At 45.7% G+C, this 109660-nt stretch overlaps 7 protein-coding genes and 1 long non-coding RNA gene across 10 annotated transcripts; 6 read left to right on the top strand and 2 right to left on the bottom strand.

Moving 5' to 3' along the window:
* Nucleotides 1-4: 4 nt before the first annotated feature.
* Nucleotides 5-3421, top strand: dcbld1 (discoidin, CUB and LCCL domain containing 1; the record flags this gene model as incomplete). Its single annotated transcript, XM_076995972.1, is given in 6 exon segments — nt 5-101; nt 401-485; nt 800-849; nt 1589-1708; nt 1827-1865; nt 1868-3421. Coding segments are annotated over 6 exon segments (921 nt in total), but the record flags the coding sequence as incomplete, so codon positions are not given.
* A 1269-nt stretch (nt 3422-4690) lies between these two features.
* On the bottom strand, nt 4691-16987 carry gopc (golgi-associated PDZ and coiled-coil motif containing). Its single transcript, XM_076995973.1, is given in 10 exon segments — nt 4691-6562; nt 6709-6787; nt 6789-6884; nt 7277-7441; nt 7556-7651; nt 8656-8821; nt 8898-9073; nt 9620-9643; nt 10068-10232; nt 16504-16987. Coding segments are annotated over 10 exon segments (1353 nt in total). The 5' UTR covers nt 16768-16987; the 3' UTR covers nt 4691-6440.
* Nucleotides 16988-18120: 1133 nt separating this feature from the next.
* LOC143504595 (nephrocan-like) lies at nt 18121-20607 on the top strand. The gene is made up of 3 exons (XM_076995975.1): nt 18121-18475; nt 18699-19600; nt 19927-20607. Exons 1-3 carry the CDS (start codon nt 18278-18280, stop codon nt 20327-20329), a joined length of 1503 nt encoding a protein of 500 aa, XP_076852090.1. The 5' UTR covers nt 18121-18277; the 3' UTR covers nt 20330-20607.
* Nucleotides 20608-21007: 400 nt separating this feature from the next.
* nus1 (NUS1 dehydrodolichyl diphosphate synthase subunit) lies at nt 21008-28523 on the top strand. Its single transcript, XM_076995974.1, has 5 exons — nt 21008-21553; nt 22306-22434; nt 23850-24002; nt 25828-25927; nt 26648-28523. The coding sequence occupies exons 1-5, from the start codon at nt 21205-21207 to the stop codon at nt 26736-26738; spliced, it is 822 nt and encodes a 273-aa protein (XP_076852089.1). The 5' UTR covers nt 21008-21204; the 3' UTR covers nt 26739-28523.
* A 5846-nt stretch (nt 28524-34369) lies between these two features.
* Nucleotides 34370-87363, top strand: slc35f1 (solute carrier family 35 member F1). Its single transcript, XM_076995971.1, has 8 exons — nt 34370-34786; nt 58316-58491; nt 68788-68915; nt 73714-73873; nt 75291-75447; nt 76788-76840; nt 78943-79097; nt 86136-87363. The coding sequence occupies exons 1-8, from the start codon at nt 34662-34664 to the stop codon at nt 86358-86360; spliced, it is 1179 nt and encodes a 392-aa protein (XP_076852086.1). The 5' UTR covers nt 34370-34661; the 3' UTR covers nt 86361-87363.
* Nucleotides 47543-51106, top strand: LOC143504590 (uncharacterized). 2 transcript variants are annotated; one of them, XR_013127614.1, is made up of 4 exons: nt 47543-47891; nt 49818-49920; nt 50312-50512; nt 50731-51106. It is a non-coding gene; the product is annotated as an uncharacterized LOC143504590 (long non-coding RNA). The 2 variants fall into 2 exon arrangements; XR_013127613.1 differs by having other exon boundaries at nt 50312-51106.
* A 207-nt stretch (nt 87364-87570) lies between the features above and the next one.
* On the top strand, nt 87571-94136 carry LOC143504588 (uncharacterized). Of its 2 annotated transcripts, none has more exons than XM_076995969.1 (8): nt 87571-87902; nt 87989-88274; nt 88363-88485; nt 89333-89590; nt 90556-90647; nt 91291-91535; nt 92355-92524; nt 93329-94136. In XM_076995969.1, exons 1-8 carry the CDS (start codon nt 87633-87635, stop codon nt 93508-93510), a joined length of 1626 nt encoding a protein of 541 aa, XP_076852084.1. In that variant the 5' UTR covers nt 87571-87632; the 3' UTR covers nt 93511-94136. The 2 variants fall into 2 exon arrangements, with proteins under 2 accessions (XP_076852084.1, XP_076852085.1); XM_076995970.1 differs by having other exon boundaries at nt 87576-87902; nt 91354-91535.
* On the bottom strand, nt 94086-106816 carry LOC143504596 (centrosomal protein of 85 kDa-like; the record flags this gene model as incomplete). The annotated part of the gene is made up of 10 exons (XM_076995976.1): nt 94086-96635; nt 98274-98496; nt 100088-100195; nt 102166-102216; nt 102739-102856; nt 103424-103578; nt 104345-104506; nt 105129-105371; nt 105477-105594; nt 106704-106816. Coding segments are annotated over 10 exons (1455 nt in total), but the record flags the coding sequence as incomplete, so codon positions are not given.
* Between the last annotated feature and the right edge of the window lie 2844 nt (nt 106817-109660).

The raw sequence follows: 109660 nt of genomic DNA on the forward strand, positions 1-109660 counted from the left end.
CATCACCGCACGCTCCGTCCGTGTGGTCCCTCTCCACTGGCACGGGGGCATCGGCCTGCGGGCGGAGCTACTGGGCTGCCCGTTGGCACCCAACTCTCCCAGTACGTATGTGGTGGTGGTGGTGGTGGTGGTGTTTGGGTGGTGGGAGATGCATGTAAATGACGGGTCGTCCTTTCGTTTGCTGGTGCTCGGGAGTAGAAGATCGGGCCAACGTGTCCTTGCTGGTGCCGCTGGTCACCCTCCCCAAGTCCCTGCCGGCTGACCTCACCGAGCAAATTCCTTCCGACCACGATCTCGGTACGGCTTCTTTGTTCTGCACAAACCCGTGTGTTGTCGGTCCTGCATTGTCGTGTACGTAACGAGCCTAAAACGGCCCCTGCTGCCCCTCTGTCTCCGCAGTTTAAACTGGTCATCATTGGGGCGCCTATCCTGGTGTCCGTTATTCTGCTCCTGGCTGGGATCTGCCTGTTTAAGGCATTGCACAAGTAAGTGCGCCTACGATCCATACGTTGCGTGTGTCCGTGTCCGTGATGACATCTGAGCTCCTCATGCCCGTGGCGTAGCAGGGACTCTTCAGAAGGGGAGGGGGGGCCGTAGAGTCCAGCGTCAGGGCACTGGCCGACAGCCCCGGGCCCTGAGGATGAAGGCTGGGGCCAGAGGGTTCTGGAGGAAAGATGACACGTCAGCATGATCTGCACCAGATTTGCTGCCCTCATCGAGATCTCTCCCTCTCTCTCTCCTTCTCTCTCTCTCCCTCTCTCTCTCCCTCTCACGCTCTCTCTCTCTTCCCCCCCCACAGGAAGAAAAACAAGGAGAACACATATGACTCCACTGCTAAGCCACAAACAGGTCAGTGCGCAGGCCGCAGCTGAGACTCTGTTAGTCCTTCATGCCGCTTTAAGAGCTCCGAATATCTTACCGCACAGAGAGAAACCGCCCCAAACACTCGCATGGCAGTTGGCCAGCAGCAGAACCAGTAAGAACAGGAACTATAGGATCTATATTACAGTATTGCATTTTAGAACTAGTTCACGGTTGTTGTAATTCCTGTTTGGCCCTCTAAAGAGTTGTCTGTACTTGACTGCATTTGTGTTTTGGCCAAACATTCAATAAAAACGAGATTTGCATCAAACGTTGGGCAAGTGAATGAGAAACTTTGGGAGTTGAAGAGATAATAAGATAAGTCTGTGCCCTTTCCCGCATATTGTTACATTCCTCCCACCATTTTTACCCTCCTGTCTATCCTGTTCCTGCCTTTTCTTATCACTATTACTCTTCCCTCAAACCCCCTCTCCTGCCCCCAGTCTCTCTCTCTCTCTCTCTCTCTCTCTCTCTCTCTCTCTCTCTCTCTCTCTCTCTCTCTCTCTCTCTCTCTCTCTCTCTCTCTCTCTCTCCTCTCTCTCTCTCTCTCTCTCTCTCTCTCTCTCTCTCTCTCTCTCTCTCTCTCTCTCTCTCTCTCTCTCTCTCTCTCTCTCCCACTCACCTCCCTGGCACGTCTGCTTTAAAGCTTTCACACTCCTCAGGTCCTCAGGTGGAAGGGCCATTAAAACACTGCCTGACTGGTTCACTTTTTTTTTATCTTGTCAAGGTTGCTGGAAACCGGTGAAGCAGCCCTCTGCCAGGCAGCAGTCCACCGAGTTCACCTTCAGCTACAGCTCCGAGAAGGACCCCTTACCCAAAATGGACCTGATCACCAACTCCATGGCAGGTCAGGGGCCCGACTGCTCCCACGCACTCAAACCAATATGGAGTTCACCTGGTTTGGCTGCTGTGATCGTAACTCACAACTCTCAATGTCAAACTCAATGTCAACTCTCCTTCTGCAGACTACCAGCAGCCTCTGATGCTGGGTGCGGGGACGGTGTCCAGAAGGGCTCCACCTTCAGGCCCATGGACACGGACGCCAAGGACGAGGACAACGACGCCGCCTTCCATTACGACTACCTGCACACGGCCAATCAGTATGCCCTGCCGCTGACCAATCAGGAACCCGAGTATGCCACTCCCATCATAGAACGCCACGCCTTCCGCAAGGACGGCTTCCTGACCGATCCCAGCTACAGCGTTCCCGGCGTGGTCCTTGGCAAGAGCCCCTCCTTTAAGACCCGGGACAGCACTAGGGCCAGGGGCCTTTCTAGTGGCTACCAGACGCCCCAGGTCAAACCGGACAGGGCGACCCGTTCCGAGGGCGTTTACGACAGCCCGAAGGTCAGCAGGCCCGCTGTGGTGCGGAATGAGGATTGCTCGGAGTACCAGAAGCCCCTATCCAAGGGTCCGGCTCAGGGGAGCTACTCCCGGCCACGGGACTGCGTCTGGCCCGAGCCGGCTGTCCCCCGCAGGTCGGAGCCAGAGGGCGGTCAATCAGACGGGCCTCCAGCGGACCCGTGTGCACTGTGACTGGTTCCTGCTTCATGTGACCTCGCACTACTCTTCAGACTCGAATAACTTATTTCTGCACACGAGAGCAGCATTTTTGCGTGCGCACGTACGTGACAGGGAAGAGTAGCTGTGAATAATGGCTGCTTAGACAAATCGTTTTCGTTCTCCTTTGATATGGTTCGTCTTGCCGACACAGAGTGTTTTATTGTTACTCTGTTTCTTTTTTAAGGGGCAGGGTTTGTTTATTTTTAATCTAATACTTTGCCAGGAGCAGAGAAAGATGTCTTAAAAGTACAGAGCAGAGAGTATGGAAGAAATTCTTCCCTTCCTAAACACTGAGATTACTTGAATGACTAGAATATAAAAGAGGTATGTGGGAGGGTGTCTCAGTCCTTCTATAATGTGACCCGTCTTTTCTGAGCTGCTGTTGTGAATTGATGTTCTGAATTTGAAGCCAAGTCTGAGCTTTAGTCCGATTGGGTCTGGCATCTTGAGGCAGATTGGGGTAGGGGGCAGCACCTTTCACAGGCCTGGTCTCAGATCAGTGATAAAGGGCTGTTTCGACCAGCATCTCTCGGGTTCAGGGTTCCTCACCAGCGACGTTTCTGCACTCTTGAACCTCCTCTGCCTCGGTGCCGCTGGTCCCATCCAAGAAGTCTGTGGCTTCGTAAATGAATGACTGCTGTATATCAAACTGGGGAATGACTGAGTGTGTTGGACCTGGTTAAAGCCCGTAACCCTGCTGGGACGCTGCAGGTCAGTAGGGGGATGTCGGGCAACACCACCGTCACGTCCCGCGGGGGGAGATGTTTTCGGGTTGGTTTAAATTGTTAAAATGTTCCCTTTTTGAACAGGCCATTAGAGACTACACTCCAGAACTGTTCAACTAGGATGCTTCAGATGGAAGTTAAGCAGTAGGAACTAAAGACTGAGCCATGTGCCGTAGGACTCCTAGTCCAGCTTTCGTATGAGTGTACATATGATTGTACAGTTCTGAAATGTATATTGTAATGTTGGAAAGAGTAAAATGGAACAAAACAACCATGAGCCTCCAGTGGTCCTTCAGAAGCACCTACATCCTGGGTGTTGCTACTGCTATTAAAGAGTCGGCGCTGGTTCCGTTGGGAATAGCCGTCCCAGTGGATGTCTCGCATTACTGAGAGGTTCCTTCTGTGCCAGCAGGCCTGTGAAGTGCTGGGCTCTGATGTTCCCACCGCAGACCACCCCACCCCCAGCTGGCCCTGTGGGGGGGTCGGGGGGGGGACACCCACCACCTCCACCACCAACACCACCACCACCACCACCTGAGCAGCAGCCGCTGCATTCACGGGCGAACACAGAACCCACCGTGACCCAGTCACACATTCCACGTGCCCCACACACACACACGCATCAGGGGGGTTAAAATGAATACCCAAGCTACTCGTCCGTGTGTGTGTGTGTGTGTGTGTGTGTGTGTGTGTTGGAATGTAGCAGTGGAGTGTCGGTGGCGAATAGCAGCTGATTCCCACTAACACCACTGTTCCAACCTGTTGTTAAGCCTCTTGTATCATGTGTGAAGCATGTACAGTTTATACAGTATAGCTGTTTTCTTTCCCCCAGCCATTCAACTTGGGTTTATAAAAATGGAACAAAGCTATCGCTGTCAGGAAATTAGTCTTGATTAGATTGAACATGGTCTAAATAGGAAGCAAACTTTACATTACCAGTATGACAGACGCTTGCTGACCTGTTCAAATGTAGTTGTTAAAAAAGTTGTTAAAAAAAAAAAAAACAGTGCTAGCTGTGATGCAATCCTTCTCTGTGATGGCGTGTGTGTGTGTGTGTGTGGGGGGGGGAGTGTTCACGCGGGGGTGCGACTCCTTTCCAAACCGCCGCCCACCACTCGTCCTGTCTCCCAGCTGTCTGCTCGCACACACGCGTGAACGCCTCCCCCTGCTCCAGGACCACAGGAGACTCCAGGCCTCCTGCTTCATCCAGAATACCTGTCCACTCACGCAGGTCTTTGTGTTCCCAGCACACGCCAAATATAAAACTGTAGATATATGGTCATGCAGGGACAGGGGAGACAAAATTAACACAAAATGGATAATGTTGTATTTCCCTTCACACTTAAGACATGATTACAAATAGAAGGCCATTGCATGATACCAGTTTGTGTACTATTAAAGCGTATAGGAGTGCATGATATCAAGATCACACTGCCCCCTAGTGTTGAAAGAATATAATGCAAAATGTAAACCTCATAGTAAAATTACGTTTGTAATTTTTACGTTTATGGTATTAACAGTAACAGAAACAAACTCAAGTCTTCAACACCCAAGTGGGCAAATAAATTTTATTCAAATATTGTTATAGAGTAACTACAGATATAAGATGTTCATACCAAATTTCTCAGGCTGCAGGAATACAGATCATATAACACCAGAGGAAAAAAGTGAAGGCTCACATAAACCATCTAAGAACCGCACAGGGTCATGACGGTAAGAACTCCAAACGAGAGCTGTACAACGTTCAGGCCACCTTAGGCCTGTGGATTTCGGACATCCCCACCGTCAGCACGTGCTACCCGACACTCGCGCCCACACACGATCAGATCTGGCGTGAGCCGATTGTCTGAAACGCTGACCTCTTTCCGAGAGGCTCTGAAGAGCAGAGAAGAGGAGGGTAATTGGAGTAGGTTAGTGGCTTCCTACTGACCTGGGGTCAGTTCTGTTACATATACACACACACACACACACACACACACACACACACACTGCATACAGGGGAAGTCGCATCTCTGCAAAAGCTCAGACCAATGAACGGGTGAAATACTGATAGACTTTTTGCCTTTACATTTATTTTTATATAAATTCAGAATTCCATTAGTTCTTAAATATGCAGCAGTCAGTGGGGCACGGTTATTTAGGTTTGCATCTCTGATGTACATACACTTTAATTGGGTTTTCCCATTCTTGCCAACACCACTGTAGTCTAAAGGTGACTAGTGTGACGGGTGTGAAAAGGCATGGCTCTAAAATACATGACAGGGAGCAACGAAAGATAGAAGATGACCCTCTTCTGGTCTTAACACATATTGCACTTGTTCAGGGGAGGGACCAGAGCACATCACGTCGAGTCCTTCATCTCATCGTTGGCATTTCTGCCAGTTTTACCAACCTTCCCCATAACAACCATCTAGGCCATCAGTGTTGCATTGTGGATTTGGAAGCATTCGAGACTTGAACATACTGTGCATAAGACCGGACGTGCCTCGTCCACTCTCATTAAGAATACTCATCCTAGCAGAGGCTAGTCCCTTAAACACCAATATAGTTTGCTACAGAAATGACCCTTTAATGAACTATTAGCACTACAAATCCGTTCCTGCAGATACCAGCCCACGTTCTGCAGAAACAGGAGGACATCAGTGATGTGATGTTAGGTGAATGGTGAAGTTGAGTCGTAACGTTCTACGTCCTCTTTCCCCTCCCAAGGTAATGACATCACCTTCGTTTTTCATTGGTTTTGAATATAACCGACAGATAATGAGACTCAAATGACAAATCTAAAGGGAAAAGAAGGTTGCTTGATAATGATTATATGCTGTAGGTTGACATCAACTCATTATATCCATTTAGTTGACATGTAAAACAGTGCAAGGATTCTAGTGTCACTCAAGTACAGGAACAGGTCATAGGCCAGGTTTACCTGGGGTGGATCAGTAACTGCACACAGAGGTCACAGCAAGTAAGAAAAACACCCATTCCTTACACCATCTTAGACCTCCGAGCCGGATTCCTGCTTTGAGCGGCTCGGATTTACACTCTGCCTTTTCCACGTGTGCTTCTCATCTAACCGAAGGTGGCGACGTGAATTTGTAAGCACTTCGTTTTCACTCCGGGTCCCCAGGCGATCTCCAGTTGACTCTGAAATGGTTTCGTCTCCGCATAGTACAAAACGCATCTCATCTCATCTCAAAAGCATCTCATATGTTACATATTGTACATGGACAGAGTCTTTGTGTCCTCCTCCTCGGACACGTGGAGAGGGTCCACTCTCCCATCCCGCCAAGCTCCTCAGGAGGAGGTGTTCTCCCGGGACTCGGCCGTCTTGGAGGGCGTCTCCTCCGACGGGCTCTCGCTGGAGATGCCCGTGTCTCCGTTCTCGCCGCCGTCAGCCATCAGGTGCTTCTCCACGGCTGCGTAGAGATGGGAGACACGTCAGCCAATCAGATCTTTCTCCCGCCTACTTTAACAGCAACACGAGCTCCCCGCTCATTTTAAACCACGATTTTTAATGTACGGTTAACCGCAGGGACGGTTGAAGGGGGGGAGGGACACTTACCCTGCATGGTGGCGCCCTCGGCAACGCCGTTGCCAGGTCCCGCCCCGGAACCCTCCTCCAGCTCGTCCAGGTAGAGGCGGGTAGCGATGTCCGCTGTCGTCTTCGTACTCCACGTTGTCGTCGTCGGAGTCCACCTCCGGTGCCACGTACACCACCTCGAACTCGATCTCCCCTCGCTGGAAGACAGGCAAGCGAAGGAGGGATCAGCGGCCGTAAAGCACAACACTGGCAACCCGGACTGTTGGCAGATACGGTACCCCATCGACCGATAGTCGATCGACAGCGGAGCAGCTGTGTGTGTGTACTGGATCAACAAAACGTCGTGCTGTAGGGCGGTTCTCCCTCCTTAACAAGCTAGGCTCAATCCATACACGGGTCGACACAAAATGTGTGTCTACCGGGGAACTTTTAAAATTCTCATTTGATGTCTGCGGTTCTGTTGACAGTATCAACACCTGTTCACCAAAATAAAATTCTTCACAACTTGGGAAGCATATAAAAAAATGTAAGCATGCTGCAAAATCTATCCTAACAAGCACTCGGCCTGTAAGACACAAGAGGTCGCCACCTGCTGGGAGAGGATGGTAACTGCCTCCTTGTGCTTGGCGTCCCTAAGGTTGATGTTGTTGACGGCCAGGATGGCGTCGCCCACGTGCAGGCCACCGCAGCGCTCTGCCGGTTGGGCCGGATGGATCTCCGAGATCAGGATCGGAACGCCGTGCTCTTTACCTCCCTGAACACACATGCAAAGGTCTTACGGCAAATCATAACGATGAATTTGAAACCTCAAGCTCTTGTAGCACAAGGTTAAGACTCGTTTGAGTAGAAAAACCCAGCATGGACTGACCGTGATTGAGATCCCGAGACCTTCGTGATCCTCTTTGGACAGAACCACCCTGCGTATGGGCCCGACCCCTTGGGTCTTCTTCAGAGAGTCTGGGTCCTGGGGAAGGATGTGAGAACAAGAGTTTGACAAACCACAAACAGCATTTTGTAATGGTTACAATTAAACATGTGGAAATGGAAGACAATCATAAAGCAATCGGTAACAATGTATTGATGGGAGCAGAATCGGTAACAATGTATTGATGGGAGCAGAATCGGTAACAATGTATTGATGAGAGCAGAATTGGTAACAATGTATTGATAAGAGCAGAATCGGTAACAATGTATTGATGAGAGCAGAATTGGTAACAATGTATTGATGAGAGCAGAGTGCTCACTGCTCTGTGCTGACTATCAACCTACACTGTGCCATTTTATTAGCTTTTATTAGCCTACTGTACTGCTGTAGACACTGGCTACCATTACTTTATAGTCAATCTCTGTATTCAGAGAATTTAAAGTTAAATCGTTAACTTGTCTCGTTCGGTCCACAAACATGCCACGTTTCCAGTGGTCTCTTTCAAAAACAATTTTCAAAACAAATTCAAACAGTTTTTTAAGGGTGAGGGCAGGAAAATGATTTTTTGAATGTTTTCTACAGACGGCCACACCCCAGTCTGAACAGTTTACACTGAATGGTTCAATAAGCAGTGGCGACCATCTTGAGGCGTCAGAGGGGCCACGGTGTCACGAGCTGACAAGGCTACAGTAAACAAAAGATCTGCCCCTTACAACCATGAATCAGCATCTTAGAACTGGACCCGTGACCGTAACCGCATCACCGCGGTAACATGATGCCTGCTGGGCCCGCTGCCGTCATCACTGCACAAACATCGTCTGAAGTTGCACTTTTACACGTAGTGCGCAGCGGATTTTCCGTCTCAGGTTCATACATATACGAGCACACGCAAGAAAAGACTGGACACAAGCTACCGAAAACTGCACAGTCACGTTCGTAGCGGTGTCACGTTCGTTTTCCCCCCTGAATATCACTGGTGTTATATTCTCACGTGTGTCAAACAAGTATAATATATTTCGCAAGCCACGTTCGTGGTGTCTTACGTGTCCAGCCGGGGAAGGGATGGGCTTCTTTGGGTCACTGCGCCCTCTGCAGGCCCGGATGACTGTCTTGTGTCGGTGGAGATGGATCTCAGCCTCCAGTTGGTTCCACAGTTTGTCGTGAGCCGGTCCCTTCATGTCGCGGCCCAACAGCTGAATCTGTTGAACCCTGTGGAACAGAACCACCAGCTCAGTGCTCTGCACGCAGCTCTGGGTTCAGTTTCTAGAAACTTCTTTTCTGTTACCTCCCCGCGAGTTCTTTGTCCAGGTACTTGGCCGCCAGTCTGGCTCCGTACACCTCGGCCTGCAGTACCGCGATGTGCCTGCGGAGGGCATCGCTCTCTTTTTTTAACATCCGCACCTCAGCCTCCAGTTTCACCTCCTTCACCTTTTCTTTCTTACTGGCTTCCAGTTCTTTTTCCTGTCCACACACACACACACACACACACACACAGAGAGAGAAAAAGCCTTCATAAAGAGTGGAAAGTCGAGATGCTTGGCAGAGTCCACACAACCCCAGAGGCAGTGTGATCATCTGGGACAGATACAGTCACCTCCCATTAGAGTTACATTCAGTCTCTACAGAGGCAGGCTACTGGGGAGAATTCAATGAACATTCCTTCCCCACACACGCACACAGACACACACACAGACACACCATCTCCACTGGCTAGGCCAAGCTTACAACAGCACAGCAGAAAATGACAGAGAAGTTTAATCATGGAAACATACCAACACTGCGACTAAATTCAAGCCAGTGTTTTAGTAATCGCGACTCAAGTCTAACACAAACATCTAAAGCCCACATAAGCAGCGACTAGTCACACAACTGTAGAGCACAGGGGTTAGACTAGCCCACAAGGCTGCGTTTCTACAAAAGGCGCTAACAAAAACAAACAAACAAACAAAACCGTGTGACACCAACAACACAAGTTGGCGTGGCAGGACACATGCTCACAGAACTTACCATCTCTTCCACGGAGGGTACAGGCTTAGGGCCAAGGAGAGAAACACAGAGAGGTCAAAGGTTAGAAAGGCAGTGTTAGGGTCAAAGACGCACAGAGGTAAAAGAAGCATTATAAGTCATCACTGAAACTAGCGCCCCACCCCACGTCGGAACCAGAGACGGGGCGGAGGGACGGAACGGTCCAAAGACGCTCAAACAAATCACTGATTAATAATTATACAGGATCAATCAACATAAAGCACAATGATGCCAAAGGGGGGGGGGGGGGGGGGGGGGGGCACCTTCATTATCTTATGCGGACGAAAAGATGTAAAACGACTGTTTGTTCCAGGCAAATTAGAATACAAACGAGTCAAAATCCAAAGCAGCGCAGCATCCGTTAAAACAGAAGACGAGCAGGGCTGAACTGGGCCCGGCCCAACAGGGAGAGGTGTAGGGTGGTGCCCACCAGCCGGTCTTTGATGGAGCCAGAGTCCACAGGCTGGCCGGCCTTGGAGTGGAGCTGCAGCTGGAGGGTGTGGAGCTGGAGCAGCTGCTCGTGAACCTCCTTCTCCACCACCGTCTTCTCCGCCTGGACGTCCGTCAGCTCCGACTTCAGGTCCACCAGCTGGGCCTGTGGAGCGCGTGCACATGCAAATGTTGGTCAAAAAACAATATATACACACACTATATACATCTTTCTGCTCATCTTTTCAAAGATGGCCTGAAAGGAGGCCGTTGGGAGGTGCCCAGCAGGGCGGGTGGAAGGAGCAACATCAGGCTGGAAGAAGAAGAAAGAGGAGGAGGAGGAGGAGGAGGAGGAGGAGGAGGAAGGACGGATTTTGTCCATCATCCCACACGGGAGTCCCTGCTTAAATCCCGGCTCGTCCACAACGTGACATTCAACGGCACGTCTTACGGAGGAGTGATGGGGTCTGGCACCAGGAGACAAGGAGTTTGAATAATGCCCGGCTCCATGGGGAGGCGCACCACTGACATTTTCCAGTAGCTAATGAGCAAGCACACAGCTGCTGGGGGGGAGGATTGGGGGGGGGGGGGGGGGGCACGACAGTGTGAGACTGCTGGCAGGACAGACCAGTTTACCTCAGAGACTCGCCGGGCATTGAAAAATAAACTAATTTGCAGAACTGAGCGAATCCCCAGTACATGCAGTATTAGCGAGGAGCAGGGGTGAGAACAGGGAGGACTCGCCCAGAATTAATTCAGGATCCCAGTGGTGGGAATCCAGATAACTTAAAGAGTCTAGTCTGAACTCACCTAGCAAATTATTCTTCACACTAAGTGTATTACTTATTTTTAAAGAAGCAAACACTTTAGGGGGCGTGGAAGCACAATCTTGACTGACCCTAACAAGCTGGAAAATAAACTCTAGCAATACCTTGTAGCCCTTTCTACACCACCAGCCACAACGCTCCACACCAACACACCTCACCCCACCAGCCACAACCCTCCACACCAACACACCTCACCCCACCAGCCACAACCCTCCACACCAACATACCTCACACCCCACCAGCCACAACCCTCCACACCAACATACCTCACACCCCACCAGCCACAACCCTCCACACCAACATACCTCACACCCCACCAGCCACAACGCTCCACACCAACACACCTCACCCCACCAGCCACAACGCTCCACACCAACATACCTCACTCCACCAGCCACAACGCTCCACACCAACATACCTCACACCCCACCAGCCACAACGCTCCACACCAACATACCTCACACCCCACCAGCCACAACGCTCCACACCAACATACCTCACACCCCACCAGCCACAACGCTCCACACCAACATACCTCACCCCACCAGCCACAACCCTCCACACCAACACACCTCACCCCACCAGCCACAACGCTCCACACCAACATACCTCACACCCCACCAGCCACAACGCTCCACACCAACATACCTCACACCCCACCAGCCACAACGCTCCACACCAACATACCTCACACCCCACCAGCCACAACGCTCCACACCAACATACCTCACACCCCACCAGCCACAACACTCCACACCAACATACCTCACCCCACCAGCCACAACGCTCCACACCAACACACCTCACCACACCAACACACCTCACACCCCACCAGCCACAACGCTCCACACCAACATACCTCACCCCACCAGCCACAACGCTCCACACCAACATACCTCACCCCACCAGCCACAACGCTCCACACCAACACACCTCACCCCACCAGCCACAACGCTCCACACCAACACACCTCACCCCACCAGCCACAACCCTCCACACCAACATACCTCACCCCACCAGCCACAACGCTCCACACCAACATACCTCACCCCACCAGCCACAACGCTCCACACCAACACACCTCACCCCACCAGCCACAACCCTCCACACCAACATACCTCACTCCACCAGCCACAACGCTCCACACCAACATACCTCACACCCCACCAGCCACAACGCTCCACACCAACACACCTCACCCCACCAGCCACAACGCTCCACACCAACATACCTCACTCCACCAGCCACAACGCTCCACACCAACATACCTCACACCCCACCAGCCACAACGCTCCACACCAACACACCTCACCGCACCAGCCACAACGCTCCACACCAACATACCTCACACCCCACCAGCCACAACCCTCCACACCAACATACCTCACACCGCACCAGCCACAACGCTCCACACCAACACACCTCACCGCACCAGCCACAACGCTCCACACCAACATACCTCACACCCCACCAGCCACAACGCTCCACACCAACATACCTCACACCCCACCAGCCACAACGCTCCACACCAACATACCTCACACCCCACCAGCCACAACACTCCACACCAACATACCTCACCCCACCAGCTACAACGCTCCACACCAACACACCTCACCACACCAACACACCTCACACCCCACCAGCCACAACGCTCCACACCAACATACCTCACCCCACCAGCCACAACGCTCCACACCAACATACCTCACCCCACCAGCCACAACGCTCCACACCAACACACCTCACCCCACCAGCCACAACCCTCCACACCAACATACCTCACCCCACCAGCCACAACGCTCCACACCAACATACCTCACCCCACCAGCCACAACGCTCCACACCAACACACCTCACCCCACCAGCCACAACCCTCCACACCAACATACCTCACTCCACCAGCCACAACGCTCCACACCAACATACCTCACACCCCACCAGCCACAACGCTCCACACCAACACACCTCACCCCACCAGCCACAACGCTCCACACCAACATACCTCACTCCACCAGCCACAATGCTCCACACCAACATACCTCACACCCCACCAGCCACAACGCTCCACACCAACACACCTCACCGCACCAGCCACAACGCTCCACACCAACATACCTCACACCCCACCAGCCACAACCCTCCACACCAACATACCTCACACCCCACCAGCCACAACGCTCCACACCAACACACCTCACCCCACCAGCCACAACCCTCCACACCAACATACCTCACCCCACCAGCCACAACGCTCCACACCAACATACCTCACCCCACCAGCCACAACGCTCCACACCAACACACCTCACCCCACCAGCCACAACCCTCCACACCAACATACCTCACTCCACCAGCCACAACGCTCCACACCAACATACCTCACACCCCACCAGCCACAACGCTCCACACCAACACACCTCACCCCACCAGCCACAACGCTCCACACCAACATACCTCACTCCACCAGCCACAATGCTCCACACCAACATACCTCACACCCCACCAGCCACAACGCTCCACACCAACACACCTCACCGCACCAGCCACAACGCTCCACACCAACATACCTCACACCCCACCAGCCACAACCCTCCACACCAACATACCTCACACCCCACCAGCCACAACGCTCCACACCAACACACCTCACCGCACCAGCCACAACGCTCCACACCAACATACCTCACACCACCAGCCACAACGCTCCACACCAACACACCTCACCCCACCAGCCACAACCCTCCACACCAACATACCTCACTCCACCAGCCACAACGCTCCACACCAACATACCTCACCCCACCAGCCACAACGCTCCACACCAACATACCTCACACCCCACCAGCCACAACGCTCCACACCAACACACCTCACCGCACCAGCCACAACGCTCCACACCAACATACCTCACACCCCACCAGCCACAACCCTCCACACCAACATACCTCACACCCCACCAGCCACAACGCTCCACACCAACACACCTCACCGCACCAGCCACAACGCTCCACACCAACATACCTCACACCACCAGCCACAACGCTCCACACCAACACACCTCACCCCACCAGCCACAACCCTCCACACCAACATACCTCACTCCACCAGCCACAACGCTCCACACCAACATACCTCACCCCACCAGCCACAACGCTCCACACCAACATACCTCACCCCACCAGCCACAACCCTCCACACCAACATACCTCACACCCCACCAGCCACAACGCTCCACACCAACATACCTCACCCCACCAGCCACAACGCTCCACACCAACATACCTCACACCACCAGCCACAACGCTCCACACCAACATACCTCACCCCACCAGCCACAACGCTCCACACCAACACACCTCACCCCACCAGCCCCAACGCTCCACACCAACACACCTCACCCCACCAGCCACAACGCTCCACACCAACACACCTCACCCCACCAGCCACAACGCTCCACACCAACATACCTCACTCCACCAGCCACAATGCTCCACACCAACATACCTCACACCCCACCAGCCACAACGCTCCACACCAACACACCTCACCGCACCAGCCACAACGCTCCACACCAACATACCTCACACCCCACCAGCCACAACCCTCCACACCAACATACCTCACACCCCACCAGCCACAACGCTCCACACCAACACACCTCACCGCACCAGCCACAACGCTCCACACCAACATACCTCACACCACCAGCCACAACGCTCCACACCAACACACCTCACCCCACCAGCCACAACCCTCCACACCAACATACCTCACTCCACCAGCCACAACGCTCCACACCAACATACCTCACCCCACCAGCCACAACGCTCCACACCAACATACCTCACCCCACCAGCCACAACGCTCCACACCAACATACCTCACACCCCACCAGCCACAACGCTCCACACCAACATACCTCACCCCACCAGCCACAACGCTCCACACCAACATACCTCACACCACCAGCCACAACGCTCCACACCAACATACCTCACCCCACCAGCCACAACGCTCCACACCAACACACCTCACCCCACCAGCCACAACGCTCCACACCAACATACCTCACACCACCAGCCACAACGCTCCACACCAACATACCTCACCCCACCAGCCACAACGCTCCACACCAACACACCTCACCCCACCAGCCACAACGCTCCACACCAACACACCTCACCGCAGCAGCACAGGATTACTGCTAGCACAAAAACATTGGGAGACTGCCAATATTCAGCAGGAAGCATTCATACACACGCTTTCGTTTTTCCTTCCAGATACTTTCACCAGGAAGTATTCTACGCACCAGCATCTCCGTATTTCTATCAACAAGAAGACAGTAATCGCCAGGCAGCGGAAACCAAGTGGAAATCCCAGGCAGGAAACAGATTTTCCCATAAAACGCTTCATTTCAATGTGGATTCTTCTACTAAAATATATTTTACCTTTACTTTTCACCTACAATGATGCAATGACCTGAATGTGATGCTACTGGCTTAGCAGGTTCTGCAGAAATGCTGCCCTAGACTCGTATACGTTTGCATCTTATTTGATCTGTGCTAGCCCTAAGGGTGGCCAGTCTGGTCCATTCTGATGTTAATTAAATCTGTCTAAACTTGAGATGAGAACCTCTGGGATTCAGACAACAGACTCTTGGGCCATTTTCCATTTCACTTGGTTCTTTTAAATTCTCGGTGTTGTGTAGTTGCTGTCTACAAAAAAAGCCTCATAGAAATATGATTTCATGTCTACTGAACATGTCCATCAAGCTATCCAGTATCTATTTTCTTTTACAGGTCTGCCAAGAGACCATGTAGAGACTCAAGAGAACAGAACAGAGCATTCTTTCCCCATTTCTTTCCTTGAAGCTGATCTCAAATTCTGCTGGTTAGTGAATGCCTTCTAACACAGAACAAAGTTCTCACATAGTTGCTTGTACATTCTTGGCTCGTGATTTAATATCAAATATTTAACAAAAACAGAGATATGCAAAAGGGATCAGACTAGTTTTATTACTACTCATGAACCCTGCGTTTCTCAACTAAATGCTGTCGTGGACCATGTGTAAATACTTTATCTGTGTTATGTAAATGGATACTATAATAAAATACTCCTTCAATAAACAGCATGGCTAAATATAGGGCACGCACGGCTCTTTGGTGTTGAATGTAATCGAAAACTCTGTCAACAGTGTAATTGAAAGACGTGTAGAACAAACTCCTGATGTTCTCTGAGCAATGTGACACAGCCAAAGGAGACATGGAAAACATCTTTATAAGAGTGACATGGGAAGTGTTGCCTGGATGAAACTGAAACTCTTTCCTGGCATGTCGGGCGGGTTCGCGGCTGGAAAGACGTGTTTACACAGTTAGTCAGAATCACATTAATTTACAACAGAGAAGAAGGACCACAGCGACCACTGAAGACCACTGAGGTCCACTGAAGACCACTGAGGTTCTTCAGGTTACACGAGACTGTGTGAAGGAGCAAGAGAGACCTGCCCCTCACCACAAACCAGACACTGTGACACTTTTACAACCTCTGTGTGGAGAAATGACTCTTTAGGTCATCTTTAATCCTCATTTCTACCCCTCAAGCGCTCACCTCGAGTTTGTGGTTCAGCTGGAAGATGGTCTGCGCTTTGTGGCACAGCTGCGCGAAGCAGGAACTGAGACTCGTCATCTTCTGACGGCCCTCGTACGTGATATCGGCTTGATCTGGGTCGATCTCCCCTAGCAGTAAATCCACGTCTACAAACGCTTTGTCAAACTCCTTCTCCAGAACCTCTAACCACCGGAACATCGACATCCCCGAACCGGGACCAGCGAGGCCCGGTCCCTGCGCGGCACCGGCGGCAGACGCAGACATTTCCCAACAGCGACCTAACTAAGCAGCTTTCTAGCTTAACGAAATGAGACGACGGTTATATTTCTCACAGACGGAACCAACTCTCTTCTGTCTGTTCGGCTATATTGTCCCTAAATCAGATAAGGAGAGAAATGACACTATCGCTTCGATCTGTTCTGTCTTCTCATCTGACCAGGATGTCCGAAAACGAAGAGGAGTCATCGATGTGAATCGATTATACTCGTCTGCCACACGATTAGCCAATGCAAACAGGAAAAGCAGAAGAAACACGATCTAATCGATCGGAGCTCAGGACATACACTGATGTCAGAATGCAAATGTTTCATAGATCTATAGTTTAACCACTACATACATCATTCAGATGATGAAGCCTCATCCCTAAACACACTCATCGTTTATGTTTTATTGTAATATTAGGACAGAAACATGCAAACGAGATGCTACTCCATAACTAATAAAAAATTAACTGTAGGCCCTATGCTTTTTTCCAGAATGCTGGACGGTGGGTTTTACTTCCATATTCCATTTACTTCCATTTTCTATACGCCATTACATTTTTTCTAATGTATTTTTATCTCACAATGCTGTTTGCTTTCTCCTGCAGCAGTTTTCTTTTCCATTGCAATACTCCCTTGCAACTACTACTAACGTTTTGGTTGCCTTTCTTCATATTCTTCCCCATATTGTCCCTACAGAATGGGAGGAGCACGTGACTCTGCTCGTCTTTCCTTGTCAGTTTCTTGTTCATGTTCCATTTTTATCTTTATTTTGCTGATTGTGCAGTTGTTCTATAAACCTTTTAAAACCGAAATTCAGAGACCCTGTGAGGAATCTAGATTTTTTTTCAAAATTAACAAGATATTCCACACAGTCAAATTCCCAGTGTTTAATAAAGAATCTGTATAAAAGCTATATTAGCTATAAAAAAACTATTGGCTTAACACGTACAGTGGTCATTCATGTCCAGCTGAACTTATTGCTGTGCACAAAAAAACATTGACATAGAAATAAACTTTTACATAGCAATTATAATTGTAAAGAAATATAGCATTTATTTCTTAATAGGCACTGAAGTTAACATTAACCAAACTACAGGATATTGTATGATCCTTATTCATTCACTGTGAAGTTGAAAATGCCTTAATTTATTTTTACTTTTTCACTTTTTTGGTGCATAAAGAAGCATCTCTCAAAAGAAAAATAATTTGAGAAGAGGAGTAAAGAGAAGGTATTTGGTAAAAGTATTTGAGCAAAGGAAATTGCATTTGCTAAACATAATAGGCTGTAAACAGGTTATCAGCAAGTTTCTCACGTCTGCAAACAAACCGAACAATCTATGAGTGCTATGCCAGTTCCTCGTCTGTTTTTTCAAACCAAGATAAAGATCTCACCCATTGTTCCAAATGAAACGGAGAAGCCCAACTCTCAGCAGCAGAAGATACGCTGAGCTATTTAAGCCTTGGATTCTCAAAATGCTCTTCAGCTTTGAGGTAGTCAGAGTAATGTCTTCATGATGTGGGTGCTCTACATTTTCTTTTTCATGCTGGTCTGTACTTTAAACTTTTTAAGCTGCCATGCATGTCCAGAGAAATGTGTGTGTGAACGAGTGGCATCGGTGCAGTGTTTTAGGGTGCAGACTATACCTACAGGCATCCCAAAAGATGTGAGGAAACTCAACTTAGGATACAACCACATTAAGGAGATAAAGGTAATGCTTAATCATTGCTTGATAATTACATATGCCAGCTGTATTTGTTAGCATCACATTTACATGTCTTAAGCAAATTTTATTTTCTTTTTTGTACTCATTATATTTCAATTTAGATATTTGCATGCAAAATATAATTTTGATTAAAAAATATATGAAAATTAATTTTAAATGCTAAATTAATATATTTAAATGTTTTCTTGTGGCTTTCCTTTCTTTCTAGGGTAGGGATTTATCTGGTTTGTCAGGCCTTGAGGAAGTGATTCTGTTGTCATGCAGAGTTGAGCAGCTTGAAGCCAATGTATTCAGGGCACAGAGAGCTTTAAAGACCCTGGACCTCCAGAAGAACCGGTTACGTCATGTCCCCCGTGGCCTGCCTCCTAGCCTGGAGAACTTGCACATGGGCCACAACAGGATCCACACTTTGCAGGACTCTGCCCTGCAGGTCCTGAAGAGGCTTCGTACACTGAACCTCCAGAATAACCTTATCAGCACTCTGCGGTCCAGCGTCCTCTCTGGCCTCGTGAAGCTGGAGGCACTTTATCTGGAAGGTAATAAAATTACGACGGTACAGGGTCTCCTCAGGCTGCCGGCGCTAAATTGGCTTAACATAGCAAATAATAAGGTCCCATCACTGCCATCAGCTTTCTTCTCATCACTGCAGCTTCTTAAAACGCTGGACTTGTCCTCAAACCTCCTGACACGGGTTCCTCGTGATCTTCCACAGTCCCTAATTCATCTGAACATGGCCAGGAACCAGATTAGGACACTGAAGAGTCGTGATATGGCCCAACTGCGTAATCTCAACACTTTGTCAATCTGCGACAACCGACTGGTATCTGTGGATGGTGGTCTTCGTCTGCCCAACTTGACTGCATTGGAGTTGGCAGGTAACCAACTGCAGGTTCTACCCAGTAGGCTCTCAGCTAAACTAGAGAACCTGGACTGTGGGCAGAATCATATACAGGAAGTGACCTATCAACAGCTCTCAGGAATGAGACAACTCAGGCATCTCTTTCTGGAGAACAACACCATCCAGCACTTTGAAACCAACGCTCTGAGAAACTGTCTTCATCTAACCAACCTGGCTCTAGAGCAGAATCTTCTCCCTACCATTCCAAATGGGTACAGTTTTGCATGTAGATTTTGCTAATCTGAAAAAAAATGTGAAGGACCATTTTATGTAGCATCAGGTTATTAATTGTTTATCCATATTTTAAATATAATAATTTAAAATAATAAATAAATAAATAAATAATAATAAAGTCATAATTTAGAAGTTCATATGTGAAACCTACATTAGAACATTTATAAGACTTAATATTCACTAGTCAAATAATGTAGTTCCCTGTGTTGCTAGAGATCTGTGGAGTTCCAGACCTAACACACCAGACCCGTATTGTACCTCTTCAGACAATGACTATTCTCTTGTCTTTATGTTGGTTTCCTAGGCTCCCTGAAACGCTGGTTCGCTTGGATTTGAAAGGGAACCGCATCTCCTCAATTCAGGAGCACGAACTGAAGTCTCTTAAGAGGCTCCAAGTTCTGAATCTACGTAACAACAGACTCTCCACACTGCCCACCATGAATCTACTTCCAAATCTCCAGACACTGTACCTGGATGGAAACCCATGGAACTGCAGCTGTGAACTACTCATGGTCAAGAAGGCCTTGTTAGCTAGAGATATAGATATTAGCTCAGAGTTCTGCCCTGAGCCTGTCTATACATCAGTGGACGTTTGGCAAGCATATGTAATGGCACAGGAAAAGTGTGAGGAGCAGACTGAGGAGTCATTACCGGTGAGCCAGACTGAACAAGCAGACAATGAGGAATACTATGATGATGATTTCTAATATGAAAAGAAAAGCAACACCAGTTGTCAAATTCAACAAATTTGAGATGTTGAATCTCAAAAGACCTGAAAGAGATCATCTATTAATTTGTTTAATCTTCTAATGAACTTCTGCATTATTAACTAATGCATGTTGATGTTTTTAATTATCATATTATGTAGGATATTACTAACTAATTTACATTTTTTACACACTACGCACATTCTTTTTTCTTTTTGCATCTGGAGCAACAATTCCTTCACAAATTTTCAGTGGCCCTTGGTCTGCTATTAAAATGATCATTTTAAAGCATAACCTAAATGAATATCTTTGTCATTAAAATGGATTTTAAAATGGTGTATTATGAAAGTCCAGAATGAAGTCCATATTCCAAATTAAATGTACACATAAGATAAATTACTTTGTTTTAAAGTAACTTTTATTTGTACTTAATTATGTTTAATTGCATGTCAAAAAAGAGATACATAGAAGTCACTCAATAAAAAAATGTTTAATAGTTTACTTGTCGGTATTACACAAAGAACAGCTAAATGTATGTATGTTCACCAAAAAGTAATCTTTACACTAACCAGGATTTTTTAAAGATAATACGCTAATAGTCTGAAACCGGAAGTCAATATAGCATCGTCTTCCTTTACCAGAACGAGTAGACGCAACTGTCCAATCACGGAGCTCCACGTAACACCTCGAGTTTAAAGTGTAAAGGTCGGTGAAGATGGCGGCTGGCAGGTTGAGGTGTTGGCAGTGATGTAAAATGGCTCATTACAGTGTGTGTGAAGTTCGCGTTTAAACACCGACGGTTAACATGCGACCTTGTTTCACCTCCCGACCGGTTCTGAAGCGGGAAACGCGCTTTTAAACACGTTTTTAAAACCATGGCGTTAGTGTACGAGTGCGTATGGCGGGTTTTACACGCCCTGCTGCAGCTCCAGCGAGCGGTAGTGGCCTGGCTGCGAGGCCGCGTCGGGAGGTGGCACGGCCGGCTGTGGAGGCGCGCCGCGGCCGCCCTGCTGGTTCCGCTGGCGCTGGGCCTCCCGAACCAGAAGAGGACGGGCAAACGCGTCGGTCGCCGCTGGGGGACGGACGGGAGGGCGCCGGACAAGCTGCCCGTCCACGTTGGCCTGCTGGTGGTGGAGGACGGACAGCAGCTGAGCGACGTGGCCACCCTGGTGGTGTGGTGCATGGCGGTGGGGGTGTCGTATGTCAGCGTGTACGACCATGAGGGTGAGATTGATTCACCTGTTTATTTAAGAAACGGTCAACGAAAGAGATAAATAAATACAGAAATCTCAAACTCTACATAAGTTCTTAGTTGATCTGATTAGACTGTATAGTTGTGTTGTGCTCAAAATGTCTGGTAACCTGTTACTGCCTTGTTGACTTGTTGGTCTTATTCTGTTAGGAGAGTTCTGAACTAAGTTATATAGACTTTGTAATTTCCCCTTGGGGATGAGTAAAGTATCTTAATTCTGAGGAACAGGCATTTTTGTGAATGAAATTATTTAGCTTGTCATAAGAGTGGCATCGTCTGTAATATTAAATGTGGAAATTCTAATATGTGCATGAATGTGGACTGAACTGCCGAATTGAATTGAATTCCCTTTAACTGAGATTACACAACTCGGAAGCACATGTTGATGACATGCTCATGGAGTCATGTTCCTCTTATGGGATGGATCAGTCTGAAGGAGCTTTTGACGTCAAGAATATGATTGTCATAGTGTTCATGTCTGTGACTCATAAGTTAAAATTCATCCTGAGCAGCTATGGCAGCTTCCCTGAGAGCTGTTGCAATGTGGAATATGGAAAGTGCGATTTTGCGGTGTCTGGAGTTGTTTCTCAGTCACTGGTGTCAACAGATGGTAAACCGAAAGCTTCCTAACTGAGCTGTTTCGGCCATCAGCGTTTCAGTCTTCTCCTTCTGCATTGTGCGAGGAGCTTCACTGCACCCACCTGCTGCTGTTTGCTTTTTGCAGGGGTCTTCAGGAGGAACAACGCCAAGCTGATGGAGGAGATAGTGAAGCAGCAGTTGGAGCTCCTGGGCTCGGAGAACTGCAGGTCCTCCCTGGAGCTGATCAACCACAGCTCAGAGCAGCAGGATCCAGGTGGGCCCAGTACCCGGTCCCCTCAGAACAAGGACCGCGTGCACAAAATGGTTTTGTTTTATATGGGGAAGTGGTCACCTAGTGTATAGGTTTTTGGGTTATCAGTCGGATGGTTGTAACTTGAAATCTGTCTCTGCCGTGCAGCTAGGACTGTCGCGGTGAAAGAATTTCCCCTGCGGTTATTTATGGTGGCTCAACACCGCGATATGCGGTATGACGCGATATGTGTCATTTGTCATCTAAAATCTTAATTTTAGAGCTATGTAATTGTTTTATTGTTTTTATTGTAAAGGGTTTCTTATTGTTTTTAAATTGCAAAGAAGACACAGTTTTAAGAGCAGTTAAATATGTGTTTATTGTCAAATAGAGAACACAGAAGTCAAATGAGATGCAGTAAGAACCCATGCTCTTTCGCTTTCTTAAAAGTGTAGGGTAAATATTTTAAACGAGATTTTAAACACAAAAAGAGAATTTAATAAATAAATCAATAAAACAAAATCTTTCCTTAACCAGAAGAATAACGTCTCAGCTTAAACCTAAGTTGTCACGTCCCTGTTGCGCGATAAGAAAACCAACATATTCACCTTATGTGGTTTCAGTGAGGAGCGGAAAGGGCTAACAATATTCCCGGCAGTACTAAAAACTCGCTCTGATGGTGTGCTTGTTGCACAAATGCACATGTACTTGTGGGAGAGCAGAGGAAATCTAGCCTCTGCGTGGATTTGGCTTGAACCCGAAATGCTCCCAAACCTGCGAAGTCGCGTTTTGTTTTTTGACCAGAGCATCTTCCGTAGTTTCCATCTTTAAAAAAGGAGACGGATTGTTGATCAGCCGCACCGGATGATAACAGGGGGTTGATGGGAAAATGACTTTAACTCTTGCATAGGCACTTTCCCCTCGCATGGGAAAAAACACCAATATTGCGGTTGTTGCGGTTAATTCCCGTACGTTGCGATTTTCTCGTCAATAGCGTGGTATTGCTATACTGCGGTTATCGCGACAGCCCTACGTGCAGCCACTGTTGGGTCCTTGAGCAAGGACCTTAAACCTCCTTAGCTCAAGGGGTGCAATATGATATGATAATATAATCCTGGGCTTGGGTAAACGAGTCAGTGTGTTTTAGTGTACTCTTTTGGTTGAAAAACTGTTAAAAGAACTTTTTAATAGGTAATAATTTTCTTATTCACATCTCAGGTGAGGGATCATAAAAAGCTAAACAGGTGTGTGATTGGTTACAGGACTCTGTCAATTAATTACTTAATGTCCAATGAAAGGGTCAGCCACCTGCCAATAACTAAGACTGATTTGCAGTTTGTTTGAGATGCAAATGTAAATTTTAGAATGATATAGTTTTTTTTAACTCTGTGATTATAAAGTGTGTGTGTGTGTGTGTGTGTGTGTGTGTGTGTGTACAGTGTTGTCCTGCCAGACGGTGGTGAAGGTGTTGTCTCCAGACGACGGGAAGCAGAGCATCGTGCGGGCGGCCCAGAATCTGTGCAGGGCTGTGGAGCAGAAGGAGAGGACGTCCACAGACATCAGCGTCCCTCTGCTGGACTCCCTACTGCGGGGTGAGTGTCCCACGTGTGTGTATTGTAGTTTCGTTGTGGAAAGCTTGTGCGGTTTACCAGGTGATACAGGCAACTGGACCTGTGGCTGATGGCAGGAATAGACTGGAGGAGCATTTGAGTGAAGATTCATTGGTTCATTGGCACAGTGCACTCTAGTGCCCCCTAATGGTTTCCAGACAGCAATGCGTGATAAAATAAAGGAATTCAAACCCTTAATAATCAATAATTAAGAAAGTTATTTTGTTGTAAATCAAAATCACTTTTAGTACAGTGGTGTTGAGTTTATGACAAAGTAACTGACACATACATAATCCTAAGTGTGAGTTTTGGCAATATTCTGTAACTTACTAGCAAAACCCATATGAGAAGCTGTTTGCATATTACTCTGCATCTGTAAAATATGAATCACGTTGGAAAATGAGGTTATGTCACTCGTTTGGCAAATGTGAGCTTCTGTAATGGGAATCTTAAACAGGACTATAATTGTTTCTCCCCTTTCCCGCATGCACAAGAGTGTGTGTGTGTGTGTGTGTGTGTGTGTGTGTGTGTGTGTGTGTTACACACAGACGGTTATGAGACAGGCCCTTGTATGAAGTCGCAGTGCAGCTGTTCTGGGGTTCTGCAGCTGTCCAGTTGCCATGTTAAAAGAGACAGTGTATTATCTTAAAGACCAAGAGAACATGTTATGAAAAACTGAAAATTGTGTGGTGCTAAATTAGTATTATTCAGCAGAGCTTTAATAAACAGAGCAGTAATATGAGACTCATCTGTCCTACCTGAGGACTCTGGGAGTGGACCTGGTGTCCCAGAACACGTTTTAGTGACTGGCCGCTGTCATGGATCCACAGCATTAATCAGACATACATGAGCAAAGCTTTCAAAGTGGATTCCCACGTAAACTGTCTTGATGCATGCAAATTTAGGCTAGGAGGCCATACCAGTGTATTGGAATATGAACAGGTATATTATGAAGAATGGAGTGGAAAGACCAGACAAAAAAAAAAAGACTTACTAATATATCACCGGTTTACTGATGGAATGTTAGGTGTACCAAATACAAAACAGAACTAAATTGGTGCAATCACTTCAGGAGTGGCATTGCCAACATAACAAAATGCGCATGAAACAAAAGTTAAACACTTATACTAACAAAAGAAACAGACAATACTATAACTACTCACAAAACAGGTAAACCCACACCCAAACAAAATGGCAGCCACTCCCTACCAGCAAAATGTAGCACCACTACTTTATACAGATATATACAATATATTACAAGAGACCATAATTGAAAGGGGAAATCACAACTCATAAACCACGAGGAAAAGCCAAAGTCACATCAGAAGGTCTAGCAGAAATTACAGGCAGTGACGAAATTACAAACATTACACAACCGAACAAAGTCCCCTTCCCCTTCCCCGGTGAGTCGTTGATCCCGGCACGGATAATGAACCGGAATGGACCGGAGGGTCAGAGGTAGAACCTGGGGTGTAACGAGGAAAATGGGACACACAGACACCCTTACAATCCCATACATAACAGAGTGTGGGAGGAACGTCGCCTATGTGCCTACTGAGAGGAAAGCTTGCATTAAACTTTACGTAAACTTTACTTAACACAAAGACCACCCATTTTACATTGAAAGGACCCTGACTAAATAAAGCAGTCGTGTAATAAGACTTTGGAGCGGCGTTCGCCAGACGCACTTGTCCTTCACCCGGAGAGCGAGAGTGACCCAGGCACGAGCAGAATAGTGAGCGCTGGTGTTCCGGAAGCTCTCCAGGCTCTCGCCCTTCGGCTCACCGTAGCTCGTTTGTGTTCACAGAATCGAAGGACGTGCCCGACCCGGACCTGGTGATGAAGTTCGGCCCTGTGGAGAGCACGCTGGGCTTCCTGCCCTGGCACATCAGACTCAGCGAGTTTGTGTGAGTGTCGCACTGCGTCTGGGCGCACCTGCAAGACCTGCCTCCGCGCAGACCTGCCTCCGCGCAGACCTGCCTCCGCGCAGACCTGCCTCTGTGGTTATCACGAACCAACTAGCCTTTCAGCAGAAGTTCTGCTTAGCTCCTCCTATTGATTGACGGACAGATTTAGCTCCGTCCGTCAATAGGAGGAGGTACTTTCTCACACAGTGATATGATATGCAGGTGTATCTCCTGAATGTTCTGTATTCATGCCTGATATCTGCTTGTTTACAGAGTTACAGAATTATGTGGATAATACATCTGCAACAGTGTACATCTGTCTAGAACGTGACTCATTAGGAAAGGGTTTTTAAACACAAACATCTCACTCGAGGCCAAACTCTAAATGTGTAAACATGCAAGGGCTTTTTTTAATAGCTGTGAAAACAGTGGCACGCGACACACAGACATAGCATGATGCGTAATTGCTGAAGTTCTTTGTTCTGAACCTTCCCCCATCTCACCACACGATGGTGCTGTATCGCCTCTGTTCAGGATCCACTCGGCCATGCTGAGCTTGGACGCTTCATTGGCCGGTGGACAGGAAGCCGTGGGAAGGGCTCGCCCACGTTCACTCGGCCCTGCAGCGGCGTTCATGCCGCCCCTTCTCTGTTAAGCATCCAGGCGTCCTGGGTCTCGGTCTCCAGTGTCTGACGCCGGGTCTGTCTTTGTCTCCTCCAGCTCGATGCCTTCCCACAAAGACGTCTCGTACGAGGACTTCCTCGGTGCCCTGAGGAGCTACGCAGCCTGTGAGCAGCGGCTGGGCAAGTGAGGCGCCCCACCCAGGGGGCAGGAGGAGGACAGGACTGGCAGGAGGAGAGGGGGAGGAGGGGAGGAGAGGAGAGGTGGAGGAGGGGAGGAGAGGAGAGGTGGAGGAGGGGAGGGTGTCCATCCCCTCCCTGTGTTTACCGTGGAAACCACAGAGCATCAGCACTTGGATGCGACATCCTGACCACACACACTCACACTCGCGAGCAAGAAGTGTGTGTGTGTGTGTGTGTGTGTGTGTGTGTGTGTGTGTGTGTGTGTGTGTGTGTGTGTGTGTGTGTGTGTGAGAGAGGAAAAAATTAATAAATGTGTGTGAGAGAGGGAGAAAGATGGTAGTGAACTTCCCCCCTACTGTGTGCTGCGTTTACCTTGCCAAGGAGCAGAGCGTTCTCTCACCTGAAGGAAACCCACCGGGCCCAGCGGGCCCACGCCAGCAGGCCAATCTGCCCGCCCTACAGCAAAGCTCCCCGACCTCCAGGGACACGCTTAGCAATATGGTGTAAATCTCCCGTCCCGCGCCGTCCTCCGCTACAGGCCTGAAACGGGCTGCGTGTTGAAACACTGTGGTGTGAGACGCTGCCTAAACCAGCCATGTGCACTGAACATTGTGATGGGGACACAGTCAGCAGTCTTACAGAGAGTAGCTCTCCAGACTCTGTGTGCCTGATCAGTAAGCAGCTGCTTTTGGAAGTGTGTGTGTGTGAGAGAGGAAGAGAGCCCACAGGTGTAAAGCTCTGCATGTGAAGTGTTTTAAATGTAAACGTGAGCTTTCATTAAAAGTGTGTGTGTATACATGTGCAAGCCACAAATGATGATTGTACAATACATGTTGATTTAGTGTTCGATACCCAAAATTTTGTGATCATTTTTTCAGCAGGTTTTTTTTTGGTTTTTTTTTGTATACCACTTTGTTGTGATATTTATTGTTCCATCCAGTAAGATAATTAAGGGGGTGCGGTTGGTTGGTTGGTCGGTCAAACCTGACTGGTCTACAGCCTGAATCACATCAGATTTCTCATGGAAACACTACAACATCATACTGCTAACCACAGGACCAGGGGCCGTACACCGTATTGCTAACCACAGGACCAGGGGCCGTACACCGTATTGCTAACCACAGGACCAGGGGCCGTACACCGTATTGCTAACCACAGGACCAGGAACCCTACACCGTATTGCTAACCACAGGACCAGGGGCCGTACACCTGGTCTTTTTTGTCACGAGTCTTAAAAAACGGTTTTATCAATCATGACTTACCATATAGGAGGGTTCATATAATAGTGTTCAGTATGAATGCCTAATAAATGTTACTGAAACCCCAAACAAGCCAAGTCTGACGTTTAATATAGTCACTTGACACACCTGTGTCATGTCTGTGGTATTATTATTTTTATTGTCAAGTTACAGGCAAAGTTGTTCAGATATCTCTTTGTATGCCACTCTTTTTAAGGAAAGGAAGACCTTAATGTCTCAGCATTCTGCTTGTGTCTCCTGTTTCAACCGTGTCCGTCACAAACTTGACAAAAAACAAGTACAGTATATACAAAAAATGTGAGTGCTTTAGTAAAAAGGTAATTTTCTTAGTTTTTTGTAAAGTATATTCATGGGAGTACATCTCTATCAAGTCCTGCATCACCGTAACGTCTCTAAATGTTCACGAAGGCATCGTGAGTTCCAACAAGTTTTCCTCTGATTTGGTGCTTATACCTGTTTACGTTAGCGTGTGTTTCGGAAGGTTTTGGCAGCACTAAAGATACTTAATGTACCCACAGTTGGGATCTACTTGAAGCTTGTTAGGAGTCTAATAAAAGCAGCACCTGTTTTGTCAGTGTTATGTTGGTTTCTCTCATCTCTCACTCCTGACGTCCAATGCTGAGAAGAGTACCTCACTCTGAACCATGCTGAATTCACACAGTAGATTGTTAATAATGTCAAATATTTACCTCATCATAACCCGCTAGTTAAAAATGAGCAAATTGGTTGGGGAACATCTCTCATATTTAATGTGTAGTTCATTTCTTTATACACAAGCTTTTTTTTTTTCTTGTTCAGAGCAAAGCCCGGTGTGGGTGTAGTGTGCTTGTGAGGGAGACGTTTTCTGTTTTAACCTCAGAGAAAGTATTGGCTGTGCTTTTTGTGTTTCTGTAGACAAAAAAATGCTGTTTGTTTTGTCAGCCCTTTCATGTTAGCTGGGGAACATGAATACAGATCACGCTGTCACTTAGCAGCAGACACTCCATTGCGTTCAGATCCTCACTGAAGGAAACGTGTCAGACTATGGTGGTTTTAGACTTTTTGTTGCTAAACATCTTTTGGTTTTCCCCAGTAGATTTGATTGTGGACTTTAAATGGCTTTCAACAGAGAAGTTAATTTTTTCCATTGATCCTTCATGTAATTGATTAATTAACTGATTGTAAATTCTGGAATATTCTGAAGCTTCAGAGCGGTGTTGTGGTCTTTTCTTTCATTCTTTCTTTGCTCTTCTCCTCTGGCTCCTCACACTTCTTGAGTCGGGGTGTGTTTCTGGGCAAATGTGAGCAAGGCAAAGTGTCAGGCTTCCTGGTCAAATGAAACATAGCTGCACAAGCACTGAAAGGCCGCTATAGATGCAGAACACTCTAGATGGAGTCTGGTTAACCAGCCCAAAATGTTATATGCTGTGTTTTCACTTTTTCGTGTTTGTGTGGAGGACAGATGTGAGTCCAAGTCCTGCTGGTCTGTATACCACGCCGTGTTCTAGAGGACATCTGACTACGGCACTATTATCAGCTAAAAGGCTCTCGGCTCAGCCTGAATCTGAGCTAAGGGCGCTGGATGGTGTCGGTTTTCGAAAGCAACTCGGGGGGCTTGACATATTTGAATCATTCCCTTTCTGTTCAGGTCCAGGCAGAACACGATCGTGCTCACAACAGCCAAGTTCTTTTAAATCCACAGTGATGCCATAACCAGGTGTTCTGATTACTGTGTTTCCCTTTCAGCACTCAGTCATTGAACATCTGTGTGTACGTGCACGGCGTGTGTGCTGTTTTGTGTGTTTGTTTTTTGCAGGATAGTAAACGACTAATGTCTACATGAATCTATTTTATGTTGATGTGGACATTAGAGGAAATGCTATCACTATGGCAAAGTATAGCTACGCTTCCTTTAAAACAACATCGGTGAAGACCGATTGTGTGTTGCCATGTTATATGGAAACCATGCAAGAACGCCACATCACACAGAAAAAAAGAAGAGGACAGGTTTCTAAACGACAGCATCCTGGGTTCCATCCGTCCGAACCTGAGGGCATGGTGGTACTGATAATGGCACTTACGGGACAGACTAAAGCCCAATCTCTCTGAGTTTTGTGGTCTACTGGAAGGGCAGCCTCTTTGTGAAACGATTCAACTGCCACGAACTGGCAAATTAAGTGGAAAACGCAAAAGTGTTTCTCACTGGGCTTCTGCTGCTTCAATAAATGTCCAACATAGACGCCTCTACTCTCACAGAGACATCTATTGACAGGAGGTTAGCACACACCCCCCCCCCCCCCCCCCGTGCTGACGAGACACGTAATACATCACACAAAGCCCCTTGTATAGTAACAGATCAATCGACTGAACCGCACCGTTATTGCTCTGCGTAAATAAATCGCGCTTACAGGATAGAATATACGTTGAAATTGACAGCGTGCGTTGTTATTTCCCAGCTGATTGGCTTGAGCCTGAATTATTGACTTGTTTTTTGGGAGCAGTCCAGCCCGGATCCCATTAGCATAGACATAAATAAACACAGGCACGTGCTCCTCTAATGCCCACAGTTTGTTCTGTTATTATTTTGAATGAAGAGCTATTTATGGTGCGTGCACTACGAGGTTTGGTTTGTTTGTTTAGAGGAGAGCTTTGTTTTGACAGAAAAAGCCAGCTAAGTAACTGTCCTCCAGTTGCAGGGTCCTCTCAGCTTGGAAGATGATCGTATTCTCTTACGTACCATAGCAGAAGGCCTGAAGTTAAAAATCGATTTTACCGATAGGCACCAACTGAAATGCCTGTGTGTCTCCTTCCTGAGTTGTTTCCTTTAACGTATCCGAGGTGGCACCTCAAGCCCACTAGAGACCAGATGAATATATGCTAGAAGAAAAATTCACACGCGCTCGCTGTGTGCTCACCAAATGAAATTTAAAATTGAGATTGATGCTTCAATGTGAGCTGGGGTGCCTTCTGAGCACACTGTCATCAGACAAAGAGATCAGACCATTTTGGAACACAAGGTCAATACAATGTCCAGCCCCTTCTCTGTGATGGTACAGAAGAGCTGTGTGTGTGTGTTCATGTGTGTATGTGCATGGTTGTGTGTGTGTGTGTGTGTGTGTGTGTGTGTGTGTGCATGTTTGTGTGTGTGTGTGTGTGTGTGTGTGTGTGTGCCATTGTGCCTCACCTCGGGATATGCAGGTAGCTGCCTCCCTCCAGCCCAGGCAGACGTAATGAACCCAGTTGGACTCAAAACGCTCTTACCCACACGTGCGTTTCCATGACAACAGAGAGGCGGCGAGGGGCTGGGGCCTGTGTGTGTGGAAACAACCTTTGTAACCTACACATGACCTGCAGCTAAAGGCCCTGTCAGGGGCTGCAAATTACAGGCCAGATTTGGCTACTGAACACACAGAAGGCTTTAGAAAAACAACTGCCCAACTAAAATATAAAATATGCACAATTCAGAGCCGGTCCTGCAGCAATACCTTTCAGCTATTCCTCCTTGAGGCTCCGAGATGCAAATAAAAAACCAGAATGCGACGTTGTGGCTGGAGTATTAACGCGAGGTCCTGCACTATTCCCGTATGGTAACGCATACTGAACATACTGGACCCAGTAATGAACTGAGACGCCCTAAAGACACAGAATAATAGAAGCAGAGACGCGGTGCCAATCGTCAGCCTCATTAAGTGGAATGTGTCGAGAGTCCTGGCGATCGATTTAACGATTCATCCCACAACGTTAACCTTGTCTGTCTGTTGCCACACTAACGAGCTGCTAAATTTAGATGCGTGGCCCCTGGGCTCAGACACACCAATGGTGGAGGCTACAGTCACAGTACCGGGGCCCGGCCTTATCCCCCAAGACCAGGTGTGACTCCAAGATTTTGCTGAGAATACCCGGCTCAACTGTGATAATTAGTCTGGGATGAATGCGGTTGTTTCGTGTGAAGTAGAATTATATTTGTTGCTTGATAAAAGCAAACCTTGGACCCACTTTGGTCCGTTATGAAAACGATCGAAAGCCGCCATCTTAGGGAGGGAGTGTGAGCACTTAACAGTTAATTATTGGACAATGTCCTAATACTTCTGAAAATATATTCCGGTAGTTCCATTTTAAACGTGCCATAGTGATTATATTTTCTAACTTTGTCTATTGTTAAGATCATGTATTCGCTGCTAAACTCTGATCCTGCTAAAAAAGAAAACATTATGGACATTAGGGTTATAAGATTGTGTCCTGTTTTACTGTGTCCTGTTTTATATCCGTCTAACCTGCTAACCCGCACCAACATTTTCATGATAAAAGGCCTACATGAATAAATGAAGGCCTACATGAATACATTTTTGTTTCCTCTTAAAAATAGTACACACCCTAACCTCTTACTGAGGCCCTTAGGAAGTGCATTTCAGTGTTTCTGGTCAATTTAGGTAAGAATTTGTATGCTTATTTATTTTAACTCAGTATGATGCCTGTAAGATCTTTGACCAGGGATTTCTCCTTAAAAGTACATTTACACAAGTCAACAAGAAAATAATGCTTAAAAAACATCTTTGTTTTCTTTCATTTTCTCAGAATGGTCAACCTCTGACTGCCTCGTTGTATCATGAGTGTGAACTGTAACTGCCTGTATTCATTAAACTAAAACCTAGTTGATAAATCATTAATGTTGATGCAAGTGAGGTTGCAAATAAAGCCATTTAAATGGGAGACAAATAGTCACCGGGCGTACACAGCTCTCGGCTGACTGAGTGATTGCATGCCACCCCCAGCACTTAGACAACCATAGACACACTCACCTGTCCAATATCCATCTATCAAAATGAAAATAAGGCCCCAGCACGCGGGATTACCACCACTGCGAGGCTCTTTTCAAAGAGCAAAATGTCCTGAGAACTTATACTGCTGTGCTTTTCCTCTGCTGTTGTACTTTGCTGAATGCTTTATATGCAATAAGCATATGCAAAAAAAAAATCAAGCTTGCAATAAATAAATAGCCTAAATAAATAAAGGAGCAGCTAATGCAATCTGACTGTGATCAGGCCAGTTCACCATGACTGAAATAATATCAGCTCTCCTGAAAAAAAAGAGTTCTGCTAATGAGAAATGATACAATGTGTTTAGTGAATTAGTTCCACCCTCCACCAAGGTTACTGTGAACCACAGCAAGGAGCTTTGGTCAATGGTACGTTTCTGGGGCAGCTGTGATGGGCTTATAGCCAGTCATACGGTGCCAATGATTAAATCCACAATATTGAAAAGGTGTATGATTTCTGAGTGCCAATCACACAAAACTCTACATTCTTCATGTAGTTCTCCAGCATACTAAATACTAGCAATTTTTGATAAATTTCCTATTCATAAAATGTTTTCCAGAAGTTTACACATTTGGACTCCTACATCTCAAGCAAATTGCAGGAGACTCAAAGTATTGGTCAGTGTTTCATAACAGGAAAGAGATGAAGGGAAACATATAATTTTGCAAGTGGTCATTACGAGTTGATTTTATGCTCCTAATATTTTTGGTGCTTTTTTAAGCTCATAGAGCCCCTGGTGACATATTTCAGTTTACTTCACCTATATACTTGAGTACTTTACTTTTTGGCAAAGTAAAACCACTGGTGTTATGTATTTATGGCACAGCACTTTTCAAAGACCTTGATTATTTTAGAACTGCTGCAACTAGTGAGAAGAAGAAATGAAGAGCACAGATTTGAACCAGACTAGCGGAACCGGACCGGGGATTAGATCTGGGTAAGAATGAGTTTAGGGTCTGATAGTATATTGATTTCACGTGAAACGGAGAACTGGAGTCAATGTCTTCCAAAATTAAAATGTAATCACTGTATAAAATTCATTATTTTAATGGGTCATAAAAAGGCTGGAGATGTCCAGCACAAATGTCATTCATATAATCCTGTTCAGCTTGCTCTGTACCACCACACAGCAATTACATTCAGCCCATTAGAGAACTTCCTCTAATTGTAATGAAACCTTCATTTTTTTGAATGGCGGTAAAACGGCAGCAGTAGCTATTGGTATAAAACAAGTGGAAATTCCTCTTTCGAGTCTAATTATTAAAACCTAACATATAAGATATAGCAGCTTGACTAAGACTAGCAACTTCTAGCAATCTTCAAAAACATTTGATATTCACTGATAAAAAAAAAAACCCTGTAGTAAACGCGACATTTTACGGTTTATAGTTTCATAATAAGACATAATTCAATTTGGGAGCCCACAAAAATGTAGAAATTCACAATTTATAAATTGTGTAAAATTAAAATATTCTTCTTCACTGTGCCCAAGTGCAACTATAGTAGTCTCTACAGAGCAAATGGATCTGCCTACGAGAACTACCACACCCTCTAGTGGCCACAGTCTGTATTGCCATCGAAATCTCAACGCCTTCCAGCAAGTCAAGACAGTCCAGCGTCGGCATTCGGAAAATGCGCACCGAGATACCGGGGAACCTTCGCAAACAGCGTACCGAGAAACAGGTGCATCGCGTGTAAGCCTACGGTCTTCCTCGCCCCATCACGCTGGAAATACACCTGCTAGTTCTGCCCGAATAATGGAAAGCTAAGACTGTCTGCTGCAAAAGCCCGTAGAATCGGCTTTTGTCTTGGTTTGAACACCAAGCCTTTCGTGCTCGCACGGAGCAGAATGTCCTCTGGTTTCTGATTGTGTCCGATGTCCAGCCTAGAGATGCTTCCCGAGCCGCAGAACCATGTTGTTACGACTATTGAGACAATTCCTTCAGAGACGGTCACAGCATCCGCGACACTGTTGCAGAGGGTGAGGAAAGTCTTTAATAGGTAAGAGACTTCAATACCACTTTGGGGAGATGTGTCAAATCTCGGTCTAATGCAGGACATTATGCGATTTGTGTCCATCTTTCTGTGTTCTGTAATTGACTAGAACTTTGTGATGCTGTGCACGTTTATCAAAACGTCATCGGTACTGAAATGGTAGCAGACGGGAGTAGTTGGATCTAATCAGCATAGCGTGAGTCCAGTTGAAACCTTTATGGAGATGTTTCATAAGAAGACTTTTGTATGAAGTAAGCGCCCCCCAAGTGCCAAATAAGTATTTTTAATAGTAGCTAAAATACATTCGTTTGTAAATGCTTTCTTTAAAAAAAGCCTACAAATTAAAATCTAGTCGATTTATGCCATCACATGACACAGAAATTAACTGTCAAACAACGTTGGTTCATAATACAGCAATCGGGATCTGAAAGCATTATGGTTAAATGTCACCATTATTGTTATTTACAAAATCTGCATTCAAACCGTAGCTCAAAAATAGGCAACTTAGTGACATCAGTCTAACACACAGCCAGTGAGAGCATCTCAGGGCTTGTGACTGGTTTCCAGTGTCACTGATTAGATTTTTGTGGAGCCCACTGGTCCAATCTATCATCTCAGTGGCAGAAAGGGTTTGAAGAGCACTGCACAGCACTCGTCTTTTGTCCTGCAGTATGGTGTACATCCTTCTCACTCGTGAGCTAGCCAGTGGCGCCAGAGGCACCCCCCCCCCCTTCCCCAGACCTGTTGTGTGCTCAAACGAAGCAAAAATGATTAGGCCCTATTAAACCACTGCCCAAGAACTGAAGGGCACCCCAAGTTCAGAACTCAGCAGCTTGGCTTTGCACATACTTGGGCATGAAGTGTGAGGGTTTCAGGGTGCTTTTTGGGTTCCAGCATGGATTCTGGGTGCAGCGGTAATGGGTATAGCAGAGATATCAACATATCTGCACAGCATTAAGCCCATTACAAAACATCAGCGGGGGATGAAGTAGGTACCTTACTGAGATGAGTGCTTTTGTTGCTGTATTTGTGTGTGTGTGTGTGTGTGTGTGTGTGTGTGTGTGTGTGTGTGTGTGTGGTTGGGGAGGGAGGTGTTTATAAGAGAGAGTGAGGCAGAGTTAGACTGGGTGGTAGACCTGAGGTGTCTAATTCCAGCTGTGTTTTGTGCGCGCATGTGTGTGTGTGTGTGTAGAAGGTGACAGCTGGTGGTCCTGAGTCGGTCCGCTCACGTTCCCTGTCTTTGCCATCTGCTGGTCCTTTTCAGCCCATCTCTCGCCTTTTTCTCCCAAACAATGGCCCGCGGGGTGGGATCTAGGCGTCCAGCTTGGGTTGCCCGCTGCCCCCTCCTGGGGCCATTGTACCAAACAGTGCAGAGAGGAATCCACACTTGAAGGGAATGGGAGGATTGTCGTCCCCGAGGGCTCGCACATAGCTGAGTGGGATCGTTTATCCTGGCGGCCATTGCTGGTGAACGAGACCGTTGTTCTCATGTACACTTGCTGTGCTGACCATGTTCTTCTCACTGTTTTATATACAGGCAGGTCTGCGTTTCATAATTACGTAAGGAACATGCTTAGTGACATGAAACTCGATCCCCAGACCCAGATTAAGTGTTGACATGGAGTAAAAATGACAATCAGTAGAGAAACAATGATGACATTGCAATTTAACCAAAGATTAAATTATTTCATGTATGAAGACTTCCTCAAATTGTTTTTTTTTTTCCGGTAGAGGTCTGCTGTGGTGAATGCCTTATTGGCATCAGAAGGACTGAGGCAGGCACTGTCCTGTTTCAGTTCATTCACAAGATCCAATTTTGATTCAGTATTGATTCATTTTGATTCCTTTTGACCATGAAATTCTAATTACAAACTGACATTGCTTGTGATAAATGTTTTTGGAGAATTACTGCTGCACACCCAAAAGTTATAACATGTGAACAGGGTGTATTCCTGAAAAGGTCGTTCTGAACATTGAAGACTTGGCCAGTCACAGTGACTCAACATATGCATAGAATTCATGAGCATGACATTGGGATCTTATAGCAGATTGGCCAAGTTAAAATGAAGATGAATCAGAAAATCAGTATTATCAATCCAGCTTTATGCACCAGTTTGCCGCACTAGATGGACATGTGATGTCCAATGCACCTCGTAATCTGTAGTAGGTGGCAGGATAATCGTAGTTTCAGGAGAACCGTAGTTCAGGGGAACCGTAGTTCAGGAGAACCGTAGTTCAGGAGAACCGTAGTTCAGGCCTCAGCCTTGGCCTGGCTCAGCTCGCTGTGCAGTGCTAGAGATGTGATTCTGAAACGTGTCTCTCAGAATGGCGGTATTATGGCACACCAGGGGCCAGTCAGCGGTGTGGCTAGCAGATCTCTTCTGTTCCTGCTGTGAAGACCCATCAATAGCCAGGTGACATTTATTTAGCTCCACTAAACCCTGTGGATGGAGGGGGGCATTAACTTTTGTACTTCACTGTGAATAAGATTGACAAGAGGGAATCCTCTTTGCTGATATCTCCCATATTAGACTGTTTGGAACTATAAACTATATAACTATTAAAAAAAATTTAAAAACACATATACAATAATTTTCCTATTATTGAAGTATTTGGCAAAACCTGTGCTTCTCAGAAAACCATTCATGTCAAAGTATTGAGTTATTTGTTTCCATGAAGATATTTCAGCATTTTCAGAAAAAAAAGTAGTTTAGACATTTTTGACAGCATTGGATGCTCTAAAGCCTCAAACTCTGTGACAGGTGTTGTCAAAAGCTTTTTTTTCCCTCAGATGTTTGGACCCAGAATGATAGGTTTATAAAATATAAGCCCATATTTGAGGTGTAACAGTCTGTAGTAACCCACAGCATGGCTAGTAAAATGCTGAGGGAAAAGCTCTTGTCCTCTAAATCCATTACATGCGGTATTTTCCACGGCTGCCTCCTGGGTAAAATTGGCTTTGATGGCAACTGGGCAATTATGGCGTACAGTAGAGAATGTACAGAGGTGCTGTATCATTCAGCAGAGCTCTTTTGTTTCCATTATAGACTTGGCTGAGTTTTCTCTTCTTCTCATAATAAGATGTATGGCGGCTCTATTGTGCAATGATGAAACAGAACGATCTCTGTAATTGCAGCAGTGCTGGACGTGATCAATAAAACGCCAGACAGGGAATCTACTTTTTTTTGTCACTGAGTAGAAAATGAGAAGGAAGATCCATGATCTCACTTTGGGGAAAAGACACAGATTTGTGAAGCGTCCTCATTCTGTTGTAAAAGTATGATGTGTGTACATGCTCCTATATGCAAACACGTATTTACTTAGAAGGCTCCTGATGTTTACAATAACGCTACGTATTGATCACGAGTCGCCCAACGGGTGAAAATACAAATAAAAATGTGTAAAATGTGTAAAATGAATAGCACTTTGCAGTAAGGCGTGAGCAGACAGCTGGCTCTACTTAGAAAATAAAGTCTTGTTGCCACCGGTTCAGTGTAAATGTATTGCCTAAAGAAACTGGATCCTGGCAACCTGGTAGAAAATACATGGAATGCCTTTGGTTCATTGAGGAGAAAGACGATCTGTGCGGAGACATCTGTGCTAGTCCTGTGTCCTGTTGGGACGTCCGAACACAGACACGTCTGCATGTCTGTGCCGGGAACAGTGGAGGTGTTTGGTGATATGGATCTGTTCCGTCAAAACAAAGACCTACAGAATCTGGAAATATTTGGTCCCCCCCCCCTTGACAAAGTACAAGCTGACGCTGCTAAATATATATATTTTTAAATCAACTTTGTACCTCTATTGCCAGAGTCTAATTTCAAATTGTGCAAACTTGTCTAATTAAGCCTACAACAGCTTTTATAGAAAGTAAGTTGAAACGCCAGAAAACATGAGAAGTCTTCTATTAATTGGGTAGACTGATTGCCTGACGTTAGCAACAACTGGAAGAAGACCCAGGCATGGTAGTAGCTAATTACAACATTCAGATAACCACTTTTGCTCAAGAATGAGTAGGCCTAGTCCAGAACGATCCTCTGTGATACGACTTCCAGTTTAAGTTTAATACTGACTGCGATTAAAAATTCAGTCAGACCAGAAGGGCTTAATAATAATAATAATAATAATAATAAATTTTATTTATAAGCGCCTTTCATAACACTCAAGGACACTTTACAGGAAATAAATAAAACAAATTAAGAAGATAACAGAATATGCACCAGAAGACACAAACATACAATAGACAATAAAGTGAATCACAGGGAATAGGCTATTGTGAACAGGTGAGTTTTGAGTCTGGATTTAAAAAGAGGAAGAGAATCAATGTTACGGATGTCAGGAGGGAGGGAGTTCCAGAGTTTGGGAGCAGAGCGACTGAAAGCTCTGCTTCCCATGGTACTCATACTGCTTATGCAGTTTGACTCGGCCACGGGCCCAGCTATGATTAAGTTGGTTCTTGGTCTCCGCTGAGAAATTCCCCGGCCTTTAACGAGTGTCGCGGTTTTGTTTACAGCTTTTGCATTTGCCTGGACAAACCTCACGGAAGATTTGTCAACGGTTCAATCCAAGAACTTCAACCAGCTGCATTTCAGTGGGACCATCAAAGAAACCAATATGGTCTGTCCTGATTCTCAGCTACTTGCTACAGCGGTGCTTCTTCCTATATGCCATCTGCGGCCCTGGGTTTTCCCTTGTGGACCGGTAATTATCTGGTAATTATCAAACCTTTCCTGAGGTGAGTCAGATCGGGATAACACGAGTGTGTACTGAGGGTCTCCGGGCCAAAGGACGACACTGCAGCAGCTGATGAGCTGTTTTAAAGACAGACAGCACGTGCGACTTTACGTGCACTAATACGCACGAGCTGGGAGGAGAACGGGCTGTCACGCTGTGCAGGAGAGCAGCTCGTGCCCTTCGGACCTGGGAAGGAGAACGGGCCGTGGCCCCGGAACGCCCCGAGCTGTCTCACGCCGTTTGATTGCGGTCCGTATGCTGTACGGAGTGGGCGAGAAAACTGCCTATCAACTTAACAAGCGAATGGTACATGCACAGGCCTTCAAAATACGTGCTCCCCTCCATTAGTTATCATGGAGGCTCCGTTGCAAAGTCAAACAACATCACTCGTTTGACGCTGAATTCCTTCCAGCGGAAAATGATTAATCGATGTGAAGAGTGAAGCGTCAATATGCCAATCTACCGAATGAAGGACACCCTGGATTCAGTTTGTCTGTGCGTACATGCCACAGGGAGGCGGACGGGTCGGCTTTGATATGAGCGGTGCTGTGTCTCGAAAGGAAATCGTGTATTTCATTATAGGTTCTTCCAAAATGTTTTCCATTGGCACACATTACAGGAAGCACCACAATACCCAGAATAAAGCGACATTTTGATGTATGCTCCAGACGTCCCTGACTGTCACCCCCTGTGTTATCACGAGCTTTGAATAAAAGAGCAACCGCAGATCCAGCAGCGTTGTGGCTTGTTCGGATCCCCGCTGACAGCTCGCTTTTATCGTTGAGCGGTAAAAAAAAAAAAAGGCATGTAAGTTAGTCAACTCGCATCGCAGGTCCGCTGGGCCTGCCGGCCTCTTGACCCGCCACACACATCCGTCGAGCTCGGCGTGCGTCTGCTCGCCTTACGGGAGGTGCGTTCATGACAGACGGTATCGAAAAAGGCTGACAACTTAAAGCATTGAATGTGTCAGTGGGATTTGGTGCATTACTCATATTTATGGCTGTTGTTCCCTTTCCACTCGCAATTTAACGGTTATTCAGCCTCTTGGTCTCGAGCTCAGGCTGTTCTTTGTCAGTGATCTCATGTTTGTCATAAAAACACAGGGAGAAAAGCGGGCAAAATACGATGTTTTTATCGTGCATTCCGTGTAAGGGGATGTCAGAGCAAGACAGTTTCTATCGTAAAAAGAATAAGGTATCAGTTGTTTTGTGTATCCTCATATCTGCCATCTGAACGTGTTAACAAAAAGCTGCAGCTATGAGAGATTCGGAAGTGGAGAGGAAGTGGAGAGGGATGGGGAGATGTCTCGGCTCGCTGCTTAATTAAGAGCGCTGGCTTTAACGGGAGGAGCAGCGTGTGACGCCATACACTGCTCGAACATCTCCCCCGTGCTGGAACCACCACCGCCGATGCCTTCACCCACCAGCTTCCCGTGAAGAGATGCCAATGCGATTTCATCCCAATTAGTCAATATATGCCACACGTCATTTCAGGCCTGGCCAGGTAGCAGCGTGATCTGTGGAATCGATGAAATCAAAAGCCCGGCTGAGCTGACGTGCTGAAGTAACCTTAATCCAGTCTCTTATAAAGAGGACAATATTAAGATCTGTCATCGATTATGAGCCGTAGATATGGGTTTATTCTGAGCAAATCTCAGAGTGTATAAGGCATGTATGTGTCTCCAGAGAAATACAGAGACAGAAGTGCAATGTTGGTGAGAGGGCTAAAGGTTCTTTTGTGAAGATGGTACCAGGCCAATATTCCACAACTGGTTTCCCCTGGCAGTGTCTCCATGACTGCCAAACGCTGATGTAAAGCAAGGAGCATCCGCATATAATCAAGGCATTGATGTGAGAGGGGCTATTTGAAGCCTTCCAAGGATTATTCAGAACACAGACAGTAGACCTCTCTCTCTCTCTCTCTCTCTCTCTCTCTCTCTCTCTCTCTCTCTCTCTCTCTCTCTCTCTCTCTCTCTCTTTCTCTCTCTCTCTCTCTCTGTCCCTTTAGTGTGTAGTGGCTGAACAACAGTAATAGAACATTTGTACTTTCTCCACACTGACAGATGGCTGTATTAGGAAGTGATCCGAGACAGACTCGTTAAGAGCTCTTCATGGATATAGCCTGCGTGTCTCCCCATACATTCTCCCCACACCACTTCCTCACTACGCCACCAAGCACCCGCAATCCTTCACTGCTTTGTGTCACTGTGCCGTGGAATCAAGTGCAGGCTAACTGGTATTTAAACAGCCATTTAAACCTTACTAATGACACGGCCGATCACGATCGCTTTACCCAGGATGCACCGAGCAACAGAGGCGGGTGCGTTCGACGTGCACGGCCAGCCGGCGAGGCCACGCTAGCTGCTTTCCTAGGAGACGAAAGAAGCGAGTTCGACCGGGCCACGCATGTGCCGCGGACGGTCGAACGGGGACACGTGGGCCGGATGCTTCACCGTCTGCCTCTAATTAGCTTCCTGGAGGAGGCTTAAACTGCACAGTTACCCTCAGCTGATTTGCGTTCCCGTCCGCGCCCCTGATGGAGAGCCTCCGCACACCTCCAGAAGTGGCTAATGAGGCTCGGACTGAATTAAGTGGGTCAGGCCTGCGGGAGCCTGTCACCTGCAGCCGGGTATGAAGGGAAAAAGCGGTCCGTTAAGGGAAGGCAATGGGGTGAACACGGGGCCCTGGCAACACGGGCTCTACTACACACAGGGCACAAAACACAATCAAGTGCAAAACGTGGGGAGGAGAAGGCAGGAAATAGAGAAAAATCTGAATAAAGAGAGACAGAAATGAGAAAAGACGAGAAAAGCGGAATAAAGGCAGTAAGCATAATACGAGCCAATGACTTACAGACAGACTGTGCACACAGTTCATGAATAGATGTATTTGTGAGGCAGTGATTCTCCAAAATTCCAGTCCTCTCCTCATGGGGTCATGAGTGCCGGAACAGAAGAACAAAGAGATTTTGTGAGAGAGGATGAACCAGCACACAACACACACTCCTTCTGTGGATGACAGGCCGAAGAAACAGGGTCACTAGGCTGTAGGAGTCAGTACGAGTCAAATTGCAGTACGTATATATCACCGGCCAAGTTTCCACTTGTCAATAGCATTTAGTAGAAAAGCCACTATTAATTTGAAGTTCTTGGGTTAGATTTTATTGGGTATGAGTACACAAAGATGAATTAATATACTTCTCACATCTCAGTGCCATGTAGCATTTTTGTAATTTTGCTAAAGACATCTAACACTTAGCTCTCTCTTAATGAACACTGGAACCAAAATAACACCATCTCGCCAGTAAAATACACCAAGAAAGACTCTCTAAAATAATCATGGATAATAGACAAAATATGGCTGAGGGAATGTACAGCATTTTGTGTGACATGGTCACTTGATATGGGAAGTTATTTCTGGGTATGAAATGAATGTTAGCATAGATTGTCTCCCAGAGTTTAAATAGAGCTATTCTCTTTGCACATTCAGACTGAACGTGTTTTTCCAAGCTACAGACTAATTACCTCACCCAACTTCCTTGTTTAGCTGTCAACAGAGGTTCTGAAACTAACTAAATTCTAAAGTATTGTGACAGTGTTTTATGAATACCTCAGTCATAATAAGGACCTGTGTGAAAACAAGTCAACGTTAGTGTCTTTTTGTAACGTTGCTTTGCTGTGCTCTACAGAGATCAGAAATCAACCAGGAAAATGTGTGAAGACACCGCACTGCCATGCCTGAACAGTTGCATGTTCTCAGGCAGGTCGAGGGCTGAAGGCCCCCCCCAACACACCTCTCCAGCATCTCCCCAGGGCATCTGGCATCTCCCCAGCAGCAGTCCCATGTCCGACGGGCCCGGCGGGTCTCAGAGGTCTCTCACCCGGCCCGCTCGGTCTTTGCCGCGTGGGGGCGAGTGAGAGGGAGACGGAGGCGTTCGCCGGGCACGGACACGTGCTCGGACACGTGCCACGCGCGTGAGATGTTCCCAGCTCTGTTTGTGTGAGCAGGCTGTGACAGAGCGGGCCTTCGTGCTCGACGGAACAGCTTGTAGGAGCATCTGCCGCATTGCTTGCAGTAAACGGCGACAGACCATTTTGCTCATAGGGAAAGGGTTTTTTTAAGCTTCTTTTCACATTTCTAGCATCTCCGTATCATGCCAGGGTGGTTTCTTGCTCCGTGTATAAACAAGGACTGGGTATTTTCAAGCATGTTTGAGGTTCTGTGTTTAATTGACCCCGGGGTTCTTGTTTTCCTTCTTTTGTAACCTTGTGCTCTCCAGTGTACCTTGGAAGTTGTAAGAAGAGTTCATTTCACAGGCCGGCTCAGTATTCATGAGCAGTGATTATTGGCGGACTCCTGGCTGACCTGCAGGCATTTAATTCCCATTTACGCTACTGTTGTTATGCCCCTCAGAGCCTCTTGCAGGGCCTGTGTTTTGAATGTCCTTTTGATAAATAATGCAGCTTCACCAACTGTTTGGCTGAGGCTGCAGGCATTCTGTGGCTGAACCGAGGAGTCAATTCAACTGGAAACTGCATTTACTGCACAAGCACACAGTCAGGGGTTACACAACAGTGACTGTTAAAACAGAAATACTGATACAGCACCTTTAGTGCTGCACTTTCTTTGTAACCTCAGCTCCCCTGGGCTCTGTGTTTGTACTTTTTTATTTGCATTCAATTTTTTTCTTTAAAATAATAGACAGCCCAGCCTTAAATGTCTTTGCGCGTTTAGCTAAATCCGACAGAGGGGCCGGTTCTGTTGTCCTTGCTTCGGTCCTGGACTTTTTTAACTGCATGACTCCGAGACTAAGGTCTCCTGATCTTAACTGAGCCTCAAATGGTAAACTGATGCTTCTGAACAGTAGCATAGTCTGGTCTGCTGCAATCCTAACTGTTAATACGGGTACAAAGGATGATCAGGCCCATATTGTTATGTTTGTGTGTGTGTGTGTGTGTGTGTGTGTGTGTGTGTGTGTGTGTGTGTGTGTGTGTGTGTGTGTGTGTGTGTGTGTGTGTGTGTGTGCTTAAATATGTATTTTGAATGTGTGAAGTGAAAGAGCCTGCTGATCTCCACTGTGAGTGTGTGAGAGGCCACTGGGTTGCCAGTGATTTCTTTGCCTGACCCTCGCTGATTGGGGGGTGTTTGTCAGAAGGCTGTGCAGGAAATGAAGTGGAAGTGGAAAGTGGAATAGGCTATCTTAGCGTGTCAATAACATCAGTAGCCATCATCCTCCTCGGTATTGCACCAACATTATGGCACTTCATGAATGTTCTCATGCAGAACAAACTTCGGTCACCCCATCTTGGGTTTCTCCCTCTCTGGCACACATTGCATGTCTGCAATAATTAGCAAAGATTTCAGTTTCAATAACTTCACAATCAGTCTACCTTTGCTCTTTTAGAAGTGCAGTTTTGTTGATTTGAATTATTCATGGCGGGAGTATGCCCAAGTAACTCTTCATTACTCTTTTGTTAGTGGATGAATTATTCATGAAATAGAGGCATCAGATTATGTCTAGAGACCACTGAAATAACACTGCTGATTTCTAGGGATGAAAAACTCAAATGAGAGAAATATAATATAGGTTATCAGTCATCTTGACTGTAGGGAGCATGTTATTTTTAGCAAGCCAAAAGATCACATGGGTTCAAAGCAATCGCACCTCAACATGTGCTATACCTCAGGTTCGCTGGCCTCTGAAGACGTAGGCCTGTCTGTCAGATACTTTGCTTCTATATTTTGAGGTCTGTGACTAATCATAGAAAAGAGTAAGACAGCGCTCTAGAGGAATGAGCTAACTGTTGTGTCTAGGTGGGGACATCTCTGATGTACGAGGTATGTACCCTTTGTTTGCAAACTGCTGTTAGAATATGTGGTGTCAGCCAATGGATGGGTTTCATTTTGAGTTTGGCTTTTCTCAAGATTCCTACCTTATGCCAAAACAGTGAGTTCTTCCTTGCCAATTTTGTCTTATCAACTTGCTTAGGAGTCTAGACCAAGATTAATGCAAAGGTTCGTGGAAACACTTGTAGTAAAAAGCTATTAAAATGCAATGAATATGAATGAACAAGCTCAATCCTGCCAACAGTAGCAATGAACGTCAATCACAACACTATATAGATGGGCCTTCATCAGCATTTCAATTAATATGTATTTATGTAGGGTGTTAATTAACTTAAATTTGCATTTTTTTTTTTCCACTGGACGTTATGTAATAAGCTAACAGAGTGTTCAGTTGGGGGCTGATTGTGATCTGATAAATGTTTCACGTCACAGTGCTTAGCGAATGTCTGACAAAGTGTTTCATACCTACTGAATGCATAATTGACTTAATACTTCACGCTCTTTTCTTCGCCCGATTACAAAGAGCACTGACCCTGATTTGGCTAAGTGATACGATAAGTGAGTTAAACGTTCCTTTTTACTTCTTGACTGGCTCCGGAGGACTCCGATTGGTCAGAGAGCACTTCACATGCAGGTTGAAGAACTCGCAATTCCCTCAATCGGACCCAAACGCTCTCTCTTCGCGCTATTTCCTGTGCGCTGTTCCGGTTCGCTGCTGCCCCGGGGATATGGGCCACCGTCCTGCCACAGAGGGCTGATGTGCTGCCCTTGACTGCCGGTGTGGGTGTAAAGTCTCCACACGCATCAGAGGCACGTCCAGGCCACGGGGGCTGAGGAAGGGGAAGACGGCTGGGGGGGAGTGGGACAGGATACAATGGGGTCTTGTAGTATTTAAATGATGATGGTATCTGGTAGTATTTGAATAATCATGAATATAAATGTGATCATGAATAATGTAAGACAGGAATTAAAAATGAAGATGAGATGAGATGAGATGTGCTGAAATATAGATGCACCTCAGTGTCCTGTGAAAGACTGAACATCGCTACTGCTCAAATATGATACAGACAGCTAGGTGTGAGAAATAAGGTGGCACGATAGTGAAACTAATTATGAGCAGGGAGAGCTCAACTGGCCAGCAAAGGCTGGAGAAGAAGAGACTTGAGGAGATTAAAATGATCAAATGCACATCACACTTTCCCAGTGCTTTATCGCGTCCATTGATATCACAAAACTAGAGAACTTGAAGTAACTTTGCCTTTTACCTGCTGAAGAAAACACACTATCCTAAATCGCGCTGTGGCACTGTAGTGAGAAAAGCTTTCCTCAGAACCGCCATTTTCCTGCTCAAACAGATGGTGTTGTTTCTCTCCTAATAGAAATGAATGCAAAATGCATTGCAAACCCACGGTGTGACCCTACGTGTAAACTGCCGTCGGTCTGCTTTGATTCCATGGTGATGTGTTTATGTGCTTATCATCAAACAAACAAGCCTATAACGGGCTGGCTTGCTTTTCACTGGAAGGCAATGTGGACAAAAACCACTGTGGATGAAAATGTAATGTAAATTGTAAATGTAGTCCAAAAAAGTATCTTACATGTCCTTCCGCATTACACAGCCTGCAGTGTAAAGGTTAATCAGTTGCTTATATTTAAATGTACTCTGCAGTGAGGAGACTGGGAAAGTGACGTAAACGATAAGGACAGAAAGCCTGGATGTTTTTTAAGGATATGGCCCCCTATCAACTAGCAGTCTTATTTGGGTGGCACACTATAAACGTGAATCCAGTGATTTTATAGACTGCTGAGTCAAAATAGCCATTATGCCGACACCTAGAGGTTTGGCTGTTTCAGAGATTCTAACTATTTTAAACTTGGCCACCTCAATGTAGGAGCTTGGCCACCTCAATGTGATAGACCCACTCTGTGTAGCATAAACTGGTTAATTTTAGTACTACACTGCATTTTGATTGATCATTTCATATAACCTACACTTTATTGAATAAAATAAAGTAAAAATCACTTTCACAAATATTGTTTGTGACTTTATGGTGGTTTAAAAAAGACCTTATTGTTGCTTTAATTACGGAACAGAAAATGGTCTGGGCATAAGTCAGTCAGGGGTGTAACAGCGGCTAGGGAGGTAATTAGCTTGTTCTCGTTATCCTACCTCTCTATGAAACCCTAAGTCTTGCTTTCTCACATAGGGCGAGGTCTTGATGAAGGGCTGTCGACTCTCAGCGCGAGCGACTTCCACGTGCGAGTCCCACGTGCGGCGCTCAGCTGAGGCCCATATCTTTTATGCCTCTCGCTCCACGAGGCTGTAAACCGCTAATTAAGGTTGACGATGCGCACTGGCGTGTCTCTGTACTTCATATAAGCATCCTGCTTTGTGTTGCTTTTTGCTTTTCAGTGTGCTGAATCTTACCTGTCGCTCCGACAGGGGTTATAGAGGATGAACCTTTGTTTCTGGATTGTATGCAGCTGCCTGTCTTGTTGCAACAATGCACGGAAACAATGACTGATTAAAGGTAATAGCGAATGCTCAACTTCCCTCCGTTTAATAGGCATTTTGACTGACAGATCCGGTGTGGTGAACCGTGAAAATAGACCCGAACCAGTCGCACTCCTGGAACGCTATCTACCCGAGACTGACACATTCAATTTTGAGGGCGAATGTTTCCCTCATTTGCTGTTACTGTATATGTGAATGGTGATTGAATGTGTGACTTTATTTCCTGCTCTGCTGTCTGGAGTTATTCTCTGGCAACGCGACCACACTTCACAATAGTGCGACAGTTCGCCGGCATGCATACGGAACACAGGCTGCGTTGTTTTCCGCTGGGGTAGACGCGAGGGTTGGACGTGGAAGAAGAGAGTTCTTAAGGGAAACGACATCCAACCTCGCTTTACAATGCATTATACCTGCAGCCCGTCAGCCCCACTACTTTACGGCCCTGATCAAACGTAACTACATGCAGCGCCATCTCCACTACATTTGGAAGAGCAATTAAGACCACAACCTCTAAAGCCCTCTTAAGGGTAATTACTATGTGTCCGTGGAAGTTAAAAATAACGCGCTTACCGGCATGGTAAGAGCCCCTTCGATTTTACATACGTGTCTGAGTTTGCAATGCAGATTGGAGCAGCTGTGTCATTCAGGAAAGGCACAAACATGTTGTGGCAGTTGTAGTGCAGAATTGTAGGTGTACTGTGTAATTGCTGGGCTGAGACAATCTCCTATACTGATCCTGCAGGAGTTTTCTTTGTGGTGTTTCTAATGGTGCTCTGATTCGTTGACCACATTGCCCAAGCCATAAAACGCCCTTCTACACATTTCAAAGGCAGTCAGTGGGCTACCCTGCGCTGTTTTTTTAAACAGAGTATGACTGGACAAAGTGCTGATTAAAGACTCTTTTCTCCCTCTGTGTAAATTCACCTCGTGTTCTCCTAATCCTTTTGGTGAATTACCGAAACGAAGCGTGCTCTGTGGGACGTGGGTGGCAGGGCCAGGGTTTGGCCAGGCTTTCAGGGACCCCACAGGGAGAGTGGGCCACCTTCACGCCTCGCACTGGAGAAGCAAAGACCTCCGCAACGATTTTGGCCAATTGTAATTGTGCAGTCCATGTACCGCATGTTAGGATTTCTTCAAATTTTTTTTTTCAAAAGTTTGTATTATGCACTGTTGTAGTGAATAATGTATTACGATTTCTTGAAACTGCTAGAGAATTGTGCACTGTTTGAATGTGCCAGAGAGAGAGAGAGAGAGATTAACAATGAGAGAGATGAACACTGGTGACTCCATAATGAGCAGTCACCAGTGGATGTTTCCAGCGAGAGAAGCGGCAGTATTGGATATTTAATCTACGAGTGTATAATTAATCCACGGGCTCCATGTGTTTGCTGTGAGGTGAGAGGGCAGGGCGGAGTGACCAGATTACAGGGTGTATGTGTGGGGTGATTATGTGCTGGAGTGACCAGATTACAGGGTGTATGTATGGGGTGATTATGTGCTGGAGTGGATTCACCTCTGGCCCAGGTGGTGTGGGTGGCAGGGCCACAGATGGCACAGTGGAACCCAGTGTGACACCTCCGTCTGGACCACACCCAGCACGGCCCACCATCAGGGTCCGCCTCCCAAACATAATCCCTCCATTACGCAAGCCCAGCAAGCGTGCCTTTTTTTTAAACTGAGAAACATTTATCTATGCGATTGAGAACGGGGTAAGCTGACGAGCTCTGGTGGGAGGTGACCTACTTCTCGTAAACCATCGTTTATTTAGCCTCATAGGATCACTGGTTGTGTGTGTGTGTGTGTGTGTGTGTGTGTGTGTGTGTGTGTGTGTGTGCGTGCGTGTGTGTGTGTGTGCGTGCGTGTGTGCGTGTGTGTGTGCGTGTGTGTGTGTGTGTGTGTTGGTGTGGTTGTGTGTGTATGGGCGCATGTGCTGCCAAACCAGGCCAAGAAGGGCAGCTGGCACCTCACAGATCCGTGGGAGATGGTCAGTGGAGCAGGTGGAGACAGGTGAAGACAGGTGGAGCAGGTGGAGACAGGTGGAGCAGGTTTGCTGCACTTCCCCTCATGTAGGAACTGTGCTCTCCCCCACGTTTGCTGTGGGTTGCTTTTGGATTACTTCAGCTCATTTCTGGAAAACGCCCCCCCTCCCCCGACACTACCTCCCCCTGCAATTTCCCACAAAGATCGTCGATGTGATTTTGAATATCGAGTTCCTGCTCCCCCTTGCTTGCATGGCTTATCCTCCATCGTTCTCTTTCCCTCCACCCCCTCTCCCTCTTTCTCTTCCCCTCTATCTGTCTCTCCCTCTACCCCTCTCCCTCTTTCTCTCTCTTCCCCTCTATCTCTCTCCCTCTACCCCCTCTCCTTCTTTCTCTCCCCCTCTATCTGTCTCGCCCCACACACCTTCTACCTCTCCTCGACACCCTGGCTGTGAAGCGTCTACTGGGACGACCCATCAGGTCCAGCACCTGCCTTGAAGCGGAATGAGATTAGCCTGAGCTGCCCCTCGAGTTTGCTCCTTCACAGGAGCTGCCGTAGGTCACCCCGCTGATCTGTATTGATCTGGATGGGAGTAATTTGGGAGAAAATGACGTTTGCTTTTGGGCTGTCGGACTCAACATAAAGCACCCAGACCCGGTAAGGAGATGGGGGTGAAAAAAAGAAAAGAAAAATCAATCCTTGTAAACATTGTCTTTTCTCCCAGTGCTACCACCCCCTTCCTGACACACACACACATACACACACACACACACACACACACACACACACACACACACTACATTCAGTTGTTATCCCAGGAGAACACTGCAGCTCTGTAATTAAGCTCTGTATACTTTCACTTCACTCTCTCAAAGAAAGGACTGTCAGCGAGGATTACCGCAGGAGCACAGCTTTTGAAGAACTGACCTTGATGTGTTTGTCCCAGATGTTTCTGTCAGAATCTTGATTTTCCTATGCTGCTAAAAACGAATGCTGTTGTGTTGCTTGTTCTAACCCAGAAGGGAGAGGTATCTGACATAGGGAGGCAAATTATGACTGACCCTCATTAGATTGTGATTAACCATTAACTGACATGGCTAATATCTTAGAAAACAACAAAACCAATCAATAGATTTTATGCCAGCACAGGTTTTGTTGTATTTCAGAAAATCATAGGCAAACATAACAGATTTAGCGTGCATATGTTACACTTGATAACAGCTGAAATGAATAATAAAGAAGCTTTTGTTTTTCATAAAGGGCCACAACACTCTTGTTGTACAAGTGTGCATCAGATAAATAGATCTCAAATCTCAATGTTGTTGCTTGAGACTGAGTTTAAACCTACACTGAATTAATAAAAAAATGTGTTGACTGTTAACATCTCCTCCAGAAATGTGCAAATTTGCTCATAATGTCAGATTGTCCTGCTAAATCACGGTCACAGAGACACTGATAAATGAACGTGTCATTTGAGGTAAGGGATACGTCAGAAGATGCTGGATCAACATACATGTTTCCTAGCAGGAGGAAGTCCAGCTCAGGGAGCAGTAGGGTCGTTACTCTGACTCATCGCCTATTTTCAAAGGTTAATGATGACCACACAAAACAATGAAATGAATTCCAGTCACATATCAGAGGCAGCGTAATTAATTTTTCAGGCCGAGCCAAAGCTGTAACGGCGGACATTTGAGAACATGAGCTCCATCTCTCCTCCATGTTCTGTAAATTCATCTTAGTTCCAAGAATTGATTTTTTCGGACATTAAAAGTGGAATGGGCTTTCATGCAGCAATAATAAAAAATCACCCAGCAATAAATTTATGTTTTACTTTATTAACCTTTATTGTTTTTCATTCCCAATGTAAAATCTGCAGGTTGTGTGGTTGAGACTGGGGCATCTGTACTGTTCTGTTGCATAGCTTTCCTGTTAACAACTGCTAAAAGATCAACTGATCCAGTTTGGGAAGCAACATTTTATGCCACTCTTTTGTTGTGCAAGTCCTCCACTGTACAACTACGTAGAATTATGTTTTCAGACAGCTCTGGAGTGCAGGTGAACCGGTCTGCAACCTGTGCCCCGTGATCACACAGCCCGTCGTAGGACATCCAGAATGTGGCTTGGCCTTGTCGTGTTGGAATAAAATGGATGCCCTTTAAAGACACGCCCCTAGCTTATATCACTCCATTGCTCCTATAGCTCAACTTCATGCAAGTGACAACATGGACGCTTCTTTTTCCTTTGGCCCTGAGAACACGATTGTCAGGGCTGGCTCGGATGCCGTGCCGTCTACATCCACAAGGGGCACCCGAGCCAGTCCTAGACTCCGGCAACGCAATCAGCAATGATCTGTCTCACCTGTTGCCATGGCTTCTTAAGGAAGCCAGTGGAGACAGATCATTGCTGATTCGTTGTGGTTATGCCGTTACGCTCTCAGCCTCTCTTGTCTTTCTCTGTTGCAGCGTTGGCCTCTGTAGGTGTCCCGTCACCTATCTCTCCTGTCTGTTTTCTCTGTCTTTTTTCGAGTCCTCTCCTGCGTCGCTTACTGACCTTCCTCAAGTTTTCCTCAACCTGTTTATTTTCCTATCCTGTTGCTGTTTGTATGGGAAGGTTTTTTTGTTTGATTAGCCTTTTTGCTATTAGCCAGCTACTTCCCCTGGCGTCCTTGTTTTGCTTTATTTCTTTTTTACGCGTTGAGCAGTCCGCGTTTATGAAGGCGCTCCTTTTAGTTCTGTTATTGTTTTGTGGCACTTGGTTCCACCTCTCTCTCTCGCTCTCTCTAACACGGTGTGTGCGTCCCTACCACCGTCGTTACAACGATGTCCATTATTTCCTTAAACAATCTCCACTGGACATCAATCCATGTCGGGCCCAGTGGACGCGGCAGCATCTTGGGACATTGTTGATGTTTATGGTCCGTTTGTCCAGCTTTAGATTGCATTGGTCAATAAGTGGCGTTTGTTTACAGTGATTTGTCAAAGTACTCTGAATCCCATGTAGAGACATCGGTCTCTGAAGCGTGACGGGCTCTGATGAAGCGCCATCTGTGGGATCAAAGGTCACAAGCAGTCAATGGGGATTTTCAACCTTGACCTTTGTGGAGGTCTCGCCAGATGCTCCGAATGTTCTGGAGATATTACACAAAATAGAAGGTTAATTACCTAACACCTCTGCAACTGCTCATTAAGAAATATTTTAATATTGTTTGCTTATTGGCTAATGCATTTTTCTTTATCCAAGTGGTGCTATTTTCACTCATAACAGGCTACTGGTGTCCCTGAAATCTTGTTCTATGCTCTGTCTATCAGAAGATATGGTCCTTCCTAATCTCTGAAGTAGATGCGATTTTGGAATGCCACCATGAACTATGTTCAAAAACTCCAGACTCATGAAATGTGGTAAAGGACATGATGCACTCATGATAGTTCAGTTAAGCTTTTGGCCTTTCATAGTCCCACCTCATCTTTCCCATGGTGCATGATGGGAATATCAAATGTCATCTACATAACACTAGCTTTTACCTGCGTATTTAGTAGCATCCGGCTCTTTGCAGTATACTGTTTATGGTTTATGGTGTTTTTGAAGTGTGAACATAAATTACCCATGTTTTTTGGAACATGTTGCAGGCCATTTGAGAACGTGCATATATTACAAAAGCAATTAAGTTAATCCTGCCAAACGTACATCTTTGTATAGTTTTCATTTAAATACGGGTCAAAGCGGATATACCAATTACTGTTCTCTCTCTTCATTTGCATTTCACATACTGCCCCAACATTTTTGGAATTCAGGTTTGTAAGATCAATTATTTTAGCCAGTGAAGGTTTCATTATCTCACCCATGTATATTTCTGGTCTACTCTCCAAACACACCTGCACTGTGTAATCAGTATAAAAGCCTATGTCATTGCATGTTGGATATGTGTTTGTGATGAGGGAAAAGACACCACAATAGCCCGTTTGAGTGGCGGTTTGCAGCAGTAGACACACAGCTCGTTTGTGCTGACCTCACGCCCTTGACTTTGGGAGAAACACTTTCTCTGCAGTTATCACAATCACTTGATCCTATTTACTAAAACTGACAACGGTTCCTGGATTCCACAGTTGTGTTTTTTTCAGTGCAGTAAACAGGATGCAAAGTAGGTGGGAGGGGTTTCAGCGGTCGGGTCCAATCAAATGGGCATAAGAAAGAGTGATGGGCCACGATGATGTGGGAGGTAGAACAACTCAAAAGGCAGATTGGGGTGGAAGGTGTGATTCTGTAAATAGAGCAAGTAAGTGCAAATAAGTATTGATATGTAAGTATTGATATATAAGTATTGATATCCTTTCAAATGTTTAAAATAGTGCCGTCAATTCCAGGTGCCGCGATTAAAAGTCCTCACCAGGATTTTGCTCAAGCTTGCTAGATTTTCTAATTAGCAATCCAGGTAAAATTAGTGGAATCAACACAATCCAGGAAGCCTGAGCAAAATCCTGGTGAGGACTTTTAATTGCGGCACCTGGAATTGACAGCACTAGTTTAAAATCAATATGTATCACAAGATCATACTTTTTGGCAACATTAGTATACACAGTCATTTTAGAATGAGGAATTTGAAATAAATCTAGATGCAAATTAATTAAGGACCAAGGGTCTGGAATGGAGGTACCCAATCACACGTGATAAAATCTCAATAGTAATAATGACAGTATTACACAGCATAGCTAGGCTATAATGAATTGATTCAGTAGTATATATTCTTACATGCAATACATTCGGTGGATTTGGAGAAACTGTATGTCCTTAAAGGAGCTTTGACACTTAGCAGACCTTCTAGTGCTCTTCTACATTATCGATCAGGACTGAACGATGTATGAAGCATTATCTTTTTTTTTCTGGTGGCTTACTATCTGGAGTGGCACAAGTAGCAATTTGGCTGAAGGTCATAACTTGTCTTCTTCCCCTTCCAGAGAATGCAGACGGTTGCCGTAGCCACGGACAGCACGTGGCACAGATGGGTTTGATACTAAACCCGAGTAATTGGAACCATAACAGAGGAGCTTTCCATATGGTGCCACACTTAGGGAGACTTCTGGTCATTTTGAATTGGTTATTAACTTGGAGAGAAAGAGGCGGTAGGGAGTGTTCTTATGTGTAGTGTTTGTGTTCTTGCGGTCTGACTGGGTATATAATATGACAACCGAGAACATGTCCTTCACTATAAACACTGCACATGCAGGTCTATACGTTTGTGCAGTAGATCAAGTTTTATCCTGCAAATATCCGCTCAATGTTTTGGAAAATGTGGTTATTGTTTTGCTGGATATTTTAGATCACTGAGGTGATGTGTTGGATGACCTGGTCATGTAAGGTCTCCAGTTCTGGATGGTTGGTTTGGGTCTTAGTTGTTGTTTCTATGGGGGGGAGAGTGAAATGGCATTAAGAAGGATTTTGCTGAATATATTGTGTTTGTTATAAAGTTTTTCCCTCAACCATTTTCCTTTCTGTAATAGAAAAAAATATCATACTAGCTATAATCCAAATTCCTTTAAACCTGTACCCAGTTATTGCCTCTCTGGGCAATGTCACCCAGATACAGAAAAGAGAAATGTGTACATATTTCACCTTAAACATAATTGCTTTAGAGAAGAGCAAATTGGTTTCTATCTAAATGCAAATTTTTACCTATCTTTTAGTGTTGTGCAATAAGACCGGGCCTCTGGACTTAGACCTTTCTTACATGCAGAGAAAGCATCGAACTTGGGGCTGCAAAAATTTAGTCTCCACAGACAAACGAGACTGCTGAGGAAAAACTACTGCCACAAAGTCCTACTTGTGTTTCAGGGGTGTCACTAGACCCAATATAATGGGGCACGTGTCCCAGTAAAATGATTTCCATGCCCCATTACAATCATGGGGGTGAAACATCGACACAAAGCCCTTAATTCTTTAAGTGTTAACCTGGATTCTTCAGCAGAACTACACAAAACAAACATTAGCACCACACAAATGGCCATAATGACCCAGCATCCCGTGTGGCACAGACGCTTGTGTGACGAACACAACCAGACAGAGCCAGGTTCTTTCCTCTTTTCTGTTCATTATAAGGAGCTAGCAGTATAAAGTGACCAGTAATTTAAACGCAAGTCAGCCACGCATAAGACAGGATAATGATTGTGCTTGCATTTTAAGACTATCCACTTATATCTATGTAACCTGCCAAAACCACACATTAGACCACTAAAGCATTGTAATAACAATGTAATAATGCAATGTAACCTATTGCAGCAACGTTAAGTAACACTTGCTTCCTGGCACACAACACACTGAAGTCTAGGCTGCGTGCTAAGTGCTAAGTGCTAAGTGACTGTTTTCAGAGGGCAGGCTTGGGAGAGACTTTTGGTCCGAGGGTAGGAGCATTGAGGGGCGACAGGGAGTTCAGCAGGAACTGTAAAAACTCAGCAAGAACTCTAAAATCCATTCCAGCAGCTTCAGCTAGGCGTATTTGTGATGAGGCTTCAGATGTTACACATGTGTACCTGGGCTTCATCTGGACAAAACAAATCTCATAACATCTTCTGACGACAAAGAAGAACATATATAAACCTGCTTTTATTTTGGCCTGCTACATCAGTTTCGTTGCCCAGACTGTATGTCCCTGGCTTTCCCTGTGGCATCAGACATAGAGATCAGACATAGAGATTAGACATAGAGGGTATCGATGCGTGTTCTCCTTAGGCTACTGCACTCCTATTCGCAAGCACACGCTTCTACACAACACCTTCGCCTTTGTGTTCCCATGCTGTTGTTTGCTCTTCGTTACTGGCGTGTAATGGGACTGTAATCGCTCACCCGTCTTTTTACGCGCACACAACGACGCTCGCAGCGCATGCCTGTAATTAAACGGCTGTGTGAGAAAATAAGAAAACAAGCCGCCCAGAGTAACCCCAGGGAGAGAGGTTTCTGTTCTCCAGGACATCTACCTCATCACAGAAATGCCGTTATCATGGAAATAACAATCACTCAATTACCAACTAAACCAGCAGAGAGCTAGAAAACTAATAGGGCTTCAATTAGTCTCTAATTGTGGAAGGTTCAGACTGTTGTATTACTTAAATATTTCAGAGCTAAGGTATTTGATTTTGGCAGCAAGCAGTGTTTGAAGCGTCAAGGTGATGGACCTGCAGCAGAACTGGACGAGCCCCTGACATGATGCCTGATTTAATCTTCACACGCTTTCTTTAGCATCGCTTTAGAGCTTATTACAGGTCTTCAGTCATCTCAGTAATGTCTCTGTGTGTCCTTGTATCGGTCAGCTGACAATTACAAAAAAACGCAGAGATGTGTTTTCTGCTTGAGGAAGGCTATATTTCGAAATTATTTTACCCAAATATATCAAGAATGGATTATGAAATTACCGTTCTGCTCCCAACACTTACTAATCTAAAGTAAGGGATCAAATTAAACAAGTGTAGTGTTAAGGCTATTCTTCTCTCTCATTTCTGATGAACTTTCACCAAAAAATCTGACTGAATCCTATCACTAAAACAACAACAGTTCTGTCTGTAAGATGAACAACATTTCTGTGTCTTTTGTTTTCTATCTCTTGGTCTCTCTCTCTCTTTTCACATGTAACACGTGTCTTTGCTACGCATGAGATAACGGTGCACGTGTGTGTCTGTGCTCACGTGTGCTGCAGTAAGGAGCAGAGATGGTTGTCTCCCTAGGGTCTTGCGTGCTTGACTGACAGTTATTTTCTCCGCCCACGTCCCTGCACTGCTTTCCCTATTATTGCGTCCTGTCCCCATTTACCACTATTACACACACACACACACACACACACACACACACACACACACACACACACACACACACACACACATACACATTCTCTTAGTCTTGTGAATCAGCTAGTCTCCCCTGACCCAGGCACTCATAGCAATAACTGGCTACATAGTCCAACGGCCGGTTCTGCGGAAGCTCATTCTGTGTCCAAGGGAAGAAACAAGCCTGTTTATCACAATGGTGTTGAGCGAGTGTTTACCAACACCGAACCAAATATAAGTCTATCAGGACGGGCTGTGCCTGACACCTCCTGAGAAGCCCGGTGGTTTTGAGGTCATGGGGTTGATATGAGTTTCTGAGAGCTGTGTGTGAACCCACCACTGTGCCTGGAAACTGGCTGCAGTGATTAGCAATAGTGCTCTAGAGTATGTGTGTGTGTGTGTGTGTGCGTGTGTGTGTGTGTGTGTTTACTCTATATTGTTCCTGTTGATGGCGCTTAGTAAGACAGCCTTGGACTAGACTTATTTAGGCCAAAGTAGGAAATTAAATATGAAAACATGGGGAAAAAACATTAATTCCTACAAGAGAAGCTTCTGAAAGCATATGGATGCTCTTTGCTTGCTGCTGAGGTCATGGCATGTCCCGTGCGGTGTGTACGTGCTAATAGCTGCTCCTGTCTCCTCCCCTGCCCAGGGAGCTCCTCCTCACCTTGGCACTGGGCCAGGTGCTGTCGCTTCTCATCTGCGGAATCGGCCTGACCAGCAAGTACCTGGCAACCGATTACCATGCCAACACCCCTGTGTTCCAGAGCTTTCTCAACTACATCCTGCTGTTCCTGGTGTACACCACAACCCTGGCGGTGAGACAAGGTAAGGAAAGACTTCTACACAAAATGGAGCCGTGCAGTTTCTGAACTTTGATAGAGCGCGTGTGAAACTCCTCTCCCACGGCTAACTTCCTATAAATATACCTATATATTTCTTCACTTTCTGTTCTCTGTCGTGAAGTTTTGCCCCCACCGCCTCCCTCTCTCTGTGCTCCTACTGACTCCTACACATATCATGCTATCTCTCGGTTCTTTAGAAAAAAATGCAGGGGTTGGGGAGAGGGGCGGTCTTCTAGCAGAAGAAAACCGGAATACCATCCCAGGTTTTCAGTGTTACTTTGCCCTTCTAGAGTTTCACCTTTAATACTTACAACATAATTGAGTAATTGAATGCATAGTCTACAGTCACTTTTGCTTTTTTTTTTTAACATGGAGAAAAACAGCAGTGCTATAGCTCCTCGTGGAGGAATTTCAGTCCGCTATGAGTGAGTGAGTGAGTGAGCATTAGAAAGGTTCATGAGGTGCTACACATCTAAACACGCTGACAGACTATCAAAATATGAACCAGGATTATATTTAAAGAGAAGACGGTGAAGCTGCAGCTTTTATTAGAGGTTGTCAGGAAAACCTCAAGTTTTTCATCCCCAAAGATCAATGTGGCTGTTTTTCATCCTGAAGCCTTTCATCCTGAAGCTGACCTCTGTGACCTCTGTAAACTCTCGCCGAGCTGTTGATGAAGACCGTGAGCTTCCATCGACAAACCTGTCAGTCAGGCTGTGAGGGCGGGGCTCTGAGAGGTGGTCCACCTGACCAACACCTGATGTCCGGCAAGCCCTGCTTGGCGTTGGCTTTTTCTGCAAAGTTACAAACTTTGAAAACAAAGATAAATATTTATATCTGCTTCAAAAATTGAGGTGGGAGTCTCTATGACCAAATGATGCTGAATTGTTGATCGATCAATCCCAAATGCTGTGAAACTGAAGGTTTTCTTTTTATGGTTTTTCATTGCGATTGAAGCAGGTTGTGCTGTTGTTTCAACCTCATTACTGTTTCATGTGGCTGTAAACGTCTCTTCAATCACCAAAAAGCTCTTCCGATGGCTCACTCGGTCTGTTAAAAGCATTCAGGCAGAAAAGAGATCGGGAACAGGCAGTTGTGAAACGCACCGCTGAAGAGGGACTGGGTCACTTTACTAATAATTTCACAAATTATGTCAAAAACACATTTTAGGAAACATTTTCGACAGATATGCCACTTTACAAAAAATCTTGTCTTGAAATTTTTACATAGAAAGTAGAATCTGGCTATTTCTCCAGTCATAATGTATGCAACAAATACATTTAAAACCAAGATATAAGTAGTAGCAGTTATGAGTGGTAATGATTTATAGATGTCTCATGACTAGATCATAAGCCATTGTTTAAAAACGTACAATTCTGTATTCCAATAGAAATATATGTTCATAATAACTAATTATAGCTAATAACTGAAATAGTTTAATTAGAATTAGAAATGATGAGAGAAACTCTCACAAAAGAAATTAATGATAATAATGAGACACATATAGAACAGGCAATGCCTGTCAGTACATTTCTTTACAGCTTCTGTCATGGTAACTGAAATGTATTTGAGTATGATTATGTTAAATAGCTTTCTTTAGAAGTTTCTTTTCAAATTGCTTTGATTAGTAGCTTGCACAAATATCCCTCTACAGCCAAAGTAGTTTGTGGAAGTCAATAAATATTTCACAATCTTATGGACAATATCATAATTTCTGAGAGAATATATTTTAATTTGACATGACATACAATTTAACTTGAAATTTATTTGAATTTCATGTTTAGTTTTACATAGTTAGAGATTTTGGTACCAGTTAAAGAACTGTTGATAATGCTTTTACATTTCTATTCAGTTGTCAATAATACTCAGAAATTTAAGCATGTTGCGCTATATTGGACTGAAGTTTGGTTTAGCAGCCTGTAAACATGGTCTAAGCAGACAGAACGTATTTATTATTTCTAAGCAGGCAAGCTGTTAAGGCTCCCTGACTCCCTTTGTCTTTCTCCAGTGACAGAACAACGCTGTTTGGTGCTTCAGTAAACACAGCCACATGCTACTCAAATCAGGCAGTGTGTCACATCCTCCTGCTCCCAACCATCATTGCTGCTACCACCACACACACACACACACACACTGAGCCTGCTGTCCACACAGTCTCTCCCTACCAGACTGCTGCACTGATTCCTTCCTCCAGAAGCAACCCCCCCCCCCCCCCCCCAACCTCCCGTTGCACATCTTGTGGGCCACTGTGACCCCCTGTGCCCCCTGCTCAAATTCCATTTAAACTGTAGCACTGGAGAATTGGGGTCAGCACAGAGAGGAGAGGCTTGGGAGAGGTAAAGGGGGCTCTGCTCAAGAACTCTCCTGACCAGGGTGTATCAGACAGTGCTCCAGGTGGCGAAACGTGACTCCTCATATTAATGTGCGCAGTCAGTCATTTATTACGCTGTGCGAATGCCTGTGCCTGATAGGAATGCTTTCTGGCAAGCCTGGTGTTATTAAATCTGAATTTATGACAATTAAGAAGAACTCAGCTTCGCTGATCAGAGGTGATGCGAGATCCACACCGTACAGCTTTTAATTAACGCTAAAAAAGCTTTTAGTGACTTGACGAGTCTGCCAGGAAAGCTCTTAGGTAAGTCATGCCAAGTGCAATGTTTTTTATAGCCATTTTATGTGGGCTCGCCTTATTCAAAACTACTGCACTATTGAGAAGAGGGCCAGTACCAATAGCACACATAATATGGGATATTTCATGTGGCGTCACATGCATCAAACACTTTTAAACTCCCTTGTAGCTGTACCTACTTTTCTCATGTTTTTTTGTGAAAATGTAACACCACTGTTGTGCTCGTTACACCTGTGACATTTTGTTTATTTATGGACGTCCTTTCAGTAATGCCTCCACTTGCAAGGGAAAGGTCCGTGTGTTGTAAGTCGGATATGGGGTGGTGTCTCCAGTTCCCGTCTGTTCTTAAGCGGGGTTAAGGCAGCCATGCCGAGAGGGACTGCTCCCTTCCAGGCGGACAATGGCCGACCACCATATGGTTCTCTCTTCTATTGTGTGAGAACTGAGTCTGGTCATCTGTCAGCGCCAAATGGTAGCTGGCCAAAGCCAAAAATGGTAGCAGGGAACACGCTAACGGGAAGGAAATGGAGTGGCAGACGCACAGCAAGGCAGCGTCTTCTGCCGGAGCCACTGACCATCGAGCCGTTGGCGGGGTTTTCACGCTCTTTCGGTGTGGCGGCGGGCGGGAAAAGCGTCGTTCACTAGAGAGAAAAGCAACAGCTGGTCGTTTGCCGATCAATTTCCCTTTGATACGTCGCCTCAGCGACGCAGGATGTCGATACAATTGTCGGTTGCTTTCCCACAGGGCTTGCTTTTAGTTACTTAATCAGTCGTTTTGAAGTTCCTGGCATTGATTTGCTCCTGACGTGGATTGAAAAGACTACAGCAGCTAACTACACAGATTATTAAACTGGAAACGAATTCAGACCAACACGATGCCAGAGCAACTTTGTCTGAGTAAAGCACATGTTAGTGGCGCTTTAACAAATATCAAAGTGTTATGATTTGCTTTCCAAAGAATGTTTTTAGTAATAACGCATTAGGATGAACCGACCATTCCAAAAAATCACACAAATCACAGACGGGGGGGGGGGCAAGGACCTGCCTGATAACCACAGCAAAGATATACAGATTCCTGCAGTAATTCAAGTATGTTGTGTAGAGGTCTGTATGTTTTCTCATTTGTTTCTGAAATGAGCACAAAAGGCTTATTTTTGGACACCGCAGTGGTGAGCTCAGCGCATTTGTGGTAGAATCGGTCGAGTGCATCTGCTGAAATGTGTGAGACGCATGATGCAACGGGGCGGTAATGTTAGCATATGGTATTTTTACGTATGTGATGCGTTTTGTATTCAAGTGTTGACTACAACTACAGGCTGCCATATAATGCGGTTCATGTGTCCGGATGGAGGAGAAAGTGTGATCTTCCTCAGAAGTTCCATCAGGCTCCTGGCATCCATCCGCTTCCTGCTGAATCAAATCCGATTGGGGAAAATTGTGTGAGAGCTTTTTTTTTGTGCCATGTATGTGTGTGCTCTGTGTGTGTGTGTGTGTGTGTGTGTGTGTGTGTGTGTGTGTGTGTGTGTGTGTGTGTGTGTGTGTGTGTGTATGTATGTGTGTGTATGTGTGTGTGTGTGTGTGTGAGCTGATGTGTGTGTGTGTGTGTGTGTGTGTGTGTGTGTGTATGTGTGTGTGTGTGTGTGTGTGTGTGTGTGTGTGTGTGTGTGTGTGTGTGTGTATGTGTGTGTGTGTGTGTGTGTGTGTGTGTGTGTGTGTGTGTGTGTGTGGCAGGCAGTCATACAGAGATGGAGAGAGAGTGAAGTGAGAACACACTGGTGAGGTGAATCTGTCACGAGCCACTGCTCTTAGTTAACTGTTAGTCTTAACACACACACACACACACACACACACACACACAAACAGATTAAACATTGTAGTGAACTACACAATGTCTGAGACATCCAATTTTGTGTATTTCATTAACCACAATATGTCATTCAGTATTCAGAATGACATTCAGCATAATACAATCATTCAACATAACTATAATTAACATACCACATGTATGTATAACTGGTTAGGAATCTTGTTAGAGTCTCATCTTGAGCTCTTGAACATCTTCAAGACCGAGAGCTTTTAGATGAGAATTTGCTAGGGAGCTAAGATGTACATGCCAGCAGGGTGATGATAACATGCACAAAAGCGTCCTTCTGAAACCACTCACCCCATTGAACGCCGGCATCTTGATCTGAAGTGCAGTCCACCAGCAAAGACCAAGAAACCTGTATGGAGGATCAGTCTCACATCGCTTTATAGTTGTATAAGACAAGAATCAGTTATTACTCAACATACCAGTTATTTAGGTGATAGTAACAGAGCTTGTTAATTGACTAGGTTGACTAGGGATAATAGTCTACTAAATGGCAAACCAGGGACCAGACAAAAGAGGCGTATAAAACGAAACAGGAATAACCAAAGGACAAAAGAGGTTGAGAACCAAAGAGACAAAACTAAAAATCTCTTGGCATGCTTGGACAAATTGGGGAAATAATTTGCAATGAGAGAGAGAAACAAACAGATTAAATAGACATGTTGGCAGATGTAGACAATCAATAATTAGGTACATTGTAGATTGTGGCAGGCAACTGTGATTGGTTGATGTGTGGAGTGACGTGAATATCAGAGAGCAGGGCGTGAAAGGGTCAGGGGGCGTGGTCATTAGTTATCAATTGATCCTTATATTTTCAGGATAACATTCAGGTAGCCTCTTCACCTTTGCTTGTAGGCAGCCATTGGATTCGGTGAAATATTGTGAGGCAGACAGATAATCAATAATGCGTGTCCAAGCTTGGCCTGAGTCCTTTCTCATATTGGTCAGTGCATAATGTGCATTGGCCTGTTAAGCTAATGGATGTTTTTAAAAGCGTCATGGCCTCTTAATATAAAGTACAGCCTCCATGGACGATGTGTTGGTTACCTCACCTGCCTGTTGATGGCTACTCACCACAGCACTGATTAAACCGTGTTTCTGAGGAACCGTCAGGGCTTGGATAGTAAATGGCATTTTAGCACTGAAAACATGTTAATTTTTCATGCTGCCAGTTAGTGTTCCCAGATGTCATTTTGCCTTCATCCTCTGGCATCAGTAATGACCCCTTTGCCAAGCTACATGTTTTTATCATGCTCCGGTGCCGTGTAAAATATGGCTATATAGGCTTCCAAGCAAACGATCAGGGAGCTTGCAAGCATGTGTAATGGTATCTTAGAAAGGCATATATCCCCCTGAGCTCTTTGTCTTATCCCTGAACAGCCTGCTGTAATTGCTGAAAAAGTGTGTGTGTGTGTGTGTGTGTGTGTGTGTGTGTGTGTGTGTGTGTGTGTGTGTGTAAGGATAATCTTCTTATTATTTATTAATCTAGCTTCTGCTTTTACCCAGAGTGTCTCGTCTTCTCATGAGAGTTGTCGTTTCATTCTGACCGATGCTGCTCAGGTGATTATGACAGGATGTTGGGTGGGGCCTTCAGCGGGGGGGGTTGTTCTCTCAGGGGGTTGACCAATTGGCAAATGGGGAATGTCACCTGACGAGTTGAGACTTGATAAATAGCCCAAAAAGTCTGTCCATAAAGACCTCAAAGTGTTTTTTTTTGCAGTATACTTACAGCCTCGCACACCCTGTAAATAATGTACGTTTCAAAAAATGATCTAGCTGAGGTGTATTTTGGACCCTGTGCGTTTCACAGTGGAGATTTCTTCAAAACAGAAAGGGCAGTATGATTGGGTTTGGTCTGTCAGATCCCACCCCCTACTAATGGAGCCACATCTTTGGGCAACTGGAGTTCACTCTGAGGAAGGACTGGGACTGAAACCTGAACGATCTCCTGTATCTCCTGCTGCCGGATGGACAGTGTCTTCCCACACATCTACATTTGTCCTGATCTTTCTCATTACCTTTCAGCCAGTGCAGCTTTGATGAAGGTTCTTGCCCGTGTGCAGGTTAGTCCTCAAGGCCCGTCCTCCGCCTTTAAACTGACAACGGCTCTGATGTATCTGGCAGAAAAAAACACAACCAACCTGACCGAAAATGCAAGGAGGATTCGGGAGGCAAGCTTCTCCTCTTCAGCGCCCTTGGCGAGGAACAAAAGTAGATCCGCCTGCTCTGAGCGATCCAAAGATGTCGTAGAGGGAGAGGAATGTCAGCGGAGCCCGCCGCTCTTCGTCTGTTGAGGAGTCTTCCTCTTTGTCATCTCTCCACTCTGCTTCAGAAACCCCAGCATTGCTTTTGCTGCCTGGATGTTTTTTTTTTTCCTTCTGCTGAAATGACATTTGGCAATGTTTTGCTCAATAAAGTAGAACGTTTCATTCATGTGAAGTGTGAAATGAATCTCCCAAATGTGAAGTTTGGAAACATGAAACGAAAACAAAAGTGTACCAATTGGAACAAAAGCTAACGCAACGACAATGACTGACAATCGGTCAAAGAAACACAAGTGGCTTTTAAAGGGGTAAAAGTAACAACATTACAACCCCCGGGTGATGTGGTGAATGAGACACACCCAAGGGAGGAGTGGCAAGAAACCAAAACAAAGTGCAAACAAAACAAAGTGCAACAAAAGACCAAAAAATAAGCAAAAGCCATGTGCACTGCCACTGTACTCTAACAGATGCTACCAACAGGGGGATTGTGTGTGTGTGTGTGTGTGTGTGTGTGTGTGTGTGTGTGTGTGTGTTGGGGGTACTGTAACATGTCATTTTGTTTCACTTTATGCCCACAAAGACAGAGAAGTTACAAAACCTGTATCCAGCTGGCATGTTGACTTGTAGACAGATTTTGGTGTTGATCGTTTTAAAGAAATGTCGTATTTTTCCCAGCACCGAGTGGCTGTCTCTGTCTCCGTTTCCCTCTCTGGCCCCCCCCCCCAGCGCCACAGCTGTCTGCAGCTCTGGGCTGTTAAGATTTCCACAGTCTTGGGACCCACCACCACCAGCTCACCCATATGTCATCTTTGAAGATGTGTAGGCCGTGCAGCTGCTAGCAGGAAGAGTGGGCACGCGAGGAGCCTCTCGAAAGATCCGCCTTTGAAAGGGATGCTGGGAAAAACGCTGTGGGTTTCATCAGGACAGTTATTTTCTCCACGCTCAACGGCCTCTCGGAATAACATCTTATTTCCCCCGCCTTGCATAAACACCACAAAGACTTAAGCTGGCCACTGTAACAAGCAGCAGAGTAATGTGTCTGCTTATGTTACTGATGAAAGGCCCATGATGTCGCACACAGTTACAGTCTCACAAGTAGAGAGGCAGGTGAGATAATGAGATTGGAGGAGTGCTTGATCTGAGGTGGCAGCTTTTTACAGAGGGATCGCTCTCTGAAAGGACAGGATGTGGTGTTGTTCATGCACCTGAAGGGCTTTGGTCCTGATGTACTCTACTGTCAAAATGCTTTTTCATGTTTGTCATAGTGTACTGATACTGGAAGATCATTGTAGAAGCCTTTTTTTACAGCCGAACTGATCAGCAGTACAATTCTGTATTTAGATGCCTGACAATATAAAGAGTCGACGTTAATCAGTTGAGGTGCATGTCATGCATGTAATGTAGCTCCATAAAGCACCCTGCTTTGGACTTTAACACTTACGGACTTACCAAAGGATTCTCATATGAAAAAGCCCAAAAGAATAAATCCCGAAAGCCTGTTCTTACAGTGGCATTTATTTCAACAGTCTCAGCACACGGGCATTCATGATTGTATGTGAGTGTGTGTGTGTTTGTGTGTGTGTGTATGTGTGAGTGTGTGTGTGAGTGTGTGTGTGTGAGTGTGTGTGTGTTTGTGTGTGTGTGTGAGTGTGTGTGTGAGTGTGTTTGTGTGAGTGTGAGTGTGTGTGTGTGTGTATATGTGTGTGTGTGTGTGTGTGTGTGTGTGTGTGTGTGTGTGTGTGTGTGTGTGAGTGTGTGTGTGTTTGTGTGTGTTTGTGTGTGTGTGTGAGTGTGTGTGTGTTTGTGTGTGTTTGTGTGTGTGTGTGTGTGTGTGTGTGTGTGTGTGTGTGTGGGAGGACAGTGTCAGGGCGTCTGAGCTGGTTTCATTAATGCTCCGTCAAGGCTGTGGCGGGTTTTCTCCTGTCTCTTCGCTCCCAGCAGTAGGTGCTGATCCACTGATCCACACTGGAGTCACATCTCCAGCGCCTATGTGCTCTTGTGCTGTGTTCAGAGAGGATGGATGTAAACGGCTCTTCTCTTCTGAACAGTGCTGCGGTCCTGTTCATGGCACCCGCCATACAGTCATTACACACACTGAAACATCCCACCTGCAATAACACAGTGTTTGATTATGTGTGGCAAAATACATCTCTTGTGCTTGGTGTGTTTAACCTTGATTTTTTGAAGTATTGTTTGCATTTTGGGGAAGTATTTGAATCTGCCAAAGGTCCTGGTGTTTCTTTTTTCAGCGTTCTGCTGTCTTTTGCATGGCTTGCACAGCTGTAGCATCTAAAGTGGTTTGTCCATCTTGCCGCACTGAAAAGTCTTCTCAGCAACGAAGCCAGCAAGCTACACCCTCCTGCCTCTTTCAAACGTGTCTCCCTAGCCTGATCACGGACTCTAGCACTGTGTGTGTGAGAGAAACATTTGCCTTTCCTGCTGGATGGAGATAGAAATAACGTAATAAAACTAGTGCTAGTTTCAAACCCACGTGAACCCAGATGTACTACGTAATAGTAAACTCATAGAATATGAGTCTTCAGTTCTAATTCATTATAGACTGAAATTCCGATGATCTCATCCTGGTTTTTAAGCATACCTGCATGTAAAGTGCCTCGCCACCCTTATTAAGCTGGCTATCACTTCGTTTTTGGACACATGAAATGGATTCTTGGTGAGACGGAAACCCGAGTGTATTTCTGGTGCGTTTATATCTTCCTCACTGCAGTGACTCACATGCTCTGCTGAAGTTCCTCTGATGACTCCACCATGGCCTGAAAGGCAAGCAGGAACTAATTACATTTCATCCCCCATCTACCATCACCACTGTATGCAGGCCGCACTCAACAAAGGGCCGGCGCTGACGTCTTTGTTCTTCTCACGCCCAATTAATGTTCCTCGCCAAATGAGCCCCCCCACCCCCTTCTACTCAATCTTAATCTGAGGGGATTTTTTTTGCCAATTATAATTATAGATTTAAAAAGCCTCCAGAGTTTAGTCCATGTTAGGGTGGCTTTTGCTGCATCAAGTGATTACTGATGACTCCTGGCAGGGAGGAAGTGAATTAAGTCCGGAGGGGTATCTTCGTTTGGGACGAATGCAGGGAGCCTCTGGTTCCTCAGGGGGAAATGGTCATTTTCTTTATCCACTGGTCTGCTAGCTGACCGGCTCTCGCTGTCCACTGTATGGTGTATTTATTGCTAGATGTATGTTTATCTCAGGTTTTGAGATATCTGGTGTTTACCATTAACTGTGGGATTTGCAGAGGTGGAGCTATAATTAGGTATAATCGTGAACTTTGGAGATATAGGCTACCTATTAGAATGGATTTTATCGATAAGGGTGTCAGTGTCTCTGTGTTTCTCATAACACACACAGACACCTGTATATAGTCAAACAGCATCTGACTGGACTTTCACTGAAATGACGTCCTTTTTAGGTACATGACAAAGGATGTATCGCGTGTGCCCCCCAAACACTTACATTTTCGGTATGACTGGTCTTGTTTCTTTGCAGGAGAGGAGAATTTACTGGCAATACTGAAACGCCGCTGGTGGAAGTACATGATCTTGGGCCTGATTGATATTGAGGCCAACTACCTGGTCATTAAAGCCTACCAGTACACCACACTTACCAGCATCCAGGTGAGTCTCATCACTGACTCTGCACCATGACATGGCATGCATTTGAATTGAAGTTTAGTATAGTACAGTTTAGTATGCCAATGAACATATAGATCTCAACCACTGGGCAGATATGACTGTGGTAGGGTGTGTGAGAGAGTTCTTCTCTGGCTCTCCTGGTTGAGGAACATTGTGCTTGTGAGTTCATCTTCATTAATGCACTGTTAGTGATGAAATCAGCTTTTTTCACGGCACATCTAATGGCCCTTGAGGAGCTTGTAATGATGGTTTGAAAGTCCTACAAATATGGTTTGTAGGGTCTTGTTTTTACAGGTCAGTGTAACTGAATTTTCTGGTGCTGGAGGTGTAGACGGTGTGTGTTCACATGCAGGGACGAGTGGTGGTGTCCACATCGATTATGAATAACACTTACACCTTGAGATTTGTCTTTGAGCATTTAGATGGCAAATCTAATTTTGTGTGCACATTTTGTGCACATCGCATTACAAAACCATGGGCATTAATATGGACTCCACCCACTCCCCCACCTTTTAACAGCAGCGACATGTTTCTGTGGGAATTTGCGTCCATTTGGTCAAAAGAGCATTTTGTGAAGTCAGGCCGTGATGTTGGAAGAGAAGACCTAGCTTGCAGTCAGCATTACAATTCATCCCAAAGGTCTTCAGTGGGGCTGAGGTCAGGGCTTTGCGCAAGCTACAGGAGATCCTTCACACCCAACTCTTCGAATATGTGTGCTTTGCATACAGTGGCACACTCATGCTGGAACAGTTCACGGCTTCACCCAAACCCTTGCCGCAAAGTGGGAATGATATAATTGTCTTTACAGTTGTAAATATTTCCAACTGTATATTTCCCTTCACTAGAACTAAAGGACCTAGCCCAAAGTCTGAGGACCAGCTCCACACCATTAATAAATCTTGGGTGTTGTATGCACTTATTTGGCCGTGAAAAGTTGTTTTGAGAAGTTGCTGACATGCAGTTTTAGTGCTGATGTTGTTTCTAGACAGTTCTGAATGTGAGTGACACATTAGAGGGTAGGCGTTTCTTACAAGCTACACGCTTTAGTACTTGGCAGCCCGTACCCTGTGAAGCTGAGGGTGCTTCATGGCTGAGTTGTTGCTTCTAGATGCTTCCGTTTCATGATATTGGTGCTTACGGTTGATCAAGGGCAGAAATGTATTGAACCATTATAGGAGCCTATGACAGTGCTCTTTGTTATCACATATTTTATTGGCAGTATTTATGTATCACATGGCATGGTTGTTTGTTTTAGTTTATATGCCTGTTAGTGATTAGTGCCTGAAACACCTGAACCCAATAATTAGAAGAATATTTATTATCATATCGTATACCTATATGGGGAGGTAGTGAAGAGACTCGTGTCGTGATGAAAATGCCATATTATAATGAGGCAAATATACCTGTGTGACTGAACTAAATCAGCAGTTCATTTAAATGCTACATTTAGTAGGATATTTTTGAAAGCAAGTTTCTCCAAATGACCTCAGACTGTTTCAGTGGTTTATCACTTGAGCCTGTAGTGGAGCCCACTATCAGATACAAGGACCCGATGATGCTTGCTCCCAGTGGTCTATCAGAAATCGCCTGTGTGTGTGTGTGTGTGTGTGTGTATGTGTGTTTAGGCCAGTTGGGTCAGTGGCAGCTCACATGTCAAGAGTGCACTCTGATCTCTCCTAATGCTCTACAGACTGCTAGACAGGCTGTAAGGTGCTGGCAGCCATCGAGGGCTCCAGGCCTCTGTTTCCATAACGAGGAATGTAATTTACACTCTGTGCTGGAGCAGGCGTGTTGTGTTCGCTGACAGAGCTTCGCTGGAGCACTACTGAGGGGACCGCATAGCTCACTAAGTTGACAAGCTAACGTACGACGTGGACGCCAACCCCGGGAGACGCCTCACTTATCCTCCTGTGGACACTCAAACCAGGAAGAACGAGGAAGTCTTAATTATGTATCACAGTAACAAACAGATGCTTCTTTAATGAAGAAATATATATTTAGCTTCACACATTTAACATAAGAGTCTAGTATTAGTCAACCAATCCAAATATTCTGTTGTCAACAGAATATAACATGGTGTCTGGTGAACAGTACAAGTTTGTTGGGTCAGTGCAGATGAATGAAGAAGAGAAATCTTGACTATCGACCAAAGGAGACAAATTGGCCTCAAGCTCTGTCATAACTGTTTGCAACTGATATGCAAGGGACGGTGTGAACAAGCTGGTATATGTCCAACTCTTGGTTAGCCAGGAATGCTATCCAGAGTAACAGGACAGCGTGCTTCTCATGAGGCTATTTGCTAGTTCTCTGATGAAGGTACCAGATAGGAGAGAGAATGTGAGTCTGTTCCCTTTCTCTTCTTGTAAAGGAAAGTTTTCCCCACTTCCTGATCTTGCCAACGTCTTTACAAATTCCCACAAGGTTTAGGAGGAGAAGAAGCACAACATATCATAATGCTTTTTATTCAAATTTTAACAAGGTTGGACAGCAGCTCATTAATATTAATAGGCAGGCACGAGGAGCCGCATGCAGATACTGCACCATAAAAGATTTGCAAATTAAGAGCTGATTAGTTGTTATGGATGGTCATGGAGGTAGGCTGAGGAGCAGAATGCAGAGTGTGACGGCCCTTTCTGGTTGTGAATGTCTCTCTCTCTCTCTCTCTCTCTCTCTCTCTCTCTCTCTCTCTTTGTCTGTTTCTCTCTTTCTCAATAGCCCAGTTTCCATCCAAGCATTTCGCAAATATTATGTGCATTTACAAAATTTCAGCAGGAAAAAATTGCGAATTAAGATTTGCTTCCATCCACTACAGTTATGCGAAGAAACTTTAGATGGCGTAGGCCGCTGAGATTAGGGGCGGCATCGGAACAAGCCAAACGGAGAGATTTCGTTCAGTCTTACAGCTTAATACCTCATTGTTTATTCAAAAAACCCTTTTCTTTAGCATTTTCCTTTAATGATATTCTAATTTTCCCATATTATCTTACTGTAAAACTGTTTTTGCAATATTTGTTTTGTTTGTTAAATTTTTTTTTCAAATTTTATAATTTTATAAAAACTTGGTGGATGGAAAACCCATAATTCTTTAGCTGGCACCTCACATCCTGCACTTTTATTTAGACTCCACGCACGAATTTTATAAAAAACCTTGTGATAGGTATATCATGAAAAGCTGGGAGTATGAGCTTCAATAAGCAGACTGCAGGAGTACTGAGGCAGCCATTAAATGCTCTCACCTTTGCCACAATGACCTCTGTAAGCTGGTGGGAGTCGTACAGAATTCATGTCTGGGACTGAAGTCCAAAAAAATGGCCCTAGAAGCACCACAATCATTTCCTCATCATTCACTGCTCAGCTGCCCTTTGACAATAATGAAATACTGCCCTCAATAAAGCGTCTGCTTCCTGTTTCAGTAAATCGGTCGTTTTAGATATTTCACGGCTTCCTTCCCAACCCGGGCAACCCCTGACACCAGCCTCCCACTGAGGGGTCCGACTGGCACTGAATGAACTATTATTAATGGATTAAGGGCAGTGACTCACTGTTCAGGCATCTCTTTAACACGTTCCTCCAGCCTGCTCGGACGTTCAGTGGAGGAGCCTTGCATCTCAGCGCACAGGGGCCGCTATGACTCCGTGGTTCTGCTGTTGCGACTGGCCAGTTATTTGTTCAGAACTAGGGCTGAACGATTAATTGCATTTGCGATAATCTCGCGATATTTTAAAAGTGTAACTCCTTATGGATATAATTGGAACGCTGAAATAACTCTGGCAGTAACGGAGTTCATAGTAAAATACATGATGCCCATTAATATAGTGAACAAGCCCGGCTTCATGGCTTTGTTAAACACACTAGATATGCGCTACCAAATGCCCTCACGCACATATTTAAGCCACGTTGCTATACCTGCAGGGTTGCCAACTCTCACGCATTGAGCGTCTTAGACTGAAAAGTTACTAGTTCGCTCTGGCGACAACCACAGGCGATCGATCAATCACGATATAATAATAACAGCCCCCCCCCCCAACAAATTACGTTCGCCACCCACTCCAGGTTCAAGTCTCACTCCAAGCGATCTTGAAAAGTTGGAAACCCTGTATATGAGCTGTATAAAAAAATGCGAAAAATCGCATTTTAAATCGCAATCGCGAATTATAGATAAAAAATTGCAATTCGATTATTTTCCAAAATCGTTCAGCCCTATTCAGAACTCATTCTCAATTCGTCCTTGAGGGGGTTGGGGTGCTTGGTGGTGGCCTCTCAGGGTCCCTGTCTCCTCTCAGAATGCCTCTGTGAATGTAAAGGTCCATCCCTGTGTGCCTGCCTAACTCTCTCTCTCTCTCTCTCTCTCTCTTAACCAGCACAATCTCTCTCAATATTAGGAGATGCGCATTTCATAATTGGACGAGTGACATTTGTTTAGGATCAGCATAATGAATGTCACGTTCAGCAGCACATTGAGAAAAAAAATAATCCATAGTTTAGGTTGTGCATTTTACAGTGGTGACCGTGACCTTTTCGTAATGGCCAAAACGTTTGGCTGTGGCGCTGCTGATAATCGGTGAGCAGAAGGATCTCTTGAAGTCCGCGGCCGGTGGGCTGTGGAACCAGTAGCCTGTGTTGTGTGTTGCAAAGACAGTAATCTGTTTGTTAAAGGCAGGTGTCTGCGTTTTGAAGGGAGAAGTTTGTGTTTTAGAGCCAATAGTCTGTGGCTAATGTGCTGTGGGGTGGCCTCTCTCTCTCTCTCTCTCTCTCTCTCTCTCTCTCCCTCTCTCTCCAGCTGTTGGACTGCTTCGTCATCCCCGTGGCCCTGTTACTGTCCTGGTTCTTCCTGCTGGTGAGGTATAAGGTGGTGCACTTTGTGGGCGTGGGCGTGTGTCTGCTCGGCATGGGCTGCATGGTGGGAGCGGACGTGTTAGTTGGACGACAGCAGGGCCTGGGTGAGGCTCAGCAACACACACACACACACACACACACACACACACACACACACACACACACACACACTCACAGAGAGATGCACACACTTACATACAAACACAGAGCATATACACAGGGTTGGTTAACACTTCCAGCTCCTCAGAAGTATTCCAGCAACACATGAGTCACACACACACACACACACGCACGCACGCACGCACGCACGCACACACACACACACACACACACCCACACACACACACACACACACACACACACACACACACACACACACACACACACACACTCCTGTGCTCCCCTGTGTGGGGTGGCATTTCATACACAGCCATCATCTGTGACTTTTAGAGCAGTTCAGCATTATCCAATCCTGCCAGCTTAGTGAGCGCGCTGGGGAAAGTTCAAATATTTGCATTAAATATGAATGAAAGGCGGGGCCTCCTCTATAGAACATATAACACGCTCATCTTATGGCCCAGGGTTTCCTGAAAGGCGGAGGAAAGCCTGCATAATACTCATCTTTATCAGAATTTGTATAAAAAATAATCTATGTTGTTTAATAGTTAAGCTTCCAGACTTCACCGTTCCACAGATTTGAACAGCAAACTCAGGCAATTCACTGAAAGGTAGTGAGGGATTTGCTTTGCTGTGTGATTTGCTTTATCCCAGTAAAAGCAGTGTTTAATTGGTGAAGCTTATCTGTGGAAACATTAACTTTTTGCACATTAAAAAAGCAATTGAAACCTGTCTGAGAAACAGTTCTGTGGCATGCAGTGTAGGCCATACATATGTGGACGTCTGCACTTTTTACTCTATACTCCTGGATGAGAAATGAAAAGATGTCTATTAAATCAAAGTGTAGACCATCAGCACTAAATTCACATTAAATTCATATTCACAGCATTACATTCACATTAACTACACAGATCCATATGGGTGAATCCCAAAGGAACTGAAGCCTTTTTATTTGTATACCTTCTGATTAAGATCAAATTCTTGGTTGCTCAGCTGTTTTTTTCCAATTCTAGAGTTGGCTAAATGAAGGCTAGACTTGACTAAAAGTGTAGAGTTGGCTAATATTTTTTAAATGAAATATTTCCTTGATTTATTTAATGTTTGTAGCAAAATATCACCATGTTGATTCCTATTATGACCACAAAAGTGACAGTGCTACTAAAAATATCTAAAAAAAAACCAGTCAGAGACATCGCCAACATCTGTCTGGTATAAATGCTGGCACTGAGAGAACAACGTGGCAAAGACTTCAAAACAGAAATACGAGGTGATGGTTTGCTGCCATAACAAACAAACCAAAAAATACCATATTCAACCATATTCAAAAAGTAGTAACCAGCAAAGTCAGGTGAGTGCATCTATTCTCTTGACCCTAATTCCAACGTGAAGTCCATCTCCTGCCAGGTGACCACAAGCTGCTGGGGGATCTTCTGGTGCTGGCCGGCGCCACGCTCTACGGCATCTCCAACGTGTGTGAGGAGTTCATCGTGAAGAACCTGAGCCGGGTCGAGTTCCTGGGCATGATAGGCCTCTTCGGGTCCTTCTTCAGTGGCATTCAGCTGTGAGTGCAACATATGCAGATTTGGCCACGCCCCCTGCGTTATGGCCACACCCACTGCACTACGGGCACACCCACCCCTGCGTTATGGCCACACCCATTGCACTATGGCTGCATCATACGGACAGAGACACTTAATTATGGTCCAATCGCTACACCCTGCATGCCTAGTATATGTAAATATGCCATGGCATGATTCGCTTAGACATGGTAAGTCATGCGAATGGCGAAACCCGCTCATTTGCTTAAATAATGTATATTACGCAGCCATCAGCACCACAGAGAAACAACAGCGCACAACACTTGTGTTCTCCCATCTAGCATGAGCTCTAGCATATCGTTCCCCCTAAGCGCTGTTTTGGAGAGCCATTTGGAGTGCTTCATGTTCCCCGGTGGCTTACACGCGGGCTAATACGGTCCACTCACCAGACGAGCTGCAGCGGCCCCTGGGCGGCGTGAGGTCACCAGTGCAGCTCCTGTTGGTTTCCTGTTCGAGGACGCCCCCCCCCCTCCCCTCCCCACTCCCCCACCACCACGCGCTCCTGTTTCTGCTGCGGCCAGCTGGCCTGCTCTGGAACTGGCTGGAGATATCTCCCCGGCCTCCGAGCCAACTGGAAACGCGTTCCTCCCCTTGCTCGCTCGGCCCGTATGCCAGTGCCTGCCATTTGGACCCACTCCTTCCCACAGAAAGCTCCCAGCAGCCCGCGGCGAAGACGAGCCCGGCCAGCCGCACGCACACGCATACACACGCGCAGACGTCTATATTCCTGCTATATTTAAACAAAACCCAAGCTAGGCTGTCTGCCCGTGTCAGCCGCTTGCATCTCTGTCGCAATTACACGCAAGCGTGCATCAGCATCGCCATGGAGATCATTATAGAACCCGCCTCCCCCTCCCAGCAGATCTCGGTCCGGCCCCTAATGACCAGGAATGGGTAGCGAGACGTGATCCTGCCGTGTGTGTGTGAGTGTGTGAGTGCTCTTTCTACCACCGCTGGCTGATCACACCATAACCTTGGCGACGTATAGTCGGCTCAGGCCCGTGACGCCCCTCCAGAGAGCATGCGGTGCCGGGTCAGATCGTTCCTCACACTGCCGCGGTCAGGAGTGGAGCGGGGGCCGTGGTCCGCTAGCGGACGGTTAGTGGCGGAATAACCCGGAATGTTCCGGTCACCCGGAACGATGGGTGACACCGTGTGGCGTATCGCAGGTGACCTGCCCGTCAGAGTGATGCGTGCTGCCCGGGCTCCTGAGCCCGTGCTATTTTTCGGTTTCTGTCCTCCGCCGCCCCCGCTCAGCTCGCTGTGTGGCTGACTGGGCTTTTCCTTTTTTCTGTGTTTTCAGAGCCATCATGGAGCACAAGGAGCTGCTGAAAGTACACTGGGACTGGCAGATAGGTAAGACACCGACGTTCACCCGCACCGCTCCGACTCACAACGGGACAGCCGCAGGAACCGAGGGGGCCGATAGGGGGCGGGACTAATTAAAAGGCACTCGTGTAGATAAGCTATGCTAAGAGAGGCATGAGACGGGCTGGAACTCGGAACGAATTTCCTGTTTGGCCTCCCGAAATGCCAAAATCAGCACTTTGCTAACGTATGGTAGTTTACGATGATAGATGGTGGCTGACTGAGATGCCGTCCCCTCCACAGTCAGCCAGGTCGATGAGTTCACACTCGGCCCCTGGGCCATGGCTCGGGGTGTGGTTCTGGAGCAGGGGCGGACCACGCCAAAGACAGCATGTGGGCCGTGTCTCCGAGGAGACGGACTTGTCACGGGGACAATAGTCAGTCTGGAGTTGCTTGGGGTGGTGGGGGGGGGAGGTGTGGGGGGGTGAGTGGGCGTCATTAACTGTCACTGCCATAGCAAATGTAGCACCCTGTGGCAGAAGAAAAGATGTCACCAGCCAAGACTGGGCTGCCCTAGAAAAAGGACTTGAAATAGGACTTGATCTTTCTCATTCTTGCTTTACTTTACTGATGGTAAAGCAAGATACCTTCTGAGCAGCTTAAATTTCACATTGTGTCCGTGAGTATAACAGAGAAACTTTAGATCTATGAATGATTATTGAATGGTCGCAATGGAAAAACTCTCCTGCTGCAAGGGTACAATAACCTGGAGGCCCATTCGTTTATCCCAAAAAGTTCAGGGCCTGCAGTGAGGGAAAAGGTGGCAGATACAGGCCCCGCCTACAGAGGGTGGCAGAGGGAAGCCCCGCCTACAGCTCGTAGGAGGGTGTTTACATGAGAGAGAGAGAACGCTTCCTCGGTTCCACTGCCACAAATGTACCGATCATCATAATGCCGCTCTCGGAGACAGCGCCCTGGAATGTGTTTAAATTTGTCGTCATTAGCACCAACTAATTATAAAATTCTCCTGAATATTCATGATATTCAAATGCATGTGCTGATGTCTTCTTAGCAGACTCCCATGATGTTAAGGCCTAAAATTGCATATACAGTGTAACTTGTGTTGTGAGTGGCTTTCAGTGCTTTTGGATCTCCAGACATAAGAGTACACGAGCCATTTAAATAAGTCCCAAATCCACTCAAGCTCCAGGGTCACGATCAGAATATTTTGGCCACGTTACAGGAGTTTATGTTTAATCTGAGGTTATCATAGAACACATGCACAACACATGCTTTTCATTGTGCTTCAAAATCTTATAAAAATCATAAAATCATGATAAAACAAACAGCAAAAAGTGTAATCCACCCATACCCCTACCCATCAGTCCTTTTAAGAGTTTAAAAGTAGTTTCCCAGGCGTTGTATAAAACTTGTCATGTAGTACTGTCTTAAGATTAGAGTGTTGGTTCAGAGGAATTGATTTCTTTGAACCTACAAGGGATCCTTTAAGGAATTATGTGAAGTAAATATTACAGTATTTCATTTTTGGTTCAGTTGAGTACATAGTGGGTAAAATCTACATACATGCAAGAAGAAAAAGAAGAAAGACAGAAGCACTTCAGTAGATTCCCAACTGTATTATGTAACTAAGGTGAATCAGGAAACTGCTGTAGTGAAATGGCTGACAAGTGGTGTTTACGTGTTGGTTTCAAAGCAAATTCGTGATATCTGCTCTATTCTGTCACGTCTTCATCCTCAGAGTAAAATTCATTGTGCACATTTTAAAAATTAATGGTTTGAGAACACATGCAGAAAATTATATTACTTGCTGACACTCCAATCCAATTATGTGTGTGCTGAACTGGAACTGAGCAGAAATAGTCCATGACTCTGTGAAACGACTCCTTTGTCCTGTGAAACGACTCCTCTGTCTTTCATGACTTTACAGACATTTATTTTTCTCTCCTCATCAGATGACTGTCACAACTTACAATCTATTTTTTGTCTTCCTTTACTTTCAAAACCCAAACAAATGTCATTATTTAATCAGATGTTCCACAGAGATGCAGAAAAGTTCTTATTAATTTAACCATAACTGCGTGTGTAACTGTGTGTGTAACTGCGTGTGTGTGCTCTGTGCCTGTCTGTAGGGCTACTCTACATTGGCTTCAGCGCCTGCATGTTTGGTCTGTACAGCTTCATGCCGGTCGTGATCAAACGGACCAGCGCCACAGCAGTGAATCTCTCCCTGCTCACCGCCGACCTCTACAGCCTCTTCTGTGGCCTCTTCCTGTTCCAGTACAAGGTGAGGATGATCTTTCTGCGCTCTCTGTCTCTCTCTATTGTGTGTGTGTGTGTGTGTGAACAAAGGGATGGTTTTGTGCAGTTCTCTTTTTTGATTGCATGCAGGATATATGTATATATGTAACATTTGGTGAGGACTGTAAGTGAGTGGTCTGTGAGGGTGTGGCTTGTTTTTGAGGGTGTGGCCTGAGCAGTTCAACCATTCAGGCCTATTTCTAGTAGGTTTTATTTAGAGAAGGCACTTCTCTAACGTCCAGCCACAGGATAAATTTTAATCTGTAGACACCATCCTAACTGCTGAAACAGCCACACAATAGAACCGTTTGTTACAGAGTCACAATGACTGCAGTGTATGAATCTCTCTGGACCCTCTGTTGATTCTGCACATGGGATTACAGAGAAGAAAACCAAGAGATTACACAAGACTTCACCCTAATCTCTTTCATACACCCCACATCTGCCGTACGTTTGTGGAATATACTTATGACGTCAGAGAATTGTCTCCAGAAAGCGCTGCAGTTTGCAGAGATCACCACTGACTCCATATATGGTTTCAGTCAACTGTCAAGTGTAATGTGAGGTGAGGATCTTCAAAACCTAAGAGGGTGAATGGCACATGTCAATCATTCCAAATGGAACTGAAATGCTCTTTGATTGCTGCTTCTGGAGACTTAAAATCCTCAGTGTTCAGTTCCACTGAATAAAAGGACTCAAGTTCCAGCAAACTACATTCCACCCGTCTCAGACGGGTAAAGATCTTACGTTTTATCAGCTGCGTGATGGCTTGAAATGGCATCATTATGGCACAGTCACCTGTTTACAGCACAGAACGTTGAAACGTGCCTCCATTTTAATTAAAGCCTTCATCCGCAACCGTATTAATTTAAGATGAATAGATTAGTATGGATGTGGTGGCAAGAGTGGGTTCATAAATTAACAGCCCTTATCATATTAGGGTTTTTGCTGTTGTTTGTTTGTTTGTTGGTGGTGTTTTCACTAGCTCCTCCCTCATGAAGTAAACTCTCGGATTCTGGTGCCTTTAGTACTCTGAGACACTTGTCAGTCTGTTTATCTGGATAATAATAATAATAATAATAATAATAATAATAATAATAATAATAATAATTTATTACACTTGCACTTCACTTAGCTGTTAGGAGAAGTCCTTGGCTGGCACATAAAGGCTGGAGATTTGAGCAGTAATGGCTGTCAGCTCCTCTCTTTCAGTTCGTACAGGATCAGTTGCTGTCTGGAAATGGTCTGAGTGGTGACATAATTCCTAATATAATTACCCATTCTCCATTTATCTGTATTGTCTACACTGACATTGGAGCGTTTCATAATGACACAAACCATTTTCAGACGCTTTATTTTTGTCACGATTGCATACTAAATACGTATGGCATCGTATCTGAAACAGGCTAACCTGAAAACGTTGCTTGTGTGGTAAAGAGCATTTTGTGAGGTGCACATTTGCATTTCTCTAAGTAATAGCTGATAGATACCAGACAAAGGAGACATTTTTCAGGATTATACCTGGGTGAACACTAGTATACAGGAGTCCACAAAAATGATAAAAAATGTATCGTTTTGAGCTTCACTGGGCCTGTGGGCTTCTACATTCACAAAATTCATTAACAGTGATAGGGTGGGCAGCTTGTTGATTACTGCTAACTGCAGAGTTGAACTGAAATGGCTCTGCTGTAGTCTGTGCTGGTTCACGATTGTAATTAGCATGGTCCTGAGAATCCCCCCCCCCCCCCACACACACACACACACACACACACACACACACACACACACACACGCCCGCACACATACATACACAATACACACAAACTGGGAACACCAGGCAAGGTAGAACTTCTGAAACCTCACTGACATCTACAGGTACATTAATAATCATGTAACCTATAATGCTTCTGGTTGGCTTGGTTTGAAAGGTCTGCACATTAGTTTATGAGCTGACTGAGAGTTTCATCCTGGCATTCACTGTAAAGCACCAACTGTGTTTGATGGATGCAAATATTGTGATTGAAATCAATGTCACAACTAGAAAAAACAGTGCACATTCATGAAAATGCATTTATTCATGATTGAGCACTGGGAAATAGCGTAATTCAGCCAATGAGGAGTGATGAATTGGTGGTAGCGGGTATACTGGTTTGTGTCTGGAGTGTGGAGCGTCGTCCGTGTCAAGGTCTGCACCTGTTGCTCCTGACAGCAGAGCCAAAGAGCAGAACCTTCCACACCTGCTCTCACCTGGGTCGGACTGGGCTTTCAGAACACACTTGTGAGTGCCTGCAGAATCATCACCGAAGAGCATATTTTATAGCTGCATTCTGTCCTTCAAAACAAATAAACAAAAACTTGCCCTTATGGCTTTGAAATGTTGTGGTTTCAAAAATAATTAACATTTCTGTTCTCTCCTGTGTGTTCAGGTTGCTTGGAGGTTATGAGCAAGTTATGAGCATAGATCAGTCAAAGGCAAACGAGCACAGAACATGCTGTAGGCCTGGTCAGCTCACACTGTGACCATCTCATAATGGCCATGTCAAAGACTCTCTGACAGTAATGGCTATACTGCGCAGTGATAGGCCAAAATGGCCTCTTCATGGACTCATTCTCCCCCAGCAGTGACACTTCAACAGAACTTAATGTGAGCCTCCCAGCCAAATGTCCTTCTAATCAAAATTCATAATCATAATTCTAATTATCATTATCTTGACACAGATCTTCAAGAGTGGCAATTATTTTTACATTTAGCATTGCCTAGATGTGGACTTCATTTTAAATCGTGAATGTATGTTTTATGAAGACAACGTAATCATATTCAGTGTGGTGTACGTGTGCTAGGACAATGACACGGTTAGTTTTAGTTTGGCTCTGAATGGCAGTCCATTAGATTAAAGAATGAATGACAATTACTGTGTTCAATTCAATTCATTATCATGTGCAAAAGAGATCTAAAGGTCTAAAGGTCTAGGGGTTTTCTAGATATTAATCCACAGAGGAATATATAAAGAAAAAAGAAGAAACAGAAAATAAACAAAAAATAAAGTATGTAGAGAAACAGAATCTGCTCATTACATTTGCATTTAGATTTAGCAGACACTCCAGAGTGAGATACAAAAGTGTTTTGTCATCTACTCAGACAATGCACCCTAGCCACTCCAAATGAGAAGAAAAAGTGCCGTTCCTGATGGTTTTTGTGTCTAATGTTGTTTTGTCCAAATTAACTGTAGTATTGGTTTGGCATGATCAGATAGGACACATGTATCATGCAGAATCTTGCAGGGCTCGGTCCTGGGTCCTACGTTTTTCCAATCTATTTATGGGTTTATTAGGTCAAATTCTAGAACACACGTTTTCTATCACAGTGATGCAGATGGTACACATATATACCTGGCTTGGTCATTGGATGATTTCAGCCCACTCAACACACTCTAGGTGGAACATATCACTAACTGGATAAGCCTGAATTTCCTATAGTTACATAAAGAAAAAAACAGAAGTTATGATATTTGGCCACAGAGGCTTATGTTCCCAACCTACTTTAATGATCTCCTACCTGGAATCACTAAAAAGATCATTCAGCTTCTACAACATATTTAGAATGCAGCTGCAAGAGTTTATCCAGGCGAAATAAAGCCGGCCACATAACTCCAGCCTAAAATTCTTATGCTGGATTCCACTTGATTATATAATTTACTTGTCTATAAATCACTGAATGGATTAGGATACTCTTCAGTAGCTCCCTTTAGGTCTTTCAGATCTTTGTACTCAAGCCAGCTTGTAGGGCCTAGAAGTCAAACACTGTGAAGCTGCGTTTAGCTATTATGCTACACATAAGTGGAATCAACTCCCAACTAAACCAAATGTAGCTAATTTTAAATACCGGTTAAAACATTTCTATTCTCTTGTTATCATTGTTGCACTAAATCTCGTAGTAATTTTTTCTGTTACTCTATTATTTTATTATCGCTCATTAGTATTTCAATGTTTTTGTCCTACTTAAAGCAATTTAGCACAATTTTATTGTTACATTTTCTTACAAATTGCTTTTACGTAAGTTTTTCTTTAATTTTGCAAAAGGCTGTCACACCCAGTTCATCAATCAGTCACAGATCCATCAATTACACATCGTAATCACTTAACCGTTCACACTCACAATTTATAGAATCAATCCCTGCACCTGGTCCTCATTTCATCTTCCTATTGAAGTCCCACAGGGGCCCATTTCCAAGCCTTTTTAATGCTTACGATGTTCAGACAGTTAATCTGCTGACATCACTTCAAGTAAACCAGTTTCTCAGTCTGTTTGAATTCCTGTGTTTTTTCATAAAATATCTGTTTTCTGTACGTCTCGCTCTGTGTCTACAACATGCCACAAAGGCATTCCTGAGGCATTAGAGCTTGGGCTGTAATCAGCTTTATCATCATTTTATTCAACTAGGCACTTTGATTTGCCATTATGTCTGAAAATAATTACACAAATAAGCTTGTCTTGCCTGGAGCTTGCCGTACATAAACAAGTGCATATAAAATGGCGCCGTTTAATTCATAGTACGATTTCTCAGTCCGATCCTCAGGATCCAACAGACAGTTCACATTTTTGCACTGCCACTACATCTGCAGCAAATATTTAGAGTTCTTAAAGACTTGGTTCAGTTGTGTTGGGAGCTGGGATATAGCATACATGTGAAGTGTGGGGGGTCATTCTGAGGACCATGGGCCATAACAGAAGTCAAGTCCAGATTTGTAATATCCCACTAACCAGTATCTTCAAACAGAGCAAGAAACCAAGAGCAGTTTACTAGATGTAGCAGGGGTGTTCTGCTAAACTTCACTCAGACTATGCCCAACCCCCGAAAACAAAATTCAATTCATTTTATCTTAAACCACTAGGGAGCTTGAATAGGCACAAGCAATTCAATCTAAGCCTCCATAAGCACACCACCATCTCAGAGCCACCCACTGTAATATCTCTTCAGCTCATAAACAAAGTTTTCCCCTGAAAAATGATATGCAGGATACTTTCAAAATTGCAGTATGATTTATGGTGAGACATTTTTATGGGCTATATTCATATCCATATGCCTTATTCAGAATGGTTACATGTCCTTTCTTCTTACGCTTTTTTAAAACGAAGTAGGGGCAAAATTGCTCTGTCTTAAAATAGCAAACGTTTTATCAGTTATGTTGGAGTCTAGCACTAGTTGATAAATGTGAATTAGCATCCCGACACCCCAACAGCTTAAGTGTAAAATATTCCTTTTCACTAGTTATTGCATTCTGCCTATCACATATATCCACACTGCAGCGAAGGTGCATGATCTGGGCCTGTTGGCACACATGTTAATAAAAGCCTTGACAGACCTATCTGCCTAATTTGCTTCCTGTGGTCTACATTCATAAGACTCTCCGTGTTTATTTTAGCGCATGTTAAATTCGGGCCCTGCAGGCAAGATATTGCTGGGCTGCAGCTGCTGGAAATGTCATTGCAACCTTGGTAATCCTCTTTTACAATGCCATTTCATTTGCTATCTTTCAGGGTGATTCACACTGACCTGCTGAAATCTCTGTCTATCCTACGTTGAAAGCATTTATTGATTGCTCTATTCATTATGACCCTGAAAACAGACCTAATGGTCATCTTTAAATATTGCAGGGGACCTCAGCAGTTCTGTGAGGAAGAATTACAAAATGACCAACAGATTATTATTTCACAGCCAGACATGGTTTCAAGGGGTAAAACAAACTAGTACAGGCCTTGCACAAGCATTTGGAAATGCATCTCCTTCAGATTATATTGTATATATTATTAAAATGTTTGGCTTTATCTGTCTTCACCTTTCAGCAGGCCCCAATCAGCACTCCCTGACAAGCTACGGGGGCAGTTCAGTGGATAATGACAGCATGAATCACCAATACAATGTACAATATTTAATCGTACGAACAGTGGCTGATCTCTGCCCTTAATTACTGTTTCAGCAATGGTCATTTGTGCTTTGTATTTCAGAGTGTATGCATTTGTTTAAATTTGTGCATGGCCTGCGTGTATGTGTGTGTGTGTGTGCCAGCTTCCTCTCAGTGTTCTCTCATTTCTAGCATTGAGATGCTGATAGTCTCAGTGCTTCAATCTCAGTGCTTTGCTCTGTGCTATAATGGCTGAAAGGGGTCTGCAATGACCCATCAGACACAACAGCGGGGCTGCCTGCGTTTGGGACAGGGCTGTCCTAAAGAGACAGGGACAGGGCTGTCCTAAATCACAGTCTCCCTGACCTACAGAGAGCTCTGACAGATTTTTCAGGTAGCTCAAGATTGACTGATACTCATTTTCTCTGAGGCAAAAAAGCAACACGAACATGAATTCTCACCTATTTTGGAGACGTATGTATTATTTGAGCTGTGATTCGAGACTCGCACCCATTACTTTAGGTATGTGATACTGTGAAAATGTGTCTTCGGCGTTTGAGTGAAAAACAACAATTTGTTCTTCTATGTCTTACTCTGGCAAATTACAATATAAATATTTAAATATGTATTATCTTGATCAAAGTTCTATCTCAGTAATTATTTTGAGTTTGACTTGGTTTGTCTGTGAAACAGATCTGTCCCTCAAGACTCATAAAGGGCTCGGTGGCCTCATTACCCAGGCTAATTCCCACAAATGGTGTTGTAACCATGTCTCGGGGATTCCATTTCTGAATGCCACGTGTCCACACTCGAGTGTACTAGGTGTGACCCTAAACTGACCCATTTCCAAGCTCTTCACTTGAAATAGAACCATCAGCTATACCGACTGTCATCGAGGAGCACAGGACAGAAACTAGTCGAAAAAATGCATGTTGGAGTCTGTCTGGGTTCGATTTCACCCTTTCCACTCCCAGTGTGTTATTTGAGAAGTGTTTATAGATGTCACAGTTACGTTTCACTCTTTGTTGCCTCTGTGGATATGAAATATTTCCGTGATATATTTTTGATGCCTGCACGGTAAGTGCGTGAAGCTCACCGTGGTGCTTCTCTCTGTCCACAGTTTTCTGGGCTCTACCTGCTGTCCTTCTTCATCATCGTGCTGGGGCTGGTACTCTACTACTCTTCCTCCACCTACGTGGCACAGGACCCGCTCGTTTACAAACAGTTCCGCAATGCAGGAAACCCCGTCCCGGACACGCCCAACGCGGGGCCCTCGGAGCCCTCTGTGACCTACAGCAGCCTGGGTCAGGAGATAGAGGAGGAGCCTCGTGTTCGGGTGGCCTGAAGGGGAGGAGATTCGCTGAGTCAATCATCCACTGCCCTGCCCACAGTCTGTAGAAAGTGAATGATAATAATCACAGAATGATGTATATAACCACGTAGCGAACGAATACACTGTGATCACAAACTGTGAATAGGTAGCAGTGATCTTCTAACTTTCTCGGATCCATCACGTATAGACATGATTCCACTTCATCTGCCTTCCCCGCTACAACAGTTTTAAGTGTTTAGAAGGATTTGTGCTGACTGTTTGTGCAAATGCTCAGTTGTGATTGTTTTATTTTCTTATATGAGCACAAAAGGATCGATGTATTTGGGATTTTTACATGGATGTTCTTGCTACTTCAGTACTAAAGTACTTTTTTCCCTTTTTTTAATGAAAAAAGCTGTTCTGATTTAGGATCAATTACATACTGATTTGCCAAGAGCCAGTGCCTTGCCATGTATAACTATTGTTGGTTAGTCACCGATAAATTATCAGTTTTACACCAAGTCTTGGTGAAGGACATTGTTTTGTGTGAAAAGTGCTGCATTATGAAAAGGATATCACCCATCTGAAGTGAAAACACAAAATATGGGTCTCTTTTATCCATTCTATCGTAACGGTTAAATCACGTCTATTTGGTTGGTTATCATTTTGAGTAAACAAAACGAATGTCTTGTTGTTTTTGTTTTCCTACTTCATGAAAATCTATGAGACATTTGTTTGTATTAAATATGAAATATGCGTACTAGCGATTGATTGCAAACTTGTAAAAAAAAACAATTTTAATGCACTCGTCTTTTCAGAGTTTTGTTTAATTTGTTTTATGGCTGGTCATCAGCTGCATAGCCCTTAGTATTATGACATTTGGATAAACTTTATGTATAAAGTTATTTTGAACAGATCCTCTAAAAATCGTTTGCCATTTTGTCATTTAAGTATTGAAATTCTTAATGTGTCTGAGTTGTCGCTTTAAATAAAGTATCTTTGTCTTAAATCTGAAAATAATTTATTTTTGTAAGATATCATTCTGGATCTGCACATTTCAAAATGGTCCAGAAGTCACACTGGAAACGTGTTGATGTGTTGATGGGAACTAATAAAATCTCCAGGTACGAGGTTATAACGAGCATCTATTCTCAAATTGACAGTACTACTGATTATAAGTCGGTTTTACTATTGACAATGAAGACAATTGGATCAGTACCCACCCCCGACCTCTAAACTGGTACATCCCTCACCTTTAAACCTTTAGTCCATACTGGTTTCAGGTGGCAGTGGTTACTGGCAGGTATGGCACACTGCACCTCGACCTGGGAGTGCGAGTTACTGGACCAGTTCTCTAGACTACATGGTGCAGAGGACCAGGACACAAATACAGGCCAACAAACTGGGTCTCTAGCAGACAGTGACGGTACCACCGGTCTGTTGCATTTGAGCGACGAGGTCCTTATCATTATTTTAAGGCAACTAGATCCGGTATCTCTGCTGAGGCTCGGAAGCACCTGTAGTTTACTGTTCCGAGTTTGTTCCTGTAACTCATTATGGGTTCGACACTTCCAGGTAGGTGTTTTTGCCACGACGGAAAGTCTCGGCACTTTCGCCTCCGAATCGTTTGGAAAAAAAAAACACCTGAAATGTGTTGACAGGATTCGTTTGGGGTCGGCCTACCACACGCTACAGTCAGAACCATCGTCGCTGCCAAAACCGCCTTCCGTTTAGTTTTTATGTGGCGAGCTCTCTTCAGAAACGTCCACTGTAACCGGTCCCTTCAGGCCAAGTTGTTCGCAGAAGTACCGTTTCCGCCTCACAGGTACTGGACCCAGTGGCTGGTGCTGGAGGAGTGCGTGCCGCTGCCCTCGGTCCGCCTCCCGTGCGGTGAGGTGGAGAACCTGTGGGGTATACCGAGAGACCTCTTCAGAGAGAAACTTCACGGTAGTCTCGTCACCTTCGAGCCCAATTCATACGAGACGACCAGATACGTTTCTAAGACGTGTGTTTCCCTCCATTACATTTGTTTTAGAGGAATTGGAAGAAGGCGAAGTCCTCATGTTTGAATGGAGGGAGCTGTATAATTTGGCCCTGGGTCACCACGGTGGTGTGGCCGAAGTCTTTCAGCATGTTCTCAATCAGCACCGCTGCAACGGTAAGAAATCATCTCACTGGTGGGTTTTGAACATATTAAAACAGGAATTGAAGAGGACTTGTTCGTGTATTTTTCATTCTGGAATGAATTGCATTATTTCATTTTTATAAAACTATTCCACTGGCCTTTAGGGGAAATACTGTGTATCTGATCAATATTGAGACCTATTGCATAGATTGACTTGTATTTTCTGACAAATGCAGCACGTTGTTTGCTTTAATGGAATTTAATTCACTAGTAATTGTTACTAAGTGAAAGAATTTGAGACTTTAGTACGCGTGGTACCTTTTTGGTGTTTCAGTGTAGGTCTTTTCTCTCTCTGTGAAAGATGTCAAACTTGCTTCACAAATCTCTTCACACCCAATGTGCCACTTGCCATTTTTTTGCCTGCTAAAAGCGTTTTCTTTCAGCTCATTGTTCTCCGAGACATTTTGCATATCTTCAGCCCTTTTTGGCTTTCTAAAAAAGCAGTGTAGACCTTTTTAAAGAAAAATACGGTCATCTGATTCATTTTGCACAGCAGAGTCACTTTTAAAGTGCTGGAATGGACCGTTTCTTTGAAAGTTTGGAGTGCCGTTGCATGGTTTTAGGGCTCCTGTTGTCTGGAGTATTTATGACTCATTTTCTTCCCACTGCAATTGCTGTGTTCTGTTGGAAAAGTCAGACACGAGTCTGGTTCTGTAGGTAATAACTTTGAACTTTCTTAGGAACCACAGCGGTAATTGACCTCAACAGTCTCTGTGTTTGTCAGTTATATGTGTATTACATTTTAAAAGTTATTCCCATTTAGAAAAATAAATTTAGAATCAGATTTAGATTTCCATCGTTTTGTCTGCCTCGTCCTCAGACCATTCTGAACTGGAGTCCATGTACCACCAGTACATCCAGTGCAGATTCCAGTGGCTCTTCACGTACTGGCTCTTCCGCCAGCCAGCCCCGTTTAGCCGGCAGCTGCGTGCCATCTACCTGCAGTGGAGGAAACACAGCAAGAAGAAGGTGGCGAAGTGGGGGGGCACCCTGTGCGACGTGAGGTATCTGGCCTCCCTGCACTACGTCACCAGTGACTACTGGAGGGGCAAGTTGGCCCAGGGAGATGAGAACGTGGGTGAGTCGGGCATTGAGGCGAGAGTTGCGTAATAAGTGGCCCTTTCTTGCTGAACTCACTGCGGTTCTGAGTGTGTGACCCAAAGTTTAAAAGCACCTTTTAAAGCAACTGTGCTTTTGAAGGAATGTTTCATGTAGCGTCTGGGTGCTCTTGGGTACAGTGGTCGGTGTGTGAAACCTGAGCTTTGACATGTCTCCTTCTCAGGCATTCAGAGGCCTCTGCATTCAGAGATGCACATAAATGTTGGTCTGAATTAAGGTTCATTGGGTTTGGAGACCTTTTTAAGTTACCTTGGTGTTTTCGTGATCTGTAGCAAAACTAATCTGATGAAACTTGCTCACACTTCTTTGCTGTGTAATTTAAGTCTCTTATCTGAAAGAACGTTACCTGTAAATGAAGGTGGTTAAACTGTTAATTACATCTCGTGTTCAATCCTGCTGTGGATTATAATTTTACATCTAGAAAACGTAGTCCTGAATTCTAGACGAGCAGCCCAACAACGTGGCTGAAACCATGCCTTCACTGTTCTAGCTGCCGTCTTGTTGATCTCTCAAACAGCCATTAATTCTCTCCAGTGTGCGTACACATCAGCTGGTAGGAAAAGTCACTCCCAGATCAGCTCCCATCACTCCAATTCTATTTCCATTACTCTGGCTACGTGTTCTGCTTCACATTCAGTCTTAACGCACCAGCCTATTCAGCAGAGACCCTGCTGTCTTGGGCAGGTCAACGCAGATCCTCTGATGTAGGTCTTGAGCACGATGGCCCCCAATCTGTGGATCACGTTACCACAATCTCTTCAACACTGTCCGTCACTTTCCTCCTTTGAAACTCATTCCCAACCCTAACCCTTCTGTCCATTTTAAAGGGATGTGTATATAATATAGTTTCTGTGAAGTGATCTTGGGTCTATGCGAGGCACTATGTATTTCAATGTTATGTCTGGGTTAATGATTTTCCTACAGGGATTCACACAGTTGTGAACTACTTCTCCATGTGCAAGTCACTAGTGGCCTGGATCTTGGGGCGTGACTGGGGCCGACTGAAGAGAAGGAAGGTACAGTACAGACTCTTAACTCAAGATAATTTAGTGAAGCGTCTGCTGTACTTCACAAAATGCAAAGCTTAAACTACAACAGACGTGACTGAAGGTTTTGACGATCCTTGCGTATTGGGGAACGTGTGCTTCAAGAACTAGATCTGAAACGCTACTTGCATTTTCAAAATGGTCAATTATTCTTCCCGTTTCTCCTAACATGGGTCCTGTCCCAATGCATCAGGTCTTTACGTATTCCGGTGGTGAACGTCTCTCACTTCACTGGCCAGTGCCAATGACTCTGCAGGTTGTGGCTTGAGCAGACAACAGACGGCTCCCCGTCCCATCTGATAACTATAAATGGATTACAGATATATTTGTGTGTCCTATTCAATTACACGGCATGTGTGAACATGCACCTTTTTTTTCCCCCACACCCCTCTTCCTTGGCAGAAATGGAGACTAGGCTAATGTGATGCGGTCCATTTTGGTACTTTTGGTTTTTAACATGATGGGGATTTTGAAAAGTGATTGTAGTTCATTATTTGGGCCCAACGTTTATATTTTTGTCCACTTGCAACACTCCTTGTCATACATTAGTTTTGAAAGATTGTTTTGCTGATTTTTAGCGAGTTGTAATTTGGGTACATTCCACTTGTTGCAGAGAGAGAGAAGTCCTTTCCGCGTTTGTGGCTGGGCGAAGCCTTCAGCGCGGCATATTTTGCAGGTCTATGGGGACACGTTGGAAGGCGTGTACCTGCTTCTGAAGCGGGAGATGGAGGAGACTCTGGTGGGGCACGAGAGGTTCTGGCAGGTGGCCAAAATCCAGATGAGCCGCGTGTGCATGCTGGAGCAGACGGCCGGCAACTATGTGGGCTGGAAGATGATCGAGATGCTGCCCTACTACAAGTAGGTGGTGATGCAGCAGGCGTCTTCTACGCGGTTGAAGAACGAGGGGATGGATTCTAAAAACAATGGAAGGAACTGCTTTTGTAAAGTAGGACTATTAAATGCCAGGCAATGAGTCCCCATAAAGAAAACACTTCTACATCGGCAGATAATGAGGAGAGAGGGAAGCTTTAATGAGGAATGAAGGTCATTTTGATGGGTTCCAGGGAATTTTAGAAGCACAAGTGACTTTAACCCATTCATTGATCACTAGTAAGAATAGACACGTGGCTATTTGAACTTTTAGTTACATTTTTTTTTTATGTAACCGCACAAATGCTGTGTTTGCACCTGCCTATTTGTGCGCACGTGCATGTAAATTGGGTGGTCTGAAGCATTTATTTCCATGGTGGAAAATATGGCCTCCTGTGATTTCATTGAATGGGGGGATAGCTTATCCCCTGGCATTGAAAAATTGGTCTTGCCAAAGCGATTTATTATCAGTCAGCCTTTTATGTTTTTAAAGCTCAGAGCTGCTTATTAAAGTAGTTACCTGCTCCCAAATCGACAAGATGCATATAATGACAAAATTGCATTTTACTGCTTCTGTTTTGATTTTCTAAATAAACCTAAAAATATTCTGCCTCCGTTCCCGTGAGCATTGTTGACAGTTTTTATGGTTTTTGCGAAGTAACCGGGATTCTTTTCAACTGTATTTTGTGGGAGGTCGGTTAGCAGTAATACCAGGCAATCCACTCCAAGAAACTGCAGTAATCTGCGTTTGACCCATTGGTGTTATAAAGCGAGACGTTTTCTAAATGGACCTTTCCGGTGTTTTAGGCTCTACTTGGTGTCTGGCAACTCTGTGTACCTGGAACACGTGCAAGGCTTCCTCAACAGGAAGAGGCTGATCCATGATTGGGTGTACCTGGAGGAGAACATCTGGATTAGAGAGCTCCTTCCAGACAACCTCTATTCACTACTGGAATTCGACACAAAGATCCTCCAAGGTGACCCCCCCCCATGTTTTATACGTGACCATGCCAAACATGGGACATCAGATCTGATAAAACATTTTCTCTGAATTATGTGCACACGTGTGCTTGCGCTTGCTGACTATATTAGATGACCGGTGAGGGACCCACTTCTCATACAGGGTTACCACAAAGCAGGTGTGGCTCACGCAGACATGTTAGCGGGATGTTAGCTCCGCACCGATGGCTCTGTGCTCGTCTACTAGTCCTTGCTTGCCTTGGCTGGTTTCCTGTTGGTTTGGCTCATGGGAGGATCTCCTAGAACGATGGCTTGGCTTTGTGGTGTTACCTGATGTTAATTCAGACTTGAGTGGCGATGTTTGCTGCTGAGCCTGGGAGGAATTCCACTGATGTTGATGAACCCCGCTGGGAGCGAGGGAGGGGGTCTGGCAACGCTCGCCCTCGCCTGTGCGAACACCATTCATCACTCGCCAGGCTCTGACAAGGCGTCAGTAAAATCTTAATCAGGATTTATGATGTGCTGCTGCACGCATCTCTGACCCGTTGCCATGACGGTCATCTTATCAGATGGTTGCGGTCTCCCGGGCGATTTGTCATGTTTATCATCAGCTTGTTCAAGTCCTCCACACTGGAGGGTCATTTTATCATTTTAGGTCATTGTCAAATGGCCGGTGTTCTTGCAAGGGCACGAAAGCTCCCTCCCATGACCCTCCCTGACTGGTCACTTGCACCGCCAATGACTTTGGCGGGATGCATGCCTTCAGGAATGTGATTGGTCGCTCGTGCCTTTAACCCCACCCTCCTGTATTTCTGTTGCAGGAACCCTACACGGCGACACCCTCCGTGCCCAGCTCGGCCGCCTCCTCTGGCTCTATCTGCACTCTGGGCAGCAGGTCTATCAGGAGGCTGTGAAGGGGCTGGTTCAGCAGGTCTGTCATGTCCAGCTGGGCTACCTCGCTAGCAGGGCCCTCGCACCAGGCCGCCAGACCTACCTGCTGTAAACGCTTCAGCTGTTGTGAGGGGAGGGCTTCTAGTTTTAACTTTTTAGGGGACCCAGAGTCCATTCTTTTATGTTTTATTCTCAATTTTTAAATCTAGATTTTAAGACTTGGAATATGAGGGGCTGTAGATGAATTTTAATGGGTTGAATTTGATGGAGTGGTCTGAATGAGATTTTTTTTTTTAATGAAGCTGGTACTGTCGTGTGCAACCTGGATGAGTCCCTTTCCAATTTAATTATACTGTGGATTTTTTCCCCCCTCCAAATTTCATGAAATAGGGAGGAGATCCGTCAGGTGCAAGTTGCCATTGTAAAGAATTTGTGGTATCCAATAGATCATGAGTTGCTCACAGGAGAAACCAGATATATAAAACCTTTTTTTAAACAACCTAAGATCTGTGATCCTAAGGCTATTAAAGTCCCATCTAAGCTCAAACCAGTGTTTGTGTTCACTTCTTCATGAGGGAACATTTGGTGTTGCAGAAGTAGTCAGCAGTTAACAGCAGAGTTCCAAGAGAATGAGAATCTATAGTCATGTCTTTTATAATGGCGGCACCCAAAAAGTAAAACCAGAAATATAGAAAAATATTTTATTTTTCTCTGTACAAACAAAGCATACTTTTTTTTTCTTTTTTTTACAAAATGGAAAAATAGTCAATACTTCTGAAAACGGTACATAAATAGAGCTTTGGCATATGTAAATTCTAGCTGAAAACTAAAATCCAAAATTCCATTCAAACCAGTGAGTGTCGATCCCGTACAGTAAAGCCAGCCAGTGGCCTTCGGCCCGCAGTGCGCTCCGTGGTGGCCATGACAACCCTGCGCTGCCCGCTACTCTGAACTGAAGACCACGTATGTCTCGCGGTGCGTCCACGGGTCACGGTGCATCCTGCTGTCGTACCAGCTATGAAGAGGTACTCCTCCTCCGATTCAGATTTCCAATTGCCTGAGCCTGAGAAATGTGCTGTTTGTGTCTATGGCTTGACTAACCTTTTTGCCACTGAGTACAACTATATATGTATTTTTTTTTGTGTTTTAGCAGGTGAAAACATCTGTTGGGTAAATACCCAAGTCATGCCAACAGCAGATAAACCCTGACATAGATACACACAGGGTGTTTGAACGTCAACTCTGCTGCATAGATTTGTAAAGGCACGGTGAAGACTATGTCTGCCCAACTCTATAGTGGATGCTGGTACATGAGGTTGCATAGCAGGGTCTACATCAAACCAGGGTCCTGAAACCTCACCTGGTCCTGCGCAGGTTCCATCAGGACATATTAAAGAGCCTCACACAGACATGCACTCTGGCAAAGAGGTCATGGTTCACGCCCCAGTTCCCATGCAAAACTCAAAACAATCAGCAGTAATATTGCTAGCTAGATATGTTAGCGGAATAAATATTTTGATAACCCCCCCCCCCCCCAGCCATTCGTTGTCCAGCTAATGTTTGTGCATAGGTTGTCATGGCCGGATCTCTGCGCTTGTATGTTAGAGAGTTAGAACGTATCCTATGTTTGGGCCAACAGTAAAAAGTTCCAATGGCTGAGAGCACGTTGCTCTCAACGCTAAAATCCCTTCTGAAATGAAAAAGCAAAGCAGTTCCACTTTAATGGTGGAGTCTTAACACTGTCTACTTAAAATACCTGAGAAAAACATTTTGCATTGATGTCATTTTTTTTGTACGTTACGCCTATTAATATTAAATTTTCTGCTTTGCATAAAATACTATGTGCATTTTCCCCATGTCAGCAGCTCGGAGGTGGAAGAAGGGGGATAAAAAGTAATAAATATCGAACTCTTAAGAACACCAATGTTCATCTTTGGCTCTAGATGAGAAACACTTTCCAGATCAAAACTGTGACTGCTTAACAGTTCCTGACCGTTTTCACTATATCTGGAATCGCTGAGATTGGGCCGCAGAAGTATGTTCCGATTCCCATTAGGAATAACGTCTAGAAGATCTCCTGATGCGATTTCTGTGGCGGTTGTCAAATTCAACATGTCCCTTGCCAACTACAATGGCCTTTTTTTTTCCATCACGCAAAATCTTCCTTTTAGCGAGCCTGAACTGTTTGTCTAGAGAGTCCTACTGAAATTAAAAGTGTGTAGCGCACATGTCCATGCGCAGAACATGTGCGCTTATGCACGGCCGTGCAGATATGCGCGCACGTACTCGGCCAATCACAGGAGAGGCGTAACATAATGGAAAACAAGGTGCCGAAGATGCCCTCAGAACCCCCCGGGCGTTTGGCGGAGGGGTCCGCTTTGGGGTCGACCTGCGACCTGCAGCGGCGGACGGAGGAGACGAGGGACCTTCGGGTCAAACTGAGGATCTGCGACGCCTTGGAGAGGTACCGCAGGAAGGTGTCGACCAGGACCATCGTCACAAGGCACTTGAAGCAGCACTGACCGTTTCACACGCCCTACGCCGCTGGTTTGTGCTGGGGTCCCAGGGGCCAGAAGAGTCCACATGAATATTGTCTGCTGTAGTTCCTGCTGCACTGTGGAGATTCAGATCCCACCGTGACAAGTTAGCAGCTAACCAACTTTGCGCTTAACGTAATGACGAGCAGGTTATTCCATAGTTCCATTAAATATAGAACATAAAAAAATCAAACATCCCTTCCAAAAAAAAAAAACAACAACAAATAAATGAAATGAAGCCAAAAAGTTCATGATCTCATAGAATATCCTGAAAAATCAGAACTGGAGATGAACACTGGAACAGAGCTACAAACGGCCTTATATACTGAATTCACATCTTGGTCCAACATTCAGTAGTCAGCAAGAGCCCTGCTTTTGTAGCACAACTACAACCCACTTTTTTTGCTCCCGTCCATTGGCAAGAGTGTGGCTGATCTGTGCACTTCAGACCTCTCCGTCTGCTAACGGAAGCCCTGCGGATATCTGCAGGTGGGGGGTGGGGAGGTGCAGGTCTCAGGCCTGCCTCTAGGGGGCAGTCACTGCGTCACACAGTTTTCTCCCATGTCCTGTGCGTAGCGGTCCGAGATGGCGGTACGCAGGTCATCGATATCCTTCCTCAGCTGACACACCTCCACCAGCTTGGCGCGTAGGCCGTCTCCCTCCGCCGGCTTCTCGCTCTCTTCCCCGGAGCAGCTCATTGCTGGAACGGCAAGAGGTCAAAGGTCACGAACTGAACCACGACATGGGAAATGCTCGACCGAGGTCCCAAACAACTAGGCGGATAACTATTTGGCACCGATCTCCAAAGCAATATTTCTATATCGTATACGCACACTGATTACAACGGAAGTCTCCGACTCTGCAGCTCCAGCCAAGATGGTCGGCACATTTTGAGATTAGGAGCTGAAGACGAACGGTTTACACTGGACTGCAAGATGCTACAGTTTCTGCTTTTAGTAATTAATAGAAGAGATCAATAGACCTTCTGTTACTGCTGTCAGAACGAGACAGCACTCAGCTCCTATAGCATTTGAGCTCACCTCGGTTCCTTTGTTCACAACAACATAGCAAAGCTTTCATTTGAAATGAAGAGATTAGCTGCCTTCTTTCTATTTGCAGCGGACTAACTGACAGCTGGCCTCACCAATCACACTGCCAGGGGGACTGGGGCGGGGCGGGGCGGGGCGGGGTTTCAGAGACAATGTCCAAGGGAAATGGCAGGATATGTAGCTAATGTTTACACTAAGCTGTGGTCCACTAAAACTCCAATTGGATAAGGAATTGTAAATGAAATATAACTGACAGGGCATACTGCTGTTTAAAATGTTATTTACGTAATAAATGTGCCACTACATTTGTATTGTCGTCACACTGCACTACCTTCTAACGTTGTTAATGTTTCCTGCTCATTCAGGTTTACAAGGTTTATGGAGCAGATAGCAGACTACCTTTAGAGATTATACCCTCAGCTGTGTGTGTGTGTGTGTGTGTGTGTGTGTGTGTGTGTGTCTCGCTCTCTCTGTGCTTGTTTGATCTTGAAAAGCAATGGCTCAGAGGGTTCGACACAGCACGAGTCCAGAGAGGAGGAGAGATGTGAATGCATTCAGTGAGACTGGACAGTCCGGACAAACCATCTCAGAGCAGTGAGACAGGACACAGTCCAGACAAATCATCTCAGAGCAGTGAGACAGGACACAGTCCAGACAAATCATCTCAGAGCAGTGAGACAGGACACAGTCCAGACAAATCATCTCAGAGCAGTGAGACAGCACACACAGTCCAGACAAACCCCAACATCACGCTGTGCTTCGTCTCATAAAATACACCCAGTCAAAGCAGCAATCGCTCCACACAGCTCAGTTCAGATCTTTTACATGCAAAGTCGGTGCACTGTGGCTCAATCTGCAAAGGTAACAGACAGTCTTCAGAAGCCACGTACCTTTTTCTTTAAAGACGAAGGGCACTAATTGTTCTCTGACCCTAAAGCCATTACACACAAGTGAATAGTGGCTCTGTATGCAACCTTCAGTCTTACATGAATAGCTACTGGGATTCAAGTCCATGTCACTGCACTGGAATGGACAACTGTTTGCGACAGTGCCATCTAGAGTCTGTGAATATAACAGCAGTGGGGTATGTACTGTCCTTAAATTACTTACATAGCATGTTAGAAATGCAAAGATTTAGAGGGTGTTTTCATTTAAATACTTAAGTGCTGTGTGCTCTAGGCAATAAGTGATGTGGTGTGTGAGCGTGAGATAACGATGTGGAGGCGGAGCAGGGCTGGGGTGGGGGCGGGGCTTCAGCACTTAGTATGGGCCATTGTCTGCACACTCACATCTGATGCCCAGCAGCAGTGCCAGGTTGGGCTCTTTGCCCTGGGCCCGCTGGGTCAGGACGCTGCACAGAGCCTTCAGGTCCAGCAGGCACAGGGACATCTCCTTCAGTAGAGGCCCCGCCTCCTTTAGTGGAGGCCCTGCCCCCTTCGTAAGAGGCCCCGCCTCCTGCAGCTCGGCGCTCGACAGCGACCACAAAGCAGCGTCCTCTGCTGGTCTCTGGTTCTGCATGCAAAGTGCGCACACACACACACGGTTAAAAGAAGTTCACCCCAAATAACATTTTTAAATAACATCGTATATATTCAAATAAATAACATTTTAAATATGCCTATGTATGCTAATATCAATGTTTTATATTTTATATACACTTTAAGGACATCACACACACACATATACATACACACACACACACACACACACACACACACACACACACACACACAGCTAGATAGATGTTTTTATTTAGAGTGGTCCTGTTCTGATTCAGTCCATTATTTTCATGGTTTACAGACTAGTATAAAAAACAGGAAATTGCATCAGTGCAACACACTGTCTGGTTGCATTTGTTTTAGTTACTGTTGCTAGTTAGCTCTTCTGGCAATCAGCAACATGAGTGGCATTGCTTGTTATGGAAATATTTCTATGAATGTCTTTGGCTTGGCAACTTGGCGAATGCCACTTCCTCTGAGGACACAAATGGGTCTTTCCTTTCAAGGAAGTGCAACGGCAGAAAAAACAACCCTAAACATTAGCATTATGAGAAACATTTCTATCACTGTCAACCATAGTGACTGTGTGTGTGAGTGTGTGTGTGTGTGTGTGTGTGTGTGTGTGTGTGTGTGTACACAGCGTATGTTTTTTGTCACTGAATGGAGTTCAGTGGAGATGGAGAGGAGTGTGTTAATTAGATATCATATCATGGAACAAACCCTTAGAAGGGGTCAGTAAGGCGGCTGTAAAGCCCCTGCTGTAGTTCGTTGGTTAGTTACAGAGTTGAACGAGGCATCTTGGATGTCTGTGGGTCTCAGGCTGGAGGCTGAAGTCTCCTCGCACTATTTCCAGACGAGCTGTCAAGCCCCTTTAGGTGGGAGGCTGGTAAGGGCACCCACGTAGGCTCGTAGTTGCAGCTCCACAGACCACAGCGCTGGCTGTCAGGACGGGGCTGGTGCTCACACACATTTGGGCGCCTTGTTTATTTGCAGTTGTTATAACTATATAACCTAGGGAGTTTTTCCTTGCCACTGTCGCCTTTGGCTTGCTCACTGGGGGCTAGGACTCGGCACTTGTAAAGCTGCTTTGTGACAACAACTGTTGTAAAAAGCGCTATATAAATAAAATTTGATTGATTGATTGATTGATTATAAGCAGTTTGGAGAACATGGTGATGGTGGTATTTCTGAACTGCGAGCATCGTCCATTAGGGTTATTTCTGGGCGATGAAACAGCGGGAAATTCTGGAGAACTACACAAACCCAGACTGTGGCAGAACCACATGACAAATGTGTGTGTTTGTGTGTAAATGTGTTCACGTTAACACATATGCAAGTGTGTGAAGTGTGTGTGCACACTGTTATACTGATGTGGGTGACTAGCATTCCAACATTCCTGCCTTGCCTTGCCGTGCACATTCAAACGAGAGTTGGACAACTTGTTTCCAATTTCAAGGAGCTTTTTGAGGAAATCACCAGACTTGTTTAGCTAGGAGTTGTGCATTCCAAAAGCATCTGATGTGTGTCTGTGTGTGTGTGTGTGTGTGTGTTGGGGGGGGGGACTCCAGCTCTCTGCAGACCAGAGCACTGATGGACCTCCATACCTGGCAGAGGCTCTTGGAGTGGGTCTCCAGTTCCTTCTCTGTGTCTACGAGCTGTTTGCGGAGTTCTTGTGAGAGTGCCTTCTCCTTCTGTAGCTTCTTCTCAAGTGCCTGAGGGGGGGCAGAGAGAGAGGGAAGGGGAGGGGGGCAGAGATGGAGGGGGGGGGGGGGGGGGTGTGATGACACAGCGTTCATTTCACAGTGAGCGCACTCAGTCTCCTCGTTCACATTGGCACAGCGTGCTCACACTGATTACAGCCATTCATCATAAGACGCTGCTCAGTACCCATCATTCAGTATCTCCACACCCAGCCCAACACTTCCCCACACCCACATCAATACCCACACCCAGCCCAACACTTCCCCCCACCCACATCAATACCTACACCCAGCCCAACACTTCCCCACACCCACATCAATACCCACACCCAGCCCAACACTTCCCCCCACCCACATCAATACCCACACCCAGCCCAACACTTCCCCACACCCACATCAATACCTACACCCAGTCCAACACTTCCCTACACCCACATCAATACCCACACCCAGCCCAACACTTCCCTACACCCACATCAATACCTACACCCAGCCCAACACTTCCCCCCACCCACATCAATACCTACACCCAGCCCAACACTTCCCCACACCCACATCAATACCCACACCCAGCCCAACACTTCCCCCCACCCACATCAATACCTACACCCAGCCCAACACTTCCCTACACCCACATCAATACCTACACCCAGCCCAACACTTCCCCACACCCACATCAATACCTACACCCAGCCCAACACGTCCCCCCACCCACATCAATACCTACACCCAGCCCAACACTTCCCCACACCCACATCAATACCCACACCCAGCCCAACACTTCCCCCCACCCACATCAATACCCACACCCAGCCCAACACTTCCCCCCACCCACATCAATACCCACACCCAGCCCAACACTTCCCCCCACCCACATCAATACCTACACCCAGCCCAACACTTCCCTACACCCACATCAATACCTACACCCAGCCCAACACTTCCCCACACCCACATCAATACCTACACCCAGCCCAACACGTCCCCCCACCCACATCAATACCTACACCCAGCCCAACACATCCCTCCACCCACATCAATACTCACACCCAGCCCAACACTTCCCTACACCACATCAATACCTACACCCAGCCCAACACTTCCCTACACCCAGCCCAACACTTCCCTACACCCACATCAATACCCACACCCAGCCCAACACTTCCCTCCACCCACATCAATACTCACACCCAGCCCAACACTTCCCTACACCCACATTAATACCTACACCCAGCCCAACACTTCCCTACACCCACATCAATACCTACACCCAGCCCAACACTTCCCTACACCCACATCAATACTCACACCCAGCCCAACACTTCCCTCCACCCACATCAATACTCACACCCAGCCCAACACTTCCCCACACCCACATCAATACCCACACCCAGCCCAACACTTCCCTCCACCCACATCAATACTCACACCCAGCGCAACACTTCCCCCACCCACATCAATACTCACACCCAGCCCAACACTTCCCTACACCCACATCAATACCTACACCCAGTCCAACACTTCCCTACACCCACATCAATACCTACACCCAGTCCAACACTTCCCCACACCCACGTCAATATCCACACCCAGCCCAACACTTCCCTCCACCCACATCAATACCCACACCCAGCCCAACACTTCCCCACACCCACATCAATACCCACACCCAGCCCAACACTTCCCTACACCCACATCAATACCCACACCCAGCCCAACACTTCCCCACACCCACATCAATACCCACACCCAGCCCAACACACAACGCTACAGGGTTGGCCAAACTGCAAATTTCAAACAAACATTCAAACACCTTTATTTAAGTGTGTGGAGAAGTGGAATAAGCAGGCTAACATTATCAGAAAACAACACACCCACACATCAAGCTGTTATAAACATATTTAATAACCTGACAATCTGGTCATAATGACCTTCATCAAAACAAAGAAAGCTATGAAGAGACTGATCACTGATGACCTTACCATCAGCTCCTGGGAGAGGGAGTCAATCTTCTGCTTCTGGGTGTCAATCAGCTGAAAGCAAAGTGAACCACATATGTACTTTTAAACATAAAGAACTAGAAGGCACACACAGGCTGGCAGGGGTGTGTGTGGGTGTCAGAGGGGCTCTTAACATGCGCCAAACACTGCGCTCTGCCACCAAAGAGCACTCGAAAGCACTGGACTAAAAACAGCCACACTGACACGCCACACATCTGGACAGTAAACCAGTGAGCAGTACTGTCGATGTTCTCCAATGTTCTTGCTTCACCAGCACCCCAAAAAAACAATCATGAGTTTAAATATGCTGATTATTAACAAACATTTTAGTTTTTGTAACATTTTTAATGAATAGTGCCTATATTTTACTATATTTTTGTAAAGTACAATCTATGTTCATATTGTGTGAAAAGTACGTGGTATTTCTGTACTTCCTATTTCTTTTCTAAGTATTCTAACTGGCAAACATGAGAGAAAGTATGGGAAGAGTGTGCTGGGGCGGACGGCAGCTCGGAGGGGTCAGAGGGGTGGGCGGGGTCAGAGGGGTGTGGCTACCGTGTGGCTTTGAGCCTGCTCCTCCTGCAGCCGTGCGTTCTCTCTCTCCAGGAGCTTCAGGTCCAGCATAGGCAGCCGCACACCGTCCTCCAGACACTTCTCCACCTTCTCCTGCAAACTGAGAGAGGGAGAGATGGAGAGGGGGCAGAGAGGGGGAGGAGAGAGAGAGAGAGAGAGAGAGAGAGGTGTGTGACCCAAAGGGACCTTGCTGGGGACGTGCATGGCATCACCTAAGCAGTGTACAGACCACTGTGCATTAAGCAGTTTTTATTACCAGTGAAAGCAGCTAAAATAGTCTCTGGATAATATAATGTGCTGTGTAAACTAATGGTTTAAAGCAGTATTTCTCCAATGTGTGGTGGTGGTGTGCTGCTCCGCTGACTGAGTGGTTTGGACAGAGACTGCTGGAGGCTCAGATCTGCCCCGCGTTCTGCATGTGCTTAAAAAGGGAGAAGAACAACTGACACATGTGGATATACCCAGACCCAGAACGCCCGGTCCCACACCCACCCACACCCAAACCCCCACCTACACCCACCCACACCACCCCCACACACCCCCACCCACCCACACCACAACCACCCACACCCCCACCCACACCCCCCCCCCCACCCACACCCACCCACACTCCCACCCCCCCCCCCCCCCCCCCCCACCCACTCACACCCCCACCCACCCACACCACCTCTGCACTGCTGCCACCAGCTCCGTCTCTCTCTGGGCCTGCCTCTCGATGATGGCGTCCTTCTCCTGCAGCTGGGTCCGGCTCTCCTTCAAGCTCTGCTCCAGCTGAGCCACCGTGTCCTGCAGAACCTGAGACTTCCCCTGGACCTCCTGCAGCTGATACACACACGCACGCACGCATACGCACACAAACACACATTCACGCACACAGATGGGAAAAACATAAAAATCTCAATATTCCTCACATTGAAAAATAAAAGCACAGCCCCATATTTTTGTACAATTTACACTGCCTAAACCTACACTAAACACAGGAAACGCAATATACTGTTTCAGAACAATTCTAAATCCTGCCTCCAAAGGCATTTACATAATTGGCTTTTACTGACCCCTGCTGGCCACATGTTATCGCTCACAATATAAACGTCAACTCTGGACATATCTTTGGCCGGTTCAACTTAGTTGACACTGTTTAGCATTACGCTGTGCTTGGTGTTTACGCTGCTTTAACCTCAGAGCATCAACACATCTCTCTGCTTACTGTGATGTAAGACTGTCACGCTTTGTTTTGACGTCGCTAAAATTAATCCTCTGTGGGGGTGGCTACCGTGTGGATTTAATCCAGTGTGAAGGAGCGTCTCCTTAAGAAAGTGCTCTGTCACATTAGTGGCTGGTTACTGACACATTAGTGCAGACCCCGGGGGGCCACGGCACTCCTGCACAGGTTTAGTGCTCAAACGTGTCTGCTATGCTGTCCACTGAACTCACGACCCCCTGGATTTAGAACTTCATCCTGGAGGTTCGACCCCGGGGAGAGAGAGATCGAACCCGGGGAGGACCCGACTCCTGCCTGGTGTCAGGTCTGATCCTAGACGAGAAGGGAGAGGAGGCGGGGCCGGCCGGTTGGGCGGGGCATGTCTACCTGCTGGGCCTGTGTGTGCACCTCATCCAGCGAGGGCAGGTCTGCTAGGTACTTCTCCAGAGTCTCGATGCGCTGCTGCTTTTCCTGGGCCTGCTCCTGCTCTCTCTGGACCTTCTTCTTCAGACTGCTGATGTAGCGGTCACGCGTCTTCATCTGGGTGACACACACCACACACACACACACACACACACACACACACACACACACACACACACACACACACACACACGCACACACACACAAGCCATTTTGGGAATTAAACACATTGTGTTTAGGAAGTCCACTGTTCTGGTTACAGTTTGGTGGCAGTATTATATTCATAAACCCCTGCGTAAGCACATTTCAAGGACCTCCTTTACAAATCAGGGAAAATATACCACCAGCTCCTTACATAATCTTATACGGACACTTTTCATCTTAAAGAGGCGTTTGGACATGCTCTATTTTAGTTCTCTCTCTCTCTCCCTCTCTCTCTCTCTCTCTCCTCTCTCTCTCTCTCTCTCTCTCTCTCCCTCTCTCTCTCTCTCTCTCTCCCCCTCTCTCTCTCTCTCTCTCTCTCTCTCTCTCCCTCGCTCTCTCTCTCTCTCTCTCTCTCTCTCTCTCTCTCTCTCTCTCTCTCTCACACACACATTCTGCTTTTGTAACGTGAGGCTGTCAGAAGTATACACTAATGTTGAAAGAACTTCCCTAAGGTCACATAAACTAAGCAGGACTATGGGCTACAATGCGATACACGTGCATTTCTCCAAGAAACATGATGTTCTATTTGAACCAACGCCTAAACCTCAATCTTGAAGAGTTGAAGAAGGTGCAGAGAGAGCTGGAGTCTACCTTCCTCCAGTTTCTTGATGTCCTCTGTGTATTTCTGCGTGTTCTGTTTGAGGAACTCATTGAGGTGAAGGACCTCCAGCTCGGCCGTGGCCAGTCGCCGGCCCAACTCGCCACCCTCACAGCACAGCGGGCTCCCGCGCTCAGGGGGCGGAGCCTGCGGGCCGTGACCCGACGAAGGGCCGTCCAATAGGGACTCCTGGACAGCCCGGGTAAGGGAGATTAAGTCAATGTAGATTTTTTTCAAGTTGTGCACTTCTTCCTTATAAGGAGCTTTGTTTTTTTGGTCTACAGTGAAATGTACCTGGGATTTAAGCAGGTAGGGATCTTCACAGCGCCCCCTCTGGTTCTGGAGGACCTGCTGCGCCCTCAGCTCGTTCTCCCTAATCCTGGCATGGAGCTGCAGGATCTGCTGCTTTTGTCTGAAAGGACAGAAGGAATATCGTTATTATACCACGTTTTTACACCACCATAGATATTAGCTGCCAAGACAAATGAACCAACTGCGTAATGGGATGGAATCAACATCTTCCAAACGTACAGTGTGTTCTCAGTGGCACTGAGGTGTAAATACGGTGCACACACTAACATGTTCTTCTGACTGAGGCCCTCTAGGTGCAGGCAACACTGATGAGGCAGGGAGGAACGGTGTGGGATTAAAGAAAAGGTGCCACATTTGTTATTGCACCGTGCTTGTAGCGTACGGGCATTTTCTGCCTCTCAGCTCAATATGAGAGAAGATGTGGTTAAACAAGGGAGGGTCTTATGTCTGGAATACTAAATATGTTCACAGTGCCACCTTGTGGAATTTCATAAAATTTCAGTAGAGGAAAAAATGTAAAAAATCCAAATCAAAAATAAAATAAATACATAAATAACCACATATAACCAGCTTAAAATGGACATTGGTAGATTGTCAGTTAAAAAGTCTGATGAAGTTCTGTGCCAGTCTGTTAATAGTGTATGTGTGTGTGTGTGTGTGTGTGTGTGTGTGTGTGTGTGTGTAGGATTAACAGTGCTCGTCTGCTTTGAGGTGGCAAGGCACATTCAGGCACAGCTGCCCAAGGTCACCGCTGCAATCAGCAGGGTGTGTTCGTGAGCGGGCTCAGCGTCACGTCAACACGTCACGTCAACATGCTCTCTCACACGGGCCGGGCCCAGAGCCGCTGACGATCCAGCCCGGCCGTCACATTATCGCGGATCTTTTTCGGGGTAATGAGATTCAGGAAACTCACAGACTGAAAAAGTGAGATTAAATACGCAGCTACATACGTCTGCCTCTACGCTCTGGTATCACCGATATACGTTAACAAACTCGGTTCACTACATTTAACGGCCTTGTTGGGTGCAGCAAGGGGCTACAAGACGGCTACCCAGCTGCGCAAGGCAACAGACAGTATATAGACAACAACTATTAACATACAAGTTGTTTCCAATAAACAGTCTCCTATGGTGAGTGTATGGTGTTGATGAACAGGCGATTTCTCCTTGAACAGAGATCTCTTGTCTGCTCATCCTGGTCATCACTCACCTGTCTATCTCCAGCTCGCGCTGCCTCAGAAGACCCTCCTTTATCTTCACCAGGGTGTTGACAGGGACGCCTCCTCCAGCCAGGATCTGCTCAGACAGAAGCAGCACGGTGAGTGGTCACACCAGCAGCTCACGCGGCCCATTCCACAAACACACCCTGACCAGAACCCACAGTGTCCCACAACTACGAGCAGGACTTCAAACGAAATGATCAACAAATGAATGAATTACCGAATGCATAAATAAGCAAGATACCAATCAAATTGTAGTTCAAATCTTTTTCCAATATATATTCTGTAAACAGTAGCTGGTTAAATCATCGATATATTCGCATGTAATAAAAGCTGGATAACATATTACAAAGTCTAGATGCCACACACAGCAGGCAGTAACAGAAACACAATGTATGGCCATATTCCAGCTAGGCCTACACCTTCAGCCCAGTCCCCAGGTGCCTGGAAAGCTGTGGGTGGGGGAGGTGGTGCCGTGCTGGACAGCTGGCCACCCGGACCTCCGCACAGAGGTCACGCACGCGGGCCACATGCCTCTGTCTGCCCAGGTTAAACAACAGACCCTCCAGTGGAACATAACAATGTCCATCACACACGCATACTGACTCTGAGGGCAAGCAGACAAGGCCTTTCCTCTATTTCTGCAGTGAGTTTGAGAGGCTACTGTGCTTTAATGGGAAGACATGGGGTGTTCGGTCCACTCAGAGACATGGCTGCATTCCTCGCACTCCAAAGCACCGAGCCACCCTGCTAATACTGGCCCGTGGACATGCCTGTGTGACCACAGCCTGCAGTTTCACAGCTCTCTCCACACATAATTAGATATTTCAAATGACCCATCCTGCCACCCAGATCATTCAGTCGTCAGGATAAAGCTGGAGCCATCGATGCCTTGGGGGGGGGGGGGGGGGGGGGGGGGGGGGGCTGTCACAGACTCCTCGACATGGTAGGAGAACAAAACACGCAAACAAACAATAATACAACCTGCTGTGTCAGCAAGCTAAATTCACAAGCCAAGCTGTCTTCAGCACTGAAATCAAACAAGACCCCAGGGAGGGGTTCTACGAGCCTGTCAGGACTGGTGTGGCGGGGATGCCCAGACTGGCCCCGACATCAGAACCAGGATGGTAGACCGCTGGTCTCAAAAGTGACCACAAGTGCTTTTGTGTGGTTTCGTCCACGTCTACTGGGAAGACTGGTGTGACGGTCACTGAGGAGAAGCACGTGTGAGATCCGCTCCAGCCTTACAGAGGCAGGCTTCAGACATCACCCTCCACATGGGAGTAGAGCTAGGGGGTCGACCTGCCCGTGAGGGTGTCAGAAATAACCAAGGGCCAAGGACAAAGAGGCCCCTGTGCTTAACATACCTGTCCCCCTGAAACATAACCACAGATGGGTCCAGGAGAAAAGTCGTGTATTTTGGCAACTGCAGTGGCTTTTTGCGGCGAGGATCCACGATGTTGACCTTGTTTCTCCTCAAGATTGTGTGTGTGTGTGTGTCCTTATCATGATGATGCAGATATGTGGGTTTAGATTTAGGGTCCTTCAAAAATAAAAAGTCTTGCATTTATGGCAGAATCTATTGCCAGCCACTATGTGGCTTTATTAAAAAAAGCATTAGTTATATGGGCAAAACGAGAAGTAATACCTTGTTTTAATAGGTATGAAGAAATAATAAATAATATTGAAATTTTTCAAATAAATAATGAAGAAATGAAATAAAATTCCAAAAGCAATCAGCTATGCGTGACCTACTCAATACCAATTAATGTTTTACTGACAAAGCATATCGCTTTACAAACTTAACATTAGAAGAGTTGTGTATAAATACATTGTTTTATAATTGTGTAACTTCATACTTTTTTACCAGCATTAACAAATCCACTGCTTTAAACTCAAAGTTGAATATAAATACGGTAAATTACTTTTTTCACTGTAAGTTAATGTTTATATTAAAGCAACAGTGTCTAAGATGTAGTGGAATCTAGCAGTGAGATTGCAGATTGCAACCATTAAATACCATTCCACCCACCCCCCCTGCTATCCAAACATGTACTAGAACCTACACTGGCTGACAGGTGACAAGGTAACTTATAATTTACCCAATATAATATCATCTACAACCGCATTGAGTAGTCATAATATATCAAGTGATGAGGTTATTTAAGAAAGATGTTTATTAACATTTGCATTTAGTTGTTTAATCTGTGAACCTATATATTAAACTTTATTTTTAAGCAAATGGTATTTGTTCTGTATTGTGGTAGCATTTTATTGCTCACAGTAGCTAAGCTGGTTCACATGCTAATACAAGGTAACGGTTTGCAAAGCTGGTTTATTGTAGGCATTTAGTGTGACTTCAAGTGCTAACAGGATATATTTTCTTCTCCTTCTGCAGTGGAGCGGACGGTTGGGACAGATGCGTCTGCTGGGGACACGTGTTGGCTCAGGTGGAAGACACAGCCGTCAGACCCCTGCCTGCTACACCAAGCTGCTACCACTGTAAGCCACTAGATCAGCGTCCTCTACGGTGGGATGGAGCAGGTGTATCCTGCTAAACCTGCCTTAGTCAACAGCCCTGCGCTATTATTCAAAGACAGTGGAAAATCTGAAAAACTGCAAGATGTGTGTCCAGGGAGGAGGGTGTGCAAATCTCTGGCCATTGCAGAACACGCACAGGAATCGGGGATCAAAGTGCGGTCTTTGCCGGAACCCATGGGGCCCGCACCCTGGCACCATGACCGTGGCGCCAGCCCGCTGACAAACGGCCCCCCCGTGGAGCTGGAAGCCGACCGCAGCTGCAGTCGCTGGTTCACGACTGTCTGAGTGTCTCTCCGCAGATGCCAACAGCCGAGAGCAGCAGCAGCTGCTGGAGAGACCCGGACCCTCGGTTACAGCCGGGGCAGCTTGAGCAACGTGGAGGGGCGGGGCCTTCCAGTCAAAGGGG

Source organism: Brachyhypopomus gauderio, unplaced genomic scaffold (assembly GCF_052324685.1).
Source record: "Brachyhypopomus gauderio isolate BG-103 unplaced genomic scaffold, BGAUD_0.2 sc305, whole genome shotgun sequence".
NCBI classification, from domain to species: domain Eukaryota; kingdom Metazoa; phylum Chordata; class Actinopteri; order Gymnotiformes; family Hypopomidae; genus Brachyhypopomus; species Brachyhypopomus gauderio.

Bases quoted from the DNA above. Each gene is read 5' to 3' on its own strand.
- LOC143504595 (XM_076995975.1), top strand. From the start codon at position 18,278: ATGATGTGGGTGCTCTACATTTTCTTTTTCATGCTGGTCTGTACTTTA. The intron at 18,476-18,698 runs GTAATGCTTAAT...CTTTCTTTCTAG, and splicing joins ACCACATTAAGGAGATAAAG to GGTAGGGATTTATCTGGTTT. The intron at 19,601-19,926 runs GTACAGTTTTGC...TTGGTTTCCTAG, and splicing joins CTCCCTACCATTCCAAATGG to GCTCCCTGAAACGCTGGTTC.
- nus1 (XM_076995974.1), top strand. From the start codon at position 21,205: ATGGCGTTAGTGTACGAGTGCGTATGGCGGGTTTTACACGCCCTGCTG. The intron at 22,435-23,849 runs GTGGGCCCAGTA...GTGTGTGTACAG, and splicing joins CTCAGAGCAGCAGGATCCAG to TGTTGTCCTGCCAGACGGTG. The intron at 24,003-25,827 runs GTGAGTGTCCCA...TTGTGTTCACAG, and splicing joins GCTGGACTCCCTACTGCGGG to AATCGAAGGACGTGCCCGAC.
- slc35f1 (XM_076995971.1), top strand. From the start codon at position 34,662: ATGTCCAGCCTAGAGATGCTTCCCGAGCCGCAGAACCATGTTGTTACG. The intron at 58,492-68,787 runs GTAAGGAAAGAC...GTTTCTTTGCAG, and splicing joins AACCCTGGCGGTGAGACAAG to GAGAGGAGAATTTACTGGCA. The intron at 76,841-78,942 runs GTAAGACACCGA...GCCTGTCTGTAG, and splicing joins ACACTGGGACTGGCAGATAG to GGCTACTCTACATTGGCTTC.
- LOC143504588 (XM_076995969.1), top strand. From the start codon at position 87,633: ATGGCACACTGCACCTCGACCTGGGAGTGCGAGTTACTGGACCAGTTC. The intron at 90,648-91,290 runs GTACAGTACAGA...CACTTGTTGCAG, and splicing joins GCCGACTGAAGAGAAGGAAG to AGAGAGAGAAGTCCTTTCCG. The intron at 92,525-93,328 runs GTGACCCCCCCC...TTTCTGTTGCAG, and splicing joins CGACACAAAGATCCTCCAAG to GAACCCTACACGGCGACACC.